We start from the raw sequence: 138,667 nt of genomic DNA on the forward strand, positions 1-138,667 counted from the left end.
ACTTCAGATTTTCTCTCCCCTCATCTCCACGTGAACACATGAGTTCTTTCACATTCCTTACTTAATGTACAGTTTCCAGGCCATCTATTTCCAGTCTACCACAAATTAAAAAGTCCTTATAGGACTGGGATGAGACTCAATGGTAAAGCACTTGCCTAGCATGCAGAGGCCCTGGTTTCAAGCCCTCATGCCAGAAAATAAAAAGCTCTAATAATTAGTTCGTGTGTGTGTGTGTGAGTGTGGTGTATATGTACATATTTAAAGTGGAAAAAGGAATATAAGTAGAAAATAGAGGTCCAACCTTGTTGGGGGGAGCAGGGAGAAGAGCATTAGAAACTCCCAGCTGTTCTTGTTAATATGTTGAAAGTATCTCACACTGCAAACCATATCTGCCTCATTTTCCGACACAGCTTAAACAAAGAAGAGCCTTGATGTTTATTGAGGATTTAGATAACTACTTCCCTGTTAAGAAGAGATTTTTAAAATTGTGTTTTCATTATGACTCCAACTCCATTTATTGATCAAGGGATTTCTTGCCTCACTTAACTCTATAATCTGTTGCTCAGATTAAGAAAATGTGAAAACTATTGTTTGGTAGCATGAGTACAGATTTTAAAGTGATACTTGGAGTCTGGATGATTCAAATAATATAATGCAAGAAAAGCAAAAAATTGATCATGCAGAACATGTTTTTATGTTTTATTCTTTTCATGGACTGAACATCCAGTGAAGTGATTTGGATTAAATGTTTTGTAGATGTGTTCTGTTATAAAAGAAGGGACTTCCTAGTGCAGACACATCCAACAGAAAGCACTAAATCAAGAGATAGGAAACCATATATGCAAAAAGCCCTTAATAAACAAATGTATAAGCCATTGTTCATTTTAACACATTTTCAGCACCTATTATGTTCCTTTTTAAATGTAAGAACAATGCTTATATCAAAACAGGATAATCAATTCTCAGTTATTTGGAGCAGAAAAGTACCTTTATTTTGTTTTTTCCTTTCTTACAACTACCACTACCTCATATAGAGCTCTGCACATAAATTTTTTGGATGAAAGACCTGTATGTTCACTGTTTATCTTCTACCCTCTACTTTGCAGCCTGTTGGCTACTTGATTCCCTCGTTAATTCTTTCTCCTGAGAATTACTAGGGAAGAGAAAGAGGTGAACCTCAGGTCAGTCAGGCATGCTTAACCATAGAAGCAGTTCAATCTCAGTACAATAAACTTGAAAGACCTGTTCAAATTCTTTTGTTATTTCTGTTCTATCCAATTGGTTGAACAGCCCTGTCGATTAAAGCATGGCCATCCTCAAGGATGATATTTTGGTTCTTAATAGTAACCGAAACATAATTGCCCTGTTATGGGTAATTAAATTCACTGCAAAAATCTAACTGGAGGACAAAGAAAAGAGAACCATAACTTACTCAATTTTGATTACATGAAAGAATCTGAACTGTGCACTTTACATTGCTTATTTCTTATTATTTATAGCTGTGCAGAAAAAAATATACCCACTGTATAGACGTTGAAACTGAGGCTTAGGTATTCTGAGCAGTCTCTCAATTTGTAAGGAAAACCCTAGCTAACAGCCTCCAAAGCACAAGCCCATCACAAAGTAGGATTTGGAGACTGCTGTCAATTTTTACTATTCTATGCTGTCCATAACTACTAGGGGTAATTTGAAAGCCCACCCCATGTTCCTTTCAAAAATCTTTAAAGAAGTTTGCTGCAGGAACTTCATGGATAATTCGAGAAACAAAATCTTTTTGTGTGGAATAAAAACTGTATTTCAATTTTTTTTTTTCTTTGAACGGACACGTCTTCAGATTGGCCTATGGAGACTACTGAGAAACTCGTGACAACATTATGACATTTTGGCCTAATATGTTTAAGTGACGATGTAATAAGCAACTCAAGATTTGTGAGGCACAATGTGTGACACAGAAGTCCAACTGCTGGCCATTTTAACTTAAGGGCAGCTAAGGGTTCCCCGCTTTGCTTCTGCAAACCTCACCCCTCGCCCTCCACTAGGCGGGCGTCACCAGCTGCAGCCGCCCGCACCCCCAGTGCGCAGCAGCCCGAGCCTTTCCGCCCCCGCTCTGGGGGCCAAGGCGGACGCAGCCCCGACGCCTGGGCGCGCGCCCTAGGCACACGTGACGGTGTGGGGAGGGCAGTTTTCTTCCTCCCCTCCCCCTTCTGAAGTCCCGCCCCCTCCTGAGAGGTTACAGCTTTTTATTGCGCCACCAACAGAATGACCCCCGTCCAAGCCAATCAGAAATCCAGTCCTCAAGTAAGACCCGCCCCCAACTGGTCCTCAGGTTCCTTCCCGCTCACACCGGAGTCACTTCCGAAGAGAGAGAACCGCCATGAAGAGAGAAGGGGGTGCCGCCCACCTCTGTTCCGACAGCCTCCCCGAGTCCCAGCAACAAGACGGCAACCACACACCCAACTTCTCCAGCCACAGCTCATGCCGCCGTCGCCAGCGGCGCCGACATGACAAGGCGCTGCATGCCCGCTAGGCCAGGTTTCCCCTCATCCCCAGCCCCGGGGTCGTCGCCCCCGCGCTGCCATCTGAGACCCGGTAGTACCGCCCCTGCTGCAGCGGGAAAGAGAACAGAGAGTCCTGGGGACAGGTACCGTGCAGAGGGCTTGAGAAGGGGCCGGGTCGCGGGGGCAAGGGTATGAGGGTAGGACTACAGACGGCCGCTCTTCAGTTCCCGCCATCCTCCGCGAGCTCCGGCCTTAGAGTTCCGGGGCCTGGCAAACCCTCGCCCCGCCTCCGCGCGGGGGCTTCTGGGAGTTGGAGTTTTCTTTTCTGTGGTTGGGGAGCTGCTCTTGGTCTAGTGACCACCAGTCTGAATGGCTACGGAGAGCCCGCCTTTGGTAGAACGCGAGTTTTGTCCTTTCGGAGAGCTTGGCTGGGGCCCTAACTCCTTGATGCATGTTTAGGTCGTTTTCTGTACGTTCGCAGTTCTGATCCTGTTGGTTTAGTATGAACCTTTTTCTATATTGTGGGTGAAATTATGTAAGATGTGACGAAAAAAACCCACGAATTACTTTATAGTCCAGTGTATACGACAATTCATACCTTTAAAAAAGAGCATGCAGATTTGGAATGTGATTGTTTTCTCTTTCAGTTACTTTGTGCCTCTCCAAGAGGCCAATTTTTTTTGTAAAGATTGTGTGGGAGCTATGTAATGAGATGGGGAGTTTTATCAAATGACATCCTCTGACAATAAAACATACTTAAATTCTCTACGAACTTGGTACTGTCTTTTATTTTAAGTTTAAAAGCTTGTAACGATTTTAACAGTAAATTCATGGTCTGATATTGTGGTACAGATCCACAATCCCTTGTCTTAATCCGAAAGCCAGCAAGTTAAGAAAATGAAACGTTTTCGTTAAGTTTTGACACCACATCTTATTGGCAATCAACCTTACCGGACCTAATGGAAGGCTATTTATGGACTTTATTCCATTAAGTGTGAATATTAATAAGTTTTGCTGGAGAAATATTAATGTGCTTGATTACAGGTTGCAGCACTGGAAGCCACTGGGGACTTTGTATAATACATCAAATTATGTCCTTTCTAAAATCCAATAAAACATCCATTTGGCTCCAAGAGTTTCAGATAAGGGTTTGTGAAGCTGTTAAAAAAATTTTTTTAACCAGTTATAAATAAGTAGTGGACACTTCTGTGCCGATGAGCTAAGGGAACTATATCTCTTGAAAGTTACATTCATGGTATTTTTACAGGTTACTCATGTTTTATCCAAAGTCATTTTTGTCTTACTAATGTATTCATTGAAAAGGAGCCTGAGATCTAATACTTTAGGGGAAAGATACAATGTTATGTTTTGTAATTAAGATAAAACATATTTAATATATCTTGTTTTGAATTAGCTGCTTCTGGGTTTTTTTGCATCTCTCCTCCACCAGTAACAAGGAATCATGTTTCTCCCCTTTTAGACCCTCTATCTCTTCTTTCTTTACTCTGTGGTAAAATTTACCTAATACAGTTTATTTTCTGTAAATAAATGCATATATTCCTCCATAACCTGTCACTCATATTCATCTCATAACCACTTAGGTTTTCCACCAATACCTCAAAATAAATATGGTGGACCTTCTCAGTAAAACAGCAAAGGTGCACTTTTTGTTCTAACGTGACCAATAAAGTGTACAAAGTTAACCTTGGGTTTGAATTGTTCAGGTTTTCACCGAGTAGTCCATCTTCATAGTGTATAAGTGTTTAGAGAAACTGGTAGTCTGTGCTTATTTTTTTTCAGCAAAATGAATACATTTTAGCAAAATTTGCCAGAAGTTTTTGTTGTTCTGGTATGGGGAATTGAAACATGGGGTGCTTCATTATGAGCTGCATGTTCAAACTTTTTAAACCAGAGGCACTCTGCCACTGAGCTACTTCCCCAGACCCTTTCCTTTTTTGAGACAGCTTCTCTCTAAGTTGCCTAGGCTGATTTGAACTTGTGATCCTCCTGCTTTAGCTTTCTGAGATCTAAATTACAGGCATGTGCCACCATACCTGACCAGAAACTTAATTTTTTTGCTCTGCATACACCATCTCCCGGCCCACTGCCCCACCCACCCACCCCCGTTTTTTTTGTTTTGTTTTGTTTTGTCTTGTTTTTTTTTTGTGGTGCTGGGGATTGAACTTGTGCATGCTGGGCAAGCACTCTACCAAATGAGCCACATCCCCAGTCCCAAGATCCTCCTTTTTGTATCTCTAAATATGTGAACAAATCAGAACACAAATTCTGGCAATATAGTCCTATTTCATTTTGTGCCTAATTTAAGATACAGAAGTCACTAAAAATTAAGCAATTTGTTTTTATTATTTTTTACCTATTAACTTTCATTTCTTCTTGTTTTGCTTTTTTCTTGGTGTTATTTTTGAGAATATCCTAAAGAGTCTTAGATGATAAAATAAAAAAATTTGAAACACTATTTGTAAAGTCTACAATTTTTGCTATTGACACCTTACTGTAGTGTATAAAGAGAGTAGTATGAGCTTAGTACTTGATTCTTTCTGCCTTTGCCTAGCACATTCTTCTTCAATTTTAAATACCAAAAAAGTTGAAATAAACATTTTTTAACAACTGCCTCCCCAGATCAACCAGATCACTCATACTACCATCCTACCATTTGCTTTCTTCTCTCATTGTGAGATTCTGTTTAGGTTTTAGTTCATTTTTACAATCTACATTTTTCATTTGGATTTTTGAGTGCTATTTTGTATGAATCACTAGAGAATACCAATAAACAGAATAAGATGCCTATCCCTATGATCTTCCATTCTACTGAGTATCAATCAGTACTAAGAAGCACTCTACACCAATTCTCTAGACTTACACTCCAATCTTACTACTTTAATAGTACTATAGATTATATAGATCTTAGTTGTTTTAAGCTCATGTAGAGTGATGAATTTTCAATAATTTTTCAGCTTAGCAAAGCATGATTGCCATATTTAAACCAGATAGTGAAATCTAGCTAATATTCTATAAATCTAACATTTTTCATTTAATCTGAATTTTGAGATTTTAATATTTGCCTATGTGATACCATATTAGTTATGCTTTTATTTTCAGGAAGCATTCAATTATAGATTTCTTCAAACAAGCTTCAAAACAAGGTATGTATACTGTTAATACTTTTGGGGGGGCTATTTTGGAGGTTAAGAGAGAGATGGGTTCAATTTTAAACCTACTCTAAACTTTGATTAAACATAGTGTTCAAAATTGAAAATAATAATGTTTTAATGAGATACAGTTTTTTTAAACAAAGATAAACAAGTTCTAAACAGTCTTTTTGGTTTTATACATTCTTGCATTATACCATAAAATGTGTATTTTTACCCATGTATTATTTGTTTGATAATTTTTGTGATAACTAATGCATTTAAGTATTTTTAACTTTGATAATTAAGATAAATATAAAGCATCAGTTGTGTTATTTTTAATGTGTTTTAATTGGCTATTCAGATAGACATATGTTGGATTCTCCACAAAAATCAAACATCAAATATGGAGGAAGTGGATTGTCCATTACTGGGACAGAGCAATTTGAAAGGAAACCATCCTCACCAAAAAAATCTAAACCCAAAAGGGTGTCATCAGAGAAAAGTCCTATTTTAGAAGCTCTCATGAAAGGTGTTAATAAAGAGCATCATAAAGATCGTGATGTACATGAGTCACGTCAACCTTGTGTGTCACTAGGCTCCAAATATTTATCCAAAGGAACAAATATCTATGTTCCTTCTTCATATCGCTTGTCAAAAGAGATGAAGTCACTAAAGAAAAAACATCGGTCTCCAGAGAGAAGGAAATCACTGTTCACTCATGAAAATAGCAGGGAGAAGAGTGACAGAGATCGAGGCAAGGCGAATTCAGACTCTAAAAAGCAGGCCATGGTGAGAGAAGCCGAAATCTTCAAGAATGGCTCCAGAAGTCTTAGTAGCCGGAGCAGCCTATCCAGACACCACCCAGGAGAAAGCCCACTGGGAGCTAAGTTCCAGTTGTCACTAGCTTCTTACTGCAGAGAACGGGAGCTGAAGAGGTTGAGAAAGGAGCAAATGGAGCAAAAAATCAACTCAGAAAATTCTTTCTCTGAAGCAAGCAGTCTTTCCTTAAAATCTTCTAGCGTGGGAAGAAAATGTACACCGAGGCAGGAACAAAGTAAACATAATGATGTCATACCTGGAAAGAGTAATCTTTCAAATCTGGTATGTGCGATAATTACTGAACTAGTTTTCCCACTACTATATCAAAGTATTTAATAATTGTGATGTGTTAATTTTTTTTCTTTAAATATTTGTTTTTAGTTACAGGTGGACACAGTATCTTTACGTGGTGCTGAGGATCAAACCCAGTGTGCCTCACGCCTGCTAGGCAATCGCTCTACCTTTAAGCCACAATCCTAGCCCTATATATGTTGATATTTTTAAGGAGATACTGATACATAGTTTGTGTAGAAGCTGTATTCATTAGGTTTCTTCCAACGGTCCTTCATTAAATTCTTCCTTTAATTTTTTCAGACCAGGAACAAAGATCTTTTTAAGGAAAGTACCATTTTTTGAACTTTTAGGCAAATAAAGCTGTTTTTAAGTTAGGATATGCTGAAGGGAGTTATTCAAGGAATGGCAAATCAAAGACAACAGAAAATGGTTTAGAGTACTGATTCTCAGAATGTCCCCTGGAGCAGGTGCAGCCATTACCTGGGAACTTGTAGGAATGCAGTCTCGGATCCTACCCAGGCCCACTAAAATCAAAAACTGTGGAGATAAAAGCCCAGCAGTCTTCAATTAATGAGCCTTCCAGATGCACCTTAAAGTTTAAGAAGCAGTGGTTTAGATTATATATTGTGTATGGGTCTTGGAAAACAGATGATGAGGGTGATTTGAAAATTGTCCACATTCATCTTATCTCAGATTTTTCTTTTCTACATAGAGTGAATTTAGATTAGCATAAAAGCTATACCTTTCTCCAGAAAAAGTCAAGTTGTTAATTTCAAAGTGCTTCTCACAGAGCAAATAAAGAAAAGTCAGATGTCAAAATGGAATATTGATAAGCTGAACTTTTAAAACCAGACAGGCCACAAATAAACTATGACATTCCAGGAATAAATAGAGATTGGTGCTTTGTGCATTACTGTTTGCAAGAAGTTTGTTGTCTTTATCAGTGAGATTTGTTAATAGTCAACATAAGTAAGATTTGGACCATTTTTATAGATTTCAGTGTTTGGTGGTACTTTAGACCTTAAACAGAAGTTTCAAAGCGTATATTATATTTTTGTAATATAAATGCCCTACTTTTTATTTATTTAGCTCACAGTAGTAGAGCTCTTGCCTGCTATGCTGAAACCCTAGGTAAAGCAAAAGCTCTACCTTGAGCTACATCCCCAATACATACCTTCATTTTAAATCTTAAGATCTTTAAACATTTTATTTAGAACTTAGATGTTACCTCCAAATACAGATATTTCCTTTATTTAGACTAGAAATCTATGTTTTAAATGTTAGGAAGAAAACTTCATATTTATTGTCCCAATTTCCTAATTTTTTTTTTTTTTTTTTCATTTTCCAAATAGGAAAATGGACATCTCTCAAGAAAAAGATCCTCTTCTGATTCATGGGAACCTAATTCAGGTAGAATCAAATTTAAATTTGCAAATTATTAGATAAATTTGCAGCTTAGTGGTATTGCTTTTTAAACAAATCTGCCTAAATATTCAGTTCCCTTCCTAGAAATCAACTAAGTGTTTCAGGTTAATTAATTAAGATTTTGGTAAAATTATATTAAAAAAAAGAATAGTCCTTGAATTTAGCATGCATGATCTGGTTCCTCTTGACAGTTCTGTCTCTCCACGGTCAGTTCTAACAATGTATATCTCATTAGTATTCAGTGTTCTATTTCTGAATCCCTGGATATATCAAGAAGCTTAATCCTATATTCTTGGAATTGTGACAAGGGGGCGGGTCTTGGTGTTATGTTGAAGATACTTTATATAGGGTTGAAACTACTACCCATGATTCAAAATAGTGTTTCTTAATTTTTCAGATACAAACATGCCTTTTAAATATCAATTTTCAAGGACATTTTTAAGATAAGTGTTCTGTATCTAAAAGTACTAAAAGTATCTACTGACTGAGAAAATGCATAGTTACTGTTAACTCAGTAATTTTTAAAGTATATCAAGTTTTTTCCCTACTGTAAGTACAAACTTTGAAAACTGAACTTTAGATTCTATTCAGTAAGATACAGTGGATATGATGATAATAGTTAACATTTATTGAGCACTGACTGTGTACCAGACCTTATTCTTTGTGAAATTAAAAATACAAATGGACTGGTGGCGTTGGAGGCTAAAGCAGGAGGATCGTGAGTTCAAAGCCAGACTCAGCAAAAGCGAGGCTAAGCAACTCAGTGAGCCCCTTTCTCTAAATAAAATACAAAATAGGGCTGGGGATGTGGCTTAGTGGCTTAGTGCCCCTGAGTTTAATCCCCCATACCCCCCAAAAATTACAAATGGAGCTTGGCACATTGGCACACACCTGTAAATCACAGTGGCTCAAGAGGCTCAGGCAGGAAGATTGCAAGTCAGTCTGAGCAATTTAGTGAGACTTGAAGCAACTTAGTGAGACCATGTCTCAAAATGAAAAATAAAAAGGTCTGGGTATGTGGCTCAGTGGGTAAGCACTCCTGGGCTCAATTCCCTGGTACCAACCCCCCCCCCCAAAACAAACAAAAAAACCAAACAAATGGTATGTCTTGTCTATCTTACTGGTATTCCATTTATCATATGTGATGACATACAAAATCACATGATTATTATACTCACACAAGTATAAGAATTTTAGAAATGTTGGTAGAGTAGGCATTTAGCTTTTTGGTCTTCCAGGGCCTTGTCCTTTGGTTGCATTCTTGAGATCAAATTTAATCCATCCCTAGTATCTTTGATAATTTATTAATAACCAATCTCTTATTAGTGAACATTGAATATTTTTTATGAACTCAATCCCAAATCCCTTATTAATGTAAATTGGAATCAGGTCCAGCGATTTGGGAAGCTGAGGCAGGAGGATCACAAGATCAAGGCCAGCCATAGCAACTTAGTGAGACCCTGTCTCAAAGGGCTGGAAATGTAGCTCATTGGCAGAACACTCTTGGATTTGATTCAGTACTACAGAGAAAAGAAAAAAAAACATTGGCTTTTTCCTTTTCTTAAAAACTCAATCTCTCTTTGAATATTTTATATATTGCCGGACACTAAAAAAAGGGTAAAACATTCTATAGGCACTACAAGGAGTGTCAAAAAAAAAAACATGGAAATTTTGCAATTAATCTGCCCTTGAAATCTTACAAAAGGGGAGCCTACCTGTAGTACCAGTTTATTTCCATCTAATTATAGATTTTTTAAAAAACTGACTTGCCCTAAACATTTTTTTTTTAATATTTTTTTGATCGTCAATGGATATTTATTTATTTATATGTGTTGAGGATCGAACCCAGGGCCTCACACATGCCAAGCAAGCGCTGTACCACTGAGCCACAATTCCAGCCTCTAAATATTTTCCATAAACAGTTTGCATATCCTCTTGGATAAATCCTCATTTTAATTCATTTTTGCCTATAAAGATCATATTTTCAAGATCACATTCTGATCACATGTTGTACATCAGATAATATGTTATTTTGTGGGGACACAATGCAACCTATAACATGGCTGAAGACTAAAGGGATATATGGGGAAGAATAAATACTAATTAAACTATTGAGGGGGAACATGGGTAAATTTATTTTTAAATGAGAAATTTAAATATATAAGTCTGCCTTGCTGGATAGTGTCACATACCTTTAATCCAATGGCTCAGGAGGCTGAGGCAGGAAGATTGCAAGTTCAAGGCCAGCCTCAGCAATTTAGTGAGGTTGTAAGCAATTTAGCAAGACCCTGTAAATAAAACAATATATTATTTTTATTTTAAAAATAATAAGCACTGGGAATGTGGCCCAAGGGTTATGCATCCTAGGTTCAATCCCTGGTACCAAAAATTAATAACAACATAATAATCTATCTGCAACTACTTATCCTTTATGTGTCTGAAGGTACTATACTTTTATTTTATTATTTTTGTAGTATTGGGGATTGCAAGTGCTCTGCCACTGAACCACATTCCCAGGCTGGTGCAATACTTTTAAATATAGAATTTATTCTGTAACCAGGTAGTGTTCTGTACTTGAGAGAATATCCAAAGTGCTTTTAAAACCCTTTCATAGGTATAAATATGGGGTTTTTTTTTTTATGTTTTAGGGAGTGGTGACTTTAATTCTACTAAGGTAGCGAATGTTTAATAGCCTTGGAATGAAAGTGAATGTTTGTTATTAGCTCTGAATTTCTTGGATACCAGTATCTATCAATTGATAAATAAATGGCTCTTTGCTCATTCCATATATGATGAATAATCTCAGCCTATAGTATTAAAACTTAAACATTTTTTTCAGTGTATTCTAGATACTTAGTGAATAAGCTGAACTTAGGACAGTATACTTTTCACTAATCTGAAAAAAAATTATTTTTAGCAGGTTCTAAGAATAAATTCCCTGACAAGAGAAAAAGGAACTCTGTGGACTCAGATCTGAAAAGCACAAGAGAATCTGTAATACCGAAAGCAAAAGAGTCCGTCCTTGAGAAGCGTCCTGACGGACCACATCAGAGAGAAAAATTTATAAGACATATTGCACTGAAGACACCTGGTGGTGTGCTGCGCTTGGAAGATATATCCAAGGAACCAAATGATGAAACTGATCACTCCTCCACAAGCTTAGCACCTTCAAATTCTGGCTACCATTCTTCCAGGAACAGTGACCAAATCCGTGTGGCGAGTACCAAAGAGACTAAGATACAGAAACCCCAGTTATCTTTACCTCAGGAAAAATCTACAATTAAAAAGGCTAGCAACCTTCAGAAAAATAAAACTGCTAGCTCTGTGACATCAAAAGAGACAAAACTTCTACCTTTGCTCTCCCATGTTCCAAGTGCTGGTTCTTCTCGGGTACCATTAAATGCTAAAAATTGCACTCTTCCAGTTCCTAAAAAAGATAAAGAGCGTTCCTCATCTAAAGAATGTTCTGGGCATTCTACAGAATCCTCCAAACACAAGGAACACAAAGCAAAGACTAATAAGGCTGATTCTAATGTATCTTCAGGGAAAATTACTGGGGGATCTTTACGTTCAGAATGTGGCACTTCTACAAAGTCTCCCTCAGCTGCTTTGGAAGTTGTGCCATGTATCCCAAGCCCTACAGAACCTTCAGATAAAGCCCCTTCAGATAAAGAGAGTTCAGGAAATTCCAATGCAGGTAGCAGTGCACTGAAAAGAAAATTAAGGGGTGATTTTGATAGTGATGAAGAAAGTTTAGGTTATAACCTAGACAGTGATGAGGAAGAGGAAACCTTAAAATCACTGGAAGAAATAATGGCTTTGAACTTCAGACAGACTCCTGCAACTTCAGGAAAGCCTCCTGCTCTTTCTAAGGGGCTTAGATCTCAGTCATCAGACTATACAGTAAGTAGTTCTGTGACATTTATATTTACTTGAAAAGATGGATTAGTGAAGGAAGATAGGTTGTTAAAACTTACTTTAAAATTCAGTATTTATTATAACTCCTAGTTAGACCAAAACTAGTATAATTCTTGTTTAGTAATTGAGTTTCCCATATCAGTGGTCTCCAAGCTTATTTGATCACACTTTTTTAGTAAAAAAAAAAATTTGAGCATGTACCCCAACATATATATGTATACTGATAGATTATATACATGTACCACTATAATAATATCGTGTACTTTCTAAAGCATATGCAAAAACAGAATTTAAAAAGAAAGAAAAAAAATAAGTATTTTCCTATTAAAGTTATATAGAAGTTACTATAGAGTAAGTTCTATTGGAGTTTCTATAGAAGTTCCATATAAATAGAAGTTCTATTATTTTCTTCCTGCACCCCAATGGATCACCTTGCACACCCCCTGCTTTGGAGACCACTGCTGTAAATGAAGGTAGAGTGTAGAAATGTTGTTAATTGTGGTGTGCAATTTTATTTATAAATTGCTTCATTCTATCATGGGAGTAAGCTGAATTCTAAGATGTCTGTAAAATTTGGTGGGGAAGGTGTTTATATTTCATGGTAACACCTAAAGATTAGTTTGGTTTCACTAAAATAAAACTTAGAAGTAAAGATAGGGTAACTATAGAGCCTTTGGGTGTTTACAATCAGATCCTAAGGCTAGCAGGGTTTTATAAGCCATGCCTTTTCTAATAGATGATAAAAGCAAATTGCCTGCAGTATAAAATACTAGATTTAAAGCATGAAAATTCTCCTTTAAAAAAGATCTCACCCTGGCCTTTGTTATTGAAATAGAAAGTAATCTTTAATACTCAGAATAGCTTAAAACACCTCAGATCTTCTATGAAGATATGTTGTAAAGGATTTCTGAATTTTCTTCTTGTTTTAGGAGTATGTTCATAGTGGAACTTATACAAATACTTTAGACCGTCTAGTGAAAGAGATGGAAGACACACAAAGGTTAGTTAGCATCATGATTAATTTACTAAATGTAACATACTATTGTTTGTGCGACCGCCTTTTAATTTGCCTTTTAAGAAAAAATAGCGTACATGCTGTGTTAGTACCTTTATAACAACAGTTCTATGTGAGCTGTGTTAGAAATAAGATAGGTTCTCTGGTTTATAGGCTGGATCAAAAGATCCAGGTTTTGCAGGGCTGGAGATGTAACTCAGTGGTAGAATATGTGCCTAGCATGCCCTGGCCCTGCATTCGATCCCCAGGAAAAAAAAAAAAATCCAGATTTTTTTTTTTTTTTTTTTTTTTAACAGAGGGGGGAGAGAGAGAGAGAGAGAGAGAATTTTTAATATTTACTTTTTAGTTCTCGGCAGACACAACATCTTTGTTTGTATGTGGTGCTGAGGATCGAACCCAGGCCTCATGCATGCCAGGCGAGCACGCTATCGGTTGAGCCACATCCCCAGCCCCCAGATTTTTATAGTTTATTGTATATTACATTAACTAATAGATCCCATTCAGCTTATCAGTAGTATCTGATAATGGAAATCCTTAATCAAAAGAATGGATAGAATTTATTTTGAAGTGTACCAGTAATTCAGTTCATTTAAGTACATTGACATTGTTTTGCAAACATTGGTGCCATCCAGCTCCAAACTTTTTTCATCTTCCCAAACTGAAACTATACCCAGGAAACTAATTGTCCATACTTCCCCTCTGCCCTTGGCAACTACCATCCTATTTTCTGTTTTTATGAAATGGACTGTCTAGCTAGGTATTTCATAAAAGGAGGATCATACGGTGTTTGTCCTTTTATGACTGATTTATTTCACTTGGTGTAATACCTTCATTGTTCATTGATGATGAAGAATGTGTCCAAATTTCCTTCTTTTTAAGGTCAGTTATTCTATTGTATTATGTATAGATCATATTCTGTTTATCTATTCATTTGTCAATGGCCATATGTTATATCCACTTTTTGGCTATTGTGAGTAATGTTGCTGTGAACATGAATGTACATGTATCTTAGATTCCTGCTTTTAGTTCTTTCATGTATATATCCTAAGTTGAATTGCTGAATCATAAGGTAATTGTTTCATTAGGGGGGAACTGCCACACTGCTTTCCACCTGCAATGCATAAAGATTTCCTATTTCCACATAGTCTAATTATTTTTTCATTTTGGATAACAGCCATACTAATGGGTATGAAATGGTAACCCCTTATGATTTTGGTTTGTGCTTCTCTGACGACTAAAGATGTTAAATACCTTTTCATGTGCTATTGAGCCTTTGCATGGTTTCTTTGGAGAAATACCTGTTCAGATCCTTTGCCTATTTTTAATTAGATTATTTCATGTTTTTGTGATTCACACAGGAAAAATGAACATTAGTATGTTCACCAACTCCAAGCTTTGAGGTCAATAACCAGGCATGGTATTTCTCTAATGAAATTTATGTGACTAGATAGAGACCTGTTGTTGCTAATGAGAGGGGGAAAATACATTCCTTATTAATTCAAGGAATATCCATGAATCCAGAGCACTTCACTTAAAAGTTCAGCTGACTTGCCAGACATGGTGGGGTATACCTATAATCCCAATTTCTCAAGAAGCTGGGGCAGCTGAGGCAAGAGGATCACAAGTTCAAAGCCAGCCTTAGCAACTTAGTGATGCCCTGTCTCAAAAGAAAAAGGGCTGGGGATATGGCTCAGTGGTTAAATGCCCTGGGTTCAGTCCTCAGTACCAAAAATAAATAAATAAATAAGCTGATTTGATAACATAGAAGTTGGTATATATGTATCTCAAGTTTGATAACCAAATAGCTAATTATAGGAATTACAGATAATTAGCAGGTCAAAAGTTTTTCTCTCTCTGAATTTAATTAGAGAAATTGTCTCTTATAAAGTTCTTTAAATGTTTTGTGAACTCATAGGATGAATCTAAAGTTGTTTGGTTGGATTTTGGCGTCAGGGGTTGAACCCAGGGTGCTTAATCACCAAGTGACATTCCCAGCCCTTATTATTTTTTATTTTGAGTCAGGGTCTCACTAAGGGGATGGCTTAGGGTGGCTAAGTTGCTGAAGCTGTCTTTGAACTTGCAATCCTTCTGCCTCAGGCTCCCAAGTGCTGGTTTATCATCATAATACCTAACCCTTACTAAGCACTTAGTACATTACGGTAGCAAGATAGTAAGATGTATTAAAACTTTCTTTTTTTTTTTTTGGTATTAGGGATTGAAGCCAGGATGTTTTACCATGGCGCTATATCCCTACTCCTTTTTATATTTTGAGACAATTTTTTGTTAAATAGCTGCAGCTGGCCTTGAACTTACAATCATCCTGCCCCAGATTACAGGCATGTACCACCAATAACTGGCTGAAGTCACTTATTAAAAATTGAGCATTGCTCATAAGAGAGGTAGATATAGTCAATCTGATTTGACTTTTAAGTGGTTGGGATTTTTTTCCTCTAAAATGGATAATAAGAAAACTACTACATGGGGTTGTTGTGAGGATTAAGGGTTAATACAGCTGGGCATGGTGGCACACACCTATAATTCCAGCAATTTAGGCATTTGGGGCAGGATGATTGCAAGTTCAAAGCCAGCTTCAGCTATTTAACAAGAATTTGTCTTGAAATGTAAAAGGAGTAGAGATGTAGCGCCATGGTAAAACACTCCTGGCTTCAATCCTGTACCCAAAAAAAAGAAAGATTTCATACATCTTACTAATCGTAATGTAGTAAGTGCTTATTAAGGCTTAGTTATTGTGATGACAACCATGATGACAACAAAAATGGCCCTCGAAAAATTGTTAACATTATCTGGGGTTGCTCAGGTTTGTAATTCCAGCTACTCAGGGGCCTGAGATAGGATTGCAAGTGCTAGGCTAGCTTGTGCAATTTAGCAAGACCTTGTTTCAAAATTTAAAAAAGTAAAATTGGCTGAGTGTGAGGCTTAGTGTTAGAGCATCTCTGGTTTAAATCTCTAGTGCCACAAAAACAGTTGTCTACTGGGCATCAAATGAGTATTAAAAGATTAGAGAAGATAACCAAATTAACAATTCTTTGCCATTTTTTAAAAATTTTTTAGTTTTAGGTGGACACAACATCTTTATTTTATTTTTATGTGGTGCTGAGGATCAAACCCTGCGCATGCCAGGCAGGCGCACTACTGCTTGAGCCACATCCCCAGCCCTCTTTGCCATTTTTCTTTTCCCAATCTCCAAAATAATTTGGACAGGTCATTCTTAAAAGTCCTTTGCTATAAAGAAATATTGAAGTCTTTTTTGTAGGGACTGGGGTTGTAGCTTGCCTAGCACGCATGAGGCACTGGATTCTATCCTCAGCACCACATAAAAATAAAATAGTTTTAAAAAAATTTTTTTTAAATCTTTTTTGTAATGGAACACTGTTCTGATAATTATGCCAATTGTTGCATAAAAGCTTAATACCTAAAGTAGACTTTCTTTGTCTTAGGAAAAATGGTGTACTGTTTTTAAACATCATAATATATTTGGGAGACATGATTTGATCTATAGTATAACAGGATAAGGTAATAGGGTACTTAATAACATTTTTCCTTGATACTACTTTTAGATTGATATCAGGTAAAGTTTTCAGGGACTTTTTGTTTTTTCTAGAGTAATCTATTTATCATAACATTATTTTAATTATCAGGCTAGATGAACTGCAGAAGCAACTACAAGAAGATATAAGGCAGGGCCGAGGCATTAAATCACCAATCAGAATCGGAGATCAAGACAGTACAGATGATGAGGATGGCCTCTTGGAAGAGCACAGGTACATTTCTCATTATATGTGCCCTATTAAGTTTTTAGATTTTTTTTAAATTTAATTTTTTTGGTATCAGGGATTAAACCTAGGGGTGCTTAACCACTGAGCCACATCCCCACCACTCTTTTATTTTTTTATTTTGAAACAGAGTCTCACTAAAAGTTGCTTAGGGTCTCACTAAGTTGCTGAGGCTGGCTTTGTACTTGAGATCTTCCTGCCTCAGCCTCCCAAGCCACTGGGATTACACACCATGCCAAGCCTTACATTTTTAAATTTTGTTTTTGTTAAATACATGTAGAATAAAGTATGTTGGATTTCAAATTCATCTCTGATGATGCTGAAAGGCAAATGTTAGAGCCCAGGCATCTTTTATCTTTACTTTGGGTTATGGTTCCTTTTCATACAGATTTATTCAATAACTTTTGAGTAGTATGGACAGTGAGGGGGAGGAGCAAAACAACTTTTTCTTATGCTAGTGTTCTAATCTGGGATTAACATTGATTCTAACAATGTTTTAAGTACCAAACCATCTGCAGTATAACTATTTGGTATTCAATGACTTTTTTTATTTCAGGGAATTTCTTAAGAAATTTTCAGTTACAATTGATGCTATTCCTGATCATCATCCAGGTGAAGAAATATTTAATTTTCTCAACTCTGGGAAAATTTTCAATCAGTATACCTTGGATTTAAGAGACTCTGGTTTTATTGGACAAAGTGCTGTAGAAAAGCTTATTCTCAAGTAAGTAGAAAGTAGGCTTGCTTTGGGGGGACTGGGCAGGGGGCAAAATTTATCCTAAAAGACTTGACCAATGTAATTTTCTAAAAGGTTAATTTCTATTATGATCTATCTAGTTTCCTAATCTTTTTATTGTTCTTTGTGTTTTTCTTAATAGTTTTTTGGCATATCACATGCTCTTGTTAGTTGGGCTTATGATCAGTGCATAATATTGGACTGTTAAAATGGCAGAGACTTAATAAACATTGCTTTCTTATGTGAAAGAAGTAAAGAAACAGGTTAGCCAGATGTGGTGGTGCTGGCCTGTAATCCCAGCATCACTGGAGGCTGAAGCGAGGATTGCAAGATCAAGGCCAACTTCAGCAACTTAGTGAAACTCTGTTCAAAATAAAAAGGGCTGGGCTGAGGCTGTAGCTCAGTGGTAAATAGCCCCTGGGTTAAGTTCCCAGTACCAAAAAAATAGTAGTACAAAAATAGGAAGTTTGGGGCTGGTATGTTGTTTTCACTATATTTGTTCTTCACCATTCTTTGCACCTCATTGTTTCAGGTATTATTGGAGCTCAGCTTTTATGTTCTAATTTCCCCAAATCCCATACAACATTAGAATTATTTTGTCCATCAGATAATTGTAGAGTTAGGCCAACAGATTGAATCAGCTTTACGCCATGAATTGATTTTTTTTTTTTCTTTCTTGAGTAACCAATCAATATTGGTGTATAGTCCACTTCCATAGACTAGGGATAATTTTCTCATTTTCCTGATTGTATTAGATGTGGTGATGGTGGAAGTGTTTCGCCACGAAAACACTCATGTTTGTTTTACTTTATTTTTTCAGATCGGGAAAAACAGATCAGATTTTTTTGACAACACAAGGTTTCCTCACCTCTGCTTACCATTATGTTCAGTGTCCTATACCTGTATTAAAGTGGCTGTTTCGGGTAAGAAATGTTTGGCGGTTCGTTTCCTCAGCCAAAAACAAACTATTTAAATATAATTTTTTTGTTCGTTCCTAGAGAAAAAAATTAGCTCATCAAACCTTGATTTCAATGACTTAGAATGAGGGAGGAAAGGTCAATGTGATGAGCTGGATACAGTAGTGCATACCTGTAATCCCAGAGACTCAGGAGGCTGAGGCAGGAGGATCCCAGGCCAATCACAGCAACATAGTGAGGCTCTGTGTCAAAATCTTAAAAAAAAAGTCAAATCAGTATAAAGAAATTCTAAAGAAAATTATAATGAGGTAGGCATAGTGGCACACGTATAATTCCACTAACTCAGGAGGCTAAGGCAGGAGGATTGCTAAGCTCAAGGCCAGCCTAGGCAATTTAGCAAGATCTTATCTCAAAATTAAAAAAAGGTCTGGGGATGTACCTCAGTGGTACAGCACCCTTCGGTTCAATCCCTAGTACTGCAAAATAAATGGAAGAATATGATAATGAGCTGGGTACGATGGCACATGCCTGTAATCCCAGCAACTCAGGTGGCTGAGGCAGGAGCATTATAAGTTTGAGGCCTGCCTGGGCTTCAAACCCTGACTCAAAAGTTAAAAAAAAAAAAAAAAAAAATTTAAAGGGTTAGAGTCATACAGTGGTAGCAATACCCCCCTGCCTCACCCCCACACACACACCCACACTCATGTACACTTACATAAAATGATAATGTAGATCATGTTCAGGTCAGGATAAAAATAATGTTTCACACAATTAGATGCTTTTGTCACACGGATATACTGGAAAATCAGTATTGCAGGCACATAGATTTAGGAAGGTCCTTTAATTTCTTTTGAACCTTTTTCATGTTTATGGTAAATATTCTTTATTCATGTGTATATTTTAATGCAAATACAACTTTTCTTTTCTCCATGCATATGTAATACTTAAATTCACATAAATACTTATTTTTATTGTATATAAATTGTAATTTTATAATGGTATTATTGATTTTATATATAGAATCCTGTTGTTACTATAATTTGGACTTTCAGACCGAAAACTTCAAATTAGAATTTACTATTCTTGACATTTCTATCATCCAGAAAATACCTATTCAGGATTAAAATAGTGTTTGTTGGCAGAGCTGAGAGTCTGTGTAAGGGCTTTTTACACTACACTAGGTTCTATATTGACAAATAATATAGTTATGCCCAGGTGGGTTGCAATTGTCATTCTTTTAGAAACTAAAACTATGAATGACAAATGTTTTTATCAGGTTGCTGGGGTGTTCCATTTTAATAAAATCCTGGATATGTGTTAGAGTTAACAAGTATGTGTTAGGGTAAAATAACAATATGTAAAAGTTGCGTATCAGAGAACCATAATTATATGCAACTGAGAAGTGGAAAAAACATGAAGTTTCTACATTGGGCTTTAATACACCATTTCAAGTTATATTTGGCAAGAACAAGAGACTACATTGTATGGATTTTGATTCTTTTTTTTTTTTTTCAGTTTTGAGTGTCACCTGTGCCAGGCACTGGAGAAAACAGCAGTGAAAAAAAGTCAGGCTCTCTGATCTCAAGAAGCTCACATTCTAGTATTGAGAATACAGACAATAAACAAATATGTGCTTGAACCATTTATAAATATGTTAGATGTTAAGTACTAGGAAGAAAATTAGTAGGTTAAGTTTTCCCAGTGGGAGATAGTCTTGCAGTTATGTTTAAATAGTTATCACTACCCTCATCCTTCCCCACTCTAAATATTCTCCCATCCCTTTACTATCTTGATCATCTTTCTGAGTGATCTTTACCTTGTCAATGTTACTTCTAAGTTGTTCCACCTCCCACCACAAATGGACATATGTTCCAGATAAAGTCTTGTCTTCCAGCAGTTTCTAGTGACACACTTCCATCTATCTCAACCATGTATTTCAAAACTTCATTTGCTATCATGCCAGGGCTTCATTATCTCCAATTATATAATATCTTTTCTTAAACTTACAAGTATGACTTTGTATTTATCTATGCTAATTTTCATCTTGTTGATGTGGGTCTATCAGTGTAGACTTTAAAGCTGCTATGTGACATAACAAGCATATCTTCTAAGTATTTTTTTTATACTCATTTCATTCTTTGAAAACCAAATTAATAATCAGTCACTAAGTATTTTCTCTATATATGACACATTGTCTCCTTTTTCCTTTTATATTGTAAATCCATTTCATGGTAGAAAGGCTTTACCAACTTATGATTATTTTTTAGAAAATATGTCCAAATTCGGGCTGGGGATGTGGCTCAAGTGGTAGCGCTCGCCTGGCATGCGTGTGGCCTGGGTTCGATCCTCAGCACCACATACAAAGATGTTGTGTCCACCGAGAACTAAAAAAAAATAAATAAATATTAAAAATTCTCTCTCTCTCTCTTTAAAAAAAAAAAAAAAGAAAATATGTCCAAATTCATCTTACTATTTTGTAACTACTATTTTGTAAATTGGTTTAAAATATAATAAAAATATTCATTTTTTTGTGACTTTTTTTTTATCATGTGTGTCTAAATGTAGTAGACCAGACCAGAAAGTTTACTACTTTAAAAAAATTTTTTTTAGCCATTTTCAAAAGAAAATAATTTTATTGTGAAAAATTCAAGTGAAATGGAGAGAGGAAAAAAGAATTTTTTTTTTTTTTTTAAAGCTGTCTAAATGTATCTCAAATCTTAATTTTCAGGATCTGTTAATATTTTGGTCAATGTTTTCTAGGTTGCTCTCTACGTACAAAAATTACTGGATATCTAGGCACAAATGATGTATGCCTATAATCCCAGTGGAGGCAGGAGGATCACAAGTTTGAGGCCAGCCTCAGCAACTTAATAAGATACTCTCTTAAAATAAAAAATGGGGAAAAGAGGCCTGGGGATGTGGCTCAGTGTAAAGGGCCCCTGGATTCAATCCCCACTACAAAAACAACAACAACAAAATTTACTGTGTAACTTAGTGTAAACAAAACATGAATATGTTTTATAACTTGTTTATTTCAGATAACAAAGTATGATCGCAGTGTAAAACATTTTTCTTTTTATCCTTTTTAATGACCTTATAGTATTCCTTTGTCAGGCTGCTTAACATTTATTTAAACCAGTCTTAATTTGATAGACATTAGATTTGTTGTATAGCATCTTTACACATTTATATAATTTTCTGAAATTATTGTATTGCTCATCCTAGAATTCCTCACCCACCATTAAAAGATTGTTATCCAAGCCAGGCATGGTGGCGCATGCCTGTAATCCCAGCGGCTTGGGAGGCTGAAGCAGGAGGATTGTAAGTTCAAAGCTAATCTCAGCAACTTAGTGAGGCCCTAAGAAAGTCAGGGAGACCCTGTCTCTAAATAAAACACAAAAAAGGGCTGGGGACGTGGCTCAGTGGTTAAGCATCTCTGGGTTCAATCCCTGGTACAAAAAACAAAAGCAAAAAACTGTTATCCGAACTTTGTCCTTTGTGCAGCATGTCTTTTTTAGTAAGTTCCTGGTAGCAGAACTTAACAGCACAAACAAGATAAAGACATTTTTTTTCACATAGATTGTTTTTGAAATCTTATAGTCATACACCTAATTGAGAGCAGAATTTGGGTTTTTCCCCCCTTACATTTTAAATTTACTATAAACTTAATTTTTGACAAAAGAAAAAGATAACAATTGAGCCAGGTGTATGTGCCTGTAATTCCAGCAGCTTGGGAGGCTGAGGCAGGAGGATCATGAGTTCAAAGCCAGCCTTAGCAGAAGCAAGACACTAAGTAACTCAGACCCTGTCTTTAAATAAAATACAAATAGGGCTAGGAATGTGGCTCAGTGGTTGAGTGTCCCTGAGTTCAATCATGGTACCCAAAAAGAAAAAGATAGCAAGCTCAGCAAGCACTCTACACTGAGCTACATGCCCCGCCTAACAGCTTTTAAACGTGAGGTTTTGGTGGTCTACTGAGAGTTATTTCTCTGCATCTAAATTCCTATATGTAAAAAGACTGACTAGATCAAAGTGCAAATACAATGATTTGGCTGAAGTATTACTAAGTTACTTCAAAATTTTTACAAAATTACACTCAATAGTAGGCATAGACTTCTTATCTCTTTTCTGGTACTCTTGTGAACACAGTGTTATCAACATTCTGATCTTTGCTAACTTTGAGGTCAAATAATAATATCTTGTCATTGTTTTCCATTGCATCTCTTTGTTTGCAAGTAACATTGAGCATCTTTTAAAAAGTGCATTGGTAAGCCAGCACAGTGGTACATCTCTGAAGTCCCAACTCTTTAGGAAGCTGAGGCAGGAGAATTGCTTAAGCCCAGAAATATGAGCCTGGGCAACATAAATAATTTAAAAAAATGTATTAGTAGGGTTCGGATTGTGGCTCAGTGGTAGAGGGCTTGCCTAGCATGTGTGAGGCACTGGGTTCAAGTCTCAGCACCCCATATAAATAAATAAAGATCCATCAACAGGGGGCTGGGTTTGTGGCTCAGCTGTAGAAAGCTCACCTAGCACGTGTGAGGCACTTGTTGGATATTTGGCACCACATAAAAAAAAGTTATGGTGTTTTACTACTACTAAAAAAAGTATTTTTTAAAAAAAGATCCATCAACAACTATAAGAAGAATTTTTTTTAAAAGTATATTAGGTTGTATATTTGTATCTCTTCAAATATTTTACTAGTTTGTGGTTTGATTTTTGCCTATTATGTAATGTTAAACCTGGCAGACTTATGTGGGTCTTGGTTTCATGTCATCATGCATCCAGGAGAGGCATTTTTTGATGGTTTCAAATGTTATAGTTGTCTAATTATAAATGAAAGTTGTTTAAAAAAAAAAAAAAAAAAGTAACAGACTAGAAAGAGCCCTGACTTTGGAATGAGACCTGAATTTAAATTCCACGTCTTCCATGTATCATATGTGTTACATTGGGCAAGGTATTTAATCTATATTTTCTCATACATGTAATGAGGAGTACCTCACAACATTACTATAAGTATTAACTATAAACATCTTTATATGTGCCTGGGAAGTATAAATGCTCATATTTTAATACTCTTGCCATTTATTTTGAACAGATGATGTCAGTTCATACAGACTGTATTGTGTCAGTGCAAATTTTAAGTACGTTGATGGAAATAACAATTAGAAATGGTAAGTGTATAAATTTTGCTGTGATTTATAGCATGTATATTGGTTATTTCTTGTTCTCTTTCATATTCTAAATGTTAATATATTTGGAGATGTTGAATTAAAAAATTGTTTTGTAACCAAATATCTTTAATGATGAAATGAACTCCAATAAAAAGTGAGTATATGTGTGGGGCATGGTGGGGCATGCCTATAATCCCAGCTACTTCAGTTCCTTAGTATTGCAAGTTGAGGCCAGCCTGGGCAATTTAGCAAGACCCTGTCTCAAAATAAAAAGGGCCAGCGATGTAGCTCAATGATAGAGCATTACTGGGTTCAATCCAGTGTGCTACTGCAAAAAAAATGTACTGGTATCTGTATTTTTTTAGTCGCATTCATAAAAGCCAGTGTAAGATTTTGCAAGTGGCAACCTTTTCTTAATATTTAGCAAATCATGGCCTTTTTTGGAGCAATAAATGGAAATAATTAAGACTTATTTAAAAAATTAATTAAAAAAATTTTTTAGTTGTTTCTGGATACAATACCTTTATTTTATTTATTTTTTTATGTGGTGCTGAGGCTTGAACCCAGTACCTCACACATGCTAGGCAAGTGCTCTACCACTGAGCCACAATCCCAGCCCCTCAACCAATTAACTTTAATTGGCTTTTTGGTGAGCAACAGTATTGTATTGATATTGCACTAATGCATATTGAAAACATCTATTGCAAAAGTGTGATAGTTGCTTTTTCACCTTTGAGAACCCTTATATTAAATAAAAGAAGCATTATGATTTACTTGATTACTTGTTTGGGAGAGTTAAGACTTATAAAGACAATAAAGATAATAGAATCTTCCTATGTGGATGATGGTTGGGATTTTACCATTGTTATATCCGTTCATTTCAAAATGTATTACTTCAAGCTGGATATGGCTGAGGCTGGAGAGAGGCAGCAGGATCACTTGAGCTAACCAGTTCAAGGCCAGCCTAGGCAACATAGTGAGACCCTGTATCCAAAAAACAACAACAGCAACAACAAAACAAAATGATTACTTCCTTCTGAGTTACACTCATCTATCACTCTCAGGTAGTTTCTTCATTAAAGTCATTTCCTTCATACTTGTTTGAAAATCTATAATTCCTTTGATCATTCTGTAACTTAAACTATATTATTAACATTATTAGCAGATGATATTTTTATAAAATCATTTTAATAATCTATGTTTTACATGCAGGCTATCATTTTGCAAATATGGGGTTTGTAGACCAGTGATTTGGAATAAAATATTTTCTTCTGTTAACCAGATACTTTCAGTGACTCACCAATTTGGCCTTGGATCCCATCATTGTCTGATATAGCAGCTGTGTTTTTCAATATGGGGATTGATTTTAGATCTTTGTTTCCTCTGGAGAATCTTCAACCAGACTTTAATGAAGACAATCTAGTGTAAGTTTCCTTTTCATAATTAACTCCCCAAACAACATTTTAAAATAAGTTACATAAAATAACAGTTGATATTGGTTTAATGAGTTCAGTATTGTTCTTTATTATTTTAAAGGAATCTCTTTGAGATCAATCTTAAAATAGATATATTTTTAACATCTGTCTTAATCTAAAAGCCATTATCTTGATTAACAGGGAAATGATGGAAACATCTCCATAAAATGTTGTGGTTTTTCTGTGGGTTTTTTTTTTTTTTTTTTTTTTGATACTAGGAATTGAACCCAGGGGTGCTTAACCACTGAGCCACATTCTCAGCTCTTCCTATTTTTTTGTTTTGAAACAGAGTCTCACTGAGTTGCTGAGGCTGGCTTCAAACTTGTAATCTTCTTGCCTCAGCCTCCCAAGTCACTGGGATTACAGGTGCATGCCACCTCACTCGGCTTTTTTAAATCCAGGTGTGGTGTGGTGGCACATATCTATAATCCCAGTGACTGGGTATGCTGAGGTAAAAGGATCACTAGTTCAAGGCCAACCCTTGGGAACTTAGTGAGACCCTGTCTCAAAATAAAATGAAAAGGTCTGGGGATATAGTTCAATGATACAGAACCCCTGCGTTCAACCCCCAGCAGCCCCACCCCCCAAAAAAAGTAAGATTACTCATTGTTTTGTAGATATTCACCAAAGTCATTGGCAAGAGGAAAGAAATAGCATATAAAAATCAGAAAGAAGTTGATGATAAATCATTTATTTGATAAGTTATTTAATCCTTACATAGAATTATATAATCAGTTGGAAAACAATGAAAAATAGAATTTGATATGGGTGCCAGCATACAGAATTTATGAAAAACCAATAACCCTTAGATAGCTGATCTGCAGCTAATTTAAATGATAACACTGGAAGAAAAGACAGTAAATTTTTTAATTAAAATTTTCATTGCCAGTAATTTTTTTAAAAAGAAATACCTAGGAATAAACTCAACTGGAAGAGAGAGAGAGAGAGAGAGAGAGAGAGTGTGTGTGTATGTATGTATGTGTGTGTGTAGGTAAAACATTAGTAAAGGACAAAAAGGAATTTAGGGGAAAGCCTGTCGTAGTTCTAATATGATAATTACACATTTATAATGAGATCCTGAAGATGGCGGAGTAGCAACGCGAAGCCGTCAGTATTAAGTCTTTGGGCCGACTTCAGTTCTGGTCTCCACAGCAGCAGTGATCGCTGAGCGATGAGTGCCTAGGATAATTGCCCAAGATGCTGAATATCAAAATCTTCAGTGGCAGCTCTCATCAGGACTTACCCAGAAAATTGCTGACCACTTGGGCCTGGAGCTAGGCAAGGTGGTGACTAAGAAATTCAGCAACCAGGAGACCTCTATGGAAATTGGTGAAAGTGTACATGGAGAAGATGTCTACATCATTCAAAGTGGCTATGGTGAAATCAACAAAAATCAAATGGAGCTTTCTTTTTTTTTTTTTTATTTTTAAAGAGAGAGTGAGAGATGGAGAGAGAGAGAATTTTTTTAATATTTATTTTTTAGTTTTCAGTGGACACAACATCTTTGTTTGTATGTGGTGCTGAGAATCAAACCCGGGCCGCACGCTTGCCAGGCGAGCGCGCTACCGCTTGAGCCACATCCCCAGCCCCTCAAATGGAGCTTTTGATCATGATTAATGCCTGCAAGATTGCTTCAGCCAGCCGGGTTACTGCAGACATCCCATGTTTCCCTTACGCCCTGCCGAATAAGAAGAAAAAGAGCTGGGCACCAATCTCAGCTAAGCTTGTTGCAAATATCTGTCTGTAGCTAGTGCAGATCATATTATCACCATGGATCTGCATGCTTCTCAAATTCAGGGCTTTTTTGATATCCCAGTGGACAATCTGTATGCAGAGCCAGCTGTCCTGAAGTGGATTAGGGAGAATATCTCTGAGTGGAGGAATTGCACTGTTGTGTCATCTGATGCTGGTGGAGCCAAGAGAGTGACCTCCATTGCAGACAGGTTGATCGTGGACTTTGCCTTGATTCACAAATAGCGGAAGAAGTGGACCGCATGGTGCTAGTGGGAGATGTGAAGGATTGAGTGGCTGTCCTTGTGGGTGACATGGCTGACACATGTGGCACAACTTGCCATGCAGCTGACAAACTTCTCTCAGCTGGAGTGACCAGAGTTTCTGCTGTCTTGACTCATGGAATCTTTTCTGGCCCAGCCATTTCTCGAATCAATAATGCATGTTTTGAAGCAGTAGTGGTCACCAATACCATACCTCAGGAGGACAAGATGAAGCATTGCTCTAAAATATAGGTGATAGACATCTCTATGATCCTTGCAGAAGCCATCAGGAGAACTCATAATGGGGAATCTGTTTCCTACCTATTCAGCCATGTTCCTTTGTAATAGAATAACTTGAGGCTTTTTTAAAAATGAAATTAATTCTACCCCTTGTTTCCCTTGGTATTTTATGGCAAATTCAGCATAAAACCCAGCTTGCTCCAGTATAGCTTTCTACATCCCACATCATGTAAATGAGAGTTTATTGTAAATTGGGGGAAGACAGATTGAGATTAACTGCTGGGATTTCTTTAACAGCATTGTCTCATTCCGGTTTCCGTAATGATTTTGTGAACCTTGCAGCTTTAACTAGAGTTCAGCTGCTGCAAGATCTCAGACTTCTGAGGGTGTTGAATAAGGCTGTTTGAATGGTTGGGGAAGCTCAGACTTTGCATGTGAATGCTTTGAGGATTTTTCTTTGTCAGAACAACTAGCAACAAAGCAGCCCGTGTGTGACAAGTTCTCCAAGATCTATGATAAATTAAGAACAAGAGCCCTGGGCAACCCCCAAACCTATTCTCCTGAGCAAGCACCCTGTTAAGGCAGGAGCAGGCAACTCGGCCTGAAAAAACTGTTGGGTGGGATCCTGAGGAGGGAGGAGGGGGTAGCACAGTGCAGCAAATGTTTTTTGGGAGGAAGAAGCCTGATTCATTGTCATCTGCTTGACCATGTAGCTTATATTTCCTTTGTACCTATTCCTTTCTATGGCTTTACAACTTCAGCCATTTTGACCTTTTCCTGGCCAGATATCCTCTTGGGCCCAAACAATCATTGTACCATAGTCTTCTAGAACACAGATTTGCTTCCTGCTTTGTAATTGCTAACATTCACATTAGATATTTTGCTGTAGCTTAACCTTCCTTAGCCTACTTCCACCGTGGTCGTGGGTTTTAGGTGGTATCCTAGTGCCTTTTAATTTTAATTTAAGTATTTAATTTTCTTCTTTCTTCCTGGAGTCTGTTTGGCCTCTCCAATGACCTGATATTTCTGTTAAAAATTATGAGGCAGGACTGGCCCAAGAAGATCATAAAGCAGTATATTACAATTGGGAGGATACAAAAATTCCATCATTGAAACAAAATAGAGAAGTCCAAAAAGAGTGAGCTCTTCAATATCCAGTATTATCCTATATCTGGAAAACCTACTAGCTGCCTGGAAGAAAATTTAGATTTATAACTCAAAGTTACAGATCAAAGATTTTAAATGTGTACAATGAAAACATAAAAGTAAGAAACTGGCAGGATTTTTTTTATAATCTTCGAAGAGAGGAAGATGGTTTTATATAATACCTTCCATAAAAAGAAATATTAACTTATTTGACCACATTTGAAAAAAATCTGCATGCAAAATCATTATAAACAATATGAAAGAAAAACCGCAAAATGGAGAGGGAGGGTAAAAAGTGTGTGTGTGTATGAGAAGCTGTGTATATGAAACTTAATGTCAAATCAGCAAGAAAAAGATAAATGACCTATTAGGAAAGTGGCAAAGGAAATGAAAAACCTACAGAAAATGATATAAGAGCAGTTCTTAAATATTATGAAAATATATTCATGCAAAGGCCTGGGTTTGATCCTCAGCACCACATAAAAATAAATAAAATAATAAAGATATTGTGTCCAACTACAACTAAAAAATAACTTTAAAAAGAAAGAAAAAGAAAATATATTCAGCTTCACTTAAGAGAAAAATGCTAACTATTATAATTTGGCATGTCCAAAAAATTCTTCATTTCTCAGGTTCTTTTTTCATCTTGTATCCTCAGATGTCATTTATATCTGAATATATGTTGGATAGCAAATTTTTAAATGGAGCTTATACTCCACTTTTACCCGCCTTTGTGATGCTAGGGATTGAACCCAGGGTCTCACACATGCTAGAAAAGTGTTCTACTGAGCTACACCCCCAGCCCCTGTTTCATCACTTTAAATAAAAAAACTTAATGCCTTTGCAGCCCATGCAAAAACCCCACATTTCTCCCACATATAACTAGAATACTCTTAAACATCTATAATAAAAAATTTACCTTATATTTCTGCATAATATAAACATTTAAAATACCAACTACTTTATTAGTTAACATTTTAATGAACTCTGTGGTAATTTTTTATGTGGTATGCAATAGATTTGAGTTTTTCTTGACTGTTGAAAGTATTTACAGTAGTTGAAATAAACAACAAATTAAAGATACATAGTGATTCCTTCAATACATAATAATGCAAATAATATTTGGCAAAATCAAACAATGTTTTATTAGTTACTTAAAATTGAAAAATTGCATCATTTAGGTTTAATGATTGGACAGGGAAGTTGTGGCTGTAGCACTGTTGCTTCACTGAGTAAAGATTGGGAACAGGTCAGTAAAAGAGTGGCATAGAAATGAGAGCAATGTAATGAAATGTCTGTTTAATAACATGAGCATGAGTCTGAATCCTGTTGACATATGATCATAGCTCACTCTTTTTAATCAGGACTCACACAAAACATCTAGTTTTGCTTGTGTATATGTATTCATTATAGGAAGTTCTAAAAATGTTTGTAGATTGTTAGATAACTCAGGGATATATCAGGGATACTGGTACATTTCTTTTCTTGACCGTCGTTGTCATCTGCTTGACCATGTAGCTTGTATTTCCTTTGTACCTATTCCTATACATAGACTTTGAGTACTAAGTACATCCAAATTTGTTTCAGTTCAATTCTCACATTCCTGTGTTCCTCCTCCTCCTCCTTATCTCATAACTATTGCTTCCTTTTTATTCCCAGTATCAGTCTAATTCAGATTCTCTTTTTCATGCCTAGCCTGGTGAAATTTCCTATTCTCTACCATCTTTCTACCTCCAAGATATTAGTTTCACTGTTAGAAACAATTTTCCTTTCCCTTTCCCATCCCATATTTAAGATTTTGCAATTTTACTCTGACCTATTTTCTGTTTTGCTCTCAGACTTTGGTTCTAAGCTAATTGATCTACTCCTTTTCCCTCCACATCATAGTTTTTAGCCCTTACGTGGTTTTTGCTATAAGGTCTGAACATAATATCTCATTTAATATAGTATCTGCAAATATTTATAGTATTTCATTCCCATTTTGCAAGTAAGTGGGGCACAGAAAGGTTAATATTAAGGTTAAGGTTAACTTGCCCTAGGTTTATACAGCTAGGAAGGGGCGCAAGGGACTTCTAAGTAGGGTTTTGCTCTGTTTCCTTTTGTTTTGTAAAGGGAATTGAACCCAGGAGCACTTTATCACTGAACTATATTCCCCAATCATTTTTATTTTTTTTGAGATATGGTCCTGCTAAGTTACTGAGGGTCTAGCTAAGTTGCTGACACTAATATCGTACAAATTTGCAATCATCCTGCCTCAGCCTCCTGAGTCACTGGGATTATATATAAGTGCCACCACATTGGCCTAAACTGCTATTTTTAAGAATAAGAAAATTGGGCCTGGATTTGTGGCTCAATGGTAGAGTGCTCGCCTAGCATGCACGAGGCACTGGGTTTGATCCTCAGCACCACATAAAAAATGTAAAATACAGATATTGTGTCCACTTAAAACTTAAAAAAAAAAAAAAAAGAATAAGAAAGTTATTGCCAGGTGCAGTGGCATACTTCTGTAATCTCATCACTGGCTGAGGCAGGAGGATTGCAAATTCAAGGCCAGCCTCAGCATCTTAGCAAGACTAAGCAATTTAGTGAGACCCTGCCTCAAAATAAAAAATAAAAAGGGCTACAGATGTAGTTCAGTGGTTAAGTGCCCTGGGTTTAATCCCAGTACCAAAAAAAAGAGAGAGAGAGAAAGTTTTTTTCCCGGTGTGGTGGTACATGTCTGTAGTCACAGTTACTGGGGAGGCTGAAGCAGGAGAATTGCAAATTTGAGGCCAGCCTCGGCAACTTAAGGAAACCCTGTTTCAAAATAAAAAAGGGATGGAGATATAGCTCAATGGTAGAGTGCCCTGGATTAAATCCCTAATACCACAAAAAATGAATAAATAAAAGTGAAAATGACTAGGGATGTAGCTCAGTGGTAATGCATCCCTGGTTCAATAGCCAGTACCAGAAAACATTTCTGACACTAGTTGTATGGGTTTTCCACACATTGTAATTCTCCAGTTTTCTATGGACCCCAACCAGGTGTCCTATGGTTTAATTTGATTCTGGAGCAGAGTTAATGTGAACTCCAGTGAAAGGCTCAGGCCCACAAGACTGTCCCCACTTATGCCAGTCACAAATCTGGATCTCCCGTACTTCTGACCAGTGAGCTATAAATTGGGAAGTCCTATAGTCCCCACTTTAGGTTCAATAAAATTATTGAATAGCTCACAGAACTTGGGAAAACAGTTTCTTTACTATTACCAATTTATTGTAAATGATACAACTCAGGAACAGCCAAATGGAAGAGATGCCTAGGACAAGGCTTGAGGAGAGTGTGCCTGGAATATCCCGTGCCGTCCAAGTCTACCACCCCTCCCATCATCTGTCAGTGTTAACTAATCCAGAAGATTTCCAAACTTTAGGGGTTTTATGGAGTTTCTATTACATAAAGATGATTGACGAAAGCAGTGGCCACTTGATAATTAACTTGATCTCTGGCCCCTCTGGGTGGGCTCAAAGTTTTAACCCTCTCATTACAGGTTGGCAGTAGACCCCATCCTATAGTAGTCACCTCATTAGCATGAACTCAGTTATGGTTGAAGGAGATTTAACAAAAGAGGTTCTTTTTACCCCTGTCAGAAATTCTGAGGGTTTTAGGAGTTATGTGCCTGGGTTCAAAGACCAGATGTATTTCTTACACTGCAAGAGGATATATATTCTTATTTGTGTGTGTGTGTGTGTGTGCACAGTTCTGGGGATTGAACTCAGAGCCTCAGGCATGCTAGGGAAGTGCCATACCATGGAACTACGCATTTAGCCCTTTTCCTTTTGAGACAAGGTCTCCCTAAATTATTCATTCTGGCCTTAAGTTTGCAGTTCTCCTGCCTCAGCTGCCTGAGTATTAACTGGCATGCCCACTCCTGCCTAACTCATTCTTGTTAATAAAAAATGCTTCTGGAAGGAAGGGACTAACACTAATAATAATTGAGCAAATGGGTGGTGAAAGGGAGCTAGGTTGGGAGAACATTTTTCACAGAGTACTGTGCCTTGATATGTTTTGATTTTTTTTTTTAACCATATGAATACATATTTTTTCAAAAAATTAAAAATATCATTCAGAAACCAAGTTCATGCATCTCCTCTTCCATGAACCTTTACTGACAACTTCAATCCAAATTGGAAAGCTTAAGAATTATTTCTTCATATCATTGTGGCAGTTTCTTTAGGCATTTAAAATTTTATCATCAAAGCCACCTCCTTACATAGCTTTCTTACACCAAGAGCATTGAGGATAGTACCTAGTAAAAAGTAACTGGTTCAAAGGAAAACTAATGCAGAGATGGAACTCAGATTAGTGTTTGCTACCAGTAGGGAATAGCAGATTGACTTGTATCTGGCATGAAGGGACCTTGGGGAATCATAGAAATGTTCTATTTCTAAGTAGTGTTCAGTATTTTTTAAAATAAGTAATCATTTTTCTGCCTAATTTCACATTACTTTATTCACTTCTCAACAGTTCTGAAACACAGACAACATTGGGGGAGAAAGGAAGTGAAGATTCATCTTATAAGCCAATTTTTTCAACTCTTCCTGAAACCAACATTTTAAATGTGGTTAAGGTAGGAAAAAGGAGTTTGTGTGTGTATGTGTCCTTAGCAGACAGAGCTAGATGGTTAATAGTAACCTAAAGAAAAGAGAAAGGAAAAAAATAGTTTCTTACCTAATAAAATTTCTTAGCAATAATTAATCTTTTATTGAAGGTAGGTTTTTGCTGTTTTTATTTTTGTTTAAATATTAAGAGCAGAAGGGAACTTTAGATCAGTGTTACATCATTAAAGTAGTTTTGAGACCAATTCCCTTTTGGAATTGGGGTATTTAAAGACAAAAGTATCTCAGTATAATTTAGTGATCAAGAATAATAACTGGGGGCTGGGGATGTGGCTCAAGCTGTAGCTCGCTCACCTGGCATGCGTGCGGCCTGGGTTCGATCCTCAGCACCACATACAAACAAAGATGTTGTGTCTGCCGAAAACTAAAAAAAATAAAAATATTAAAGTTCTCTCTCTCTCTCTCTCTCTCTCTCTCTCTCTCTCTTTCTCTCTCTCTCTCTCTTTGAAAAAAAAAAAAAAAAGAAAGAAAGAATAATAGCGGTTAGCTGGGCATGGTGGCATATACCTATAATCCCAGTGGCTTGGGAGACTAAGGCAAGAGGATTGCAAGTTCAAAGCCAGCCTCAGCAAAAGCGAGGTGCTGAGCAACTCAGTGAGACCCTGTCTCTAAATAAAATACAAAACGGGCTGGGGAGGTGGTGGCCCAGTGGTCAAGTGCCCCTGAGTTCAATCCCTAGCACCAAAAAAAAAAATAATAATAATAATAACTGTAAAACATGTTCATGGCTGAATCAAATGTCAAATCAGTGATACTGAACCATTAACAGAATCTTTTTTTTTTTTAGAGAGAATTTTTTCATATTTATTTTTTAGTTTTCGGCAGACACAACATCTTTGTTTGTATGTGGTGCTGAGGATCGAACCCGGGCTGCACGTATGCCAGGCGAGCACACTACCACCGCTTGAGCCACATCCCCAGCCCCCATTAACAGAATCTTGAAAGAAAAAATATTTACCATTTAATTCAGCTTATTAGCAAGAAGAACATTTCTGGGCCCCCTTTTCTGGATATCTGGATATTGTTTTATGTAGATTTCTCTTTTGCTAAAAAGATTTTACAATTAAAATTCATCAAGTAAAATAAACCTTCTTAAGTTGCTTTGTCTGCATTTGTGTTAAAAAGTTTCTAGGCTTGTGTACATCCATACATCCAGAAGGTTACCAAGATCGTGAAATAATGTTGCTGATTTTGATGTTGTTTAAAATGAGTTTGGAAAAACAGCTGAAACAGATTCCTCTAGTTGACTTTCAGAGCCTCCTGATAAACCTGATGAAGAATATCAGAGATTGGAACACAAAGGTAACATTACTTAAAACTTGAGTATTGGTCTTTTGAATAGCATCACAATTTGACTTTCATACTGCATACAGAATTAAAATTGTTCCTAAGCTCAGTGGAAAAGAGACTGTGGAAGGGGCTATGTTTCCTGGAACCTGTATTATATAAACTTAAAATATTTAGTTTCTAAAACTGCAGCTATTCATTCAACAGAGGTGTATTTATTAAGGATTTACTATGGACAGGTATTCATATGATAGGTGCTAGAAACCCAGCTGTGGAAAAGACAGTGCCCTTGCCTTCATGAAGTTTTCATCCTACTCAGAGTTAAATGATAAGTAAAGATAGATTCAATTAATATATCAGGTTGTAATTAAGTGTTGTAAATTAAAATAAAGCAGGACGTGGGTAGAGAGAGTAGAAAGACATGGATGCTAGGTTATTTCATATGAGGCAGTCAGGGGAAGACCTTTCTGAAGTGACCTTTGGGCAAAGAGACCTAAGTAAAATTAGGGAATAATTTATACTTAAGGCTAGAATTGAAGTTGAACTTGAGTAGCCATGTACAATTTTTATATAGAACTTTTAAATTTTTCCACCACTTTTTATGGAAGATTAAAAACACAATAGTAGGGAGTAGTGTAATAAACTCTTAAGTAGCTACTAGCCAGCTTCAAAAATTATCAAAACACAATCAATCTTGTTTACTATTACTCCCACCCCACAATTCCCCTACTTATAAGATTATTCTGAACCAACTATTAGGTTTTTTTCTTCCCCTTTGGTACCTGGGATTGAACCCAGGGGTGCTTCACCACGGAGCCATAACCCCAGCTCTTTTCTTTTTTTTTCTTTGAGGCAGGGTCCTGCTAAGTTGCTTAGGGCCTTGCTAAGTTACTGAGGCTGGCTTTGAACTTGCAGTCCTCCTGCCTCAGCCTCCCAAGCTGTGTATGCCACTGTACCTGGCAACTGTTAGGCTTTCAAAAATACTTGTAGCTGGGCATGGTGGTGCACACCTATAATCCTAGTGACTTGGGAGATTGAGATTAGAGGATTGCAAATTCAAGGCCAGCCACAGCAACTCAGCGAGGTCCTAAACAACTTAGCAAGAACCTGTCTCAAGAAATAAAAAGGGCTGGGGATGTAACTCAGCAGTAATGCCCCTGTGTTCAGTTTCCCGTTAAGCCCCCACCTCACCTTACCACCATCAAAAAAATGGATAAAATGAAATGCTGGAGTAGGATCCCTAAAGTGCAAGAAATTCCAGGTCAAAAGCATATATGATTTTGTGTATTTCTCATTATACACATTTGGAAACTGGCATTTGTGTTTAGATGGCTTTATTCTTCCAATAAGGACTGTTTAAATAAAGATATGTTATGACAAAATATGAAAGCCAAGTGAATTTCTGATGAATACATTTGGTTTATGATAGTACAGAATCTGTGTTGTATGCCTTTCAGCAGGTTCTAGATTCCATGCATTTTCAAAAATTGAGCATTCTATTTTGTTAGTGCTTCCATTAGAAATAGGAAGGGATGTAGATTTGATTATCTGCTGTTCTATTTGGAAAGAAATCTTGCACATTTCTTTTTTCTCAGGTACCTGAACTCTGTCTGGGCATAAATGAACTCTCCAGCCATCCTCATAATCTTCTGTGGTTGGTACAGCTAGTCCCTAACTGGACATCACGTGGAAGGTATTGAAAAGTGAGAATGAAACATTAAGAAATTTTATGTTTATAATGAGATACTTTTGGGTCCTTTATTTTCAATCACCATTCTTTGAATGTTACATAAGAGCCAATTGTTAATCATATTCAGTTGAGGGTAAAAGCATTTATAACCTGATTTTGATTTTTTTTTTTTTTATATTGGGGATTGAACCCAGGAATACTTGAGCTACATCTCCAGCCCTTTGTATTTTTTATTTTGAGATAGAGTCTTGATAAGTTGCATAGGGTCTTGGTAAATTGCCAAGGCTGGCCTCAAATCTGTGATCTTCCTGCCTCAGCCTCCCATGTTGCTGGAATTACTGGTATACACCACCACATCCAGCTGATTCTCATTTTTAATTCAAGTCATTCTGTAATCCTCCTCCTACATACCCCTCTCCTACCACCATTACCACTGTGCTACATCTCCAGCCACTTTTTTGTTGCCTAGGCTGGCCTCACACTTGTGATCCTCCTGCCTCAGCCTTCTGAGTAGCTGGGATTATAAGAATGCAGCACTGGACCTTACTGTGATACTTTTGAGTTTTCGTTTAGCTGATAATTATAGATGACGAATACTGTAAAAATGAATGAATTAGGGCTGGGGCTGTAGCTCAGTAGTAGAGCACTTGCCTTACATATATGAGGCACTAGGTTCCATCTTCAGCACCACATAAAAATAAACAAAGATATTTTATCCAACTACAACTAAGAATTTTTTTTTTTACAGAATGAATGAATTATATAGTCTTCTCTTGAGACATTGCTTATATTTACAGTTAGAACTAGAACAACTTTTGGCCCATTCATTTGTTTCTTAAGTCATATTGATTAAAATGTTATTGTTGCTGTTTTTGTGGTGCTGGGGATTGAAGCAGGGGCCTTGTACATATGAGACAAGTACTCCACCAACTGAGCTGTGTCACCAGCCCAGCTTTCTAAATACTTAAAAATTCTAATTTCAGGCAACTCAGACAGTGCCTCAGTCTAGTGATAATTTCAAAGCTTTTGGATGAGAAACATGAAGATGTCCCAAATGCCAGTAATCTGCAGGTATAAGTACTACTTTTTTCTTTTTTAATGTGGTAATGGTAGTGAAGTGTAGCGAAATCGACTCCTAAGTCAAAAACCCTTAGTCATGTTACTATTAATGTAATCTTTAGCATGGTACTTGCCTAACAAGATCCAGTTTCTTAACAGGAGACTAATAGAGCAAAGGAAGGGGATCAAGAGGGAAGGAGGAAGGAATGCAAGAGGCACTGGAGAATAAAATTGACCAAATTATGTTATGTCCATGTACAGATATAGCAGTAGGGAATCCCACTTTTATGTATGTTTATAATGCACTCGTTAAAATAATAATAGAAGGGAGACCATTAGACTAGAAGAAGGAATTTGGGGGATGGGGGATGAGAGGAAGGAAAGGGGAGGCACCAGGGAATGAGATTGATCAAATTAATTTGCAAGTAGAATTATGTTGCAATAAATCCCACTGTTATGTGTAATTATAGTGCACCGATTTAAAAAAAAACATATAAGAGAACCTATTATTGGCATACAGTGCTACTAAAAAAAAAAAAAAGATAAATTAAAAATAAAGGGTTCTTGTTTGAATGCAGTTAGTCTACCAGGTTCTAGAGATTGAAAAAAAAAAAAAAAGAATTAAAGATTGCTTGTAAGACATAACCTAGTGGTTGAAACAAAATAAAACAATCATTGTGAGTTATTGTGGTAAGAACAGTAATAGAAGTATGCCCAAGATGTTAGAGATTAATGGGGACAGACAGGTTTTGCTTCAGTGAATTGAGGTAGTAGATTTGATCCCAGGTATATGGACACCATTCCTGAACCAGCAGGATAATTAGCAGATAGCTCTCAATCCTTGTGATATTTACTGCTACTAAAAGAGGTCCAGGATATGATTTCTACAATTTACTTTCTTAATTTTGTTTGTTGCAACTTTTTCCTTTATCATCCATGTAAAAAAGAACATAAAAATAAGTCCTTGGGCTGGGGTTATGGCCCAGCAGCAGAGCACTCACCTAACATGTGCGAGGCACTTGGGTTCAATCCTCAGCCCGACATAAAAATAAATAAATAAAATAAAGATATTAAAAAAATTCTGAATTTAAAAAATAATAATAATAGTAAATCCTGAGATTCACTAATTCATATTTGAATTACACAGTCTAGATTTTTTTTTAACTCTTTATAATGATTCTTTTCAGAATTCAGTGATTTCTATCCACTAAGAAATTGAACTTCACTGTCTTTCAAATAATTTCACAAAGAAGTTTGTTATTTCTGTTATTTGGCCTTCTAAACATTTATCCTTATTTACAAGTACTAAATCTTTAACTTAAAAATCTCATTTTAAGTATTTGAGGACTTTTAAGTAAAGAGGAAATGAATATCACTGGACTATTAAAAAAAAAAGCTAAAGAGGACAAATTAGAGAAGGCAAAATGAACAGTGGGGGGAACACTAGGGAAAAGTAGCCTAAACAACTGTATTGCTTAGCATTATTCATTCTCTCCTTTTTCTTTTGATAGATATCCGTCCTGCATCGATATCTTGTGCAAATGAAGCCTTCTGATTTGTTGAAGAAAATGGTCTTAAAGAAAAGGGCTGAACAACCAAATGGCACTATTGATGACAGTCTTCATTTAGAACTTGAAAAGCAGGTATCTAGAATCTCAAAGAGTACATAAGTGCATAAAGTGATTTTTTTTTTCTTTTAATTACTGTCGTGACATAACTCAGTAAACTTGAGAGCTAAGAATTTAGGTAAAAGGATGGTTGTTGATAATGTAATACTGGAAGGAATTTTTGTAGCTCTGTACTAGGGTAGTTGTGAAGGACGCACTTGAGTTAGAAATCTTTAAAAGGCCTAATTTAAATGCATGTCTTTTTCTTTCTTACTAGCTGGATTAAATTCTTTTTTTTTTTTTAAAAAGAGAGAGAGAGAGAATTTTTTAATATTTATTTTTTAGTTTTTGGCGGATACAACATCTTTTGTTTTTTTTGTATGTGGTGCTGAGGATCGAACCTGGGCCACACGCATGCCAGGCGATCACACTACCACTTGAGCCACATCCCCAGCCCTGGATTAAATTCTTTATTCTCCCAAACCACTTTCTTAATGGGTAATTGTGAGTGACATCAGTGCTAGCTAATTCCTAGGTATTAATTTTATTTATTTCTCTAACAGGCATATTACCTGACCTACATTCTTCTTCATTTAGTTGGTGAAGTTAGTTGTTCTCATTCTTTTTCTTCTGGACAACGGGTAGGTAATGTTTAATGGTTGTGTTTTAAAAGGTGTAACTATTGCTAGAATGAATGAGCATGCTTTAGTTAGGAGAATACTTAATAAAGGTTAACTGAAAAGAGGGGAGTGATAGTAACCTGCAAACATATCATATCAACAAGAATTATTTGTCAACAAATGTTAGTTCAGTTGGTTGGAGTACAGTTTACCCATCATAACTTGGCAACAGTATAATATATTCATAACCAAGGTCACCAGATATCATTTGGGCAGCTTTTAGCTGATTTCTTCTCATCTCTTTTCACATATCTTTTTTCTTTCTGTTCTTCTTAAAGAAATAACATTTGGCTGGGCATGGTGATGTATGCCTATAATACCAGCAGATCAGGAGGCTGAAGCAGGAGGATTGTTGAGTTCAAAGCAACCTTCAGCAACTCAGTGAGACCCTGTCTCTAAATACAACAAAAAAGGGCTGGGGATGTGGCTCAGTGGTTAAGCACCCCTAGGTTTAGTTGCCAGTACCTAAAAAATAAAAAAAAAAGAAATAATATTTGCCTTCAACACTAAACTGATGTTAAGCCATGCCCCTTTAGGAGTGGGTTTAATTTCCAAATTATATCCACATATTACAGTTTTTATACTGGGGATTGAACCTGGGGTGCTTTACCACTGAGCTACATTCCCAGTCCTCCTTTTATTTTAATGTAAGTTGATTAGGCTGGCCTCAAATTCATGATCCTCCTACCTCAGTCTCCCAAGTAACTGGGATTACAAATGTGCACCATCAGTCGTGGAGTGTGTATATTTTTACATTTAACAAGCAATAGACCACAACCATCCTGTTATCATGGAAGTAACACTGATAGGACTGATATTATGTTGGATGATTAACATCAGAAATTGCTAACTGGAGAATGATAGATTTTTTAAAATAACTTAATTGTTCTAATTACCTAATTCTTTATTAATTTGTAATGCTTAAGAATTGTTTTCATCCCTTGCATTTGTTTTGTCTTGTACAGAAGCACTTCGTGCTACTCTGTGGGGCTTTGGAAAAGCATGTTAAATGTGATATTAGGGAAGATGCAAGACTTTTTTACAGAACTAAGGTAAGTATGTTTTTTTTAAATTAATTTTTGTGTTAAGTCTTGGTTACATTAATATTTAAAAGCAGAAGCCAAGCATGGTGACACACACCTGTAATTCCCAGGAAATTGGGAGCCTGAGGCAGAAGGATTGCAAGTTCGAGGCCAGCCTCAGCAATTTAGTAAGGCCCTATCTCAAAATAAAAAAATTGAAAAGGACTGGGGATGTAGCTCATTGGTAAAGTTTCCCTGGGTTCAATCCAAACAAAGATTTTTGTAAATTTAAGGCCCTAGATTCCCAACACTACAAAATGATTCTTCTCTTTTTTAAAAAAAAATATATTTTTAGATTTTTTTTTTAGTTGTAGATGGACACAAAACCTTTATTTTTGTGTGGTGCTAAGGATCAAAAAAAGAAAATTTAAGGAAGAAAACCACATAAGCTTCTCTTTTAGAAAAAAAGAGTAATAGGTGCTGGGCATGGTGGTGCACACCTGTAATCCCAGTCATTCAGGAAGCTGAGGCAGGAGGATCACAAGTTTGAGGTTAGCCTTGGCAACTTAGTAAGGTCCTGCCTTAATAAAAAGGGCAGGGGATTTATTTAATGCTCTGGTAAGGCGCTTGCCTAGCATGCCAAGGCCCTAGATTCCCAACACTACAAAGTAAATAAATAAAAGATTCTTCTCTTTTTACAAAAAAATATATTTTTTTTTTAGATTTTTTTTTTTTTTTTTTTTTTAGTTGTAGTAGATGGACACAATACCTTTATTTTTGTGTGGTGCTAAGGATCAAACCCAGTGTCTCACACATGCGAGGCAAGCGCTCTACCACTGAGCTACAACCCCAGCCCAAGACTTTCTTAATAACAAATCATCTTCTGCTAAGTACTTTTCTAGCTAGATTGACAGAGAAAAAAATCTCAAAAGCAAATACATTTTGTTTTTTATTCTGAAACTCCAGGTACCAAAAGAGAAAAAATTCTTTCTAGTGGAATTTCTTAGTTTTTTTTCCCATAGTACATATTAAAGCCCTTATGCTTAAGATAGTGTCAGAGTATCAAGGATTGAACCATTGTTTAAATAAAGATATAACTAAAAAATAGTGGCTATAAAATTTTATAATACCTCATTTGATTTAAATATGTCAAGATCATTGTACTGTCATGGGTAACTAATTAAAACAAATTTTAAAAAAAAGAAAATCTAAAAAAAAAAATTTTTGTAATGGTTGAAAACTTGTTTAAAGAAGAAATAAGGTTAGCTGAGTTTTTTTGTTGTTGTTTTTGGTATTAGGGATTGAACCCTGGGGCACTTAACCACTGAGCCACATCCCCAGCCCATTTTATTTTTTGAGACAGGGTCTCACTAAGTTGCTTAGGGCCTTGCTAAATTGCTGAGACTGGCTTTGAACTTGCATTCCTCCTGCCTCAGCCTCCCAAGTCACGGGATTACAGGCATTACACCCAACCAGGCAACTATTATTCTTTGAATATTTCATTTGACCCTTCAAATCTCTGGGTCACCCATTCTGAGCTGTAGAATGGAAATGATTCAACCATAAGCCTGCTAGTTTTTTTGTTTTGTTTTTTTTTTTTCTTCAAAGGTTTTTGTATACTTAAAGATAGTAGAAACTTCAGTATTAATTATGTTTTTCCTGAAGCATAAAATTAAATAATGCTTTTTTAAAACTTAAAAGTATTTTTTAATTTCCAAATCATCTTTTAGTTTTTGTAATGTAAAGTGGATTCTTTTGTTCCTCTGGTGTTTGGCTTGTCCTTGTCTCTTAGCATTGTAACTTTTATCTCTCACATTAATTAGCTGTAAAGGCTAGTCATTTGGTTAATACCATTTGGATATAGTATATATTTACTTTAGTGCATTGAAGTTAACAGAAATATAATTGTAGAAATTAGAACACATTTCAGATTTCCAGATACACATATGGGATAACTCTTTGCCTTAGAAGGGAAGCCCTACCTCTCAAAGCACATTCTGAACTTGGTGGTTGTGACCACTACTGACAGACAAGCTTACCGTGGACCGCCTCCTGCCTCAGCCTCCCAAATCACTGAGATTACAGACATTCTTTATGTTTCTTAAAACCAAGGGCCTAGCATAGATTAGTACCAAGGCTTCTCTTATTTACAGTGGAATTGACAACAGTGGTCTGTGGAAATTGTTTCAGAAGGTGGTCCTACTGAAATTGGTGAGTTGCAGGCCTCTCCAAAAGCCTCTACTAGAAGACTTATTTTGGAGACAGTTAATTTGCTGAACTGTAGCTGGAGAACAAAGCAGAAGTTGTAATTTACTTCGGGCAGTGTAAAATTCCTTGTTTAAAACATTTTTCTCAAGCAGTTATGGCAAGAGCTAATCAAGAATCTCTAGTGGGGCAGAATTTTGCTTTTGTGGTAAACTTTTGAGTTTTGTACAGAGACTTGCTAAACCTCTAAACATAGGAATATACCAGGTATTTGAAGGGGATTCATAGCACTTTGTAAAAACATGGAGAAGAATAGCAGTGAATTTTGGGTCTTCTGATAATGTGGAAAGGAACAAATGACAAATGTTTTTTGTGGTCTTGAGTCTTTCAAATAGAAGGTGGTAAGATAGGGAACAACTAAAGCCTTGAGCCCTATAACACAGTCCACCCTTAGCTTCTCTATTTAGTTGTTATAAAGCCAGCAGGGTTTATGTTTTTCTGAATTATCTTTTTTTTTTTTTTTCTGAATTATCTTTAATAACTAATAGGAAAATTGAACTCTAAGCATTCAATATTTTTGTTAATGATGATAAAGGAAAATTTTGTTGATCACTATAATTTGAAAGCCCCTCTAAAAGATAAGGAACTTGTTTTCTCTTAACAAAAATCAAACCAAGTGTGGGTCTGTCAAAGCTCTAAGATCTTTTGTATCAAGTTGTAAATGGATTGTAGGTTAGGATGTTTTGATCTGATACATTTTTCTCTTTGATATTTTTAAGGTGAAAGACTTGGTTGCCAGGATACATGGAAAATGGCAGGAAATAATTCAGAACTGTCGGCCTACTCAGGTGTCATTTTATTAAACAATTTATTACTTTTGAAACAAAGTTCAACAGAAGACTTGCTTCTAATTGTCTATAAATTTTAAAAATGCCAGTATAATATAGATTGTTTGTGTATGAATGGTTTTTGTTTGCTTTATTATGTTCATTAATTTATTTAAGAGGTGGCCAAACCCATTTCAGAATACATCAAATGAAGGTTATTTCATAAAGAGTATTACTCCCTACCCCCATTTATTTCCCTTGTTATTAATTGAACCCAGGAGTGCTGTACCACTGAACTATAACCCCATCCCTTTTTACTTTTTTTAATTTTTAATTTTGAAATAGACTCTCACTAAATTGCCCAGGCTGGCCTTGAACTTGCAATAACCCTGACTTGGCCTCCTGTTAGCTGGGATTACAGGCATGCATCACCAGGCCCAGCTAGGGAACATTTTTTTCTTACTAGTTCTATAAAGATATAATACACAAAATATATATTTCACCCACTTAAAAGTATATAATGCTTTTTAATATATCCAGAGAGTTGTGAAGTGAATGCCATTACAATCATAGCCTAACTTTATTAACATTTTTGTCACCTGAAAAGAAATTCCATACCCATTTGCAGTCACTCACCATTCCCCCACTACTCTCATTCCCCTCCTCACTCCCTTAAGATCTAGACATGTCTGTATAGATTTGCCTGTTCTGAACATTTCCTATACATGAAATACACTGTGGTCTTTGTAGTTTTTTTCACCTGACATAATGATAAGTGAATCCATGTTGTGTTATGCATATTCTTTCTATTGATGGACAGTTTTCGACTATATGGATATATCACATGTCCATTTTATGAAATGGACATTTGAATTGTTTCTGTTTTCTGTTATGGATAATGTTTCCATGAACATTTGTATATGTTTTTATGTGAATATGCTTACAAATGAAAACATCTTAAGCAAATAACTGAGAGTAGAATTGCTGATCATTTGGTAATTCTATGTTCAACTTTTTTTGTTTTTGTGAGCTTTTTGATTTTTCATATGTGGGTTTTGTTTTGTTTTGTCTTGCAGCACTGAGAATTGAGCCCATCTTTACCACTGAGCTATTTTTTACTTTTTTTTTTTTTTTTTTTTAAGAGAGAGAGAGAATTTTAATATTTATTTTTTAGTTTTCGGCAGACACAACGTCTTTGTATGTGGTGCTAAGGATCGAACCCGGGCCGCACGCATGCCAGGCGAGCGCGCTACCGCTTGAGCCACATCCCCAGCCCTGCTATTTTTCACTTTGAGATAGGAACTCAGTAAGTTGCTGAGGCTGGCCTTAAATTTGTAATCCTCCTGCCTCAGCCTCCTAAAATGCTGGGATTATAGGCACGTGCTGCCAAACTCAGTTTCTATGGTCAGTGTTTTAAGTAACTGCCAGAGTGCTGCATGATTTTACATTCTCACCAGAGTGTTTGAAGATTCTAGTTTCTCCACATTCTTCCCAATTATTATCTGTCTTTTTTATTAAAACTATATAGTCAAGGAGTGGAAAGTGAAATATTGTGGTTTTAATTGCATTTTCCTGACAACTAATGGTGTTGAGCATTTTTTAATATGCCTATTGGCCATGTATACAGCTTCCTTGGAGAAATGTCTATTCAGATTTGTTGCTCCTTTTTTTTTTTTTTTTTCCCCCCTTTGGTACTTAGGAATAGAACCCTGGAGTACTTTACCACTAAACTCCATCCCCAGTTCTTTTTATTTTTAATTTTGACACAAGGTCTTGCAAAGTTGCTAAGGCTGGCCTCAAACCTGCAATCTTCCTGCCTCAGTTTTTAAAATCACTGAGATTACAGCCTGTGCCACTGTGCCAGGCTCACTTTCCTTTTTTTTTTTTTTTTTTTTTTTTTTTTTTTGCAGTTATAGCTGGACAGGGTGCCTTTATTTTGTTTATTTTTTATGTGGTGCTGAGGATCCAACCCAGTGCCTCACACTTGCCAGGCAAGTGCTCTGCCACTGAGCTACAGCCTCAGCCACTCACTGCCTGTTTTTTAAGGGTTTATGGTTTATTTATCTTTATTGTTGAATAGTAAGAATTCTCCATGTGTTCTGGATAAAAGTTCTTTATTAGATATATAATTTACAAGTATTTTGTTTCTTCTGTCTGTTGTCTTCATTGTCTAGGTAGTATCATTTATAACACAAACATTTTTACTTGTAGAATCCAGTTTATATCTTTTTTTTCCTTTTGTCATTCATGCTTTTGACCTCATTTAAAGAGGGTTTTTGCCTAGTTTGGCATTTTTCTTCACATCTGCTCAACAGTTCACCATCTTTTTTGTTTATAAACTAACTAATACAGGATTGTCTAAAATGATAATTCTAAGGGTTGGGGCTGGGGCTCAGCAGTAGAGCACTAGCCTAGCACGCACGAGGCACTGGGTTTGCTCCTCAGCGCCACTTAAAAATAAATAAATAAAATAAAATGTTTAAGAAAATAACTTATGAGTCAACAAAGAAATCATAATAAAAATTTTTTTAAATAAATAAAATGATAACTTCTAAAGTTTTAATATAGGAATCAACTTGGAACTTGGTGAAATGTAGATTCTGATTCATTAGGTCTGAGGAACCTGAGATAGTCTATTCACCTATGATAGTCTATAATTACAGTAAATTCTCAGATTGATGTTAATGCTGCTGGTTCAGAGACTATACTCTGAGTAGCCAGGGCCTAAACATTGTTTATAGTTCACTTCATTTGCTAGCAGAAGTAAATCTGACTTTTTTTTTTGGACTAAGAATTGAACCTCAGGGGTGCTCAACACTGAGCCACATTCCCAGATCTTTGTATTTTTTGTTTTGTTTTGTTTTATTTGGGCTTTGCGGGGGAGGAGGCGGTTACTGGGGATTAAACTCAGGGGTACTTGACCACTGAGCCACATCCCAGCCCTATTTTGTATTTTTTTTTTTTTTTTTTTTTTTTTTTTAGAGACACAGTCTCACTGAGTTGCTTAGCACCTCGCTTTTGCTGAGGCTGGCTTTGAACTTGCAATTCTCCTGCCTCAGCCTCCCAAGCTGCTGGGTTTACAGGGGTGTACCACTACGCCTGGCAAATTTATACTGCTTTGTTATTTCAGTTTCTAACCCTCAATAGACTTTTTTCAGTCTTGCCATCTGTGCTGATGTGTTATTAAAATAGAAAATAATAAACAAAACCTTATATTAATCAGTTTAACATAATAATCTCCTAAAATATGACCCTTCATGAGTACAATGGTGAGAAAAAATATCCTGTTTACATTATACTTCTTTTGATTGTTAGATCATAAAATGTGGCATTTGAACCTGATTATCTGAAAGTTTTAGAAAAAATGTATAATATAAAGATTTTATTACTTTTGTTATCAAAACCCATGATTTTTATCACAACCCATGATGATTAGTAGTTTTATATAAGGGTTAATTCATAATTTGATTAAATTTTCCTTCATTTTTTTTTTCTTTCCTTTTCTAGGGGCAGCTTCATGACTTCTGGGTACCAGATTCTTAACAGAAGTTATAGCAGCAAAAATATGAACCAAGAGAAATTCATTAAGAGCCTTTCCAAGAAGAGTAAAAAGAATCACTATGGATTCCTGTGCTACAGAATGCTAAGAAAATACACAGCAAATGTGCCACTTGAATATCTAGTATGAAGCTGGTAATGAAAAAATTGCCATTTCTGAAGCAGATATGAAATGTGATCTGCTTAGTTTTTAAGGCAACTGACCTTTTAAAAGAGCAGAGTCGTACAAAAGGAGGGAAAGGATAGAAGCACCTCATAATCTAAACCTGCCCTTATTAATTCCTTCTGTTAAATTACAAGCCAATATCTTTTTGTAGGGAGTATTTGTGGCACTTGGATAAATCATGGGAAATATGGAAGAAAAGAGTTTGGACCAACTTGAGGAGTTGGACATAGAAACCAGGACCAAGTTCCAGTTGGGTTTAATTTTCCCTCTTTGTTATTTTAGTATGCAAAGGGATTGCTTAGAACAGAGTTTAGTAACAAAGGCATTGATCTTTTCTGTAACTTCTATAAACTGCAATAGGTTTCAATCTCTGAATTTTCCTTCACTATTAAGATTGTACATCTATTAGGTTTTTTAAAACACATTTAAACAATTAATCAGAAGTTTGATATGTCATCAGATCCCTATAAGAGGAAGAGGTTAAGCTGTAGTGACTCTGTTTTTAAAATGCCAAAATAGTCATATGCAGCTTGTTTTGAATTGCTTTTAAATGCACATATATATACATATACATATATATATATATATATATATATATATATATATATATATATACACACACACACACACACACACACTTTTTTTTTTTTTAAATACTGGTTAAACCTTAGAAGTCTGGCCCTTGGTAGCCATATTACTGAAGTCTGTATTATAAAAACTTAAATATCTGGAAAAGTTTCCAAAAACCTTGTTTCCATGAGTGTATTACTTTGGCAGAGACCTGGATGGTGTTTATTCTTTGGGATACTGTGTGTGTGTGTGTGTTTGTATGTGTGTGTGTGTACATACACACACACTCATGCATGTGTGTGCTCGTGTGCTTGTATTTTGAAGTTGTTGCACTTGAAAATCACAGCTGCTCTAAATTCTTAAAACACTGGACAGCCATCCTTTGGTTTTAAATGGTGGAGGGTTAGTAGAAGCGTACAATGCTGGTTTTTAGCCCAAGGGCCCTTTAAAGCCATTGGATAGTAACAGGTTCTTACTAGCCAACTCAAAAATTCTTTTGTTGACTGAATGTCTCTTTTAGTAGGGTTTGTTCCTGAAAGAGAATACTATTTTTTTTGTTCTTTCAACATTGGCTTGGGTGACTTGCTCTCTCCTGAGCACTCTTATGTCTTTAGTTGTAGGGGAAAAGATGATGGAAGTAAAGGGAACTGGACTTGATGTTTATGGTTTGAGAGAGGAGAAATTAAGTTTTAATTAAGAACTAACTTTCTACCTCTAAACTGAGGCTTAGGAGTAAAGAAAAAAAATTATCTTAAATTTATCATTTCATTTCAAATAGCATCAGTAACTTTTGAGCTCATGTCAAGCATTGGGCAGTTAGAGATTTTTATAGACAGGACTAAATAAATCCAGTTTCTAAGAACCCAGGCTGAATGAGGCTCCAAGAGTCAGACCAACATATTTTATTCTGTGTTGAGTTTACTGGTAAGAATATTATTATCTTGATACTACCTCTCAAAGGTATTGTTACAAAATGCCACTTATGAACTGAACGTTAAAGAGATAGATACAAAGAGTTATATTTGAAAGAAGCTTGATGAAACTCTGGCATCTATCTGCCCAACAATGGGGGCTTTCACTCTGTAATTTAATATTTTGTAGATACATTATTTGTGTGTAATTTTATAAGTGTTCATATTTTTCTCATTTTGCATTGTGTAAAGTGTACAAAATCTCAAAGTATAAAATACTGCTTATATTGCTTGTAATTATAGTGTGTAAATATTTTCTAATCGTGTACATTGACGGGGTGGGGACAAGTGGGTTATTCAGGTTTTTTTTTAAGTGACCCTTTTGTATTGCAGTTTCAACAGATAACTGCCCATCAAATTTAAAACCACTTTGATACATTTTTATTTAGCAGTTCCAATAAGAAAAATCTCTATTTTTAATTGTCTTTCTCCATTAAAAGAAAAATATTTCATCTGTCCCTTTAAAATAAATGGCCAGACATCAGTTTAGGCCCTTTTATTTATGACTCTGGTAGACATCTTCAGTCTCCAGGTTATAGTCCAGTCAGCATTTGCATTTGGGTTCTCAGAAATTTTGTGATTCTGTTTTAGCACAAGTAGCCCATGGTTTTTCTCCCAAATAAAGTATTTTCCTTCACCCTCTTGAGTCCCCATGCTTTGTCTCCCTCCTCTTGTTGCCCAGTGAATGGGATGTTAGAGAGGGAGAAAATGTTCATTGCACAGAGAATGTCAGGCTGCTTTTGGGACTTAGCAAACAAAGCTTGCACTGAGTGGTGGTGTGTTTGGCAATATTACTGTGCCAAAAATCACCTTGTTTAATTATCTGGATATATATGTCAAACTTATTACCCTTATTGCAAGCTGAAAATTAAGATACTTGTGTTTATGCTTTTGTGTGTAACCATTTGCCTTTTCTAACCTGCTTTTCTTGTTAGCTGAAAATATAGTTCTGTTAGTTAAGTGAAGAGGCTCATGCAGAAAACACATCTACGTAGCAGTAAAGTAACAGCATTTATATATTTGCTGTCTGTCTCCTGATGGCAGTGGTGCCTTTGTCACCTTTGGAAGGTTGGCCCTTTGTTTTCGTTTTGAAATGCAAGTAGTAGCTTGCTTTTTACTTCACAAAATCTCCCCAGATGTAAAAGATAGGTAATGGCATGTTATCATCCAGACTTAGTTGGAGCATTTGCATTTTTATTTTTATCAAAACAGATTATAGTTGGTGAGGACTGGCCACTAATAATGTGTAGGGTCTTTAAGAATAATTTTTAAATTAAAGAAATAATAAAATTTTTGAGAAGTGACCCATTAACAAGTGACTTGAGTTGGAGAATTAGAAGTTGACTCTTCTGGTTTGTCTCTGAGGGGGCAAGAATAGGTACAGGTGGCTGGCCATGTAGAGCAGTTAAGCATGATCTTGGTGGTTATTTCTCACTCATCAGCAGTGTTGGTGCACCTCATTATCTGTGCATTTGTTTTCTTAAGAGTCGTGTCAGCCAGTGAGTCCACCAGTTCTTAGGTAGTAAATGCAGATTTCCCTCTTCGTTCATTTTTTTTCTTTTTAAGATTTTATACTACATCTTGTTTAAAGTCCTATGAATGTATGTGTGTGTTATTAAAACTGCTTTTTCTCAGTTTGAACATGTGTTTGGTAATATTTGTTTGGGGTTGGTATCTGGAATTCCCTGTTGATTCCCTTGCTCATCCCCTGGTTTTTAAACTTATTCCTTTCTCTTTGGTTTCTCCAGTTTTCTAGCTCATTAGCTCCTGTTTCTGGAAAACACAAAAGCTTTTATATAACCAGTTAATAACTTTCTGTATATTTTACAGTCAAGAATTCAGTAATCTCATTTTTACCTCATTTGCCGTGTTCATTTAACAACTATTGAGAACCTACTACATGTTAGACACTTTTTAGGATCCAGTAAGAATTTAGTAACAAACAACATAGATAGCTCTTAGGAATCTTACCTGCTGGTATCTAGGTTAAAATACTTTAAGCTATTGGGCAAAGAGGGCTAGAAAAAATTCCCTTGACCTAGATGCCATTTTGTATAGCGCAGGACCAAAAAAAGGGGGACACCCTACAGTGCAGAGGCAGGGCTCAGGATCATGTTTGATCAACCAGGTAGATAAGGCTCTGGGTATGCCATCTGAGGGGAGACATAGGTTAATACCCCTTATAGGAGAAGCTATTCTAACAAACTCAGAAGGCCTAGGCATTGTTCTCAGGAGACCTCAAGTTCCAGAACAATGCCAGTATTTTCATTATCCTTTCTGATAGATGAGTTGGAGGATGCTGCATTTTTCTTTTGACAGTGGGGTAGAGGGATAGGGGTTGACAACCAGGCAGAAGCAGAAACACTCGTATGAGTACTTAATGGCAGACAGCACAGCCTTATTCAATATAAGAAGAAGGGCCTTGACCTTGCCCCTAGGCTTAGCCCTAGATCCCAATCTGACCACACTAACCATTTAATATTGGGCAAGTTCTATTTATTCATCTAGTAGGAGGAATAACATTGGTGTCTACTTCAGAGTTTATAAGGATTAAGTGAGTTAATGCATGAAAAGTGCTCAGTACAGTGCCTGGCATATGGGAAGAATTCAATCATTCCTATCTCTTCTTACTGTTTTGCTTAAGAGACTCTTCTCGGATGACAATTAAAATTGCTCCTAAGCAGATATCTTGGAGTGTGCTGATGATTGAATTTTATCCCCAGAAAGTATAGTTGTATGCTCTGTTCCTTTAACTTCAGGGAGCTCCAGATGGTTCTCTGTCTAGCCCTGTCTGCTGGTAAAAATTTAATAATAAAGCCATGTGTCATGGTGTATACTTGTAATCCTAGCCACTCGGGAGGCTGAGGCAGGAGGATCACAAGTTTGAGGCCTGCCTGGGCAAGTTAGCAAGACATTTTGTCAAGGAAAAAAAAGTTGTTTTTTAAGGGCTAAGAATGTAGTGTAAAGCACACCCAGAGCCAGGTATGGTGGCACACACCTGTAATCCCAGCAACTTGGGAGGCTGAGGCAGGAGGATCACAAATTCAAAGCCAGCTTTAGCAATTTAGCAAGGCTCTAAGCAACCTACAAGACCTTGACTCAAAAAATAAAAAGCTGGGGGTGTTGCTTAATGGTTAGAGCACCCCTGGGTTCACTCTCAAGTACTGCTAAGTAAATTAATAAGTAATTTTTTAAAAAGCACCCCCAGGTTCAATCACCAGTACCAAAAAATAAAGTTTCTGACTTTCCTTATGCCAAGTAGCTGAGAAAGAGGTGGTGGGTGGTGGTTTTCCAGCCTTCATGGACATGTCCTGATACTCCCTTTTCCTTGCTAACCATTCCCTAGGCTGGAGTCAAGAGAGGGCAAACCAGAATGCCCAGCTTTGGGTCTGACTCCAAGAAGACTGGCTTGGAGGAAAACTTAGCAGGCAAAACAGGCTTCTGAGGCACAGAACAGTGAGACTACAGCATTGTTGAACTGGTGACAGTCCCTGCTGAAGAAACACCTCAGCTGTATATATGGCCAAAATAAAGATCACACCTTCTAAAGGGAAAATGCTGGGCAGACCAGAGATGGAGATGGCAAAGCAGGAACAGAAATGCTGCCACAGTGAACAGGAAGCAGGACAACCTGACTAGGCCAGAGTTCTCTGCCTCAGGGAGCCTCAAGTTTCAGGAGTTCATACCCACCCCCTTCACCTAGGATCCCCGCTACAGTGAGTAACTGAGCCTGGACCCAAACCAATCCTGGTGTGCAGGTGGCTGAGAATCTGGTGAAGACAAGGAGCACTCTTATCAGCCACTTTCTTTCAGCAAAGTAGTGAAAAGTAGCCTAGCAAAAACAAAATTCATATTTGTATTGTGTATGTGTAAAGTACTTCAGGGTTTCCAAATGGGATCTTCTCACAGCCACCCTATCAAGTAGCAAGAGTGGTGATTTCAAGGATGAGTAATAGAATAATGTGCCTTGTGTCCCGGGGCACAGAGTTAAGGCTGGGTTAGGATTCATTTCTTGAATGTTTGATTTCAAGTTTTTTATACTGTCAATATTTCTCTCAGTCATATTTTATCACCTTGATTTGCATGGAAGAATCAAGTCAAAAGATACTTCCTATAGAAAGCACCATTAACTGCCTTCAGATCTGATACTTTGATTAGTTCACAGTTTTAAGTTGGAAAAAAAGAAATGGATTATAGACTGAATCCACATTTTCAAATGTATTGAAGTAGCCATATATGGTGACACACACCTGCAATCCCAGCAATTTGGGAGACTGTCTAAAAAGTTAAAAAAGGACTGGGAATGCAGCTCAGTGGTAAAGTGCCCCTGGGATCAATCCCTAGTACCAACAACAAAAAGAACTAAAATTAACTGCCCAATGACAGTTTAGCAAGTGTCATACTGAAAATAAGACACTAAAATCACATTTTGCTCATTTTAGAAATGTGGGAGGTTAGCCAGATATGGTGGCATGTGCCTATAATCCCAACAACTATACAGGCTGAGGCAGGATTATAAATTTGAGGCCAGTCTTCACAACATAGTGAGACTATATCTCCAAATTTTTTAAATAAATAGGGCTGGGTATAGTTCAGTGGTAAAGCACTCCTGGGTTCAAACATCAGGAACCACACACCACTACCACCACCACCCTCACGCACCCACCAAAAAGTATCTTAGCCAGGTACAGTGGTGCCTGCCTATAATTTCAGCTAGTTGGGAGCCTGGAGCAGAAGGATCTCAAGTTCAAGGCCAATCTGAGCTACTTAGCAAGAAGACCTGTATCAAAATAAAAAGCTCTGAGGGGCTGGGGATATATATAGCTCAGCTGGTAGAGTGCTTGCCTTGTATGCACAAGGCCCTGGGTTCTAATCCCCAGCACCATTAAATAAATAAATAAAAAGATCTGGGGATAAAGTTAAATGGTAAAACACCTCTCTGGGTTTAATCCCCAGTAGCATGCAAAAACAAGAAAAAATGTAAGGTTTTGAGTCTGCATTAGGAACACCTGAGAAGAGAGAATAGCTTGCTTCAGTGAAGCTGAGACTCAGAACCTACCATTTGGCCTATTTGCCACTCCTGAGGTATGTGAAGTTAGCACTGAATCTGAGAACTTGGGAGCCATGCTACCAATCCCCTTAGGCCCTGAGTTTACTTTCCTGCCAAGTACTTTGTGGCGGGCAGTCTTCCTGTCCCACCCCATTGTTCCCTCCAACCCAGTTCCCCCATAAGGACAATAGATTTATCTTTCTTAACCGTGTCTTACCGACTTCCTCACTTGCTCCATCAGCTCTTTCAGGATGTTCTGTGGTCTTTTCCAAGCTGTGATCTGACTTTTCCCTTCTATTTCCCTCTAGATACCTTTTCATCAAATCAAACTCACTGGCCTCTTGCATGCCCCTTCCCTTCTCCCTACTCTCCCCAAACAGTCTGCACCAATTTGTACATTTTTGCCTTTGCCTAGTGATAATTATTCCCTGCTTCCTATGCATACCCTTTCTCAGACTTTTCCAGTCTTCATTGAGAACTTTCTATAAGCAGAATGAATTCCAACGCCAGTTCCTTAACTTCTTAGAGCCTGTTTCCCATCTATAAAATGGAACTACTAATTCCTCAGGACGAGATGAGGGTACAATGAAAGAAATGAGCCAAGAGCAGTGGTGCACACCTGTAATCCCAGCTACTACAGAGGCTGAAGTAAGAGATTTGCAAATTCAAGTCCAGCCTCGGCAATTTAGTGAGACCTCCTTAAATATAAAAAGGTCTGGGGTTGCAGCTCAGTGGTAGAATGCCCCTGGGTTCAATCTTCAGTACTACCAAAAAAAAAAAAAAAAAAAATTTAGCTGGGCACCCTATAAAGTATGTGTGCATTTTTTAATATGAGTGTTTCTCCAAGCCACCCCCCACCACACACACACAAACCCTGTTTTCATAGTGCTGGTAGACAAGTTTAAGGGGTGGGGGTGGAAGTGTGATATGAGTCCTGCTGTCTAGCAGTCTGCAGTCACACTGCACTCCAAGCAATGAGATTTTATAGGATTAAGTAGCGAACTCTGAGCTTCAAGGATTCCAGAAAGAAGGATGAAGTGTCTTTCTCAGGGTCCCTTCAGTTAAATATGCAACCTCAATCCTGTTCAAACTCCTGGACACATGCAAGAGTCCATTCCTGTGGCCCTTTACTTGATCCTTCTCTTGGGCCTAGATCAATGTTGTCATGGATTTTAATGGGGGAGGGGACTGGTCTGGGTCATGTCCAGAGCTCAGGTTTTATTGAGGCAATAGAAAGGAGGCAGGGCCTATGTTTGCAGAAAAACATCCTAGTTAAAGGAGTTGAGGAATTGATTCCGAGGGAATTTTCTGAATTGCTGCTGGAAAGGGATTAAACCTGGCAAGGAAAGGATATTTGCTTGGGAACATGCACTGGAAACTTTGGAGTAAGAATATGTTCAAGAGAAGCTAGAGGGAAGGTAGGTGTCTGAGTGACCCAGTCTCTGAGGGGAAACTGAGTTAGGGCTAAAATTTGGTGAGTGAATCAGTGCAAAAGATTGTGACTTCACATGCCTGTAATCCCAGCGACTCAGGAGGTTGAGGCAGGAAGATCCCAAGTTCAAAGCCAGCCTTAGCAATTTAGCTAGGCCCTAGTACTGGGAATGTGGTTCAGTGGTTAAGTGCCCCTGATTTTAATCCCAGGTACTCGCCCCACCCCCCAAAAAAGGTTGTGATTTATTTATTCAGAAAAGGGCATTTTTTCTGGGAGCATTTCAGGTCAAACTGTCACTTCATCCCCTCCACCTACTCAGACCTCAAGCTGAACAGTCAGGCAGAGGGAGGCCCTTGTGTTCAGAGCTGCCCGGATGCCTGGTCCCCACCTACTGTAGCCCCTACCCCAACCCCACACTCACCCTGTTATTGTACCCTAAGCTGAGAGCCGGGACACGCGGCGGGGTGGGACAGAACCCAAGAAGTGAGGTCGAAGTTAGAAACAGACCAGAGGGCTCTCGGAGAGGGAAAACCTCAAAGGACAAAATTTCCTGATCACCTGCAATAGACAAATGGGAGAGATCCTAGGGTTAAAGGGAATGGGCTGGCGGGCGCCAAACCTGTGGAGGGCTAACGGGTTGGGCAAGACCCCCCAGTAGGGGGCGGTACCCAGGTCGCTTGGCCTAGAAGACCTGGGACGCCAGATGCCCTAAGGTTGGTTGTGAGCCTTACCTTCAAGCCATCTCCATTGTGCTAGGGTGGGGGGCGCGAAAGAAGAGAGCGGCCTTCCCCGCACCCCGCCCGTGGGCCCGCCTCCAGGCCCCCGCCCCACCCCCGGCTCCGCCTCCACCCCCGCCCCGCCTCTGGCCGCGGCCCCTTCCTCCCGCAGCTGGTGCTGTGGGGAAGCCGAACCGCGCGCCGCTGTCTCTCTGGCCCCGGATCCCAACGCGCAAAGGTGAGGAAGGCGGAGAGTGCGGGCAGCCGACGGGGCCAGGCCCGGGCCGGGGGTCGGGAGCCGGGCAAAGCCTTCCCCACGTCCACTCCACCCTATGAACTGGGCCAGGCCTTTCTCACTGCCAAGACCCCCAGTCCTGCATAAAGGCTTTACAGGGGCACTGGCCAGGCCTCAGGTCGCGCAGGGCGCAGACCGGCAGCCGCGGAGTCTGGGACCGGAGCGGGGCGGGGACCCGCGTGGCGAACAGTGTTCCTCTGGATCTGGGTCACGTCTCTTGGCGTCCAGCGCGATCGAAGGAGAGCTTGTCCTCGAGCTGCAGCAGTAGAGACTGAGGTTAGATCTGACGAAAGGAGAGAACCACGGACTGTCCAGAATGGTGGAGGGAGGGGGTGGCAAGGGAGGGGCTCTCTCTAGCCAGGAGAGACCGCCATCCTACTGGGCAGAGGGAGATACCGCCTACAGGCAGGTGGACATCTGGGATGAAGGTCGAGAGCCAGCTGATCCTCCATTGATCCTGTTGGGGGCGGGGGGCACCCTTCCCCAGTCCTCTCCACCTTAGTACCTAATAGTGAGAAGGTGATCAGAGTTCAGGGGACCGGCAACCTGAACTGTAGAACTCAGGGTGAAGTGTGGGGTGTGAACTGGAGACCTTGAACCCGCTTAGCCACTGGGGGAGGGGTATGAATGCTCCGCCTAGTCTGGTTAGCCCCGCCTGTCCTCTCTCCCAGCAGGTTAAGTGGAGGCTATAAGCTCCCACTTACTTCTATCCTTAATTCCCCAAATCTAGAACTGCAGTATGCATGGAGATGGAAGACTGCTATGTTTTGCACTTCATTCCATCCCTCTTTGATAAAACTAAGGACCTCCTCCTGACTGGGTTAGTTACCTCCTCCCTCCCTTGCAGAGTAGCCTTGACCTATGCACTCATTCCAGGTCAGAAGCCCAGAAGCCTCCCCTCAATATCCCCATGTCCCCCATCCCCACACAGAACCACAATACACACTTGGAATCTGGCCTTTGAATTGGGACTTTGGGAAAGGAAGGTACAGTTCTGCTCTGCACCTCACCCCAATGAACACTGTTAGCCACCAAGCCTGCAGCAAGAATCAGACCCCTATATGCATGTGTGCTTGTCCCTACATGGTTGTAATTGTGTTTGAGTATTGTGTGAACACAACATATAGCTGGCCCTTCTGTGAACATTAATATGCCTGAGTCAATGGGTTTGTTGTAATCAATGGGTTTGTGTGCATGTCCCTACACACCTGTGTATACCTATACAGGACTCTCCTGTTGAATAGGTATACAGCCCTTTATATAAGCCCCCATATGTAGGTTTAAAACCCTGATCATCTGCTGGGTGCCGTGGTGCATGCCTGTAATCCCAGCAGCTCAGGAGGCTGAGGCAGGAGGATCACAAATTCAAAGCCAGCCTCAGCAAAAGCGAGGTGCTAAGCAACTCAGTGAACCCTGTCTCTAAATAAAGTGCAAAATAGGGCTGGGGATGTGGCTCAATGGTCTAGTGCCTCTGAGTTCAATCCCTGGTATACCCCCCCCAAAAAATGGATGGGTATATGAATGTAACCTTACATGTGAAATGTATCACTACACATGGCCATGACTCTCCATGAGAACATAAGTGTGCACAAACCTCCCTGTGAGTGTGAGTGTGTGAATGACTCCTGTGAATACATGTGTTCATAGCCCTCCCTGTGAATGTATACTCACACCTGTGCATGTACATCACCTTCCTTTGGACCCATGTGATTCAGGATAAACCTGTATAAATGTGCCATGTACTGCACTCTGAGTGGTTCCTTTAACCTCGGGTGTGTTCGTTCTGCCCAATCCTAGGGACTGATCCCTCCTGGCTATAGGGCTCCCCGCTTCTGTGCTAAGCAAATAGGAGGCCTCAAAGGTAAACAGGTGTGCCTCCAGTGAGGGGTGGAGCATGAGAAGCTTGCCTGAAACTTCCTGATGCCCCAGCCCCCAAATCAGGAACTAGTGCCCTTTCTGTGATCTGCAGGCCCTCTCCTCTCCCTCTCATATTCACTCTCCTCTCCTATGCCGACCTTTAACTCTTGAATAAACCCTCCAAATTCCTGTTATCCTCTAGCCAGCTCTTGATCCCTCCCCACTCTTCAAGGTCAGATAGTTAATATTTGACCTGGAAGAAAGAGGAGAGGCCAGTGGCACCTTCTGACCCTGCTTCTGGGTATCTGATGAGATGAGGTGAGTTGAACTGCCACACCAAGGCCAGGAAAATGAAGGACCCCCCCCCCCTCAGAGATCAGGAGACCTATAATAGGTGCCAGGGAAAGCCTGTCCCCCAATCCCGATAGTTGGCTTGAGGGAGGATCCAGGTATGGGAATAATCTCCAAGATGTGCCAGGGAAGGTGGCCAAGAACTCAGAGATCTCACCATCCACCTTATCCACATTGCTTGTGTCTCCATTAACTGGCCTTGCACACTACAGTCTCCTGCACAGATGTTATACCTGTGCAGCTAGGGATACCCATATACTCATACCTGGTTCTGACCCCCCTTGTGCCTGTGGAATGCCTGCTAGCAGGTAGGGACACGTGTGGATGCCTAGCCAGAGAGTGCAGTACAGACTCGCATGGGCAGGGCAGAGATGTGCACCCCCCAGAGAAGAATGCTGAGGAGGAGAAGTGTCTAATTAAAGAGAAATTCCAGAGGGAACTCTCAGGCCAAGGAAAAGAAAAAACAAAGGGAAAACAGGACAAAATTAACAAAGGCCCATTAAACGTCTCTGTTCAGGCCTTCCTGCATAAGGCACCCCCGCAGGCAGCAGGGGCAGCAGCTGCCCATTGTTGAAGAAGCATTCTCTTTTGAGAACACAAATTCCACCTCAAAGGGGACCTAGAAGAGCTTCTGATTTGGCCAGAGAAGGGGTGTTACTTAAAGAGGGCAAGTTCCCATCCTAGCCTCCTGCATCAGAACAGAGATGAACAGGAATGAGTCTGTCCTAGGAGTTCTATTGAAGCTGGACCTCCACCCTTTGGTGTCCCTGAAGACTGGGTAATGCCAACAATCTTCCACCTGCCCACAGATCAAAGAGATTTTTATCCTCTTTTGGTTTTTTCCCCCCTCCTTCAGAAAATGGACCTCAGAGAACCAGGAATAGCCCTGCTATCAGGGGCAAGGTGACCCATCAGTAACCTACGAACCCTCTATGACTCCGCAACTTCCGATTACCATGAAGTTTGCATTTGATGCAGAAAGGCATGTGATCCATCCTTCCCTCTGACCCCATAGCTGAGATTCCATGGCCACACAACCCTGTGGCTCCATGTCCCCCCCATTCCAGGATCCTCCCTGGCCCCATGACTTCTTGACCCCAAGGCCTCATGTCCCCTGACCTTCTATGTGACCTTCCTGGACTTTGACCCCTGTGACTGTGTTTCCCATCTCCTCCTGTGACTGGCCCTGGCTCCCCTTGGGGGTCTTGTTGGTCTGGGCCTCCCCAAGAAGATGTTGGGGAGGCTTTGGCCCCTCTTCCTGAGCCTCCTCGTAGCAACAGCTGTCCCTGGACCCTCCTTGCGGCGACCTTCCCGAGAACTAGATGCCACCCCACGGATGACCATTTCCTATGAAGGTTAGACCCTCAATCTTCAAAGGCCACAGCAGCCAGGGCTGGGAGCAGGGGGCAGCCCCCAAACTGGGCTCACTGCCTCTGCTCTCCCTAGAGCTCTCCGGGACCCGGCACTTCAAGGGCCAAGCCCAGAACTATTCAACATTGCTGTTGGAGGAGGCCTCTGCAAGGCTGCTGGTGGGAGCTCGAGGCGCCCTGTTCTCTCTCAGTGCCCATGACATAGGAGATGGGGCTCACAAAGAGGTCAGCCCCTGAAACTTGGACCACCCTCAGTGCCTATAGCCTTATCCTGTTCACAGGGACCTCAGCTTCCCAGAACCCTGCCAGACTTCCATAGCCCCTTGGACAGCACTTCCCTTCCCAGCCCAGGTCTCCCTTGCATCCAGTGTTCCTCCTGTTATTCACCCCATCCCAGTTTTTCCAGCTCCCTTGAACCCTCTGGGTAGTGGGTATTGTCAATGAATCTATCCATTCCCTTTACCCCTGCTAGATCCAGTGGGAGGCCTCCCCAGAGATGCAAAGCAAATGTCATCAAAAAGGGAAAAACAACCAGGTATGTGGTGGTCTGCCCTGTCTCCAGCTCCTTCTTTCTCCTCAGTTGGGGATGCCGGGGTTGATAGGGACACAGATGAGATGGTACAGACTCCCTAGTCAACTTTTCAACCACAAAAACTGAGTGCTGCTGGAGTGGCAGACCTGGGGTGTAGCCCTTCTAATCCAAACATCTGGTGGCTTATTAGCTTGTCCTATCAGGGCATCTTAATCCCCTCCGAACTCCCAAATTATAATCATGATAAGAAGTAACCTCTAGTAAGTGCTCACTTAGCTATTATCTTCCTCAAGTTCTAAAATAACTATGAAGTAATATTTCCCCATTTTACAGATGACAGAAATGAGGTTTTGGTGGGGGACTAGCTCTAGTACCCACTATTCCATGGAGGGGCATTATGGAAATGTCAGCCCTATCTGGCTAAAGAACATGGTGTCTGCAAGGGACCTGCATCTAACTATGTAACAGAATCTATCTGGAAAGCTTTTTTAAAAAATACACATTCCCAAGTTTCACTGGCCTGGAGACTCTTGATTCTGGGGTGATGCTGGGACACCTGAATATAAAGAGGAGAATCCAGGAGATTCTATAAAAGGCTGCCTCTTGGTGCGTGTGGGTAGATAACAGGGTTAGTGAGATAAGTAGAACCCTAGTCATGGAAGGCCATAATGCCCAGCAGAGGCTTTGGATTTTATTCTATGACAATGGGCACGCTCACATTTAATACCTTATCTCAGGGCTCTCAAACTTTACATGTGATTCACCTGGGTATATTACAAATACAGATGCTAAATCAGTAGGTCTGGAAAGGGCCTAGGATTCTATAGTTCTGACAAGCTCCCAGGTGACGCTGAGGCAGTAGTTCCCATACAACACTTTGAGTGGGAAGGCTTCTGAGACTGTTTCTCATTGTGCTGAGGGAGATTAATTTTCAAAAGAGGGGTTTAATGATCCAGTTTGTTTGGAAAGTGTTGCATGTTCAGTTCCACAATGCATAGCAGTATCTTTAAGGTCCTAAGATAGGTTTTACCTGTGGTTTTTCAAACTTATTTGACCACAGAATTCCTCCCCAGAATTGAAAGCAGTGTGTGTCTTGGGACAGAGCAGGGATGGCTTTTAAAATGTAAACATCTTAGGGTAAGTTCACTGTAGGAAAGTTTATCTGGCCCAGACACCAGAACGACTCAAATAAGCTGAATCTAGAGACAGGAAAAACATTGGTGAGGCTGGAGTAGTATCCTATGGGTCAGAGGAAAGAGGACTGAGAAGGCTAACAGAGAAAGGACAGATGCCAGGGGCTACAGCAGGTGAGAGAGTGGGAGGAGATAGAGAAGACTGTGTAGACTCAAACCCTGGGCAACAGACAGGAGGAAGAATCATTGACAAGGCAGAGAAGTGCAGAGAGTGGTAGCTTAGGGCATTTGAAAGACAGAGAAGGCCAGTGTGGCTAGAATTGAGTGAGTGAGACCGAGACAGGGGTAAGGGGCAAGGCCCAGTGATGCAGAGCCAGGGGCTTGAGGGACTCTGTTCAGGGCACTGATGAGCCACTGCAGTGATATGATCTAGTTTACATTTGTGAAATGTGCTTTGAGAATTGGGTTGGAGAGGAGCAAGAGTGTGTTGATTGGTGGAACATCTCTAGAAGGAAGCTCCAGACAGTGGTAGTAGCAGTCCCCAGTCACAGACTACCTGGGAGACAGGAATAAATGGGAGACTGATTACAACACATCCCCTTATACCTTTTCAAATTTCATACTACATGCAAGTATTCCTCATTCACTGAACAAAAAGAGTGGCAGAGGGTAGTCAGGAGGCTGCTGAAGTTGTCCAAGAAAGAAATGATGGTAGTAATTTGAATTGGGCAGTGGTGATAAGGTAAATTGGACCAAGTTCAAGAGCAATTTAGGACAAAGAATGAATCATGAAGAGGGACTGAATGTGGGGGCGAGGGAGTGAGAAGCAGTGAAGATGACTCCTGACTCCTGGCTCCATCCTTGAGAACAGGATGGAGGCAGTGAATGAGGTGGGAAAGACTGGATGAGCAGGTTTAGGAGGGAAGATGCAGGTTAGGGAGGAGATGAGTTTGCCTCCTGACAAGGTGAGTTTGATATATCTAAGGGATGGCAGGTGGAGAGAGAGAGGCAGGGTGTGGGAGCTCCTGGACAAGGAACATGCCTGAGAAGGAGTTCAGTGGGGGAAAAGCATCTCAGTCCTGGAAGCTCCAGAACTGGGGGTGGAGGGAGCTCCAGGAGACACAGGAGAAGCTGTGGTGTTAGGTGATCCAAGAGCTTTGTCACCTGTAGGTTAAGGACAGAGAGTGCCAGGGAATATTTTATAATCTGGGCAATGCAAAGGCCCATGAGCATCTTAGAACTGATTGTCCTGCGAGTGGGGGAAAGAGACAGACTCTAAAATAGATTAAGGGAGGAGGCCTAAGCAGGGGACTCACACTTCTCCACTACCTCATCCCACAGACCGAGTGTTTCAACCATGTCCGGTTTCTACAGCGGCTCAATGCCACCCACCTTTATGCATGTGGGACTCATGCCTTCCAGCCCCTCTGTGCAGCCATTGTGAGTATGATTGACCCGAGCCCTGACTGCTGACCCTAGACTGGTCTAACCTTGGGCTGCAGCCCACGCCTGTCCTGTGACTGACTGTTGGTACCTCATTCCCTAGGATGCTGAGGCCTTCACCCTTCCAACCAGCTTCGAGGAGGGGAAGGAGAAGTGTCCTTATGACCCAGCCCGTGGCTTCACAGGCCTCATCATTGGTAAGCAGGCATTCCTCCCCACCCAGCCCCTCATTCACAAGGATGGCATTTAGTGGATCTTGTCAATAGGACTTGCCACCTACGTGTGTTGTGTGCCCTGATGTATATGACATGTCTCATTCCTGGAATGTCCCTGCCTCAGATGGAGGCCTCTACACAGCCACACGGTATGAATTCCGGAGCATTCCTGACATCCGCCGGAGCCGCCACCCACATTCTCTGAGAACTGAGGAGGCACCAATGCACTGGCTCAATGGTTAGGAGGATGAGGCACAGGATGAAGGGGGGTAGGGGTCTATTTCTTCATTTTTACTCCCTTGGGCAGCTGACCATCCCATCCCCAAGTCCCCAGGTGAGCCTATCCATTCCACTCCTGTGCGTTGTCAAGGGAGGGATAGGGTGGGGCAGAGGTCCCCAGCCTGTCTCAGAAGACACTTAACTGCTCAACCCACAGATGCTGAATTTGTGTTCTCTGTGCTGGTACGGGAGAGCAAGGCCAGTGCAGTGGGTGATGATGACAAGGTTTACTACTTCTTCACGGAGCGTGCTGCCGAGGAAGGCTCCAGCAGCTTCACTCAGAGCCGCAGCAGCCACCGTGTGGCCCGTGTGGCCCGTGTGTGCAAGGTAGATAGGGCTGAAGTCAGGGCATAGGGTAGAGGCTTGATCTCTGACCCTGGTCCTTGAACCTCTGCCCCCTACCTCCCCAGGGAGATTTGGGAGGAAAGAAGATCCTGCAGAAGAAGTGGACATCCTTCCTCAAGGCTCGTCTCATATGTCACATTCCACAGTATGAGACACTGCGTGCGGTCTGCAGCCTGGATGCTGACACCTCCGCCCGCACACACTTCTATGCCACTTTCACACTGACCACACAGTGGTAAGTGCAAGGACAGTGGGGAGGCATTGACTGGGAACAAATTGGGCTGAAGCAGAGGTCAGTGAGGATGAGGTAGGTCCATTGTGGGGAATACTGGCTACAAAATGAGAACATCAGGCACCAAGCTAGCCTAGGGCCAGAGGCCACAGCAGCCACTCTCCCATGGAACAGGCCCTGAGAGTCTATAGTCAGGTCTAGACAAGGAAACAGTGGCTCCAGGCTAGCTAAACATGGGTTGGGAAGGCTACACTCAGTGTGACTCAGTCTCTTCCCCTACGTCCCATTCCTAGGAAGACCTTGGAGGCCTCAGCCATCTGCCGCTATGACCTGGCTGAAGTGCAGGCTGTCTTCGCGGGGCCCTACATGGAATACCAGGATGGTGTCCGGCGCTGGGGCCGCTATGAGGGTGGGGTGCCTGAGCCCCGGCCTGGCTCGGTGAGCACCCAGACATAGGGCCAGAGCCCTGGGAGGGAGAGGAGGGTCTGACCTTATGGAAGGCAGGTGGAAGAGTCCTGAGATTCACCATCCCCATTCCCCACCCCAGTGCATCACAGATTCATTGCGTAGCCGAGGCTACAACTCATCCCAAGACTTGCCATCCCTGGTCCTGGACTTTGTGAAGTTGCACCCACTGATGGCTCGGCCTGTGGTACCCACACGTGGACGCCCCCTGCTGCTCAAACGCAATGTGCGCTACACACACCTCACAGGGACACCCGTCACTACACCTTCTGGAGCCATCTATGACCTACTCTTTCTGGGCACAGGTGCTTCTAACCCAAATCCCTGGTCCCTGTTAGCTTTGAACATTAATGTTTCTAAACATTCCAGACATTCCTGCCATGACTATTGGGAGTTCCCAGTGTTCTTCTGAGTTCCCACTGCTACTGCTGAATCCTTGTTCCCCACATCATGATTCCTGAGCTGTTCCCATCACGCCTTCTATGGGGTGTTGAGGGAAGATCACATTGTTTGGGTTTGACTTTCATCCCTTTCCACGGCAGCTGATGGCTGGATCCACAAGGCCGTTGTCCTGGGCTCTGGGATGCACATTATCGAAGAGACACAAGTGTTCAGGGAGTCCCAGTCTGTGGACAATCTAGTCATCTCTCCAATGCAGGTACCTCTGATTTCTGACCTCCAAAAAGTCCTTGCTGAAACAAGGGGAGTGGGAGGCTGGGCGAGGCTGTGTGTGTTTTGTAAATGGGGTGGGGGATGTTGTCAACCAGCTCTCCTCTCTGGCTTCCAGCATAGCCTCTACGTGGGGGCCCCCAGTGGAGTCATCCAGCTACCACTGTCCAGCTGCTCCCGCTACCGTTCCTGCTATGACTGCATCCTAGCTCGGGACCCCTACTGTGGCTGGAACCCCAGCACCCATGCCTGCATGGCAGCCACCACTGCAGCCAACAGGTCTCAGAGTAGCAGGTAAAGTGGAGAGGGTTGCATGTGGCCCAAGTGGAGGAGAAAGGCCTGTAGTCATAGGGGATGTGGGAACTAGTTATCGGTTCACAGCCCCATCAACCCTTTCACTGGGGAAACTAAAGCCCAGTTGGCCTTGTTCATGAACCCTGACCTTCTGTCCCCAGGACAGCACTGATACAAGACATAGAGAGAGGAAACAGAGGCTGTGAAGGCAGCAGGGATACAGGTAAGTGACACTCTTGGATCTGTGTAGGTGTGGCTGCAAAGCCTGTCTTTTTGGCCATTTACCATCACTTGTATGGTCATGTTTGTGCATGAGTGGCTGCATCTATGTGCCTTCAGTGAGGATGATCCAGCACACAGCCAGGCACAGAATAAGAGCTCAATAGCTCAAACAAATTATAAACAAGGAAACAGGTTCAAGTGTCAGGCTAGGGATGTAGCTCAGTAGTAGAGCAATATGTGTGAGATCCTGTGATGGATCTCCAGCTTGGGATTAAAAGAAAGTGTCAAGTGTCTTGTCACTTCTGAAGCTTATAGCTAAGTGGTGGTGGTGGGGGGGGAAGCACTCAAATGATCACAAAAATAACCAATGATAATTATTAATAATTATTACTATGACAAGGTTCAGAAGGGTAGTGGATATTTCCCCAAGGAAGATGAAGTGACATGTGAAGGAAGAACAGATGTGAATGATCATAGCTAACATGTACTGAGTACTCAGTATGTGCCAAGCACTGATCTAAACACATATCATTATGTACACTTATTCTCACAGCACCTATGACAAGAAGTGCCATTATTATCCCCTTCAGGGACAACCCCTCAGGCACAAGAAATATAAATAAACTGCTTAAAAAGGTACTCAGCTATTAAGCAGCAAGGTCAGAATTTAAACCTAACCCCTAGCATCTGTTTCAGTTTGTACTTTAGATTATTATGCTGTGCTGTCTCCCACAAATTAACCAGGTAGGTGAAGGTCCTGGGGTAGGGCAATGACACCTAAGCAGAGGGAGCTATACATGTTAGAGCATCAGAAGAAGTTGGAGAGGTGGTCCAATACCATGCTGAGGATCTGGGTCTTTACCTGAAAAGCAACAGGACACTCTGAAGAGTTGTAGGCAGGGGAGTGGCATGAATCAGATTTGTGGTTCTTTCGGATCACCCAACTACTGCTTAGAGAATGGGTTCTATGGGGACCTGAATGGCTTGGCAGTTGTGGAAAGAGAGAAGTGAATAGATCAGAGAAATTCTGATGAGAGCTAGATATAAAGGTGGGAAAGAAAGACAGGCAAAGGAAATTGAGCAGCTGGTGGCACCATTTATTGTGGTAGCAATGCAAAGCAAGAACCTGGTTTAGTTTGGAAGTGAGGCTTTGGCCTTAGTTAGGTGCCCAAGAGACTTCATGTGGAGATGCCTAGCAAATGGTAGTCAAGTCTGGCACTCAGGAGAGAGAGGTCTGTACAGGAGGTAGAGATTAGGAGTCACTGGCAGATGGCAGAGACTGAAATCACAAGAGAGCATGGGAGCATGAAGAGAAGGCAAATGGGCCCAGGCACCACCTGCATCCTGAGAAGGGTCATGGGAACCCGTGTGGGAGTGTAAGCACACGGGCTTGGTAAGCTGTCACTGATTCTAGACTCTATGCTTAGTACCAGTGTCTCATCCTGGCACCAGGATGGCTACCGTATAGGCGTGGATGGGCTGCTAGTGATGGACACACAGCCTGAGCACAGTGGAAACTGTGGCTGCTATGCAGAGGAGAATGGCCTCCGAACCCTGCTGGCTTCCTACAGCTTCACAGTCCGGCCTGCCACTCCTGCCATTTCCAATACCCTCCTAGGATGAGTAGGTAATGACTTTTCCACCCTCCTTCCCAGGGCCACCACCACCACTGAAGACCCGTTCTGTGCTCCGAGGTGATGATGTCCTTCTGCCTTGTGACCAGCCATCCAACCTGGCCCATGCTTTGTGGCTACTCAATGGGAGCAAAGGCCTAAGTGATGGGCAGGATGGCTACCGTGTGGGCGTGGATGGGCTGCTAGTGACAGACACACAGCCTGAGCACAGTGGAAACTATAGCTGCTATGCAGAGGAGAATGACCTCCGTACCCTGCTGGCTTCCTACAGCCTCACAGTCCGGCCTGCCACTCCTGCCCCAGCTCCACAAGCCCCTGCCATGCCTGGGGCACAGCTGGCACCTGACGTGAGGCTGCTCTATGTGCTAGCCATTGCTGCACTTGGTGGCCTCTGCCTCATCCTGGCCTCCTCCCTCCTCTATGTTGCTTGTCTTCGGGGAGGCAGACGAGGACGCAGACGGAAATACTCACTGGGTCGGGCTGGCCGGGTAGGGGGCTCTGCTGTGCAGCTGCAGACAGTCTCAGGCCAATGTCCTGGAGAGGAAGATGAGGGTGATGATGGGGAAGGGGCTGGGGGCCTGGAGGGCAGCTGCCTCCAGATCATCCCTGGGGAGGGTGCCCCAGCTCCACCGCCCCCACCACCTCCACCACCACCGACTGAGCTGACCAATGGGCTGGTGGCACTACCCAGCCGGCTGCGGAGGATGAATGGCAACAGTTATGTGCTCCTGAGGCAGAGCAACAATGGAGTGCCAGCAGGGCCCTGCTCCTTTGCTGAGGAACTCAGCCGCATCTTGGAGAAGAGGAAGCACACGCAGCTCGTGGAACAGCTAGATGAGAGCTCTGTTTGAGCCCAGCCTCCGGAACAAATTCTCTTCCAAGCCAGCCTGTGTGCCCCAGGCTGGGCTGCTGCCTCCCCAACATAGCCACTCTCCTTCACACCCCCTACTCCATGCCCTTCTCCCACCTTTTTGATATCTCTGTAGGGCTGGCCAGCCAGGCCCAGCCTAAGCCCCTTTCTCAGTCTCCAAGACCTATGTGTGAGCAGCCCAGGCCAACCGGTGCTCCTCAGAGGTAGGTGCTCCCTGGGGACCAGGTGCTCTGCTGATCCAGACACAGTTCCTATTCCCTTAACCTAAATGTTTGGGAGGAGAGTACTTACTCCATCCTCTGCTTCCATTATCTGCCCAACCTTTCCTTTCTCCCAGGTAGGGCTCTGCAGATCCAGATGGCCTCAACGTCACCACCCTCTGCATGGCCCTGTTTGGTAGATCATCCTGAAGCCAGATAAGACCTCTGCTAGCCACCTGAGCCCTGCATACATTCACATGTGCTCATGGAAGAATGTTCATCAGCTGGGCTGCAGTGCCCCACCCCACCCTACCCTCTCCTGCTACATTCTTGTGTTTCATCTCTTCTTCTGGATTTGGGGTACCCTTCCAATTGTCACATCCCTGTCTAGTTATCTTCCCCAGTCCCTCCCCCCCCCCCGCCCCCACAATGTGTTGATGCCATTGGCAAGAGCTTGGGATCAGGCCAGCCTGGGAGGTAAGACTACATCATTCCCCTCTTCTGCCTTCCTGTGTAGCCCTTGTGAGTCTGCCTCCCCACTCCCCTTGGTCACACCGAAGAGCAACAGAGCTCTAGGCATGTCCTTTTCCTATGCATATGTGGTAACACACCCACATCACGTGTGCTTATATTTCCACCCACGTGCACCTCTGAGCCTCCCCTTGCTGCCTTGGACCTGTGTCTGTCAGGTTTGGTCCATGGACATTTCAAAGGGAGATCCCCCTCCCATTTAGCTGTCTTTGCAGACCCTTCCTTAGGACGGGTGACCAACACTGCACTCAATGAGCCAGCTTCCCTTTTGGGGACCAAGCATTTTCTCCCCCTCAGTCACAGCAGGGAGAGAAGAGGACTGATATCTCACCTGGCACACTAAGCCCGTTCTTGGAACTATGCAAAGGGCAGAGGCTGGGAGTTTGGATGCTTGGCTCCCACCCCTGTCCTACCTCACCAGGACACTTTCAGAGTCCAGGGGCCTCTGAAGTCTTCAGGCCCATATGGGACAATCAATTCTGAGCTCCCCCATTCCCATTGGGTGAGGATGACTGTTATTTTTGTAGCTGAGAACGTGGAATCCCACGGGTTTTTACTGCCCTTCACCCAACCTCTCCCACCTCCCCCCCACAATGAATGTATTTATTGTGAGACCGGCTGCAGTTCTTTAGGAATGTCCCCACTCATCCCCAGGTGGGTGGAATAGGCATGTGAGAGTGGGGAGCCTAGGCTCAGCTCCTCCCCCAATGCTGGTTAATAAATATCCTTTTTCCCCACATCTCTGAGTAGTCTGTTTGGTCTAGATTGACTTGCCCTGGTCCTCAGGGTACAGGCTCTGGGCCTATGGAGAGAGTGCTACAGTGGTTCTTGCATTCAGGCTTGGCCTTGCTTTCCATACAACTATTTGCAAAGGAAACTGAGATCCTTAGCTTCTATCATGGCTGTGCTGGGTGGGCACACAGTGGCTTGGCTTTTATTAAGGCTCAGATTATTCATTGACTGTGGTTTAAGGTCATGACAAACAAGAAAATCACAGCAGTTGAAGAATTCACACAAGGGTTTTCCAACTTTTTACTTTCTGTACATGTCACCATGCCTGATTCCTTGCCTTTTTGTTTTGGGGTTGGGGGATTGAACCCAGAGGAACTGAGCTACATCCCCAGCTATTTTTATTTTTGAGACAGTAGTAACTAAGTTGCTACTTAGGGCCTAAGTCCTGAGGCCAGCCTCGAACTTGTGATCCTCCTGCCTCAGCCTCCCAAGCCACTAGGATTATAGGCATGCACCACCACACACAGCTTCCCTGCCTTTTTTAAATTAAGCTGTGGGAAGGGGGGATTAAGGTTGTAGCTCAGAAGAGTGCTTGCTTAGCATGTGTGAGGCACTGGGTTCAATTCTCGGTATCAACTAAATAAAATAAAGGTCTGTCAACAACTAAAAAAATTTTTTTAAAAAGAAAAAAAATAAGCTCAGGGGATGCTCCTTATTTATCAGTCTTCCTGCTCTTCTAAACAGGTTTCTAGCACCTCCCACCCACTGGTCCAAGGGATGACATGGATTCATAGCTGCACAAAGAGGGGTCTTGGGGGTGGGAATGGAGCTGGGACTAGGGAAAGCTTGTTATGAGGAACCTTGTAGGAGAATCACCCAGAACTCCCTCCAGGAGTCAGGCCTAGATAATTGCCTAGAACATTGCCTTTGATCCTACTGATACAGGATTATATGTTCTGCTTCTGGTTTTAGGATAATGAAATCTCCAGCTTATGCTTTAAAATGCACACAATTTTGAAGTAAGAACTCAAGTATGATGATAAGTTTAATGACCTCAGTTTTCTAATCTGTACACAATCACACAAGAGGTTTCTTGCCCAATGTCTGGTCACAGTGGAGAACAGCTCAAAGGTTGTGGCAATAGGACATCAAGGATTCTTTAGAAGCCAGCCCTGAATGCCCTGTGTTTTGAGATTACTATAATCAATTTGAATTTCAGAAAACAAAGACCCTGTACAATACTTCAAAGTTCTATCATCTCAGGTTTTGAGGATGACAACTGGATTAGAATTAGAGAGTTCACAAGGTCACTGACCCCTAACTGTGGAAAAAAGGGAAAAAACACTTTACTAAGGCAACAGTCTCAGGTCTAGGGTTGGAGTTGGTAGGGCAACTCTTCTTCACTGCACTTGCACCTGGGCTGGGACAGGATCCCGGAGCTCCCTGGGTCGCAGCCCCAGGAAGGTTGTCGGTTTGTTGGTGAAGGGGTGCCACTGGCCCTGTATACTAGGATTGTCAGTGTGGAAAGGCTTGCGGATGCGGATCACGTCCAAGCCCGACTGGTCTGCCAGCTTCTGCACCAGAGTCGTGATCTCTTCGACCGACTTGCAGTGGATGCTTTCCTCTCGTACAGCTCCGTTAACTGGTAGGGCGGAGACGGAAGCAAACAGGTCAGGTGTCGAGCAAGGGGAGGCTAGAGAACCGAACTCGGACCCCGCCATCCAGCCCTACCCGGCGCCACTCACGGTATTCGGCCACTACTCTGGGCACACAGCACGGCTTCGAGTTCACATATATTACGACCCCTGGGTTCCGTCGGGCGAAGTCGGTCACTTCGCGTTCCACGAACTCCCTGAGAGACCCGGGAAAAGTGAGCTCGGTGACCCCTGACCCGGCGCGACCTCTGCCGGGAATCCTTACTCCCTCTCCACCCCCCTGCGCTTTCCCGCACTCACCTGGCGCCGCGGGACGAGGGCGCGTCTCGGCTGAGGCTAAAACTGAGACGCTGTAGCTGCTGCACGTAGCGACCCAGCCCGTTGTGGAGAACACTGGTCAGAAAGCGACTCGGAGTCCCGCGCGCAGTCATTGCTACCGCTCGGAGGTGGCGGAGCCCAGTTGCGGGAAGTGGGGGCGGGACCTAAAACGAACTTCCGGTTCCGGGGACCTTAGCGCTCCAGAGAGTTTTGCTTCCGAGGTTACCGCGAGTGGCGCGTGCAAACGACCCACGTTGTATGCCGAAGGAGAGAGATGAGGGGCCAGGGGCTGGAGCCTTGGAACTCCTAGAAACAGCAGAGGAAAGACACGGGGAGAGAGGAGCGGGGCGCGTTCTTGGGGTTCAGACTGGCGGGAGTCGTAGAGTAGCGCCCTAGCCGTGTGGAAGGTCCCTGTGAAGGGGAAGGAGTGCGAAGAGGGTCTCCATCTGGGTCCTAAAACAGAGGGACCACAAAAAGGATGCAGAAGGCTGTGACTGTAGAGATGAGTACTACGAGAAGAGTGCGTGGAGGGTTGGTAGAGGTGAGGAAATGATACGGATAGGTAGCGACGAGGACTGCAGAGGGTCACAGAGGTGAGAGAAACCATAAAGGACTGATGATAGAGGTGAGGGAGCCTTTATAGAGGGACATATAGATGTGAAAGGGTCATGTAGATGGGCAGAGATGTGAAGTGGCAATGTAAAAACGCAGAGGAAGATTCAGGGGGATGTTATGACAAGTTTTAGGGGAGATAAGCAAGCTAAAAGTGAACTCTGTGGAGTGTTCCCTAGTGTTTGACCTAATGAAGGCACCCAAACCAGGCATTTAAGGCTTTTCAAGTAGTGAGTTGCTACTCCACTAGAAATGTGGGTCCTCCTCCGGGGTGCATACCCACTCCGGATCTTGCTGCCCCTGCGTGGGGTGTGGATGGGTCGGAGGGGTCTGCCCCGAAGCTTGGTCCCAGGCTCTTCTCGTCGCAGGTACAGGAAGGAGGCTCTTCCAGCCTTGGAGATACCAGTGTTGCCTCTAACTACAACTGAAATTCGGCAGTATTTACGCGCACACGGAATCCCCTTTCAGGATGGCTACAGCTGCCTTCGAGCACCTAGCCCTTTTGTGGGGTCCTCAGAGCCCAAGGATCAGACTAGTGCTGCCACTTCCTTCAGTCTCTTCATTGACAAGACCACAGGCCGCTTTCTCTGCATGACTAGCCTAGCAGAGGGGAGCTGGGAAGACTTCCAAGCAAGCGTGGAGGGACGAGGAGATGGGGCCAGAGAGGGGGCCCTGCTTACTGAGGCTCCAGAAGCTAAGGACATTGAGGAGATCCGGAGGATCTGGGACCGAGCAATACCTCTCTGGGAGCTGCCTGACCCAGAGGAAGCCCAGTTGGCTCGTATGATGTTTGGCCTTACCAAAGTGACAGATGAAACACTCAGGCGTTTCAGTGTTCGATACCTACGACCTGCTCGCAGTCTGGTCTTTCCCTGGTTTTCCCCTCGGGATTTAGGATTACGAGGTCTGAAGCTATTAGGGGCTGAAGGCCAGGGAGATGGAGTACACTACGTGGAGACCACTATTCCCCGGCCTGGTGCCTACCACAACCTGTTTGGATTACCACTGATCAGCCGTCGAGATGTTGAGGTGGTTCTGACCAGTCGTGAGCTGGACAGCCTGGCCTTGAACCAGTCTACAGGGCTGCCCACCCTTGCCCTACCCCGAGGAACCATCTGCTTACCCCCTGCCTTACTCCCTTACCTCGAACAGTTCCGAAGGATTGTGTTCTGGCTAGGGGATGATCTTCGGTCCTGGGAAGCTGCCAAGTTGTTTGCCCGAAAACTGAACCCCAAGCGATGCTCTTTGGTGCGTCCTGGAGACCAACAGCCCCGTCCCCTTGAGGCCATGAACCAAGGCTTAAATCTTTCTCGTATTCTTCGTACTGCCCTGCCTGCCTGGCACAAATCTATTGTGTCCTTCCAGCAGCTTCGGGAAGAGGTGCTAGGAGAAATATCAAATGTGGAGCAAGCAGCTGGTGTCCCCTGGAGCCGTTTTCCAGACCTCAATCGTCTCTTGAAGGGGCACCGGAAAGGCGAGCTGACAGTCTTCACAGGTAACCCTCTGAGAAATCACTGGGTTAAAGGGTCAGAGAATCAGGTGTCAAAAATCTGGATTTAGGCCACTGAAAATGTTGAGAAGGGGGCTTCCCCTCCTAGCTTTATAGCTCTAATCTGTGTTTTGATTTAAGGGACTTTTCTCCTTACCCACGACTGTGTTCATCCCTACTACAGGGCCAACAGGCAGTGGAAAGACAACATTCATCAGTGAGTATGCCCTGGATTTGTGTACCCAGGGGGTGAACACACTATGGGGTAGCTTTGAGATCAGCAATGTGAGACTAGCCCGGGTCATGCTGACACAGTTTGCCATGGGGCGTCTAGAAGAACAACTGGATAAATATGAAGAGTGGGCCGACCGCTTTGAGGACCTGCCTCTCTATTTCATGACTTTCCATGGACAGCAGAGCATAAGGTAAGATCTTTATAGCCCAGCCACTTTGCTTTTCCAGACAAATCCCAGCACTTAGCACCTTTGGTTCCCTTTCCAACTCTAGTGGGAAGTACTTCCAGGTCTCCTTAGATAGGTTTAGGGTTTTCAAAGAATGGGGGCGGGGCGGGGGGGGGCAGAGAACAAATTGCCTGCAGACCAGCTGTTTTGCCTGAGGTGTCTGGAGGCTATTTGTAATTGACTCTTGGGTTCTTTGCCTCTTCTTCTTCCCAGATCTGTAATAGATACAATGCAACATGCAGTCTATGTCTATGATGTTTGTCATGTGGTCATCGACAACTTGCAGTTCATGATGGGTCACGAGCAGCTGTCTACAGACAGGTGATACCCTCTTCTTGTCTAACTTGGATACGTCTTCTGAGGCAGCTGGCCTCTAGGTACACACTCTGTACTCTCTTGTTTTCTGAGAGGTGTACAGGTACATACCACCCTGTATGTATTATTTAGAGTTGGGGGGGGAGTGGCAGCAGGAAGTATGGATGAGGGCCTGATTGTGAGTTCTTGGGTAGAGGAAGTGGAGAGTAGAGTTGGGTGCTTTGTGGGGAGATGTGGGTGGATTAAGGGTATGTGTCTATTCTTGAGTCAGGCGCAGTGGTGTATACCTATAATCCCAGCAACTCAGGAGGCTGAGGCAGGAAGATGGAAGATTCAAAGCGAGTCTCAGCAACTTAACAAGGCCCGAAGCCACTTAGTGAGACCCTGTCTTAAAAAAATAGGGCTGAGAATGTGGTTCAGTGGTTAAGTGCTCCTGGGTTCAATACCCAGTACCAAAACAAAACAAAGTTCTTGACTTTCTGACTGTTCATCAACCTCTTTGGAACAGGATTGCAGCTCAAGACTACATCGTTGGGGCCTTTCGGAAGTTTGCAACAGACAACAGCTGCCATGTGACACTGGTCATTCACCCCCGGAAGGAGGATGATGACAAGGAATTGCAGACAGCATCCATTTTTGGCTCAGCCAAAGTGAGTGGACTTTAAAGGGGCTCAGGCTTTGGAGAGTACAGGGGACAGATGTGGCCAGAGAAAGGTCTCAGTCAGCCTTAGATTATCTTGACTGTAGTAGGAGAGGCAGGAGACAGTGCTTCTGGGGCCATGACATGAAGAATACATGCACCAGAAATACAAAGGCTGGTAATAGTTCTTTGCCCTCTGAGAGCTCACGTCCTCTAGTGAGGGAAACAGTGAGATAGTGATTGTGGCTCATTGTGATGAGAGCTACAATAGGAAGCATAGGTATTTGGGGAACAAAGAGGAGAGATCTGAGTCAGCCTGAGGAGACTTCCCAGAGGAAGTGTTAACAAACATTGTGCTGTAGTTTGGCAGACTAGGTATTAGACAGTCAAGTACATGGGAGTGTCTGCTGGGCATCAGGACCAGCCCAATCCTAAAGATTCCTGTGGTACACTGGGTACCTATTACATGCCAGGCCTGGGCTGGGCACCTGGGAATTCAGGGTGAGGAGCATAAACTCTGTGCCACGATGGAATAGACAAGGGTCTGAGAAAGAGAACAATGCAGCAGAAGTGCAGAAATGATGGCGTTTTCTTCAGGAAATAAGAATGTTCTCTCTGAAGTATGATGTTTAGACTGAGACCTGAATGATGAGAAGCTGGGTTGAGTAGGGTGGCCCACTGTAGAGGAGAGGTGTTGCAAGTCAAGGGAGCAGCACAAAGTCTGAGATAGTAGCAAGCTTACTGTGAAGGAAATGGGAGACTGAAGTGGCCCCAGCATCACTTGTTGAAAGAGCTTTAGTAACGGGGGAGTACTTTTCCATTTCCAGTTCTTACCACTATTCTCTAAACCTTTAGCCTTCTTTTCTGTTTCACTCACATGTCTTCTTAACTCCGGCTTTCCTCTTTCTGCTCCCTGTCTCCTAGGCAAGCCAAGAAGCAGACAACGTTCTGATCCTGCAGGACAGGAAACTGGTAACTGGGCCAGGAAAACGATATCTGCAGGTTTCCAAGAACCGCTTTGATGGAGATGTGGGTGTCTTCCCACTTGAGTTCAACAAGAACTCTCTCACCTTCTCCATCCCTCCAAAGAGCAAAGCCCGGCTCAAGAAGATCAAGGATGACAATGGACTAGTGGCCAAAAAGCCCTCTTCTGGCAAAAAAGGAGCTGTGTCCCAAAACTCTGAGACTTAACTCAGGCCAGGGCCCCAATCCCTACCAGTCAGAAACCCCTAAGCCTTCAAGTGAAGGCAACCCAGAGCAGTCACTGAAATGAGCTGACGGGACAGGCTGGGCCATAGACACTTTCTTGGTCTTCTGCTAGGACTTCTCTGTCCTATAGTCCTGAGCTATAGGCCCTTTTCAGGCTAGGACAGGGTTTCATAGTGAGGAAATTCAATTTAGCTACTGTTTCCAAGAACTATCGTGTACTGGGCTTTCCTCAAGGTCCTGAATATACAGCACTGAAAAGAAAAATAAGGTCTCTGTTTCCACAGAACCAGTGTTTTAGTTGAAGAAACAAGACAAGCAATGAACAAGTAAACAGAAAAAGTTTTAATTAGTAAAAATACTATAAAGAAAATAGTAATGTGATGGGGTGCTCATGGGCTAGCATAGATGAAATGGCCTACAAATGTTGGCAGCATGCATGTAGTTAGGGCCTCAAGAATTAGAAGGATTGGATCATATGAGTATCTAGGGAGAAGGATCCAGGCAGAGAAAAGCAGAGAGTTCTGAGATGGGAATAAGCAAGTCAAATTCAAGATAGTGAGGTCAGGCCCCCTGAACCTAAAGTGGGATAGGAAACTCCTTCCTGAAACAGCATCCTTTTAGGCTTTTGGAGCCAGAAGGTGACATGATGGGTAGCAAGTCCCCCTGCTTCCTGCTTTGTTGAGTCAGGCATGAGGTGGCACCTTCTAAAATTAAAATTGATCCTTGGTGCTTAGCTCTGTAATATCAGGGCCTCAAATTGAGAAGGGAGCTTCCTCCTGCTTGATTACTTGGCCATGCAGCCATAATAGGAAGCTATGAGCCTAAATGCCTGGGCACTGTTTCCATTATATGTAACTTCAGATGAACAGCTGGAGTTAGAACTTTTTATAAAGACTTTTTCTTGTTTTACTGAAAAAAAAAAATAATTCTTTCCATTACCTTTGTTTCTATGCTTTTTCCTATTTGTCCACCAGGTGTCTCCCCAGTCTAACTGGACTTGACTCTGAATTGGGAGTGGATGGGTCCCCTCCCCCACTTGGAGCTTTTGAGCTGTGGGCTCCGTGGAAGTGGGGGCATTAAAAGGTCTTCACATCCACCTCCCCTTTATATCTCTTCTTGCCCTGGGGCTGGGAGGGTAGGGTACTATGTTAACTTCCCTGAGACTCCCCATGAGATTCTTGGCAGAGGTATGGGGTCAGTGGGCCATATGTCCAGGCCCTATCTGACCAGCTGTCCCTCTTCCCTCTGTGATGTGAGCCACTCATCTCTGAATGTGGACTCAAGACCCAAAATATTCTAATCTCTACCCCTCCCCTATCCATTTCCCTCCTCCTGTACCCTCTCTCAGGTTAATATGTGCCAAAACTCCTGGGGACTTTTTAAAAACATAGAACCTAAGCCCTGCTCCCCGCTCCCACCCATTATGCACACATTTTGGAGTTTGAGGAAGGGTACAGAAGTCCTCATTTTAACAAGCTCTGTAGGAGATTATAAAATAGATGATCCGTAGACCCTCTCAGAAATATTCCTAAATGATGCTACTTTGTCATCTCACTTCCTCAGGTATTCTGAATTTCCAGTTTCCCTTTGAATTTGCCTGAAAAAATGGTAAGGAAACAAGAATCCCTTTTTATGAGTAGGAGGAAGGTTTTTGCTCCATGGAAGCAGAGCTTCCTTTTCAAGGTCTTCCAGTCAACCCAAGGTGGGGCTTCTGGGACCCTGTGTAAGGGTCTGGAGTCTGAGAACTGTGGCCACAAACATCTCCAAAAACAGACCTTGGAGCAAAGCTGCTGCTGGCTGTTTTCTGTGGGGAAGATCCTGGGGGTGGGAGTAGTTTCTCCAGGGTTTGCTTTCTTGGGGGTCTCTCCCAGACTGGCTGGAGCCAGGCCTCCCTAATCCTGCAGTAATCATTTCCAGCCGTTGGCTGGTCTAGGCCTCATCCAGGGTCTGTAACACTGTATGTCAGCCATGCTTTCCAGATGTACAGTACCAGACCAGTCCTAACCTACAAGAATATGAATTCCACATTTAGTCTTCCACAAATGTCTGATATGTTGGAAAATCATTTAGGGGTTTCCAGTAGGGGATCTTTGTGAAGGCTATGAATTGAGGATTTGGGGATAGAGGGATAGATACACACTTGTTTGTCTTGCTCCACCCTCCTGGAAGACACCCCTACACAGTGCAAACCAGAATGATGAGGGGAAGGGGAAGCTAACACTGTGCAGCCCCCATCCCCTATACAAATATTCCCCTCCATACCTGCCTTAAACTCCCCACATTAAGATGTAGCCCAGAGTATTTTCAGAAGTTCCTGGAGCCAAGAAAGCAAAGGGTGGGGGAGATACTTGAGTCAAGTTTTCTGGGATAAGGCTGGTAATCCGCCAGTGTTCAACAACTTAACAATTTCTCTGAGAGTTCATTAAGGGGCTGTCCAAGCAGTGACCAGTTGGATCTGTAGGTTTATCCTCAGATTGACTGTGTATTTGTCACATGTAGCTGTGAGGGGCAGCTTCCATACTTTAGACGTGTTTGAGAAGAGACTAAACTCACCCTGAGTCCTGCAGCCCCAGTACTCTTGGCTGCAAACAAGGCCCAGATACCTGTAGACTGAGCCTTTCCACAGGCTGCCTTGAGTACCAGGGAGGGAGGGAGGGAGCTCTTGGTGCCTCCCTGCAATACAGGCCAACTTCCTGTTTGTGCCTGTGGGTGGGACTTTATGAGTCTAAGGGAAACATAGCCAGGCCTTGTGGGGGGCCAGGACTGACAACTGGCTCACCTGGGAAGGCACCTACCCCAGGGAAAGGGGCGGTGTTGATTCTGCTTGGGCAGCCCCAAGCAAAGGTGTATGTGTTGCCAAAAGGTCGGGGGAGCTGTTTTGGTTAAACCCAAGCCTTCTGTGTCTGCCTTACAGGGGTTTTCCTTGATTCAGAAGTAGGTTGAGAGTGGATCGGGTTGGGCTCTCTACCGAGCATGGGAGGGTGACAGAGTCAAGCTCCATACCTTTAGGGTAGCGAGGTAATGTAGCTCTGAGTCACGTGCTGCCTGTCCCTTCTCCAGGTGGAAAGCCATGAAGTCAGTCCACAGGGGCAGCCTCCGGCCACTATGGAGCTCTTTTTGGATTGAGTATTGAGTGGGTTGTTGAGGGGGTGTGGGGAAGACCACTCCCCTCCCCGGGTGGGGGGCGCGGCCTCAGCCGCCCCGCCCCGCCCCGCTCCACCAGGTCGGACCAGGCTGGTGCCGGGAGCCCGGAGCCCGGAGCCCGGAGCGGGCTAGGGATCGGCGTTCTCGCCCTTAGGAAGTGGGCGCGCTGGAGCAGGAGCTTGGCGGGAGCTGGAGCGGCGGTGCAGGTGGCGCTAGGTGAGTGGCAGGGCGGTGGGGGTGCAGGAACCCCCACCTCCCGCTTCACTCCGGAACGAACTTTCTGAGTCTGGGCACACTGAAGGTTAGTGTGAGAAGGGGTGGGTCTCCCTGCTCCGTGGGACGCAGGCGAAGAGTCCGAACAGCAAAGCGACATAGAAACCGACGGACCTAAACACACGCGTGTACACAGACCCACGCATGCATTTGGGACACATGAACACACGTGCGTTCGGAAAGGACGCACCCAGTTGGATACCCTAGCAGTCTGAGCGATCCGCGCCGACCCCTGCCGGCAGGGTGATGCTAATTTAGTCGTGGGTGGGGGAAAGGGGACTCCCCGTGACCGCCAGCGGGGGCGGGCAGGGTGGGACCCATCCGGAGGTTCTTGCTTCCCAGCCACCTCCCTGCAGGTGATAACCAAGACGTAAACAGGCGCCGAGCACGTGATTGCTCCGCAGATTGGTGGGCTGTGCTCCCCTAACCCCACCACAGGACGGCGACCAGGCCAGGGAGTTTGCTTGGTCAGGTGCGGGGCTGATTCCATTATCTGCCTGGGGCGGTGATAAGCCCTCTTCTAGAAATAGGAGCACAACGCCCCCTGGAGCCAGGGTGGATGGGAGGCCGAGAGACTATTAGGCTGGAAGGCGTTATTTACTTGGACTTCTCACCTTACACTTCCGAAACACTTTGCTGAAGTCCGCATCCCTGAGGGTATCGGAGGGAGGCCCTTGATGGCAGTGGACAGCTGCCCCCGTCTCTTACCCCCAGCCCAAGGGGCAGCTGCCTGTGGGTCCCTTTCTACCACCACGTCCACCTTTTGCAGATCTGGGAGCTCCTCCTCGCAGAGTAGGTACCGAGAGCCCACCCGTGCAAGAGTGGGAGCCTCCTATCCCCACAGGGAATGCTAGAGAGTAAATGACCCCTCAATACCCAAGGGGCCTACCCCCTCTAGTAAGAAGGAAGAGCCCCCACCCCCGCCCCCAGGGAATGAAGGAGGGGGCTGCAATCCTGCCTTCCTCCCCGCCCCACCCCCACCCCTCCACACGCTGAGCCCAGCTGCTGCCTAAGCTTCTGGGCCGGCTGCCAGAAAGGGGAGGAGGCTCTTAGTACCCCTGGAGGCAGGGAGGGGGCAAGGCCAGAGGAGGGGGTCTTTACTGGGGAGAGGGATTCATTCTGTTCTTGTGAGGCTAAGGGTCTGGGGTGAGCCTCAGGGTGGTTGGGCTGTTTCCCTTTCCAGGGAAAAAGAAAGAAAAACAACCCTTTCCATGGAGCTAAAAATAGAGCTGAGAGCCGGCCAGGCTGTGGCCTGGAAGGGGGGGGATGCTCCTTCCTGGGGCCCAGCCTGCTCTGGCAGGCCAGGGGTGGGGGGTGGGGGCGTGTATAGAAGGAGGAAGGTTGGATTTGCTTAGGGATATCGCATCAGCTGACCTGACCAGGTCACCGAGACCCCTTAGGGAAAGTCCGGGGTAGTTTCTGAGGGGGGGGGGGTGTTTAAGAAGTTGTCAGAGTGTCTAATAAGACTTGTCAATGAGTGAATAATGGTTAGGAGACCCAAGTCTATTTAAGTTTATGACTGGGTGCAAAGGACTGTGAATTGGGAGACACGGTGCACAATAGGCATATGGCATCCAGGGTCTCCGTGTGTGAGTTGGCCTGGAAGATTGTGGAAAGGAGAAACACGCAACCACGTGATGGATGAGACCGTGTGATGTGGCTGCCTGAGACTGAATGTGGGAAAGGTCGTGTGGGTGTTAAGATTGTGTTGTTTTCGAGAGGGTGAAAATATTTGTGACCCTGAGAAACAGTGGAATGTTGTCTGCTTTGAGGCTGGTGTAGGTTTAGACTGTAGGTTTGGATCGCTTATCCCAGCGATTGGTGGGGCCAGAGGCCGCCCCCCTCCGAGCAATGACCTCTTCTAGCAAATGACTCGGAGGGCAAGTTGTGGAGCACGGATCCGCGCCAGCGGCAGGCCTGGGCTTGCGGGCCAGGGCCCAGTGCTGGGGAGTGAAGTGGGTGACCCCCACAGTGGGGAGCGACTGGTGTGTGATCAGAACTGGCCGCCAGGTGGCGCCGCCTCCGCAAATCCAAGTGTGCCGCCTCCAACCCGTTGGGGGTGGGGCAGGCAGCGACCGGGCCTCGGCCTCGACTTGTGCCCAGGCTCGGGGCGCTATTAGTTGAAGGCGAGCAACTAGCCCTCGGCCTCTTGTCTGGACTAAGAAGCTGGAGAGTGTCTGGGGCGGGGGGAGGCTTCTCCTAGAGAAGCGGAGGGGGAGGGGACGCCGCTAGCGCGCCTTGGCCCTTTGTGCTTGAACAATGACCAGCTGCCACCGGCCCCGGGGGCCAGGCTAGGGTAGAGGGTGACCCGCCCGCCAAGTTCCGAGCCCCAAAACACATGTCCACCCGGCTTCGCAGGGAGGGATCCTGAACGCTGCCGTGCAGCTCCTGCGTGCACCCTGGCGGACACGCGTGACGTGGGGTGCTTGCGCGTGTCTGCGCCCCAGGGCGTGGACGCCCCTTGGACCCTCCTCTGCGCCGCACCGCCCACTCGGGCCCGGCGGGGGCTGGCCCGGGCTGGGGGCACCGCCGAGGCGGAGGCGGGGCCGGGTCAGCCCGGCTGCTCCGAGTGGCCGCGCACGGGCCAGAGCGGGCGACGCGCCTGTGGAGCGCTTGGGGCGGCCCGGGGCTGAGCATGGAGCGACGCAGCGGAGGTGAGGGGGCCAGGGCTGGGTCGCCCCAACTTCTCGTGGTGCAGTCTGGTAGGGAGGTGACATTCCACCGCCGCCCCCCCCTTCATGAAAGCCGAGGGGGGGTGGACTGAAGGGTGGGTTGGGGGCTCCCTGCTTCCTGTCGGGAAATGGGAACTCAGACTTGTTCCTGCTTGACTGGTCCTTGGAGTTTGGGAGGGGGAGAGACTTTCCCCAACTCTGCAGCCCTTCAAACTGAGGTCTGTGAGATCTGGGATCTTGGCCAGATGCCTCTCTGCCCCTGGCTGAACCTCAATCCCCCCAGCCCTCTAAACTGGGAGGCATCCCTATGCCAGAGTGATTGTTCAGGGAGTGCTGGGGAGAACGAGGGGTTCCCTTTTCCCACAGCCACAAACGCGTTTCTCAAAATGGAGCCTCACTTGCCCCTCCTTCTCTCTTGGGCTCCAAGAGCGGGAGCCCGGCTGGCTGGGCCTGGTTTTCCAGACGCCTGGCTCTCAAGACCCACTCCATGTCCCTCTGGATTTAGGGACCCTTGGTTCTGTGGCTTAAGTGACTCTGGTTCCCACTAGGTCTGCCTCTGTCTCCTCGTGTCTTAGCCTCTCTGCCTCTGAGTCTTTGTCTCTTGTCTTTGGGTCTGTCTTTCTGAGTCTGTCTACAGCCACCCTTTGCTCTGGTCACTCTGTGCTGTCTTAAGTGAGAAGTGCACACACAGTGCCTGCCGTTTCCCCACTATTCTTCCGTGCCCCGGAATGGTGCCTGAGAGTGGGGAGGACAAGAGGGGAAACTTTATCAGCTTTGCTCGGGGATGGGGCTTATGGGGTAGTCTCAGCCCCCACCCTTGCCCTGCCCTGCAGAGGAGTCTATGATTGCACCCTGCACCCAGCTCACCTCCTGCCTGGCTCCCAGCAACTCCTCCCTCATTCTGGTCTCCTTCGTGGTAGTTCTCAGTGTTGTAGTGCCTATCCACTTGGGTGGGGGTAAAGAGGATAGACTCAATGGAGCACAGGCAAGAAAAGGGGAACAGATTGGGCAAAGGAGTCAGATATTGTGAGTCTTACCTCTCCCCACCCCTCAAGAGGGTAAAAAAAAAATCAGACTCCCACCCACCCAAGGACCCTGCATGCCACTCAAGCCTCTACCTGTTCCTGCACTTGCTCACACTCCTACAGACTCCTTTTTACATACTTGTACATGCTCACCTTCCTGTTCACATACTCATGTAAGATACACATAGCAGTTTACACCTAAACTTGCATATACATAAAGGCACTGATACATCTATCCAAACATTTTCTCTGATATAATCACATTCAGACCCAAGTTCACTGACATATGCATTTGCGTTTACCTACATTATAATATTGACCTCTTATTCACTACACACACATACTTTCATGTATGTATGGAATGTTCTGGTACATCTGCCCAAACACATATATTCATACCTCCTCCTGATGTACCCACACATTTTCATATACATGGACAGTGTTCATTTTCATGCTCCTGTACATACAGTCATGCACACAAATAAATAAATATGCCCACTCCTACTCCTGTGAAGTTCTCTGTCCACTTCTTGGCCCTTGCTCTGCATGATGACTTCAGCAGATGCCTAAGTCCTGGTCATCAACAGTCTCAGTACTGGGAGGGAGTTCCGGGTGGAGGTTTTGCTATCCCCTTCCAGGAAGGAGCAGGGCCTGGGGAGTGGAACCCTCTTGCTTGAGATTCTGGCAAGGGAATTTGGGAGCAGCTGCTAGAGGTGGTGGTAGGCTTCTGCATGTATCCCCTGGGGCTTACTTTGGAGACCAGCTAAAGCTGGAAGGTTTCATAGAGGTTAGCTGCAGGGCAGAGACTGTCCAGCCTCTTTGGATCCTAACTATGGATTGTGGAGAAGCTAGGAGTTGTCATAGAAGTAAGCATGAGCTTGCCTCTACCTCTGAAAGGCAGGGGACCCCAGAGGGCTCCTTAAAAGCTGTGGGGTTCCTGTTTATCCAGCTCCACCTTTGCCGCCTCTCTGTCTGAGAGAAACTGAGGCCCAGCAGGGGGAGGTTGGGCACTACCTGGCCTCAGCTGTTTGTTCCCTAATTACCATCTGAGTTGCTGATTGCATCCCTGATGTTGCAGCCTAAACTGCCCTGTAATGAGGTCACCTGTCCCAGGAGAGCAGGGACCTACCTGTGCTTGGAACTGGTGGAGATGGCTCCACACCTCACCTGAGCCCTGACCTCTTATAGGTTTGAGCTTGGGCCTGGATCTCCATTGCCAAATGGCCCTATGTAACCTCCCAGACCTCCCATCCCTTCATCTCTGCTTGGTGAAATCAGTCAACCTGTTCAGACCAGAGTTGGGCAGTGGTCTGGCACCTAGAAAGGATTGAGGTTCATGCCAGTGTTTGGAGGAGAAGGCTTGCGAGGGATTCGGACTTTTTATTGGTGCTGGGGTGGAGGGAGGTTGACCTGGATCACAGGATCAGGAGAAGACCTTGTATGGGGATGGGGCTAATGGTGGAGGGACTCTGACACCACGGCCCTGCTTACACAGGTTGCCCTCGAGGCCCTTGGCCAGGCCTGAGCCTCTGCTGCCATGGCCATTGTGCACACTCTGCCTGTGCCACTGGAGCCAGCTCCTGAGGCCACAGCTGCCCCACAAGCTCCCACCATGGGCAGCGTGAGCAGTCTCATCTCTGGCCGGCCCTGCCCTGGGGGGCCAGCTCCTTCTCGCCACCACGGCCCCCCTGGGCCCACCTTCTTCCGCCAGCAGGATGGGCTGCTACGGGGTGGCTATGAGACACAGGAACCACTGTGCCCAGCTGTGCCCCCCAGGAAAAATGTCCCCGGCACCAGCTTCACCTACATCAATGAGGATTTCCGAACAGAAACACCCCCCAGCCCAAGCAGTGACATTGAGGATACACGAGAGCAGCGGGCACGCAGTGCCCACCTCCGTGGTCCCCCACCAAAGCTCATCCCTGTCTCTGGAAAGCTGGAGAAGGTAAGGACCAGCCCCTCTTTGGTAGTCTGGGTAGAATCAAAACCCCCCTCCCCGGGGAAGCAGGAATTTGTAAGCCTTTTTACAGGGTAGAATGTGAGCTCGAGAGTCACCAGTCCTGGTTTCTAATCCCACCTGTCACATTCTGGCTGTGTGACCTTAGGGGAATCACTTAGTCTGTCTGAGCCCATTTTCTGTTATCAGTCTAGTCAAGGTAGACTTTCATTGGCTGTCATGAGAATTAAATCAAATAATGCTTAGCATGGTACTGAGGACCTACCTAGCAAGTATTCAGTAAATCTTAGTTTCTTCAGTTATCAGTGTCCAACAACCATGAGTTTGATTTGGACAAGGCCCTATGGCCTTGCTCAGCCTCCATTTCCTCATCAGTAATATGGGAATGGTGATAATGTTTTACTCGTCTGTCATAATTGACAGGAAATGAACCTTTTGAATCACTTGACATAAAGCTGACACCCAGGAAGCCCTCTGCCAGTGGTAGCAATTGTTATTAATGTATGGGGGTTGGAGGTGGGAGGGCAGGGAGCATGACAAGGGCTTTGAAGGATCAGGCAGCTCATCCTCAGTGTTATGTGGTACCTTGTTTCAGAACATGGAGAAAATCCTGATCCGCCCAACAGCCTTCAAGCCAGTGCTGCCCAAACCTCGAGGGGCGCCCTCCCTACCTAGCTTCCTGGGTCCTCGAGCCACAGGATTGTCTGGGAGCCAAGGCAGCCTGACACAGCTGTTTGGGGGCCCTGCCTCCTCCTCCTCCTCTTCCTCCTCTTCCTCTGCTGCTGACAAGCCCCTGGCATTGAGTGGCTGGGCCAGTGGCTGCCCCTCAGGGACTCTATCTGACTCTGGCAGAAATTCTTTGTCCAGCCTGCCTACCTACAGCACCGGGGGTGCTGAACCAGTCACCACCTCCCCAGGCGGGCACCTACCCTCCCATGGTTCTGGGCGGGGGGCATTGCCTGGGCCAGCCCGAGGGGCCCCTACTGGGCCCTCCCACTCAGACAGTGGCCGGTCCTCCTCCAGCAAGAGCACAGGCTCTCTGGGGGGACGTGTGGCTGGGGGGCTCTTGGGTAGTGGTCCCAGGGCCTCCCCTGACAGTTCCTGTGGGGACCACTCCCCGCCACCCCCACCCCCACCTCCCCCTTCGGATGAGGCCCTGCTGCACTGTGTCCTGGAAGAAAAGCTCCGAGACCGAGACCGTGACCGTGAGGCAGATCTGCAGCAACTGCGGGACAGTCTGGATGAGAGCGAGGCCACCATGTGCCAGGTGTGGTCAGTGGTGGTATTGGGGGTGGTGTGGCAGAACATCCAAAGATACTGGGAGTGCAAGGAACATTTCCATTTGGTGGGGAGACGGGGATGGGCAGTTAGATTAACACCCCCTGGTGTCACCTGCAGAGTGATAAGGAGTCAGAGCACTGCCAGCCATGTGCCAATTTTTAAAAATTGAGCAAGTTACTTAACCTTACAGAGCTTCAGTTTCTCCATCTATAGATGGAGATATTTCTGGCTCCATAGGGTCATCATGAGAAATAAGGCAAAGGATATAAAGTGCTAGCCTGGCACCTCGGAAGTGCAGTGTAAATGCTTGGTGTTACTATGGTGGTTGTTTCTATTATTATCATAAAAGCCATTCTTACTACTATTGTAATAATTATTACTGGTTTCATGGACTCTGCCCTCTTAGAACCCAAACTGTGGGCCACCTGGGCAGTGAGCAGGTGAGGGTGGCAGGGCTCAGTCTGGGGAACCTGAGCAGGACAGACCTGCCTTCTCGCCCATAGGCATTCGGAGAGCGGCAGCGACACTGGCCTCGAGAACGTGAGGCCCTGCGTGAGGACTGTACAGCCCAGGCGCAGCAGGCCGCACAGCGAGCCCAGCGTACCCAACAGCTGCTGCAGCTGCAGGTGTTCCAGCTGCAGCAAGAGAAGCGCCAGTTGCAGGATGACTTCGCACAGCTGCTGCAGGAGCGTGAGCAGCTGGAGAGGCGCTGTGCCACCTTTGAGCGGGAGCAGCGGGAACTTGGACCACGGCTGGAGGAGACCAAGTGGGAGGTGCGCCAGACCAGGAGGGACAGGCAGGAGGGTGACACCAGGACACACCCTGGAAACACAGGCCCAACTATACACTCCCTCAACCAGCCGCCCCAGAGTGCCTGCCCTTTCTCACCTCTGTGAGATAAGGACCCTCAGATCTCCCTTTTTGGGTGGGGTTCTCCTCCTGCCTCCATGTTAGGTCTCCTTGTTGGTCTAGCCTGGTGCCCACATAGCCAGTGGCACTGCTGTCTCACTGCCTTCCCTACAAGGTGGGTATTATTAATATCCCTATTTTAAACACAAAGAAACTGAGGCCCAGAAAAGCTGGAGCCAAGACTCACTCACACAACAGAGGCAGAAGTAAGATTTGAACCCAGGCTCTGATGTCAGTTCTCACACCCAAGAATGTGGTGCCTCTCACCTGGACACGTGCTCTGCCCATGGTTGCTCCCACTCCCGCACCACAACCACCTTGTTCCCGCAGCTAGGCAGTGCTTCCAGAGTATCTTCTGATGTTTTGATAACACCAGCTTTGAAGGAAAAAGATCTGGTCTGTGTTCCCCTTTAACTACTTACAAGGTGTGTGACATTGGATATGTGGCTAGGCTCACCTCGGTGTCTCTATCTGTAAAATGGAGGTAATAATTGAGCTTCCTGAATGCCCAGCATGATGCCCAGGGCCTGATCCCCTGAGAGAACCCTTCTCACCATCCTTCCTGACCATCTCCCACCCTCAGGTGTGCCAGAAGTCAGGCGAGATCTCCCTGCTGAAGCAGCAACTGAAGGAGTCTCAGGCAGAGCTGGTACAGAAGGGCAGTGAGCTGGTGGCACTACGGGTGGCACTGCGGGAGGCCCGGGCTGCTCTGCGGGTCAGTGAGGGCCGAGCCCGGGGCCTGCAGGAGGCAGCCCGAGCCCGGGAGTTGGAGCTGGAGACCTGCTCCCAGGAGCTACAGCGCCACCGCCAGGAGGCCGAGCGGCTCCGAGAGAAGGCCGGACAGTTGGACGCTGAGGCAGCTGGACTCCGGGAGCCCCCTGTACCACCTGCCACGACTGATCCATTCCTCCTGGCAGAGAGTGACGAGGCCAAGGTGCAGCGGGCAGCAGCTGGGGCAGGAGGCAGCCTGCGGGCCCAAGTGGAGCGGCTGCGGGTGGAGTTACAGCGAGAACGACGGCGAGGCGAAGAGCAGAGGGACAGCTTTGAGGGGGAGCGACTGGCCTGGCAGGCCGAGAAGGAGCAGGTGATCCGCTACCAGAAGCAGCTGCAACACAACTACATCCAGATGTACCGGCGCAACCGGCAGCTGGAGCAGGAGCTGCAGCAGCTCAGCCTGGAGCTGGAGGCCCGTGAGCTCGCCGACCTGGGTCTGGCTGAGCCAGCACCTTGCATCTGCCTGGAGGAGATCACTGCCACTGAAATCTAGGACTCCAGCTCCACAGTGAGCTTCACTGAAGGGGCCAGGAGCCACAGGTCCACTCAGACCCCAGGACCCAGTGAGCATCCCCAAGTCTCAGGGTCTCAGAGCCGCTTGTCTTCCAGGGTACAGGCCTCTAGGCCCTGCTAAGAACTTGGGCGTCCCTGACTTGGAGGAGCAAGATCAGACCCCTTGAACGTCCCCCATGTTCACTTTATCCAGAGGCTCCTACTATTCTGCCCATCTCACTCCCCAGCTGCTGCCAATGCCACCCCACCAGTTCTGTTTGTCCCAGATGCTTGACAGCCCTTTCCAGCCATCAGAGCTGGGAAGAGGAAGGGGCTTCCTCATCTCCACATTCTCCCCACCCCAAAGCCAGAGAGAGCCAGATGGCACCAGCTGCTCCAGATGTGCCTGCCCCCACTTTGACCATGTTGGGGGACAGGGCTGGAACTGGGGTCTGATCCCCATGTCCCAGCTCTGCAGCCTCCCTCCTGGGCTGAGGGGGCTGAAGTCAGACCAAAGGAAGAACTCAGAAATGTCTTGTTTATTTGTATTTGTGACAAGCTGCCCTTCCCAACACCCAGGTTTATGGCCTTGTTTTCACTTGTATATTTTTCACACTGTAAATTTCTTGTACAAACCCAAAGAAAAAATTAAAAAAATTTTTTTTGGTTTTTAAAAAACATGAATATGCTGGATAAACGAGTGCTGGAGGAACTTGTTTGACCTCCATCCTTTCATTGTTTGCTGGCAACTCCCACACCTCTCATAGCTCTAACTAAGGAGAGGAAGGGCCATGGGGGAAGGACAAGTCCAGCAGAAAGTGAGGTCCTAGTGTACCACAGCATGAAAGTGTCTCTGTTAGGAACTGGAAAAGCTTTCTATCTTGTCCCTTGCACTGAATGCTACTTGGAACTGGGGGTGGATGCATTGACCCCTTGAGGATTCTCATCAGTTTTTGTCCCTCAATTCTTTAGGGAATTGGGGGTGGGGGAGAGGGGACATGAGAAGATGCCCACCAATCCTAGGCTCCAGACCTTGAGTTTTTCACTCCCCTCCTTGTCTTAGGAGTTTGGAGGGGCGTGAGTGCAGGTGACAGGCTGCCTGTTAGCACCTTGTCCATGGTGGACACCAGGTTTATCTGAAAGGGCAGAGTGTAATTGACAGCCGGGAGGGGAGCAGAGCTAGCAGTGTGGAGCTCTAGTAGACAGGGCAAGCAGGACCAAGATGTTCCTGAGTCCCCAGGAGCTTCACAAGAGAGGTCCCAGAGATAAAAGGAAGACTTGGATTCAGTGGTGGGAGGGCAGGGGGATCTGAAGCCAGTGGAAAGAGTCCTTGGGAATTTGGGGGGGAGGGGTCAGGGGTTAGTCTCAGGAGTCTGGAGGGTTGGGGAAGGTACTGGGCTAGGAGTCCTCTGGAGAAGTCTGGCCTCCTCTGTAGGATGGGTCCTGGCACTCATGGAAGATTTGGGGAGCCAGTGGGAGGGAACTGGAGTAGCATCAGCTGGTGGGTGGGCAGAGGGAGGATCAGGAGGAGGGTGCTGACTAGTAAGAACTGACAGGTCAGGGGGTAAGGGGAGCTGACTAGGCCCAGGGACCCTGACCACAAGCTCCATGGGTTCCCGAGCCTTGTTTCTATAAGCCCTGCGGATGGTGTCCACTGCTCGCTGGTGGGTCACCTGCTCCAGGCTCTCTCCATCCACGGCCACAAGCTCGAAACCAGCCTAGGATCAGGATGGGAGAGTCATGGCACTCCCTGGGTCACTCCCACCCTACCACCTAACCTGAAGGCAGTGTCCTCTCACCTCCATTGGCTAGGATACTCCTCCCCCAACTGGGTTCAGGAGATGGACAATGGGACTTTTGTGCCTGGAGCCGTTGGGGGCAGGGTGGGGCATAGACAATGGCCTTTTGTCCCTTGAGGCCCAGGGTGGAACAGGATGGGCCGTCCCTCAGGCCTAGGCTAGCATCAGGGGACAGATTTTCCCCTTAGGCCTGTTCTCCTGACCCCTATGCTCCCAAGCTGCTTCCCACAACCTGGTCTGAACATGTCTGGATGAAGCAGCCCCACACCTTGCCAGACTTCAGCTCTGGGTCTAGGGAGTGGACTTCACCTACCTGCAGGGCCCCGCTGAGAAAGGCGGCACCCCCTGGGAAGATCTTCTCTATCTTCACCATGGGCTGCACCCTGGACTCGATGCCCCCTGAAATGCTGATGCCTAGAGAGGGTCAAAGGCTCTGGGTGAGAATATAGCCATACCCCCAAATCCCAGGAGGAACTTAGGACCTCATCCCAAAATCCAGGGCCCCCAACTTCTCCCAAACCCCAAGTTCTGTTATTGCTCAAGTCTCAACTCCCAAATCCTTCAAATTCCAACTCTCCCAAATCTAGATTTCCCTTTACCCCAGGTTCTTTTCCTATGCCCAGGCAGATCTTGAAATTCAAGTTCACCAACCACCCAAACCCAGGAGTCTACCCCACCAGTGCAGTCCACCCTGCACTCACCCAAGGACTGCTTCATTTTAGACAGTGTGATTGTCCTCAGCTCCCCACTGGGGGCCTTCATGGCTGCCTCCTCAGCTCCCCTGCCGGATCCATTTTCTGAAAGACCTTGCCTGGCCCCCACCTTAGCCACCTGCCCATCCAGGGGTCGTGGCAGAGGGAGCCTGGCCTTCCGAGGCCTGTGGTAGCGCCCATTGGCTGCGCTGGAGGTGGGGATGGGCGCTGGGGAAGGGGAGCGCCTGCGCCCAGGGGACTTGCCTCGACTCCTGCTGTGGCTTCTGCTTCGACCCTGGGCTGGGCCCTGGCTCTGGCTCTGGCTCTGCTGAGAATCTTCTCGTCTCGGGGGTTCTGTCAGCAGCCAGTTAGGCCGCGGTGGCCGGGGAGCAACAGGTGGTGGTGGGAGAGAGGGTGTACATGTGCTTCTGCATGGTGTGAAGGCATCTACTGGCACATCTTGAAGAGGGGGGATCCCTTGATGAGGGTGGTGGGGAGCCGAGGCACTCAGGGAGACCTTGAGGCCCCCCAGCTGCTCCCTCAGCTCCCCATTCTCCTCTTCAGAGAAACCGTTCATAGGCAGCAGGTAGAAACCTCCACGGCTATCTGGGGAAGAGGCCAAGGTCAGGCTGTTGCCTCCTGGCCTCCCACCTCAGACCACCTTTCCAGCCACCAGGTCTTGCCTTTGTGTGTGGCCTATGAGAACCAGACCTGCATTTGCTCAGGCCCACTGCCCACTGGGACAGGCAGACAAATATGATCTATTATAGTCACATTTTAATACATTCTATAATAATACATTTTTTCCTTCTCTTCTCTTTCTTTTTTTTTTTGGTACTGGTGATTGAACTCAGGGGTGCTTAACCACCGAGCAACATCCCCCCAGCCCTTTTTATTTTATATTTTGAGAGTCTTGCTGAGTTGCTTAGGGCCTTGCTGAGTTGCTTAGGGCTTCGCTAAGTTGCTGAAGCTGACTCTGAACTTGCAATTCTCCTGCCTCAGCCTCCCAAGTTATGGGATACAGGTGTGTGCCACCCTGAACAGCTTGAACTGAAATTTCTCCAATATTATCACATAGAATGAGACTGGATTTAAAAAGCCAGCAGGTTTAAAAGCAGCTGTGAAGTGAGTAACAGTGCAGGTGGTAAGTGGATGGGATGAAAATGGACAAGGGCTTTCCTTCAATAGGCCTCTGAAGCCATGAGGACCCCATTTGGGGGCAGGGATGGAAGGCCCCTTCTCTTTCCTAACGTTACCGGGGTTGTGCCCCCTCCTTGGGTTTTGTGATTCCAACTGACCAGGCACAGGGGTGATGAGGTGACGTTTGGGTGGCGTGTCCTGCCGGGCTGGTCTCAAAGCAGGAGGCCGTACTGCTTGGAGAGAACAAGTCAGAAGTAAGGCAGGTTAGCAACTTCTGCTGGCTCCACCCCCACCTGGGCTCAGGATCCTGTAGTCCTGGCCCCCAGCTGCTGACCTGCCCTGCTCTTGAGGGCCTCAAAAGCTTCCAGCTCCACGGGCAACACCATACTGTCAAAGCGGCCCAGGTCCGTGGGGGCCACCACACTCCTAGAAGAAGCAAGAGATGTGGGTGTGCAGAGTTCAGTTATTGAGGTAACTGGAGGAGCTTCCTCTCTGGGGATGTTGAGATATCAGGGATCCCCCCCCTTCCCCCACTCTTCAAGCCCCTCCCCACCTGATGTCCCGCAGCAGCAGGAGCTTCTCAGGCTTGTCCAGAATAGCCAGCAGGGGCCTCACCAGGTCCTCCACACCACCCTCGTGCACATACTGCAGATAGAGGCACCACAGGTCAGACAAAGTAGGGACTTCACAGGTGGGCCAGGGGAAACCAGAGCACACAGGGGCCTTGGGACCCAGTCGACCCTCCATGTTTTGGGAAATGTTCACTCCACCCCAGGGTCTAGAGGATGGTCTTATCTTGGTGACCTTGTGGAAGCCTGAAGTAATAACAGATCCATAATAAATGGCAGGAATAATAATAGCTTTGGGACAGACACTTTTCTAAGCCTCTTACATATGGCTTCTCACTTAACCACCCTGAGAGATGACATTAACTATTTCTATTTTATGAATGAGTAAACTGAGGCTCAGAGGGGACTTTGCTCAAAGCAACACAGATAAGGAAATGTGAGGAAGGACTGCAACCGGAGATGTCTGGCTCTTCCCTGCTCTGGTGGCATTAAAGGATGAGCAGGGAGCCCACTCTCCTCCCCACCCCCACCTCCCGACAGAAGGAAGGAATTTGAGCCCAACACTAGGCTGTGGGCCTAACCCTTTGTTTGGAGCTGGAATGGGGACCTTGGGGAAGGGGTGGCTCCTCAAAAAGCTTCTCCAGTCAGTACCCTTCTGCCTGGCACTGCCTGGATGCCACCAACGCAGATGCCACACCCCACAGACTGGAGAACTGAACACTGGGAGCCACCCTACTTGGGCAGAACACTGCCCCCTGGTGGTGAGAGGGAGAGAGATTCAGGGACATGCACATAGAGAACCTCTTTTATGGGCATAGACAGAGAGAGTGCATCCTCTGGTGGTCAGAGTGAGTCATTTCCATTCATAAATAGCTGGAAATAAATAAAAACTATGTGTGTGGCCCTAAACCACACGCAGTCACAGGGATTCATACATACACAAACCACAATACATTCCTTGTTGTCTGAAGAAAGACATGCAAATGACACAGAAACAGCCACATGTGTGTACATACATCAAGTCCACAAATCATTCAGCATCCAGGCCCTGTACTGGGCAGTGGAGACAAAATAATGAAGACCCCTGTCCCTGATCCTCGGAAACTCAGTCTAGTGGGAACAAAGGGCAAATGAACCATAAATCCCTGGCAGTGGGGCAACAGGGGTTTCAGAAGTGGAGGATCTGAATGGGCTTCCTGGAGATGGTGGCCTTTACTCAGACTCTGAAAGAACAGATCAGGGAGGCAAGTGCTCCAAAGGCGACGAGGAACAATGAGTAAACAGGTTTGGTGTGGCTATGGGGTCCACAAGGAGCCTCCACGTAGGGCTGCACAGTGGTGAGCGCTGTGACTAGTCCTCCCTGAAGTTGCTTAGTTCTTAACCTGTTCAGGCCAAAGTGGTGGCCATGGAAGACAATGGGAAAGGTGTTGAGAGAAATGATCTCAGAGAGGGCCTTAAATGTGAAGATAAGCAATTTATATTCTATTCTGCCAAATATAAGTGGTCAAGAGGTGGCTTGGGGACCATGGAGTGAGCACAGAGGTATTTTGGTCTCATGGCTGTTTAGCGATGGCTCAGAGAGGAGAGAAAAGGGAGGCCTGAGGTTCAGGGCTTTATAGCCCAGGCATCAGAGGAACTTTATCGATCCCTGAGGGCTGGATTCATCCCAGAGGGTGGTGGAGGGGACTGGGTCAGGCAGTATGTAGAGCCTGCAGGTGATATGGGGATAAAGTGAGTATACGTCCTGACTTGAGGGCTGCAGAGTGGAGGGATGAAGGGGAAAGGCATTGGCCAAAGAAACAGACACAGAACCCCACCTAGTGGCCACATCCCAGAGGTACAAGATCCCTGGAGGTTGGTGAATAACAGCTGTATTTAGCACTCAGAGCTGGGTGTGACACCTACTGAGTTTAATTCTGAGTCCAGTAGCTGCCTCCCAACATGCACCCCATCTGCAGCTCTACTGTGAACCAGGCCTTAGTAAAGGGATACATGAATGATCACATCTTAGGGTCCAAGTAACAATACCTGGACACACACATGCACTAGCCAGATACATACAAGCCCAATAGATAAAATCATGCAGTCATGTTGACACAAATCAAGTAGCCCACAGACATGCCAATGCATATATTACACTGATATATAACATCACTCTGAGCAAGGTGGATTGGAGGAATCTGCACATGACTCTCTGAAACCCCTCAGCCTGCACAAGCTGTGCAGAACCCACAGAACTCCAGAGATTCCTGAGACAAAGGATAGGACAGAATCTTCCAGTTCTCTTAGAGGGGGCGAGCTGCACCACACAGCCTGCCCAACATTCAGGCTTTAGGGACTCCTCAAAAGCTGACACCCACCCTGCCCTAGGGTCCTTGGGTTCTGTTTCAAGTAGAGGAGAACAGAATAATGGTGTAAGATTGCTTACATGGGTAAGTAAGTAAGTAACTTAGTTACTTGGGTAACAGAAGGGGACTTTGTTTTCTCTTGTTAAAAAAAAGAAAAGAAAAAGAAAAAGGGGACTTTGCATAGGGCTGGATCTACTGACTGTCCAGGGGGATAAGGCTGGGTGGGGGCTTAGAGGGAGTCTAAGGGATTCACTTCCACCCACTCATCACCTGTCCACCTTCTCTCTTCTCCTCGGCTTAAATGTCACCTCCTTGGGGAGACCTTCCTAGACCACGCCACCTAACGTGTACCTCTCCTGGGTTATCTTTTATGTTTTTCTCCTTCACAGCATCTTGAGTGATTTGTTACTAGGGGTGTTTAGGATCTAGTTATCATATAGCTCCCTTTCCTGTGAGATTGCTCTGTGTGTGTGTGTGTGTGTGTGTGTGTGTGTTTGTGTGTGTGTATGTGTGTGTGTGTGTGTGTGTGAGAGAGAGAGAGAGAGAGAGAGAGAGATGTGTATTTTTCTTTTACTGACTGCTGGCCTCTCAGAATCAAGCCCAGGTAATACTCAATGGACAGTGGCCTGAATGAATAAGGGGCTAGGTGAGTGAGCCACTGTGGGCCACAGCTATGGGAGGGCTGGGGGCTTACCCGTGAGCAGTGACGGGTGACCGCCAGCACCTCATCATCTGTCAGCAGCCGCCGGGCCAGGTCCTGAATGAGTGGCCGCCGGCTCTCCCAGGCCTGCACCTGCTCATTGGGCAGCTGGCTAGAGGGGCTCCCGGACCTGGCAGAGATCAGGGCCTGGCTCCTCTCCCGGTCTGCAGGGCAGGGAGGGGCAAAAGGATGTGATGGAGGAGCGGGAACTGTCAGGGTGGGTGGGCAGGGCTTCCCTACCAGGGGTCAGGCCTGAAGAAACAGGCCAGCTGAGAGGCCCAGGTACCTAGCACGAAATTCTAGCCTAGTCCATATATTCCCCAGTATGGCCTTCCACAGCAACCTGCCCTCCAGTGGCGTACCAACCCCCACCTTTAGTTCCCAAACCCACCCCTACACCAGTCTACTCCTTAATGGAGTCTTGGCCCAGTGATCTCTGTGCCCCCTGAAAATACACTGTCATACTAGTCTGTTCCTCATTGGAAGCCCTATCACAGACTTTCTCATTGACTCTAGATATCTCTCTGGGAGATTCAACACACCCTCAAAATGTATCCCCCTATCTATGTGCAACCCTATCTTTTCTAGTTGGGTATGGTAAGTAAGTTTAGTCCAATTCTTTGAACTGCCCCCAATATGTACCTCTTTGCCTGATCGTCCTTGCTCGAGCCCAACAGATTTTAGTCCAAAGCCATCAAACCGGCCCCAACATGCACCCTTATCTGCCACCCTACTGTTGACCAGGCCTTGGGAAAGACATGCATGAATTACCACGTCTCAGTCTCCAGGTGACAAACTTCTGTACAGGCCCAACTCCCCCTGCTGTGAAGAAGAAAAAGGCTCAGGCAGGCTCTGGAAACAAGGGTTGGGAGGGACTCAGTACTGACTGAAATGAAGCATTCAGGATGTAAGTAGGTTGGATCCGGAGACAAGAGAACTGGACCACAGGGGCTTGAAGGTCATGCTCATCTAGGGACTTCACTCTTAGGCAACAGAGAGTCAATGAAGATTTTGGATCAAGAGAGGATTCAGTGTGAACGCTGCTCAGGGAAATTCATTTGAAAGAAGGAGAAAAGAACCCCAAGGACAGAGCCTGGGGTACCTACCTTCAAGGGTCAGAGGAGAAAAGAGGAGCCTTCAAAAGATAGATAAGAGTGACCAGAGAGGTGAGCTGAGAACCAGGAGAGAGCAGTGTCCTGGGAGCTGTGGGAAGAGAGAGGTGAAAGAGTAGGGGGTTGGCCCTAATTTGGAGGGCTGTCTCTCCTATGGGACTGTCACCTTGATGCCCCAGAACATCCAAATCCAGAGTGGGGCAGCATCCAGCTCCTCTTTCTCTGATTGTTTTCACCTACCCAACATCCACTCCCCTTTCCAGAAACCTCACCCTAATGGTCTCCTGGGGACCAATATCCCCATTCTCAGCCATGTACTCTGGGGTGGACATGTGACCCAGGCTGGCCAGCAAAAGCACTTTGTCTCCCACATCACAGTGGTTTGTTCAGCATGGTTTGTGACCCCAGTGGGGATGACAGACAGGTTCATGAGACTTAGCTGGAACTACTTCAGGAGAAGCTCCTTTTCCCTGGGGATTACGAAATAATAGTGGCCCTCTTACCTCCGAGTCAGTAAAGCTCGCATGATGGCAAATCAACTCACAGAAAATGGAACCAAAAGACCAATGGACACATGTAGTGATGTTTTTCAGACTTTTAGACATATCTAAGTCAGTACCTGAGCTAAGAGTTTTTTTTTTTTTTTTTTGGTTCCAGGGATTGAACCCAGAGGTGGTTAACCACCGAGAACATCCTCAGCTCTTTTTTAAATAAAAAATCTCCTTAGGTCCTTGTTAAATAGCTGAGACTGGCCTCGAACTTGTGATCCTCCTGCCTCAACTTCCTGAATCACTGGGATTATAGGCATGCACCACCACGCCCAGCAACAGGCGACTTTTTTTAAAAAAATATTTTTTAGCTGTTGATAGACTTTTATTTATTTATGTTATATGTGGTACTGAGAATCGAACCCAGTGCCTGACACCTGCCTTGTAAGTGTGCTACCTCTGAGCCATGGCCACAGTCCCAAGAGGTGATTTTTAACGTTGGTTTGGATGAGTTTCTGTCAAATGCAGCTCTAAGAGTCTGAACTCATCCACTCTTGGCCTGGACGCTGAGCTTTACCAGGGAGGACAGCCATCTCATGAGTGGGAAGCCTCATGTGAGTACAGCCTGGGCTGGCCCTTCTGCCGGGGCCTTGATCTAGAAATGGTCTTGCTCAATGATTCTAGAATTTGATTGGGCCTGAGAAGCTAGATGTCTGGCAAAAGCAAGCCCCACTACTGCCACCACCAAGGGCACTGGGCTCTGAGCCAAGGTCTTCTACTTCCTTGTGGTGTTGCAACTCTGTCACTTTCCCTTTCTGTACAAAGGGAGGTAAGGCAAGATGACAATGACCACTACATTTTCCGAGCACCTTCTGTGTGCCAGACAATGTGATTTACATTTGCTAACTCACTTATTCCCCAGTATTCTAAAGAAACAGGCATTATTACTCCCATTGCATCTATGAGGAAACCGAGGCTCTCCAGGTTGAGTGGTGAGGCGGTGTGCCAGAGGCCCCAGCTGGCGGACTTCGCCCCATCTTCCCTGCCTGGTCAATCCAGCACCTACCTTTCTCCAGGTCCAGGCGAGGGCGGGCTTTGGCTGGGCTCCTGCTGTCCAGTGTCCAGGCCTCTCTGCGCCCATCCCCTGCAAGCCGCCCCTGCCGCCCTCCCTTGAAGAAGAGGTTCATCAGAGTCTTGGAGCGCTGCAGGGCCCCCTTCTCCCCAGGGGACCCCGACTTCTCCTTCTTCCGCTGTTTCTTCTCCTCTGCAGACACGAGGGAGCACCCGGGGGGCTGGAGGGTGGGCAGAAGGGAAGGACGAGGGGCAGGGGTGTGGGAAGGGGCAGAGAAAAGGGAGAGTGGGGGTGGCAGACAGGATCTGCACTCGTGCAGGGTGGGGAAGGGTGTGGGGGGTTCCTCCTCCAGTTTCCACCTCTCCCAGACTCACACAAGTGCAGCCGTGTAAGGAATCTGGGGCTGGGGAGAACAGGCCTGGGCACTCCAGATTGAAAGGACAGGGGTGAGGGCGGGTTTGGGGATCAAAGTTAGGGTTAGGACTAAGAACGGGTTTGCGGCCCAGGTCTGGCTTAAAATGGAGCCCAGAGCAGGGGCTGAGTATGCTTTAGGGCTGAGCCTGGGCCAAGATCTGAGGCAAAAAGAGGTCTGGGGCTTGGGACAGAATGAGCAGTTTTGGACCAGGGACTATAGAGAAAGCAGCAGCCTCCCATTCCCCACGTACCCCATAGGGTCAGGTGGCTCTGGGAGCGTGTGATGGGGGGCCGGGGCCGGCTGAGGGCCAGCAGCAAAGCAGTCTTGGGGGACTCTGAGAGGGCAGAGTCAAGGCGGCGGGCAGGAGGGGGTCCTTCAGAACGGATGGCTGTGTCTCTGAGGATGACTGTGGGCCGCACGCTACACCAAGTCTCCACACGGCCCCCCACATCAGGCTCCGTCTGCATGGCTGTGTCCGCCCGCCCCCAACCTGGTCCATGGCTGCCCAGGTCATCAGGCCCCAGGCAGACATCCATGCGGTCCGAGGGCAGGGAGCCTGAGCTATAGGGGGCGCTGGAGGCATATGAGGAGACACTGGAGCTGCTCTCAGAGGCAGGTGACAGCTGCTGCAGCACCCCATTGCTCACTGCAGGGAGACGGGAAAGTAGGGGCATATGCAGCACCTGGGCATATGACAGGTTTGCCTCAGCACCCTGTGAGGCTTGCAGATCACCCTGGGGCTTGCGGGTAGAGGAACGAAGGCCAGGCAGCCACTGAGGTTAAAGCCAAGCTGCTACGCAATCCTGCCTCTGTCTTAGGAGAAACCTCGGACAGAGCACTTCTCTGTTCACTCTCTGGGCCTCAAGGCCCTAGAAGAGCCTGAAATTGAATCTGCAAGACATCAGGGGGGTCCTAGAAGCCGCTCTGGGTTATGTGAGGGTCTTGAGTAGATCTTGGTCCCTATCCTTTCTTTTTCAGAGACCCTGGCCCCATTCTTGGGTCTTAGCCCCTTTCCCTCCAAATTTGAGGACTTAAGCCACTTACATCGGTCCAGCCAACAGTACTCAGAAACCATCTCCTTGTAGGCAGGGTACCGGCCTGTCTCCTGGGGAGGTCATGGGATAGGAGGAACAGGTGAGAAGGGAGAAATCGGTGAGAAATGGGACAGGAGTAAACCTTACTTTCCATTTCTCCCTTCTGAATCCATTGTGCTCTAGCAACATTGGCCACTTTATTTCTAATCATGCCAAGTTCCTTTATACCAGAGGATCTCTGCACCTGCCCTCCCTTCTGCCTGTTTTCTCTTCCTTCAGCTCATTATGTGGCTAGCTCATTCTTGCTCTTTGTCACTTTCTCAGAGAGACCTGCCCTGATGTCCCCTGGCTATAAGGATCTTCCCAAATTACTCCATTCCACCTCTCTGTTAATTTCCTGGTGGCATTTGTCACAGTCTACAAGTATCTGGTTTGTCCTTTTTCCCCCAGGAGCAGAGACCTGGTCTGTCCTGTCATTGATACAGCCTCAGTACCTGGCATAGCATCCAGCACAGAGTAGGTATTCAAAATATTGTAGTTTTGTTTTGTTTTATGTGGAGTTGGAAATTGCACCCAGGACCTCAAGCCTGCTGGGCAAAAACTTTACCACTGAGGTATACCCCAAGCCCTCAAAAATATTGCTGAATGAATGAATAAGAGGCAGAGCAGGAGTGAGGAGGGGGTCTGGGATAATTTGAGGAAGGAAAGGGAGAAATGGGATGCAGGAGAGGTGGGAAATAGTGGGGGTGGAGGAGGCACTGAATGGTGAGATGGGCAAAGGCCTGGTGATGAAGAAGAAGGCAGAGCAGGGGCCCCCAGTTGGCACCAAGGAAGAGTGAGGCATCACCTCCTGCAGAAGCCAGAGTGAGAAGGACCTGATCCTCAGGCAAGCGTGAGACCTACATGAATAATGAATACAGCTGCCTCCCCTGAAATCTGATCTCTGGCCCTAGCCTAGGGCTCCTTGCCCTGTGGCCTGAGGGTGCCCACTACCAGGTCTTTGCCCAAAGCCACAACTACCACTCCACCCTTGTGGGCAGGACATTTGTCCCTTCAACCCTAGGTCTCCACCATTCAGAAGAAAGGGTGCAGCCTCAGGAATCTGGGGAGAGGACTGGAGCCAGGTTAGGCTACTGAGCAGCAGAATCACTGGCCTCTCTGAACCTCAGTTTCTTCTTTTGCAAAAGAGGAATTAGAACTCCTTTCCACTTGGCTATGGAAATGTCACATAGGGGAGAGCAAGGAGCTCAATAAAGAACTAGGGTGGTCTGGGAAATACTTCTTCTAGTCTGGCCTCTCCATGACTTCCAGAGTCCTGCCCACCTTGATGGTCAACATGATGTGTGTTTGGCCTTTCAGCACCTCCACGGCTTGGCTGTGGCTGATGTCGTCGAACCTGACACCGTTGGCCGCCAAGACTTGGTCCCCCACCTTGATGCCATTCTCCTCGGCCAGCCCACCATGGTCCACTCTGGGTCAGACAGGTGTCAGTTGATAAGACTCTGTCTGGCCTGTCTCCCTCACCCCTATTTAGTTCCCTTTCACTTGGATATGGGAATGCCCTAGTCATGCTCCTTGACCCCCCTCCTGGTGACCACATCCCTTATCAGGTCCACCCTGACCTGGGTCCTCATTTGGACATGTAGTTGGCCAGGACTCACTTGCTGGTCATCCCCAGGCCCCAGTCCCAGCCCCATTCCCAGCCCAACCTCTAGATACTCCATTTCAACCCTGTCCCTGCCCTTACTTGGACACATAGATGCCCAGGCCAAACTCCTTGCCCCCTCGGATGTTGAAGCCCAAGCAGAAGTCGTCAGAGGTCGTGTACAGGTGGACAATGCGCCGCGCACCATCCTCTGAGCTGCTGTTGGATGGAGTGGAACTGCACTTCTCCACCACCAGCCGCCGGTTCACCACATCCACCCTGGAACAGCAGCAAGGGACCCTCAGGTGGGGTCCCCAGCCATCACCACCCATCTCCCCTCCCAGTAGTCTTGATAGCTGCATGGGAAAGGGAGGTTGCCTCCAGGGGACATCCCAGGCCTAGGATCCTCAGTGGGATATAAGTTGTATTCAATCTGGGAAATCATCCTACTCACATTTTTATGGAACAGCTGCAATATGCAGTGCCCCATTTTTAAAAAATCTTTTTTTTTTTTTTCTTTTCGGTGCTGGAGATGGAACCCAGGGCCTGGGGCACAGGGAGCATGCACTGTATACTGAACCACCCCCAGCCCTAGGGCCCCATTTCTACTCCTTATAATGCCACCATGAGGGAGGTGCTGATGCTGTGCCCTAGCTTCACAGCAGCAGCAATGAAGGAAGAGGGCCCTGGTGTTGGACAGCTAGTGCCATTGAAGTATGGCAAGGAGGGAGACTCAGTCCCATTTTATTTCCTGGGGATTGCACTGTTTCTGGTTTCTCCTGTTCAGGGGTGGTTGGGGGATGGGAGGGCTGGGGCTGCTCACCACGTGGTTTTCTCCTTGGAGAATTTGATGCCTGGCACCCGGCCCATGCGCCGTACCATCATGTGCAGGCGGCTGCTGCCCGTCAGCACCTTCACTGCGCTGCCCATGGTGGTGCTCTCCAGGCTCAGTCCGTTCACCTCTGTGATCTTGTCCCCCACACATAGGCCAGCCCGCTCTGTGCCAGAGAGTGGGGAGGAGGCTGACCTCCCCACTGGACAGAGCTCCCTGGGGTACCGAGCTTCCTCCCTCAAGGTGCAGATCTTCAGAGTAGGCTCTGAGTATTGCCTATTAAGGAATCTCAGTCCCTTGATCCACTCTGCCCAAGGGTGGGCCCCATCTTCCATGAGATCAGCCTTCCAGAGCTGAGGACTTTTCCTCGTTGCTGCCCACAGCATCCCCTGCCTCCCCTGAGATGGGGGTAACATCCTAAACCAGCAGATTTCCCCCAGGATCACTCACCTGCACTGCTCCCCTCCTCCACTTTGCTGACAAAGATGCCCAGGCCATGCTCAGAGCCTCCCCGAACACTGAAACCCAGCCTCCCTGCTGGGCTTTTCTCCACCCGGACTGCATGGATGATGTCACTTTCATCACTGTTGGCTGCAGGAATGGGGACACAGGCATGATCCCCATGTTCATTCTGGGCACAGAGGGCCCCTGGGTTCCCAAAATTGGGGCTTGCAAAAGCTGGATTACTGGCCAGAGCCACATAGTACTGAGGACCCTAAATGGGGAGGGAATCAATTTCCAAGTTCCCTTTAGGGTGATTTTGACCCTGGGCCATGGAGTGTGTGGAAGCAGGTGAGGATATCAGGACAGGAGTCCTGCTCCTTGGCTGTGTGTGTGTGTGTGTGTGTGTGTGTGTGTGTGTGTGTGTAATGTTTACTGAGCATTCTGTGCCCATATTTCTAAAACGGGTGCCACTCAGAGGCCCAGAAAGATGGCAAAGAAGGTTCAAATTCCATTCTTTGGGACACAGCAAAGGGAGCCTGGCCTCTTCTGCTTGCAACAGAAATGGTAGATTAGCTCTAATTTCAAATAGCCGTAGAGCGAGGCTCTGGAAGGCATTAGATATTTTTGTCAGTGGAACCCAGAGGGCAGAATCAAGCCCATGTGGTGGAGTTAGACGGAGGCATGTTTTATAAGGAAAAACTTTCTGAAACATGCAGCTGCCAGAAATGGAATGGGTTTCTTGGGACAGCTAGTGAGCAGCATGCAAACTCAGACCTGGTAAATCCCTAACTGGGATGTTTAGGAAGGAGTGTTGAGGCCTCCATCTCTTAGACTCTGTGATTGTGGGAGTAAGCATGCAGGGACTACCTGGCTACCTGGGGAAAGAAACCCCAAACATCACCATGCTGCATAGTGTGCCCAGAGCTAACTTCTCCATCCAGTGCTGGGGTAAGTCAGAAGGTACGGGAGTGTCCTGGGTCCCAAGTTATCAGGAAAGGCTTCTTAGAAGACTGATGGATGGGATTTGAATGAATGGAAGGAAAAGGAGACACTGAGGAGGGGATGGAGTGAGCCAGGCTCAGAGGCAGGCCTTGAGGAGAACTTCCGGGAAGAAAAAAGCAAGAAAACTTAAGGATAAGTTGGGTCCCAGATGAGTTGGGTCCATTTCTGAGATTTCTTCTCAGAAAGGCTTACCCTAGAGGTATTTGAGAGGGAGAAATCTCACACACACACACACACACACACACACACACACACACACACTTCAATTTGATCTAGCCGAAATCAGGTTACAGTGCATGGCCAGCTCAGACAGAAGTCCCTAAGGGCAGCCTGAGGAGGGACAGTGCAGGACAGAGACTTGGGAGCTTGTGGGGTTTCCCAGCAGAGTGTAGTCACAGGACACTTCAGCCTCAGCCCAGGAGTCTTTTGCTCCCAGCCCCAGCCCTCTTTCTCCTCAGTCCCTCCCGGGGGGCCCCTAGGGCCCTGCGCCAAGGTGATACCTATTCTGAGGTTTGAGCTCAGAAGCCTGAGTCCTCTAAGGATGGGATCTTCTCTCCCTCCACTGCCCTGGCGCTGGCCACCCACCCATCCTCCAGGAACTCTACAGCAGTTGCCCATATGCCCCCTTCTGCTCTTGCCCTCTCCATCTTCTTCATGGCCAGTCTGTGTTTATAACAAGGCATGCCTCTCCCCTGATGAAAAATGTCAACTCCTGCCCCTTTGCCAGCTTCAAGAGGAACTCCAACTCCTCCCTGGACTCAGTGAGGCTACCCACAGGCTTCCTCTGCCCACTTCCCTCCCCTCCCTCACCGGGCTTTGGCCACAATGACCTCTTTCCTGTTACTCTTGGAAACCAACCCTTTCAGTGTCCCCTTTGCCTGCAACACCTTTGCCTCGACCTGCATAGGCCAGTTCCTTTCCTCATTCCCTCTCTGCAGCCTTCCTGGACTCCTGGCCCTCTTGCCAGTTAGTCCCTGTCACAGTAGTTCCTGGGATGTGGTGTGGACCAGCAGCATCAACATCACCAGTAAACATGTTAAAAAAAAAGTGAATTCTTGGGATTCACCACAGATCTAGAACCAGAAACTCAGGAGTAAGGCCAAGTGATTTGTCTTCGGGTTTTTTTTTTTTTTTTTTTTTTTGGTGCTGGGCATTGAACCCAGGGCGTCAAGCGTGCTAGGTAAGGCTGTACCACTGAGCTACATTGAGACAGGGTCTCAAAATATAAACTAAGTTGCCAGACTGGACTCTTGTGATCCTCCTGCCTCAACCTCTGGAATAGCTGGGATTTCAGGCTTTTGCCACTTGCTGGCTACATAGTTCTTTCAGCAGAGTGAAACCCATGAGGGCAGTGCCTTCCCACTCCCTTCCACACACACCTCCTAGCTCCTCTGGGGACTTCTGCTACATGACCAGACTGACAATGGTGACCCTCAGCAATGCCCTGCTGCTCACCTAAAGGTGAGGCATACCGTGGTAGGTGATGGCATGAATGTTCTGGGGACAGGGGCAGAGACACCCAGCTGGGTCAGAGGGGAGGAGCAAGGCCTGAAAAGTCCAATCTGAGATCCAGTCAGGGGAGTGCTGCTGGCTAAGAAAGAGGAGAGGAGCTGGAGATATTTATCTGGTCCTGCCCACAGAAAGCCCAGGCCCAGAGGGCCCTGCTCCCTGCCTGGCAGTCAGGGTGCTGTCTTGTTCACCAGATCTTTGCCGCCTCACATCTGTCGCTGCAACCAGGCTATCTCCTAGGTGCCTGCCTCACATGCTCCATGCTTTTCACTCTAACCTCTGTGAGTGATAGCTGAACCCCAATACCAGCTGTTTTTGTTGCTGTGTCTCTAAGTCCTGCTACAATGTATGTTTCTGGAGGTGAGGCTCATTTCTCTAGGTCCTCTGCAGGACCTAATCAGGGCAGGTATAGAATTGGTGTACAATAACTGCAGCATCAGGTAACTACATCAGCTTAGGTCATACCCTCTTTGAGGGCCCAGACCTAGGCCTCCCTCAACCCTCTTCTCTCTTCTCTTCTGCCTGAAATTTGCTGCTCTACCTTCAGGCCCTTGCTTCGATCCCTGAAACCTGGGCACTGACTCCTCATAGTTAGGCACAGAGCTGGTCATACAATTGGCTGGTTGCTGGAAGATGTCCTTTCCCATCCTGCTCCATCCCACAAAGCACACATAAATGGATCTGGAGAAAAGTAGAGTTCATGGGAGGAAGGGGCCTGTTCAACACCTAACCTTGCTCACTCCAGGGCTAACATACTATACACACAGCTTTCCCTGCTGTCCTATCCCTAGCTTCTAACTCTGGTCTACAATCTTAGAGCCCTAAAGTCTTGGCCTGGAGGAGAGGCAAGGGTAAGCAAGGAAGATGTGGGTTCCCAGAGCCCTCACTTCCCTAAGACTCCTGTCTCTTGAGTTCCCCCCAATCATCCACCTCCTACTTAGTTCCTGCTGTCCTCTATCCCAGCCTTCCCCAGCCCAAGCTAGTGACTGGGCCCCACACCCACCTTCGATGGGGGAGTTGATGAGAATGACACGGCCCATGGGTGATGAGGCTCGGATTCCACGGGGGGGCCCATTCAGCATTCGCTGCTGCTTCCGCAACAGGTATCGCGTTGCGGTGGAGCCGAAGTCGCTGCCCAGGTGGCCTCGGGAGGAGAGGGAGCTCAGAGAGCTAGAGCTGAGTTCTCCTAGACCCGGTGGGTCGAAGCCCACTGTGAAGCCATGTGCCATGGTGGCTGGACTGGAGTGGCACCCTATAGGTCCAGAAGGAATCTGCCAACCCTCCAGAGGCCAGCTCCCAGTGCTCTGAGCTCCATGAGCCTTCCGTGCAGGGTGAGGTCTCAGAAAGGTGGAACCCCTCACTTCTCAGGTGTGTAGGCTCCAGACCTGGGCAGAGAGGGTGTGAACATTGCCCTACTGTCCCCAGAACTGCCACTTCTCCCCCTGGTTTGAGCATCCTGCCCTCCCATATCTTAGACCCTCAGCCCCCCACCTCTCCCACCCTGGCCAGGGGTTGACCAGGGCCAGGCACCATTTTGGACCTTTGGAGCCATTTATATAAAAGGTGTATGGGGAGCTCTCCTCGTTTCTGCTCTCAGCTGAGTCATTTACCCCATCCCCAATCCTCAGTAGAGGTTGAGAGAGTGGATATGGGATTATTGCAGCCTCTGGCCTTCCAGCAATGGGGGAAAACTGAAGGGTCAGGACAATTCATTGCCATACCTCTTCTGTGTATGCGGATAGGGGCCAACCTTCAGCGTAGGGCTTCAGGACCTGGGACAGCTGCGACCCAGGCCCAAGAAATCCCCTGGCCACAGGCAGCTGCTCAGGGTTCAAAACTCCTGCGTGACTCCTTCCCACGCTTGGGCGGAGAATCTGCCGGTCAGAGCCTCAGAATGCCCAGCGAAAAACCCAGAGCCAAGTCTCCTAGAGCAGATCTGGCACCCAGAACACAACCCCTACTCCAGGCCTGGCCCTCCTGGGCCCTATTTCTCTGGCTTGGCCCCCTCACCTGCTCCGGTGTGTGATCGCGGCGGGTTTTGTGCACCCTCAGGTGCCAGCCAGTGCAGCAGCCAGCGACCCCGCCCACGCCCGGCGGGGCTGCGGGAATAGGGCTGGTCTGTGAAGCTCTGGGCTCCCATTGGCTAGTGGGGCCACCAGTTACTCCCTCCCAGCACCTCCCTTGGTCGCCGGGGGTCTGCCGCTGGTCACCTGGTCCTGGGGCCACAGGGCTTTGCCCCAACCCATTACGCGAACCTAGGGCTTGGCTCTCGGCTCGCCCCATCCCTCTGGAACCTTGTCTTCTCCGGGCCACGCTATCCCGGCCTCTTGGAAATGCCACCCCTTCGTGGTCACTCCTGAGGCCTCCATGGGGGGGGATTCACCAGGAAAGAGCAAGTTGTGAGCCCGCGATGAGCTTCAGCGCCGGGTGGCGCCTGGGAATTTAGCAGGTGTGCTGTGTGGTGACTGGGTAAGCTGTGTGTGTGTGTGTGCGCGCGCGCGCCAGCGAGTATGAAGGCTGCCTTTATCACCTGCCTCCTTCTATGTCAGAAGGTGTCTGCCAGACCACCCTGTTCTGGAAAGATCGCAGGGCAGGGCAATTGTCCCAGAACACTAGGGGAAGGAATAATACTTCTGATATTTTTCCTCAGATGCAGATGGAGGTTAGCCTTCTGGCCATTCACATCTGGAGCTAAGATCAGTGGTGCAGGGCTGAGGGTTGGAGGTATAAAGATACTGGGGAAACAGTGGAGTAAAGGGTCAGAGAGGGAGAGCCTAAGAGGGCGGCACGATAGGAACTCTGCTGCGAAGGGATGCTGAATACTGAGGTGCTGAGAGAGGAGCTTATGGGTACCTGGGTAGGAGCCCAGGGGGCCCAGCAAGCAGACGCCATCACAGACAGCCCTCGAGTAAACAATCAGTAACCTGAGTCCCTCTGGGCGGGCTCTGCATCAGAGGACCGCCCCTTCACACCACGCACCTGCGCCAAGTGCACCTATACCCCTGCGGCAGGGACCGGGTGCCTCTGGAGGCCCGCCAGGGCATTGCAAGAGAAGCGAAGCGGGCAGTGGTGCGGCTCCTCCCTTCCTCTCTCTGGATGGGGAGTGGGGCCAGAACAGATCTCTGCGGTAAGACTCGTTCTGGGAGGCCTCACGGGACCTAGTCCTGGCGGCCCTGGCTGGGAGCGTATCCCCAAATGACATCTACCGCCCCCAGGGCCTTCCAGGTTTGGGGCTGGCTAAGCGAACAAGCCAGAGGGAGCCAGCTTCCCTCCCTGCTGCTCAGCGTCATGTGTGACGTCCGGCTTGAAGACTGGGAGGGCCACAGTCGCGCGGAAAGGAAGGCGGGTCTGAGATCTGCAGAGGCAGGCAATCCCGGAAAGCGTGAGTGCTCCCTGTCCAGGCAGGGAACGGGAATTAGGGGAGTGGAGGGTAAGGGGTGGGGGTTGGAGAAGGATGCTTGCCTTGAAACGTGCTCTTTATCCTGGGGATTCAGTATCTCGGCCTCTGTGGAGGTCTGTGGTGCACAAGGGGAGGCTGGCAGGGGTGGGGGGGTTGTGTGGGAGTGTCATTTAGCATCTGCAACTGATGGATGTGAGCTCTCTGTGTGTGTAATGGTCTTTATGGTTGGTGTATTGTGTCCACCCTGTTTGTATGTCTGGGTCGGGCGTGCATATCTTTGTGTGTGGGTATGTGAGAGTGAGAGAGAGTTGGGTGTGCCTGCCTTAGGGGAGGAAGTAGGGTTGGAGGGGATTAGTCATTCTGCAGGATTTTGCCTAGCACGGACAGATGGCTGCTCCTGGCTTTCCTCTCTGCTGGGTTACGGGGTATCCACTGAATCCTGCTCTTTCTGGAGGTAGTTGGTTCAGAGAGAAGCAGATGGGTGTCTGTGGCAGTCCTGCCTTGCCAGGGAACAGGAAGAGCTTTGGGTCACCCAGTGTGGCTTGGGGAAAATGGGTTTGAACATAGGACATGTGCATGCCCACATGAATGCATATGGCTTACAGAGTGTCCTGTTTGAGATCTGGGATAAGCCCAAAGAGCTCTGGTTGTCCGCCAATCAGGGGCTGGAACATGGGATGTCTTTTGCCATCTTCTCAAATAGGCAAGGGGGTTTATATCTACATATCAGGGCAGCTGGGGCCTGAAGCTGACATGGGCATGGCTGTGTCATGCACATATTACACCTTTCTGTGCAAGTAGAGCTCATAAGTAGCTGCACAGGATTAATTGTTGCTCATGCATCAACTACACACATGTAAATCTTTACTCATGAAAATCTGCACCAGGTCAGAGCCCAGGGTAACCTATTTTCTAGTTCTTCTCTTCCCCTCCCCCTCTTCCAGTGTTTGTAGGTCCCTGGCTAGGACATTGCCTAGGAAACAACTCCTCCTCTACCCTTGCTTACCTATCTGGAGTCACCTTGAGCTCTTGAAGAGACAGGTGATAGGCTCAGAAACTAGGGCAGGGCCATCAAAGCTTCCCCCAGGTGAAGCTGTTGGACTCCCTCCTTGAAGCCCTCTGACCCTTGTCCCTGCCTTGCAGAAAATGGGTGAATTGCCCTTAGATATCAACATCCAGGAACCTCGCTGGGACCAGAGCACTTTCCTGGGCAGAGCCCGGCACTTCTTCACTGTTACTGATCCTCGAAATCTGCTGTTGTCTGGGGCTCAGCTGGAAGCTTCTCGCAACATTGTGCAAAACTACAGGTGACTCCCATCTGACACTGTGTCTTAGGGTGTCATTCACTGTCATTAATCTAGTACATTTTGTACCTGCCTTCCTAAACTTACAAGTCCCATTCCACAACCCCCTCACTCCCTGACCCCATTTGCTGGCACCTCTCCATGGCACAGAGCTTTAATCTAAAGAACTTTTGGGTATTTGGGTTGAGGAAGTAACATTGATATTTATGAGTGGAAGGCTGCTCTATGTTTCACAAACCACCATAGGAACTTTTCCCACTGTTGGTCTACTGTTGGTCTACTCCTGCCAAGGAGGTAGGAGGACATCCCTTTTGTCTTCAGAATCAAAAGTTCTTGTGATGCTTCCCACCATTTTTTTTTTTTTTTTTTTTTTGGTATTGGGGATTGAACTCAGGGGCACTCAATCACTGAGCCCCATCCCCAATCCTATTTTGTATTTTATTATTATTTTTTTTTAAAGAGAGAGTGAGAGAGGGGAGAGAGAGAGAGAGAGAGAGAGAGAATTTTTTAATATTTATTTTTTAGTTATTGGCGGACACAACATCTTTGTTTGTACATGGTGCTGAGAATCGAACCCGGGCCGCACGCACGCCAGGCGAGCGCTCTACCACTTGAGCCACATCCCCAGCCCATATTTTGTATTTTATTTAGAGACAGGGTCTCACTGAGTTGCTCAGCACCTCGCTTTTGCTGAGACTGGCTTTGAACACATGATCCTCCTGTCTCAGTTTCCCAAGCCACTGGAATCATAGGCGTGTGCCACTGTGCCTGGCCCAGCCATTTTTGACTTGTCAAACCACCATCAGGGCTGGGGATATAGCTCAGTTGGTAGAGTGCTTGCCTTCCATGCACACAGCCCTGTGTTCAATCCCCAGCACACACACACACACACACACACACCACCACCACCACTATCTATGGCTTAGCAGAAAATGTGTGGCTAGAAGGGAAATTGAACTAGGAACCTCCACTTCTGGGACCCTTTGCTTCTCCCAAAGAGTCAAGGAACTCTTTTATCCTGAGATGGGGGGCCAAAGTTCCTAGTCCTCTGCCCAGAGTTTTCTGAGCAGGGTAAACAGAACTTTAGAGGGCAGATTGTCCTCTTAGAACAATTTGGTTCCTTGTCAACTTCTGCAGGGCTGGGGTAGTGACCCCAGGGCTCACCGAGGACCAGCTGTGGAGGGCCAAGTATGTGTACGACTCTGCCTTCCATCCAGACACAGGGGAGAAGGTGGTCCTGATTGGCCGCATGTCAGCCCAGGTGCCCATGAACATGATGATCACTGGCTGCATGCTTACGTTCTACAGGCAGGTCTTATCCCATGTCCCCTTCCTGAGTGATCCAAGCTAGAGTATAGCTAGGTGTCTCCTCTTTGGGCCAATTTGGGTAGAGAATAGTGGGTGGGCAGGAGCTTGTTTTAGAATCCCTCCCATTCCTCAGAACGCAGCCTTGGGGGTCCCCCACCCCAGAGTCAGTGGGTCTACTTGTATGAGGGGAGCATATAAGGGTTATCAGAGCAGGTTCTAGGGTCATCAACTGGATTCTCCTGAGGGTTTGTGAGTAACCGTTGGGATTTCACTATAGGGGTCCAAAGATGAGAGACACTGTAGAGGGAGAAATAAAACTGATTTTGATCCCTCAGGAAGACCCCGACTGTGGTGTTCTGGCAATGGGTGAACCAGTCCTTCAATGCTGTTGTTAACTATTCCAACCGCAGCGGCGATGCTCCCATCACTGTGCAGTGAGTGCCGGTCCCTGGGAAAAACTGTGGTGCCTTTTCCCAGCCCACACTCTGTGCTTTCCTTGTCACTCCTGATCCCTGTGGGCTCTGCAGGCAGTGGCTCAGCTCTCCTCCCAGCCTAGCCTTTCCTCACTCTCCCTGCCTGAGGGTGAGGCCCTCTTGTGTATGTTTTTGGGGACTTACTCCCATTTGAGGGGAGGGAGTATGGTTTCCAGGCAAGTTTACACTGGAGCTGGGGGGAGGGCTTTCTCTGCAATGAGACTACCCTCCTAGCCTCACGCACTGAAGATTTGGCATCTTCCTAAAGGTAAGAGCCACATGCTGGACTCTTCCTCTGTCCCTTGTCAACTGGTTCTTTAATCCACAGGCAGCTGGGAACAGCCTATGTGAGTGCCACCACTGGGGCTGTGGCCACAGCTCTAGGACTCAAATCCCTCACCAAGGTAAAGGCTTTCCCTCCATTGACCCTCCATTCATCCTTTACCCTCCTTCTTCTTCCCCATTACCATTCAATCCCATTACCTGTAGATCCATTCCTGATTGACAGGCTCCCATCTCTCCCCCAAGAGTCCCTTCCCACTCCATGGGCCACTAAAAGACGCCTTTCCTCCCCCAGCACCTACCTCCTTTGGTTGGCAGATTTGTGCCCTTTGCAGCTGTGGCTGCTGCAAACTGTATCAACATCCCCTTGATGAGGCAAAGGTAAGTAGACCTAACTCCTGTCACGTGCATGCCCAGTGTGCTTGTGATGTACCACCCAGTGTGCAGACCAGCCCAGCATGGGGACAACCCTCTCTCCTTCATTGGACATGAGCTGCTGGGCCCTACCTCAGACTGACCCTGTGTTCCAGAACAACCCAGTCCCAGTGTAGGAGAACTGGTCCCAAACTGCTGTGGACTGAGGAAGGAGGCAGGCAGATCCAGGATTACACAGAGTGCAATTTATTGGGGACTTACTGACAGAAGCACTGTCCCAGGCAGCAGCAAGATTAGGGTTTCCCATGATTTGGATCAGGAGGAGGCATATATAATAGGATGAAAGTGATTTAATTCAAGTCAAAATATACCTGATTTATCTTAAGCCATCATCAAGGACATCAACAGGGTTCTGGCACTGACAGCAACAGGGTCCAGATAGTAAACCTCCACATAGTACTCTATGGTTTTGTTTGCTTATAGTATTCTGAGAAACTGTGGGAAAAATCAATCAGGGTTACTCAGTGGTAATCATGGTGGTTATGATTCAAGATGACTACATTCATGCTGAGCTGAATCCCTATACCCTGGGATCCTTGGGTAGGAGAACCAGCCTTTTTCTCTTTCTCTGAGACAGTGTCTTTCTCAGTTGCACAGGCTGGCTTCAAACTCATGATCCTCCTGCCTCAGCTTGCCAAGTTGCTGGGATTATAGGCATATAATATTGTACCCAGCAGGAAAAGCCTTTAAGACTAGAATATGTGAGGGACTCTAGGGAGTAGCTTCCCATTCAGGTGGGACTTGGGCCCTGAATCTGACTGAAGCCACTTCTCTTCCTAGGGAGCTGCAGGTGGGCATTCCTGTGACTGATGAGGCAGGTCAGAGGCTTGGCCACTCAGTGACTGCAGCCAAGCAGGGCATTTTCCAGGTGGTGGTATCAAGAATCTGCATGGCGATTCCTGCCATGGGTGAGATAGGGGTGGCTGGGTGGGGCATGGGAAACTCTGATAGAAGCAGGGGCTGAGGTTCTCAGGGGGCTTTTGGAACTCAGGGGCAGTAAGACTCTGGGGAGAGTGAGGAGCTGTGAATGGGGTCTCCTTCCTTAGGGTTCCCAACTTTCACTCACTAACTCCCTCTCTCCCTACCCTGCTTCCCCTCAGCCATTCCCCCAGTGATCATGAACTCTCTGGAGAAGAAAGACTTCCTGAAGGTAGGTGGTTTACTCCTCCCATTCTGGAAGTGGTGGTTCTGAGAGAAGTGACCAGTTCCCTCTCTCCAGGATGGCCTGAGACTAAGATTTGCCACCATTTATCCTGGCTCTGAACCTTCATCCATTCAGCAAGAATGAACTGGGCTGTAGTGAAGGAAAACTGAGGAAGCAGAAGGAGACTGGGGAAGGAAGGAAATAGTTTCTCTACTGAGGGAAACTGTGTCATTCTGGAGGCATCCCTGTTACAGATCCGGATGGACTATGTGTGACATGATTCAATCATGCTTGACAGAGTCATGTTGTTACCGACTATGTCACCAACACTCTCTCACACACACACACACACATCCACACCCACACACACACACACACACACACACACGACAGGGAAGCAAGGCACAGGAATATAAAATATGCCTCCTTCCTTGAATTGTTTATTCACATGTATTCATTGAGTACATTTAGAGCTATGAAGCTGGCATGGAACAAGATGGTCATAATCCCTATCATGAAGTTTATAGTCTAGTGCAGAAACCAATAAACAAAGAAGCAACCAATAACTATATTATTATAAATTCTGATATGTGCTTTGTAGGAAATGTCAGAGAAGGGGTCTCTACAGACCCAAAGAATGAGAAGGAGACAGCCACTCAAAGAACTCAGAGAAGGGTGTTTCATGTAGAGAAAAGAGCCAGAGCAAAGGCTCTGAAGCAGGAACATGATTGCACATATGAGGAACAGAATGGTGGGCTCTGTGGCTGAAGTGAATGAAGGAGTGTGTGCTGAGCAGATGTTTGGGGGAAGGGAGAGATTCATACCACTGGGATCAGAGGAAGTGAGTGGAAGTTCAGAGGAGGCTTTCTGAAAGCAGCTTCTGGAGGAAGGGAGGAAAGAACAAATGTATGAAGTAAAGGCATCACTCAGACGTTCAGCTGGTATGTATCTTGGGCACACAAAGGGTATACTGTGGTTAGGGGGTGGAACCTGTTCTGAAGATCAAGTGATTGAGGGATTCCATGAGAATTGGTTCTAAGAGATGAGAATGTGTAAGGGGATGGCAGGAAACGGGACTGGCTGGAAAGGTTGCCAGCTGGAGGCCCCAATCCTGTCATGGGCTTGGAAGAAAGAAAAGGGGCATGTGTCCACAGGTTCAAAGGCAGAGCTGATGAGATAGAGCCTTGGGGGGTAAAATGGGATGGGGGTTAGGGAGGGATACAAGCCATTCCATTGTTTGTCTCCCACAGCACCGCCCCTGGCTGGGGGCACCCCTGCAGGTGGGACTGGTGGGTTTCTGGTAAGTGTGCAAGGAGTTAGCTGGGGGCATATGGGAGTGCCTTTCCTTTGTGGATGTGGGTTGGTATTTATTGCCTTTAAGACATTTACATACATCATCCATTCTGGTGTGGGTCCTAGACACCTGCGAGGCACACTGTGTGTGTTAGGGGATGGCCCCTGTCCTTGAAGGTCGAGTTCAGCTGAAGGGTTCATCTTTATCCACCAGGGGAAAACCATGGAAATATACTCTCTGGTACCATCCAGGAGGGATTCCATGAGAATTGGTTCTAAGAGATGAGAATGACCATTTAATTTTCTGATTCTGCCACTTTTCAGCCTCAGGGCTTTGAATCAGTGCTTATGAGTCTCTTTACCCAGCCAGAACCTAATGTCAGGGCTGGGTTTAATGTTTCTAAAAGATTCTTTGGCCTTTAATCAATATCTACTCTGTGGACTGGAGGTGTAGTTCAGTGGTTGAGGGCCAGTTTAGCAAGCATAAGACCCTGGATTTGATCCCCAATATGGAAAAAAAAAAATCTTCATTTCTAGGGGTATAGTCTCTCCATGGGGTAGGGTGCAGGAAGGGAGCACTCTGAGACCGAAGTTTCACAAACCTTTCTACCGCTCTTCTCTCCTAGCCTGATATTTGCCACTCCCCTGTGCTGTGCCCTGTTCCCCCAAAGAAGGTAAGTGGTGCCCACTGGCCTTGGCTGGGAACTCTGAACAGGTCCCCATAGCTCTGTGTGTGTTAGGGGATGGCCCCTGTCCTTGAAGGTCGAGTTCACAGCACTGCCTGGGCCTCCCTGGAACACACCTGGAGCTCCATGGTGTGTTCTAGGGAGGCCTGGCAAACACTCAATTGATTTGGGGGGTGGGGTAATGACAGTAAACCAGCTCTTCTGGAAGCAAAAGAGGAGGGAGGAGGATGGGATGGTGGGAGGAGGGATGGTGATCCTGGGCCTGAGGGTCTGGGTCCTGTGCTGTTCTGTTGCAGCTCTATACAAGTGAACAGGCTGGAGCCGGAACTGAGAACTCAGATCCAGGAGCAAAACCCAGGCACCGAGGTGGTTTACTACAACAAGGGGCTTTAAGGAGGGTCAGCCTTTGTCCCCTACCTCACTTCCCCGAGCTGCTGTTTTAGTGCCTCCCTTCCCTTCTATGCCACTGCCCATCAGCCTGGTACTGGGCAGAGGGTGTGGTAGGGGAGCAGTCACTGAGAGCAACAATCCATTAAGCTGGGGGAAGTGCCCTCAAAAAGTCTTTTCTTTCCTCTGATTTCAAAGAGCAGGGTCATATCACCCCTCCCTTCTGTGCTTGTGTGTCTGCACATATACATACATGATACATATATATGTTGATACATTTGGTCCTGGAAGCTAAGAGCAGACATGCTGCCTTGGGATACTCTGATATCTGGCTTCCCTCCTCAGCCTCTTGTCTACCTACCAGCAAGCCAGGTTACAGGTGAGACTTTCTTCCTTCCCTAAATTGTTCCATGGGTCAAGTCATTTCTGACAGGACCTCACCCTTTCTGGACACAGGAGGAGCCCTGGGATCTCAGGACAGAAACTGAGGGACACTAGCAGGCCAACTGGGATGAATACTTCAGATTTCTGGCACCCAACTGCTATAGCTAGCTTAAGACCTGCACCAGCAAAGGAAGCCATGTTTAAAGCCAGGAGTCAGGGGCTTATGTGTCCCTTGGTACTATACCCAATCTCTTGGAATAGCTCCATTTCTTCTCCTTTTCTCTACCAGAACAAAGGTGTTTCAGTGTCCTGTATTGCCCTTTTCTCTCCTATGTAGGTATCTTTAGGCACAATTTGAGGATTTGTTGGTCTTCTCTAACATCATAATCTCAAATATCTATATATCTATATATCTAACAATCCCAATTCTCCCCCAACCAGAAAACCACATGGGCAGAGTGAGCATTCTTCTCCTTTAAGAATCACTGTCATACTTGCTCACAAAGGGACATGTATGGGAATGGTGCTTCAACTCCACAGACCCAAAGCTTATATTTAAAGACAGGGAATATTGTGATCCATTGATCTGTAAGACATTCACAACCCCCACATTAGCTACTTCCTTCTTTTCTTTTGTGGTGCTGGGGTTCAAGCCCAGGGCCTCACACATGCTAAGCAAATGCTCTATTACTGAGCTACACCCTCAGCCCTTTCTTCTCTTTCCTGAGGCTTGGTCCTTCTCCTCCTTCCACTCTCACCTCCAAGAAGAAGAAGTAGGGTCCAGGTTCAATGTCTGGAACAAATGGAAGATGGGTTTGGGATGAAATGGGTAGCAGTGAATCCAGAGAGTAAAGTCAGGACTCCAATTCCCGTGACCTCTGGCTGAAGAGTGGGTGAGGTGGATAAAAGGGTCCAGTGGGATTTTCTGAGATCACTTTCCCTCTCCCTCTAATCCATTGTACCCGGTGATAACAGCTACGATACCATGGTTAGTCAATAAACTGCAAATATGTCTACTTCTTGATTTTCACTTGATTACACGTCCTGAGTGTCCAGGAAGAATTGCCTGCCTGCAGCCTCCCCTTCTCTCCCCAAAGTCTGGGTCTCTACCTGCCTGTAGGGAGCCTCATCTCCCAGTAGAGGGCACTCTGAGCTTTGAAAAAAAATCAATCCTTTCAATAGCACCTTTATTTTCCCTCTGAAGGTGGAGTCTTGCCTTCATTTTCCTCTTCACCAGCAGTGCTGATCACAAACCTACATATCAGTTCAGACTCTGGGCTTCTTGTTTTCCTTCAAGCATCTGTATGGAATGGTGACCTGTGGTCCCTAAGGAGGCCTCTGGAGAGAAGGCCAAGGTTTGTCTAGCTCCATCAGAGAAAAGCTATTAGGGAACCAATACCCCATCAATTCACCATGGAAATAGGCCTGGAAGGACCCCCTTGACAGTTACCCCTTTCTACTACCCTGGGGATCCTTCACACCCTCCCTACTCATGTAATATCTATCTATCTATCTATCTATCTAATCTATCTCCTGGAAAAATGATGCTGAAAGTTCACATTATGTATAGCCATTAAGGGCTACCATTAACAGCTTATAGTTGCCACTCTTCTCCCAACTCTTAGCTTTTTGGAATAAATATAAGTGAGTCTATAATAAAATCTACTCTCCATTCCCTACAGGGAGATAATTCTCACCTTCCCTTTTCATTCTAGGTGGTAGAGGAATATTTTTAGGACTGACTGGTCCTAGAGCAGCTGGAAGTGAACCTTGGCCTGGGGTCACTTACTCATCCTGGGGTATTTTCTTGGAGGTGGGGTTGATACTAGCTCCTGTTCCCTGAGTCCTTCTGTGAGGTCCCAGGATCAATGATGCCAAGTACTTTTAAGGATTCTTGATCTTTACAACCATCCCTGCCAAGTGGACATGTTATGCCCATTCTTTCTTTATTTTCTTGCGGTACTGGGGACGGAACACAGAGTGCTCTACCAATGAGCTACATCTCCAGTCCTTTTTATTTTAAGATAATGTCTTGCTACATTGTAGAGGCTGGTTGGAAACTTGCAATCCTCCTGCCTCAGCTTCCTGAGTAGCTGGGATTACAGGTATATGCCACCAAACCTGGTTTGTTATGCCCATTCTTAGCAAAAACACAGGTTTAGAGATATTAAGATAGTTGCCCATAGCAAACTGCTATTCATACTGAGGTCTGTGATACTGAAGACACTGTCCTGTATTTCTCACCTGCCAGCCAAACTTCAGGTCACTTTTCTGGTCCTTTTGACATTCCAGGGCGCCTCCTTCCTGTCTTTTTACAGACCAGCAAAACTAACAGGTCCACAAGTGTACACAAACCTTTCACGAGCTCTGCTTCCTGATGATCATGTCCTGACTGGCTTTCCTCTACCACACCCTTCTGCCATTTTGTTCTGCCTCATTCTTGGACCCAGAGGAATGAAGTCAGCTGTCTATGAACTTAGACTTCTAAACTATGAGCCTTAAATCCAAAATAAAACTTTTCCTCCTCTAAAACAAACAAACTTTCACTAACATCACTAAGGAGTTTCCAAATTTTAAGAGTCTTTTTTTTTCTTCTTCTTCTTCCCCTTAGGTGTTTCTGGGGACTGAAACCAGAACCTTGTGCATCCTGGGCAAGCAATCTACCACTGAGCTCTTTTTTAATTTTTAAATTTTGAGACAGGGTCTTGCTAAGTTGCTCAGGCTGATCTTTAACTTGTGATTCTCCTGCCTCAGCCTCCTCAGTAGCTGGGATCACAGTATGCACCACCACACCGGGTCCAAACTTGAGGGTATTATAGTCTGCATGTAAGCAAAAATTCCCTTTCTTGATTGAATATGGGATAACAGATGACCAGTTTCAATTCCATCCCATTCTGCCAATCAGACCAGCACGTCCCACCAAGCCTGCTGATTCCCTGCGTCAACTCTGGAAGGCTCTTTGTATAGTTAAGCTTTGGCCTTAGGGAATTCCCTTGAAAAGTCTTGGACTTTTACTGAAGAATTTTATGTAGGATAAACCCATTTGAGGAGTGAAGTGCAGGAATCTCTTACAAATCTGTTAAGAATGTTTTATTACAGAATTATCTGTGCTGTACAGATAATGCTAAACTGCATCAGAGAGAAAATTAACAGGGCACCAGTGGGTTGGTTAGGAAGGAGTGCTTTCCTGTCCTCTGTCCTTCCCAGTTCCACACCAGTTTCTCAAATACAACAAAAGTTAGCAACAGGGCACTTCACAGGCTCTCAAGGGACAAATCCTAGCCAGGTATACTCTCCAAATTGCTTCTATATACTTGGAATTTCCCTTAGAAATCAGCATTTGAGCAGAGACAGCAATTTTTCATTGGAAAGTTACTTTGTTCCAGTCTTAGTTGGGCCTCCCCTCTTCCAGTGATCAGACTTCGAGAATCTTCTCTGGGAAACAGGTGTCCTTGGCCTTCCCTCTCGTCTTTCTCCCTTAGTCTAGCCTCTGCTTCAAAGCCTCTACCCTGCCTATTATTAAGTCCAGAAAGACCACAACCCTTCCTACCCATGTTCTAAGGGAAAATAATAGCTTGAGTTCTGGAGCCTTGGCCCAGCCTGGCCATAGGGAGAGGTCAAGTGAGCACATCCTTACTCTTTCCCTGATCACTGGGACTAATGAGACAGGCCGGCATCCTAAGGACAGGTGGTTAAGGCCAGCTTCAGCTCGGTCCTGCGGGGTTGTGCTAGTCAGACTTTAGCTTAGTCCGGTGCCCTAAGTTTGGAACAAAGCCCCTTTCCCCTCCTATTAAGTGGGCCAGCTTGGAGCCCCGCACCCAGGGCAATTCAGACTCGGATAAGTCACGCCTCCTGGACGTAGATACATCCGGACAAGGGCCCGCCTCCAGCTGTGGCTGCTGTCACTCAAAGCTAGGCTCAGTTCCGCTTCCTTTTCGTTTCCTGCGCAACGGCTTTATCCCCACTAGAGGCGAGTCTAGCTCACGATCCCGAGTCTGAGCCTGGAACTTGCGACTCGGGTCTGGTTCCCCGCTGACCTCAGTCCTGGACAGTTAAATCCGCCAAATTCTTCTCTTTCCTTTACCGTTTCAAAACCCACCGTCTTCCCAGCGCTCGCCCTTTGACTTCCTGCCGTGACACCCGCGGGGTTTTCGAGGAGTCACGCGAGGCCTCTCCTGCCCAAACCCGAATTCTCCCCGCCCCCCGCCGCGTTCCAGGCTATTGACTCTAACTCCCGCGCCAGCCTCTCGCTCCTCCTTCTCTTCACCTTTGCTCCCAGCAGTCAGGAAACGTCTACTGAATCCTGATCACCATGGCTCTGTGCCAGCACTGTGAAATGGGTCGCTGGGTGAACAGAGTAGCTGCCTTCTCACCCGTAGAGATGCAGCCGGTGCCTGGCGAGTATTGGGGTGCTTCTTCCAGTTCTTGTTCGTTAATATGCACGTTGCCATGATCTCTGGGCCTGATGTGGGGACGACCTTTTGCTATAAATTATGGAGAAATCTTGGCCTGGCCGGATCATTCTGTTCCTGGAGTGCCCCCTTCTCTTTTTCCTTTATTCACATCATTTTCCTCTTTGGGGGTCCTCTGAGCTCCAGTACCCACCCAGACTGCAGAGGACAGTGGCAGAACCGGCTCCAGGCCTGGGTGCTTCTAGCTTGTCTTCCAATCTTCTCAGACTAGCTAGATTTTGCAACTGTTAAAACTACTGGGCAACATGGGAGGAACCCTACCTAGCTTGGGCTACACACACAACCCTACCCACACCCAACACGTCCAGTAGAAAAATAAACCCCATACCTAACAGGCACGAGGAAGCTCCTTCAGAGTAAAGTGCTTGCCTGTGGAACAGAAGTTTACTATGTTGATCTATAAATTAACCACCTATGTTATTTTCCTTCTGACTGAACCCCCCACCCCCCGCCAGTCACCAGCAAATCTTCACTCAATTGGCAATTGACAGGTTTTTTGTTTTTTGTTTTTTTTTTTTCCCAGAAGGAGTAGTCCTGGTGTTTGTTTTGTGATGTTGGGAGTTGAACCCAGGGCCTGGGGCATACTAAGCAAGCACTCTGCCACTGAGCTACACCCTCAGCCCTGTTTTGTTTTGTACTGGGAATTGAACCCAGGTGCTGCTTTACCATTGAGCTTCATCTCCAGCCCTTTTTATTCTTTTTTTTGGGGGGGGGGGACCGGGGTCTGCCTAAGTTGCTGAGACTGTCCTGGAACTTGCAATTCTCCTGCCTCAGATTTGAGTTTTTTTTTTTTTTTAAATATTTATGTTTTAGTACTTGGCGAACACAGCATCTTTGTTTGTACGTGGTGCTAGGATCGAACCCGGGCCGCACGCATGCCAGGCGAGCGTGCTACCACTTGAGCCACATCCCCAGCCCAGATTTGAGTTTTAAAGTTATTTTGTTGAAAGCAATAGAGAATGATTGTGGCTAGCATCAATAAATAGGGGGATATATTGAAAGGAATTGGTTATAACTCTCATAAGCAGAGATGGTGCTAACAACCTTGGAAAGATCAGGAAGACAGGTAGCTCTGCTACCTCAGCAGCTGGAGTTTATGGACACTGCCATTCAGGTGACAGCTTCCACCAGCTCCTATCTAGTTCCAAAAATCAGTACAATTTAGATCAGTTGTCTACCTCTTGGTGGTGGCCAGAGATCAGGGTCAAGTTGAAAGGACATTGGACATCATTCTTTCAGGTTCACCTCTGAGGTTGGAACTGTTCCTAAAGAAGGGCAACACTTATGAGCTAGTTATCACCTTAATTGGCATTTACTACAATATATGTTATTGGTCCTATACAGATGTTTCTCTCCAGCTTAAATGAAAACCCCCTCCCCTAGAGAAGTCCCCATGTCTTGTTTTTGTTTTTTGTGGTACTAGGAATTGAACTTGGGGCCTCACTCATGCCAGGCAAGCATGCTACTATTGAGTTGTAGCCTCAGGCCTCACTTTTTTTTTTTTTTTTAACTCTGATTCAAACATATAAACCTAAGAATTACCATCTTGGCCAGGTGTGGTGGCACAGCTTCCCAGTGGCTCAGGAGGCTGAGACAGAAGGATAGCAAGTTCAAAGTCAGCCTCAGCTACTTAATGAGGCCCTAAGCAACTTAACAAGACCCTGTCTCAATATTTTAAAAAAAGGGCAGGGTGGAGCTGGGGAGTAGCTCAGTAGTTGAGTGCCCCTGAGTCAATCCCTGTTACCCCCCCAAATATATATATATATATATACATACACACACACACACACACACACACACACATATCCATCTTAATCACTTTAAGTGTACAGTTTGGTAGTGTTAAGCATATGTTCGCATTGTCCTGAGATTCCAGAATTTTTTCATCTTGCAAACTTAAAACCCACAGGGCTGGGGATGTGGCTCAAGCGGTAGTGCACTCTCCTGGCATGTGCGGGGCACTGGGTTCGATCCTCAGCACCACATAAAAATAAAAAATAAAGATGTTGTGTCCACCGGAAAAAACTAATAAATAAGTTTATATTAAAAAAACTTAAAACCCACATGAAACAACAGCTTATATCTTCACTTTTATATGTCCCAGCATCTACAATAGTGCCTGATCTACAGTAAATACTCAATATTTGTTTGTTGAATAAATGAATGTGGAATTCCAAAGTACCCTAAACCCCACTCCTATGTTTATCCTAGGTTAAGATCACTAAGGCATTTCAACAAACCTAAAAAACATGACACATCCACAAGAGAAACAATGGCTTAGACCTTTAGTGGTTTTCAGCCTGGAGGGTAGGGGAGCATGACTCTCCTCCCAGAGGTATATAAGAATCTTATGGGGATCTTGGCTTGAAAAGTCCCCTGAGCAATGTAAAACTTGTCTCAAGATATGACAGCCAAGAGGAGGATGACCCTCCCTCTTATGTCTCTCCAGAAGATAGCATGAAGTATATAGTACATGTAACAAGAGCCACTCTCTCCCAGCCAGTTTATCTGTTTCCCTGCACGTGCCAATCCTTTTTCCTTTGGCAAATTTCCTTTGGCAATTCCCTGTGGGGCTGATTCACCCTCTATTCTGCAGCTTCTTGGGGCTGGCACCACACTGTGATCATTGGGGCCTCACTTCACTCTTGCTAGGTGAGTGCTCTAATGCTGAGCCACAAACCAATCCCCTATTTTTTTTTTTTTTTTCCTTTTTGAGATGGCATCTCACTTGCTGTTTTCCAGGATTCAAGCAGTCCTCCTGTCTCAGTCTCTTCAGTAGCTGGAAATATAGGTGTGCTACCACACCCAGTTAAATATTTCTTTTGACCTAGGATGCTGTGGAGAGGGAAAAAATGCCAAGAAACTAAGTGTTCCATGAATGTAAAAAATTTGGGAACTTCTGTTGTAAATGAATGAAGGAAGAAATGAAAGAATGAAATAATATAATTGGGGTTGTATTTAGGTCTCAGATCTGTAAACTCACCGCATACCGTGCCTCAGTAGGAGATTTTCTTTTACTGGATTCTTCTTTTCAATTTGTAGTGCTGGGGATGAACTCAGGGCCTCACTGGGAGCTAGGCAAGCACTGTACACCCCCAGCCTTTTACTGGATTCCTAATCCCTTTTGGGAAGTTCTAACCTTATTTCAGTGATCCAGAGTTGCTCACAATGTGAACAGAAGGTATTAGGGAGCCCCCAGAGACTTGCATGGTGGTTGGAATGGTGATGGAGATTTAGAAATCAGAGCTTCACTGGCCAGGCCAGCTCAGGCGGTCAGAAGCAAAGGAGGCCCCTAATCTGCATCACCCTCTGGGTTGCACCAGGTAGACCTAGTTTCCTTGGCCAACCTGGTCTACAGAGCGGTTCCGCTCTGCGCCTAGTGGAGGCCACAGGGGATCTGTGGAACGGAAGAGATGCTATTCTCCCAGTCATTGGAAATCTGGGACCTTTGAATGCCCCCATCAGGAGAAGGGAGAAGGTGTGTGCCATTGGGGCCTCTCGCAAGGCCACAGCCTTCCCTCCATCCTCATTGATATCCTCAAGTGACTAGCAGGCGCCGTTGGCCATGAAAACCGCAGAACCCGCGGGTCCCTAACTCCCTGGCTCATACATTAAAGATGCGAGGCGCTGGACTGCGGTGCCACAAACATGAAGACAAATTTTTAATCCCAAGTAAGAAGATTCCGGGAGATGGGGGACGCAGGAGAAAAATGAATTAGGTTTTTATTATGTGTTTTATTATGCTGTAATTGAACAGGATTAGGTGAGAACACAATATATTTCTGATGCAGCGGGATGCGGAATGGGGCGAGAGAGAGGCTGACAGCGAGCCAGAGACAGCAAAGCCGGCAGAGAAGCCTGGGCTCCAGCACTAGGAAAGTCCCAGGGGAGGGCCAAGCGGCTGCCTTCAGCTGGGTGGGCCCAGCCCCCAACTCCAGGGCAGTTTGGGTCAGGATGGGGGAGGGGGGTGTTGACTGCAATGAGTCTCGCTGGCATATGATAAAACAGATACTAGATTGGGAATTGGAGGCTCAGGGAACTCACAAACCTGTCTCTGAAGGGAAACTGAGCCATGGAGGGGTTAGGGATGCGGCTCTGAAAAGACTGGACCCTCTGAATCACTGGGATCTGAAGGCCCAGGAATTCACACTTGTTTGTAACACCGCTCCCCAACACATGTTGGGTCAAGCCTTGCAGGTCATTTTTCTTCTGCATCCCCCATCTCCTGGTATCTTTTTGCTCAGGATTAAAAATTTGTCTTCATGTTTTTGGCGCCGCAGTTCCGGCACCTCGGCATCTTTAATAGATGAGACAGGGAGTCAGGGACCTGCTGGTTCTGCGGAGTTTCGGTGCGCCCACTTAGTGCCCGGTCCTTGCTATTGTAGGGCGACCCGGATCTCAGATCCTTCTCCAAATCCCAACTTATCCCTGTCACCTCTGAAAAAATCCATATCTGCACGGTCTACTCAACATTCTTTCCCCGCCACCAGCACTGCGACCCAGAAGGCCTCCTCAGGTAAATTGAGGCCAACTGAGTATAAGAGTTGTGCTGTCTGCGCGGGGGTGGACGAACCATCCTTTCACCTGGAACCGCCTCCCTCCCCGAGAGATCCTCTACGTCCGCCCCACCTCATACAGCTTCATTAAGGGCCTCCGCCAGCTCCGTGTCTCACCTGCTGCAGCGCCCTGGCGCTCCGCAGGGGACCGGCTCCTGGCGGTGATGAAGAGGCCCATTAGCCGCTTCTACCTTTAGGGCGGACTGGGCCGCTCCCCCCACTTCCCAATTAGGATGTGAGAAACCGTCAACCAAGATTAATAGTTGCCCGGCTCCGGGGCAGGGAGATGAGCCCAGATTCTGGGGCAGCGCTGCTAGCTCAGCGCAGGCCAACCCGCGCGGGTCCAAGAGCACCACCTGCCTCCACTATCCTTCCACTCCGCCTCCTTTTCGCCTGCCCCCAATTCCTCCCGCCCCACTCCTCCTGCTCTTCTGAGACTCCCAAGTGAACCCAACAATGGGGTCACTAGTGTCAGGATTGCCTGCTGAGTCTTCAACCTAGGCGTGCTCCAAAGCAAGGCAGGTTCTTGGCATGTGAGGAAAGAAGGCGCACGCTCTCCAGTGGACACTCTCTCTTCCAGTTTTCCCACGGACTTGATATAGGGATTTCCGAAATTAGATCATGAGCTGACCAATGTTTTCTTGACATCTTCGCACCACCCACCCCCCCCGAAGTCAGTTTCTTTTATCACCACTCATTACACCTTGGCATAGGTTTTAGTATATGTACCCATATGCCATTTACCTTTATTTGTGCGATTATATGATTGATGTCTGTCTCCCCGACTAAGCTGGGAGTTTTGGGGCGGGGGAGGACCATGGTTTTGCTCACCATGCCTCTGGTGCGCATTTAGTAATTGTGTGCTGAAGGAATGAGTGGGCAAACAGGCTTGCTCCCTGTATGTTTATTGTAACATCTGCTTCCTGTGCAAGTCCCCTGCCCCAACACTCTAGGAGCACCTGCACTCTTTCTTCTACTCCTATTACAATTGTAACTTAATAATTATTTCTGTGATTATCAGTTCCGTGTCTTCTTCCCCTGGAGACCACAGTGTCCTGGAGGGCAGACTCGGGGGCACACATAGATGCTTCCCCAAATGCCTGCCATTAGGAAACTACCTAGGCACTTTGACAGATTATGGCATCTGAGGGCTCAGGATCCTTCTGGCTCTTCCAATCCTATTCTCTGAGGATTTTGTGACCTGGAGACACCAAGAGACATGCCTGAGTTTAACAGACATCTAGAAGCAAAGCCAGGATGAAAACAACTTTCCTTTCTGACATACTGTAATCTGTCTACAAAGGTCACACCATCTGGGACCCAGAGAAAGTCCTTTGTGAATTCTGAATGTCAGCCTTGGGGAGCCTGCAGGGTGGCTCCAGGTATGTCCCTTTCTTTGGTGATGATGGTGATCAGAACTGTCTTTCCCCCTCCCTCTTGCGTTAGGTGTTTGGGGCACAGAAATGTCCTATACTCCGTGTATAGGAGAAAATACTTTCCATTAACTTTGGCCTTGCCATGGTTGCTCTATAGTCCCAACTACTGGGAAGCTGAAGCAGGAAGATTGGTTGAGCCCAGGTTGGAGGCTAGCCTGGGCAATATAGGAAAAGCCTGTTAGATAGATAGATAGATAGATAGACAGACAGACACGTAGATAGATAGATATCAAGCTCAACTGTGGTTTGTTTACCTTGGATGTAAAACTAGGGGAGTCCCTCTGTCCAACCCTGGAGTTATGTGAACTGTCTCCAGTCTCCCTCCACCCTGGTAGCACTAGTGGAAAATACTTGGGACCAGAAGCTGAAGAGAGTAAGGGAACTCAAGAGAAAGTGCTAAGACAGAGTAGGGACAAGGACTCTTCTCTACCTCTTCACACCCCTGGTGTCACCTCTCTAGAAGCCACTCACTCTAGGGAGGCGGAGCGAGAATGGCTTTGGGTATGGGGGGCAAGATCGATACATCACTAGATTTTGATGACCGCAGGCTTTCACCTTGCAGATAATGGGGTGAGCGGCGGTAAACTCTCCCGACAGAGCGGGCTCCCCCGGCCTTAATGAGATAATCAATACTTGTTCTCGGCTTAATTTCCATCTAATTGCTCTTTAACGACGCCGGATAATGGGCCGCCTCCTGTGAGGAGGGAGCTGGCTGGGAATCCGACCCGCCCTGGACTCCCGCCTTTCCTCCCCCGGGCGGGGTGCCCTCGCGCAGGTGGGAAGGGGGCGCACAGAGCTCGCCAGGGTGGCTGGCACTTCTTCCGCGGGTCTCCCTGCCCTCTCCGCCACCGGCCTACGGAGCTCTTGGCCTCCACCGGAGGGCGCTCCAAGTCTTTTGATGTGGGATCCCGGCCAAGGATCCCAGTTTTGACCTCGGAGCCACGCACCACTGGACAAGCCTTTTCCTCTTTTCTCTTCCCACTTCAAAGAAATTCACAGGATGGTAGCCCCGGGGCCTTAGGTAAGGCCTTAGATTCTGTGTTTCTGCGTCTAAGGAAGGCCCAAGACTATATTTTCCCTTGCAAGGTGGTTGGGCTGCCTCCTGCAAGGAACCTGGCAGGTCACCAGGATCACTCAAGCAAGGAAGGGAGGTGAGTAAGAATGAAAAGGGGTAGGCCCCTTGATTCAGAATCCTACTGCACGCCTCCACCCAGAGAGGGCCACCTGATTTCCACTAACACCACCCGCCCTGCCACACGCACTCCAACCACCACAACCAGGAAGGCTTCTGTCAACCTCAGTAGTTCAGACTTTAGGTACAACTTCTCTCACTTCCCACCTGCCCGTCTCAGCGCAAGGAGCTGCTGGGGCTCTCTCCAAGGCCTTTCAAACATTCTAGACTTCCAGGGAATTGACCCCTCACTTCATTTCTCTTATCTCCTCCCCCACCCACTTCCTGGGGATAGATCCTACATTCTAGGCAAGGGCTTTACCCCTGAGCTACATCATCCCCCACCCCACCCCCACCCTTTTTGGTGCGGGATTGAACCCAGGAACATTTTACCACTGAGCAACATCCCCAGACTTTTTTTAATTTTTGAGACAGGGTCTTCTTGCTAAACTTCCCAGGCTGGCCTTGAATTTGTGATCCTTTTGCCTCAGTCTCCTCAGTGGCTTGGGTAGCTTGGAATACAAGTGAGTGCCACCATACCTAGTTTCTTGTCTTCTGCTGATGCCAACCCTGTAGCACTTTGGCCTCAGATGTTCCTAAATGCTGTGACCTACGATGTTGCACACAAGCTTCCCACCTCCTAATCCTCTGCCATATAGGCACATACTGACACTGCCCTGCACCTCTACAGCTTGGCTACTGAATGTGGAGTAAATTTATAAAAAATTTTCTGCAGTTTTGGCTTCAACTGCAATGAAATTAGGCTGACAAAGATATGATACTACTGTCAGGATAGTGTCATGGTTAGAATCATGTCTTGAACCTAGGCAGCTCCAGGTTCAAATCTTAGCTCCATTGATAAGCCTTGATGAGTGTGACAATGGACAAACTTGTCTAGAGATCTGAACCTCACTTAACACTCCTACCTTGTTTTGTAAGTCTGAAACAAGCTAACATATGTAAATTGCTTGCTATGGTGCCTGGCACAGCATGGCCATTTGATAAATAGTAACTCTTACTATTATTGTGTATTAGAGCTGAAGTACTATTCAGGAATATGAATTCTAAGACTACAGGGGCAGGTAAGAATTTTAAATGATGGAAACAGACCAGGTGCAGACTGTGGCAGTTTACAGAAGATCACACCTATCCAAAACAATACCCAATACTTACCTTTGGTTATTGTTGGATGGAACCAATTCCCCATTTGTGTTTATTTTCAAAATAATCTGACAGCACTAGAGCTTAGATGTTAGCTCTGATATCTGCACTAGTTGGAGGTTCTTCATAAGACCCCTCAAACATCTTGACCTCCTAGGGAACTGACTTGCCTTAACCTCCTTCTCCCAGTTCATCTCCCTTGTCTATCTATGTATCTTTTTCTTTTTGGTAATGACGATGGAACCCAGGACCTCCTACATGCTAGGCAAGCCCCTCTAATGCTGAACTACATCTCCAGCCCTTCTTATTTTTTCTTTTTATTATTTATTTATAGTTGTAGTTGGACACAATACCTTTGTTTTGTTTATTTATTTTTATGTGGTGCTGAGGATTGAACCCAGGGCCTCGAATGTGCTAGGTGAGTGCTTTACCGCTGGGCCACAACCCCAGCCCTCTTTTCTTTTTTTGTGTGTGGGGGTACTGGGAATTGAACTCAGGGGCACTCCACTGAGCCACATCCCCAGCCCTATTTTGTATTTTATTTAGAGATGGGGTTCTCACTGAGTTTTCTCATATTTTATACCTTTGTTTTTTTTAATATTTATTTTTTTAGTTGTAGTTGGACATAATAGCTTTACTCTATTAATTTATATGGTGCTGAGGATCGAACCCAGGGCCTCACATATGCTAGGCGAGCACTCTATTGCTGAGCCACAACCCCAGCCTCCTTTATTTTATTTATTCATTTTTACATGGTACAGTGGATCGAACACCCAGTGACTCACACTTGCTAGGCAAGTGCTCTACCACTGAGCCACAATCATAGCCCCTTCTTATCTTTTGTTGATGCCAACCCTGAAGCACTTTGGCCTCATTGGATGAGACTTGCTCCTGAGTTAGTGGCATTTCTAGTCTGCTCTGCATGTCAGCCAAGAGCTTACTCTAGGGGCCAGAGATCTCCCTCAGGCAGAGATCCATGAGATTGTGATTGCATGGGAACTGTCTGCAAGCATACTTCTGTGTGAGCTGATGGTAAGTAGGTGTCGTGGTCCAAGGTGACTACTCCTTGGCCAAATAATTAATTTCTACTGAATATCTCACCTAAGCAGAATCATCAGAAGATTTCTCTGAGATTTCATATATTGATGCTTTTTCTGGAGCCAAAAGTATGATGCAAGCTGCAGCCTTATATGGTCTTCTTTCCTGGATGGAGAAGAAAATATCAGAAGTGGATTAATTAGTTTGGATATATTAGAGTAATGTTTGGGGGAAAGATCTGGGTAGGAAATAAAAATCTGGGAATCTAGTGGAAGGAATATGAGATCCTGTAGAGGTATCAACAGAAAGTTATCTAACTGGCCTCACCAAAAGAAAACGGTCTTTAAGTAAAAAGTGAATGTAAGGTGAGACAAAATCTTTTTTTCTGAGTATGCCACAGTGAAAAGTGGTTGTGGTAGTGCATGCCTGGAATCCCAACAATTGGCTAGGCAGCCTAAGTGTGAAGGATCACAAGTTCAAGGCCAGTAGGGGCAACTCAGTGAGACCCTGACTCAAGAATAAAATTAAAAAGGACTGGAGATATAGCTCAGTAGTAGTGCACTTCTGGGATCTAGGTACAAAAAAAAAGGACTTTGACTTTGACTAATAGTGCTAGAATTGGAAATATACCCTTGCCCAGTTTCCCCAACAGGTAAGTTCATAGTATGCAAATGTGTGTGTTTGCTACAACAACTTGCAGCCTTTCCCATCATTGACCTTTGATAATAATAATTTTAAAAGGAATCATATATTAAATGACATTATATTTAGTATTGCTGATTCTACTAGCCTTTCTCTTGACATCAGCTTTAGTCTGTCACACCAAAAATGATCATTTATTCAATCCATAGTTATACCTGTCATAAAACTGAACTACATAGACATACACTGTCTATGTAAAAATGTAATGTAAATGTAATGTAAAAACTGGTGAAATCTAGCCAGGCCTAGTGGCACAGGCCTGTAACTCCAGCTACTCTGGGAGCTGTGGCAAGAGGATCACAAGTTTGAGTCCAGCCTGGACAACTTAGCAAGACCCTGTCTGAAAAATAAAATTAAAAAGGACTAGAGAGGGCTGGGGATGTGGCTCAAGCGGTAGCGCAATCGCCTGGCATGCGTGTGGCCCGAGTTCGATCCTCAGCACCACATACAAAGAAAGATGTTGTGTCTGCCGAAAAGAATAAATATTAAAATTCTCTCTATATATATATCTCTTTAAAAAAAAAAAAAAGGACTAGAGATAGAGCTCAGTGGTAGAGTGCTTACCTAGCATGTGTAAGGCCTTGGATTTAATTCCCAGTACCAGAGGAAAGCAAAACCAAAAGTGACCTGGTGAAATGTTAATAAGGTCCATAGTTAAGTTAATAGTATTTTAGTAATGTCAACTGCCTGGTTTTGATAATTATGCTATGGTTGTACAAAATGTTATTATTGGCTAGGCAGGATAAAGGGTATATGGGAACTTTCTCTTATTTTTGCAACTTCTATACAAGTTAAACTAAAATTATTCATGATTAGTTCTTTTTTAATCCAAGGGAGGAAATCCTTTCAGAACCAGCCATCTTTATGTGTTGTAGTTATACATGACAGTAGAATGAATTTTGATACATCATATATAGATGGGGTATAACTTCTCATTCTTCTGGTTGTACATGATATAGAGTTATACTGGTTGCTAATCATATGTCCAATATGTGTATATATATGTCTGATATGTGTGTGTGTATAGTAATAATTTCAATTCATTCCTACCCCCATATCCCCTTCCCTCCAAGAACTACCCATTTTATGCCTAAAATTAAGAAGACTGACAATACCAAATGTTGACAATACCAAATGTTTGGGGAACTCTCATTAACTGCTGGTGACTGTAAATGGATACAGTGACTTTGGAAAAGGGTTTGGTAATATCTATTAGTGTTGAAAGTATGCATATCACACAAAGCAGTAGTTTTACTCCTAGGCATGTCCCAATTTATATGTTAAAACCAGGTAAAATTATAGAATTTGAAATGATTATCTAGCTAGGCATGATGATGCACCCCTGCAATCCCAGCTACTCAGGAGGCTGAGTCAGGAAGAAGTCAAATTCAAGGCCAGCATGGACAACTTATTGAGACTTGCTGTAAATTTAAATACACACACACACACACACACACACACACACACAAATAAAAAGTGTTGGGGATGTTGTTCAGTGGTAGAATGCCCCTGGGTTCACTCCCTGGTATTGAGAGAGATATAAGATGATAGATAGATAGACAGATAGACATACAGATAGATGAAGGAAAGAAGGAAGCAAGGAGGGAAGGAAGGAGGCTATCTGTCTTCTAGGGAGAAAAGGAGAGATAATGATGGAGATGACAGGGTGGAGGCTTCAGGAAGTGTTAGCAATCTATTATTTCTTAACTTGAATAAGGATCCCATGATTGTTCATTTTGTACTAATTAAATAAAATATATGTCTCTATTTTGTGTTTCTTTCTGCTTGTCTGTTATACTTCCTGATGAGAAAAGTTAAAAAACAAAAAAAGAGAAGAAATGTAGAATGCTCTAAACATCCCTTCTAAGTTTATCCTTATAAAAATTGGTTATCAAGGGGCTGGGGTTGTGGGGTTGTGGCTTAGTGGTAGAGTGCTCGCCTAGCGTGCATGGGGCACTGGGTTCAATCCTCAGCACCACATAAAAATAAAATAAAGATATTGTGTCCGCCTAAAACTAAAAAATAAACTAAAAAAAATTGATTATCAGGTTGGATGGAGCCATGATCTCTATCTCAAAGATGGATGAGATCCTACTGATAGGATGTGGGGAGGTATAAGTTCCTTTTTTTCAGGAAGAAAGGTAAACTGAAGTAATTATTAGCCTGATTTCTGTCTAGATGTCTTAACGTTCATTCAACTTGCCTTAATGCCTAGGTATTCCAGAGTCAGATCCTGGCCATTCTAGCCTTCATTTTGTAACATTACTTTTAGTTGAATTATAATGTTTACTTCCTATTTTGCTATCCCAACTTTCTATGCTATTTATCTCAACATTCTAATTTACCTAAAAATGTAGCCTCTGCTTTTTTATTATGAAAAACTTTACAAAATAAATGGTAGTGAGCCCTACACTCAACTATTTTGCAGCCTCATTCCCAAATTTAGTGTTTATTGATGATATACACTACATATATTTCACAGTTATATGTAACTGTGATATGTAACAGATCCATATGATTCTCTTAATCTTGTTTTCTGATACATATTTCTCACTCTGAGTTCACCTATTTGTCATAGTAGGTAGCTACAAAATATTTCATCTCAATTGTCTATGTTGAGTCCTTTATCTGATTCAAATATTCATGGGAAGCACAGTTCCTCTGTATCTATATCTAAGGACCATTCATTTCACTTCTTCCTCAGTTGCAACTCCACTACTTTACCAACTATGTCAAAACAGAGTTCATAAAGTAAAGGTTAGAATGTGTGGGTCCTCCATTTCTTACCAAGTTATAGACTGACTCTTATTGTTGTTTCATCTTATATTGTTCAATTATCTATAGCCCTTTTATTATACTTATTTCATGGGTCAGTCATTGAAAGTGAAAATATGATAATCTGATTCATAGCTATGATTCAAATGGAAAGCAAACTACAATCTATGCCTCATTCATTTTTTTAGCACAGCATCTGCAGGAAAGTGGGGAGATGAAGCAAGAGCATCTACTCAACAAATTTTAACTTCACTTTGTTCATCTGAATCTGGCCTCCCTCATGTAAATGCAAAAGATGCTGCCACTTGGCTTCTCTCATTGCAGTGCTCATATTGAGTAGAGAATTCTTTTCTTTTGACCCAATTCTTTTCTTTTGGTCAACAGTTCCAAAGTATGAATATGAAAAATCTTTTACTATTTACGATGTACAAAGGTGTTATTGTTTTGGAGAAGATGTTACTGAATGTTTTGGAGCCTTAATGGATAAAATACCAAATGCTGAAGATCTGGTAACCCATTCAAACAACTTCCTTCTAAAATATTTTTACTTTGTTTCATTTCTGGGGATTGACCTAGGATGCTCTACCAGTGAATTAAATGCACCAGCAATTTTTACTTACTTTGAGACCGGGTCTCGCAAAGTTTCCGAGGCTGGCCTCGAATTTGCGATTATCCTGCCTCAGCCTTCTGAGTGGCTAAAATTACAGGAGTGACTCTTAAAGCTGTCCCACTATACAGTCAATATCTTTGTTGCCTGCCTTATGAACCTTCATATTCTTGTCATGAGCTTAAAACCCACCAGAGGGCGCTCGTTCCCTGTCGATCTAGACTTTCAAAAGCGACTCAGAAAATCCAGGTTAAACTTGATTTTAACATTCAGGAAGTCTTTCACACTTAATCCACAAATATTTGCTGAGAATTTATCATGCTGCTAGTTTCTCATGATGCAGTGGTGTGTTAGGCACGATCCCTATTACTAGAGACTTAGACTGGAGCAAACACTGCTACGATAAAATGGGATATGAGTTTTTGGATCCATGAAATTTGTTGTTTTGACATTAGCCCCAAGCCTATAGCAATTCATTCAGAGATCCTAGAGTGCTCAGTATCCGGGGCAACTATCTCCGCCCCTAAGGTGTTTTGTCAGTCGGGACCTCCCCTTATGCGGCTACAGTCGACTACGCAGGACCCCTTCTGTCGCCTTTTCTAGCGATTCTTTGCAGTTCGCTGTTCGCTTCTGCCCCTATATCAATACTTCAATTGCCCTCCAGGCCAAGGACAAGGAATAACCCCTACAATTATCAGTGATAGATGGCGCCGCCCGTTCTCTTTCAGTTTAAAACCCGCGGGCTTTTCCTGTTTGGAATTGCTAAATTTACCGTCCTGATTCTCGCGACAGTTCCTAAACCTCGCGAGAAGTTCGTTCTTCGTCCCTCTAAAAGAGTTTGAGACCCTGTTGGTGGTGTACTTCTCGGTATTACATCTCGTCAGAATATCTCTGGTCGGGAGTGCCGTTTGCAAGGCTTGGGAGCCCCCTAAGAGAAAGGCGTAGTCGAGTTTAGATGATCTCTCGAAGGCAGAGAACTTGGGTCTCCTCCAAGGCTCATTCTGGGGCGCACAGCGCAGGCGCGGCAGATCCGCTGGGTGGACCCCGGCTGCTGTGAGGCAAAGGCTGTGGCGGCCTGGCCTGCGGGGCTGATTCTGACTAGATGCCGCCCCTTCCCTGGCAGCAAACCGCGATTTCCGCCCCTATAAACTTTACTGCCGCGAGGCTTCAGAAAGCCTCTCGGGGTAGGCAGGGGCGGGGTCTGGCTGACCGGCGTGGGGTGGGCGGGCTTCCAAGGGTGCTCTCTTCCCCTCCCCCAGCCCAAAGTGCCACGGTGGCGCTGGTGGCGGCCGTGAGACTCAGTGCCTGTGGCCCTGCGGGTCTCGCAACGATAACCCGTAATCCGGACTGGGAGCTACACCCGCTGGGGAGGCGCCCAGCCCGCCTCTCCCCGCAGCAGCTAGTTAGCTCCGACCTCTAATCACCCCTCTCATCCATGGACTGAAGCACCTGCCGGAAGTGGGTAGGGAGGAGGCCAGTTGTAGGCAGTCAGAAGTAAACGCCAAGAGCGGTCCGTGCCTGAGTGCAGAAACTGGGTGGGCAAGGCTACGACCACCTCCGGGAAAGCCAGCCCAGGGCTGCGGTGAGACGATGTTGGCTTACCCTGCCTTCTAGGTGCACCCAGACATCGACGTGAAATGCCTTGGCACCAGAGCAGCTGCTCTAACCACCCCCTGGGACTGTAAACTCAGATGGGACAGGACCAAGATGTTAAGCCAAACTTTGAACTTCCCATCCATCCTTCTAACCCCACTCCCAGTCTCCAGCTCTCACACTCCTCCTTCTTTCCCAGCTTCGGTGTCTAGTTACGCTCTTCTGCTCTCTCTGTGGCTTTGGACCAGGCTGGAAGGAAATGTCCCGTGCGGCTGCATAAAATTGGCAGCTTCAGAATCTGGGGGAAGGAGGGTACGCGACGTCGAGGGGCGGGGAAAAGGGGTGGAGGAGCTGCTTTTCGAATCCAAGCCCTTGGGCTTTCGGAAATCTTCAGGCGGGAGCAGAGGTGGCAGGTGGGCCCAGCCGACTGTGCACCTCTACTGTTTCCACCTCCTGCTCTTTCGGACTGGATTCACCAAGCTGCTCCTAAGGGCCTAGTCCGGGACAATAGGTGAGTCCCTTAGCCCCTGGCCACACGCAAGGGGCATCCCTCCCCTTCCCAACTCCTTTAATAGCTTCTTACATCTGGAGCTGGCCGTTCTCAGCCATTTCTGGAACAAGGAGCTGCAGAGTTGGGTGGTGTATGGAAGTGGTGCTGGTGGTGTTTGTGGGTGTGCGCGCGCATGTGAGCCCTTTTATCTCCCATCATCTCTCCTGATTCCCCAGGCCCCAAGAGCAACCCGATGAATTGCCAACCGGCATAACTGGATAACCGCTAGGGATTATTAGACATCTGTTAGGGAACTCCAAGGTAGCAGGGGAGAGGGTTTTGCTAGGATCAAGCTTTGGTATAAGGAACAGTGAGGCTAGTCTTTACGCATAGGCATTGTTTCCAAATTCTTGACCTGGCTTCCCTCTCTAGCAGGGTGCCACCAACGCTCTGATGCCCCGAGTGCTCACAGGGCTTCCAGCTAAGCATGCTGCAGTTGCCTTGGCGCTGCCCCTTCTACTGCTACTGCTGGTGGGGTGGATGCCACCACCGATCAGCGCAAGGCCGTCCATTGGCCCGGATTACCTGCGGCGCGGCTGGCTGCGGTTGCTAGCAGAGGGCGAGGGCTGCGCTCCCTGCCGGCTAGAAGAATGCGTCACGCCTCGGGGCTGCCTGGCGGGCAGGGTGCACGACGCGTGCGGCTGCTGTTGGGAATGCGCCAACCTCGAGGGCCAGCTCTGCGATCTGGACCCCAGTGCTCATTTCTATGGGCGCTGCGGCGAACAGCTTGAGTGCCGGCTGGACACAGGCGGCGACCTGAGCCACGGAGAGGTGCCTGAGCCGCTCTGTGCCTGTCGCTCGCAACGCCCGCTCTGCGGTTCCGACGGCCGTACCTACGCCCAGATCTGCCGCCTGCAGGAGGCAGCCCGCGCTCGGCCCGACACTAACCTCACTGTGGCGCATCCAGGGCCCTGCGAAGCCGGTATGCACGGCCCAGGACCCTATCTCCGGGATTGGGAATTCCTCCAGGCACTGCTTCCCGAGCCCTGACGGCTTTGGTCTCTGGCCGGTGGGGAGAAAAAGATGAGGCCCAGGAGACTTCCAGTCTAGTGTTAGACCCTGCTCTGGCAACAGGGCTCCAGGCGATTGCCTTAAGGTGCGGGTCCTGAGCTTTGTTGGCAGCTTTGCATACTGAGCTGCCTGAAATCCTCAGACCCAACCGGCAGGGAGGGAGGAAGCACGTAGTCAATAACTGGTTCAAAATTAAAAAGACCCCCAGACTTTTCCTAGGCCTCTGGAGCTTAGATAGCTAAACAGAGATGCGATCAGTGTTTCTTTGTTCTTATTTATTTTTTGTTGTTGTTATTGTTTTGTTTTTTGAGGGGGTGGGAACGGAGTACCGGGATTTCTTTGGGAAGAATCTTAAAGCACTCTATTAACCAAACTCCCTGCCTCTTTCCTTTCTCCTGCGAATACGGATTAATGAAGGGGGGTGGGGAATCATTTCTCAGCTTTCCCTCTAGTCACCCTGGGGACTGGGGCCATTCAAGCTTTTAGTTTTCTTTGGCGGCTTCAGCAACTTTCGCTTCCTGAGCCACTACTGGTTCTGGCTTGGCTGGGCTACTGGCAAAACAAACACAATAGTGGGGGGGGTTCCAACAATTTCCTCAGCCTCCAGGAGGCTGCTTGGTTTCAGGTTCTCCCACATTAGCCCAGGTTCCCCGCTGGTCCTCTTCCCCCTTTAGTCCCCCTTCCCAGTCAAGGCTGGGGTGGAGGGAGGGTT

General features: G+C 45.4%; 8 protein-coding genes and 1 pseudogene across 17 annotated transcripts in view; 7 read left to right on the plus strand and 2 right to left on the minus strand.

Annotated features, from left to right (window-relative positions):
* The first annotated feature begins 2,366 nt into the window (after positions 1-2,366).
* Positions 2,367-52,717, plus strand: Slf2 (SMC5/6 complex localization factor 2). Of its 3 annotated transcripts, XR_013088774.1 has the most exons (21): positions 2,367-2,641; positions 5,619-5,662; positions 6,012-6,751; positions 8,116-8,173; positions 11,106-12,091; positions 13,036-13,106; positions 16,781-16,903; positions 17,472-17,639; positions 18,472-18,574; positions 23,667-23,742; positions 25,025-25,166; positions 33,099-33,201; positions 34,376-34,552; positions 36,133-36,230; positions 37,211-37,298; positions 38,798-38,929; positions 39,457-39,534; positions 40,539-40,625; positions 43,580-43,648; positions 47,135-47,320; positions 52,239-52,717. XR_013088774.1 is itself a non-coding variant. In XM_076834233.1 (20 exons), exons 1-20 carry the CDS (start codon positions 2,502-2,504, stop codon positions 47,168-47,170), a joined length of 3,519 nt encoding a protein of 1,172 aa, XP_076690348.1. In that variant the 5' UTR covers positions 2,367-2,501; the 3' UTR covers positions 47,171-50,533. The 3 variants fall into 3 exon arrangements, 2 of the variants coding, with proteins under 2 accessions (XP_076690348.1, XP_076690349.1); XM_076834233.1 differs by lacking the exon at positions 52,239-52,717 and having other exon boundaries at positions 47,135-50,533; XM_076834234.1 differs by lacking the exon at positions 52,239-52,717 and having other exon boundaries at positions 11,109-12,091; positions 47,135-50,533.
* On the plus strand, positions 26,415-27,556 carry LOC143381419 (ribose-phosphate pyrophosphokinase 1-like; annotated as a pseudogene).
* A 3,529-nt stretch (positions 52,718-56,246) lies between the features above and the next one.
* On the plus strand, positions 56,247-69,765 carry Sema4g (semaphorin 4G). Of its 4 annotated transcripts, none has more exons than XM_076834271.1 (17): positions 56,249-56,328; positions 56,484-56,661; positions 59,450-59,948; positions 60,040-60,188; positions 60,436-60,498; positions 62,970-63,068; positions 63,175-63,268; positions 63,411-63,524; positions 63,723-63,892; positions 63,976-64,145; positions 64,436-64,580; positions 64,690-64,912; positions 65,150-65,265; positions 65,395-65,570; positions 65,732-65,793; positions 67,448-68,500; positions 68,635-69,765. In XM_076834271.1, the coding sequence occupies exons 3-16, from the start codon at positions 59,825-59,827 to the stop codon at positions 68,275-68,277; spliced, it is 2,535 nt and encodes an 844-aa protein (XP_076690386.1). In that variant the 5' UTR covers positions 56,249-56,328; positions 56,484-56,661; positions 59,450-59,824; the 3' UTR covers positions 68,278-68,500; positions 68,635-69,765. The 4 variants fall into 4 exon arrangements, with proteins under 4 accessions (XP_076690388.1, XP_076690386.1, XP_076961448.1 ...); XM_077105333.1 differs by having other exon boundaries at positions 56,286-56,328; positions 56,497-56,661; XM_076834273.1 differs by lacking the exon at positions 56,484-56,661 and having other exon boundaries at positions 56,247-56,328.
* A 1,022-nt stretch (positions 69,766-70,787) lies between these two features.
* Positions 70,788-71,885, minus strand: Mrpl43 (mitochondrial ribosomal protein L43). The gene is made up of 3 exons (XM_076834274.1): positions 71,716-71,885; positions 71,506-71,612; positions 70,788-71,402 (listed from the first exon to the last, which is right to left on the minus strand). Exons 1-3 carry the CDS (start codon positions 71,844-71,846, stop codon positions 71,161-71,163), a joined length of 480 nt encoding a protein of 159 aa, XP_076690389.1. The 5' UTR covers positions 71,847-71,885; the 3' UTR covers positions 70,788-71,160.
* Positions 71,886-71,959: 74 nt separating this feature from the next.
* On the plus strand, positions 71,960-77,397 carry Twnk (twinkle mtDNA helicase). 2 transcript variants are annotated; one of them, XM_076835301.1, is made up of 6 exons: positions 71,960-73,840; positions 74,019-74,051; positions 74,169-74,259; positions 74,509-74,616; positions 75,119-75,260; positions 76,175-77,397. In XM_076835301.1, exons 1-6 carry the CDS (start codon positions 72,598-72,600, stop codon positions 76,439-76,441), a joined length of 1,884 nt encoding a protein of 627 aa, XP_076691416.1. In that variant the 5' UTR covers positions 71,960-72,597; the 3' UTR covers positions 76,442-77,397. The 2 variants fall into 2 exon arrangements, with proteins under 2 accessions (XP_076691416.1, XP_076691415.1); XM_076835300.1 differs by having other exon boundaries at positions 74,019-74,259.
* Positions 77,398-79,653: 2,256 nt separating this feature from the next.
* On the plus strand, positions 79,654-89,670 carry Lzts2 (leucine zipper tumor suppressor 2). Of its 2 annotated transcripts, none has more exons than XM_076835299.1 (5): positions 79,654-79,819; positions 85,069-85,518; positions 86,126-86,797; positions 87,315-87,584; positions 88,304-89,670. In XM_076835299.1, the coding sequence occupies exons 2-5, from the start codon at positions 85,111-85,113 to the stop codon at positions 88,985-88,987; spliced, it is 2,034 nt and encodes a 677-aa protein (XP_076691414.1). In that variant the 5' UTR covers positions 79,654-79,819; positions 85,069-85,110; the 3' UTR covers positions 88,988-89,670. The 2 variants fall into 2 exon arrangements, with proteins under 2 accessions (XP_076691414.1, XP_076691413.1); XM_076835298.1 differs by lacking the exon at positions 79,654-79,819 and adding an exon at positions 82,139-82,530.
* Positions 89,671-90,338: 668 nt separating this feature from the next.
* Pdzd7 (PDZ domain containing 7) lies at positions 90,339-107,016 on the minus strand. The gene is made up of 16 exons (XM_077105359.1): positions 106,791-107,016; positions 103,283-103,423; positions 102,824-102,998; positions 102,103-102,279; positions 101,679-101,826; positions 100,366-100,426; positions 99,572-99,967; positions 98,901-99,098; positions 97,006-97,056; positions 96,229-96,398; positions 93,171-93,262; positions 92,952-93,043; positions 92,776-92,847; positions 91,487-92,083; positions 91,099-91,199; positions 90,339-90,704 (listed from the first exon to the last, which is right to left on the minus strand). Exons 1-16 carry the CDS (start codon positions 107,014-107,016, stop codon positions 90,339-90,341), a joined length of 3,063 nt encoding a protein of 1,020 aa, XP_076961474.1.
* Positions 107,017-109,007: 1,991 nt separating this feature from the next.
* On the plus strand, positions 109,008-117,883 carry Sfxn3 (sideroflexin 3). 2 transcript variants are annotated; one of them, XM_077105330.1, is made up of 11 exons: positions 109,008-109,169; positions 110,331-110,494; positions 111,629-111,803; positions 112,139-112,233; positions 112,601-112,676; positions 112,850-112,935; positions 113,770-113,897; positions 114,090-114,139; positions 115,384-115,433; positions 116,053-116,100; positions 116,409-117,883. In XM_077105330.1, exons 2-11 carry the CDS (start codon positions 110,334-110,336, stop codon positions 116,503-116,505), a joined length of 966 nt encoding a protein of 321 aa, XP_076961445.1. In that variant the 5' UTR covers positions 109,008-109,169; positions 110,331-110,333; the 3' UTR covers positions 116,506-117,883. The 2 variants fall into 2 exon arrangements, with proteins under 2 accessions (XP_076961445.1, XP_076961446.1); XM_077105331.1 differs by lacking the exon at positions 109,008-109,169 and adding an exon at positions 109,239-109,300.
* Positions 117,884-136,673: 18,790 nt separating this feature from the next.
* Positions 136,674-138,667, plus strand: part of Kazald1 (Kazal type serine peptidase inhibitor domain 1) — a 3,731-nt gene continuing 1,737 nt past the window's right edge. Inside the window, exons 1-2 of one of the 2 annotated variants that reach the window (XM_077105416.1) lie at positions 136,674-136,905; positions 137,317-137,866. In XM_077105416.1, coding sequence (XP_076961531.1) covers positions 137,338-137,866 — 529 coding nt within the window. In that variant the 5' untranslated portion in view covers positions 136,674-136,905; positions 137,317-137,337. The remainder of the gene's footprint in view (positions 136,906-137,316; positions 137,867-138,667) is intronic. The other variant, XM_077105417.1, reaches the window with a different exon arrangement.

The sequence above is a fragment of the Callospermophilus lateralis genome, chromosome 15, assembly GCF_048772815.1.
Source record: "Callospermophilus lateralis isolate mCalLat2 chromosome 15, mCalLat2.hap1, whole genome shotgun sequence".
NCBI lineage: Eukaryota > Metazoa > Chordata > Mammalia > Rodentia > Sciuridae > Callospermophilus > Callospermophilus lateralis.

Bases quoted from the DNA above. Each gene is read 5' to 3' on its own strand.
- Slf2 (XM_076834233.1), top strand. From the start codon at position 2,502: ATGACAAGGCGCTGCATGCCCGCTAGGCCAGGTTTCCCCTCATCCCCA. The intron at 25,167-33,098 runs GTAAGTTTCCTT...ACTTCTCAACAG, and splicing joins TTTAATGAAGACAATCTAGT to TTCTGAAACACAGACAACAT. The intron at 36,231-37,210 runs GTATTGAAAAGT...TTCTAATTTCAG, and splicing joins AACTGGACATCACGTGGAAG to GCAACTCAGACAGTGCCTCA.
- Sema4g (XM_076834273.1), top strand. From the start codon at position 59,825: ATGTTGGGGAGGCTTTGGCCCCTCTTCCTGAGCCTCCTCGTAGCAACA. The intron at 63,069-63,174 runs GTGAGTATGATT...CTCATTCCCTAG, and splicing joins AGCCCCTCTGTGCAGCCATT to GATGCTGAGGCCTTCACCCT. The intron at 65,794-67,447 runs GTAAGTGACACT...CCTCCTTCCCAG, and splicing joins TGAAGGCAGCAGGGATACAG to GGCCACCACCACCACTGAAG.
- Mrpl43 (XM_076834274.1), bottom strand. From the start codon at position 71,846: ATGACTGCGCGCGGGACTCCGAGTCGCTTTCTGACCAGTGTTCTCCAC. The intron at 71,613-71,715 runs GTGAGTGCGGGA...CGGGTCTCTCAG, and splicing joins CCCTCGTCCCGCGGCGCCAG to GGAGTTCGTGGAACGCGAAG. The intron at 71,403-71,505 runs GTGAGTGGCGCC...CCGCCCTACCAG, and splicing joins CAGAGTAGTGGCCGAATACC to TTAACGGAGCTGTACGAGAG.
- Twnk (XM_076835300.1), top strand. From the start codon at position 72,598: ATGTGGGTCCTCCTCCGGGGTGCATACCCACTCCGGATCTTGCTGCCC. The intron at 74,617-75,118 runs GTGATACCCTCT...TCTTTGGAACAG, and splicing joins GAGCAGCTGTCTACAGACAG to GATTGCAGCTCAAGACTACA. The intron at 75,261-76,174 runs GTGAGTGGACTT...CCTGTCTCCTAG, and splicing joins CCATTTTTGGCTCAGCCAAA to GCAAGCCAAGAAGCAGACAA.
- Lzts2 (XM_076835299.1), top strand. From the start codon at position 85,111: ATGGCCATTGTGCACACTCTGCCTGTGCCACTGGAGCCAGCTCCTGAG. The intron at 85,519-86,125 runs GTAAGGACCAGC...ACCTTGTTTCAG, and splicing joins TCTCTGGAAAGCTGGAGAAG to AACATGGAGAAAATCCTGAT. The intron at 87,585-88,303 runs GTGCGCCAGACC...TCCCACCCTCAG, and splicing joins TGGAGGAGACCAAGTGGGAG to GTGTGCCAGAAGTCAGGCGA.
- Pdzd7 (XM_077105359.1), bottom strand. From the start codon at position 107,016: ATGGCACATGGCTTCACAGTGGGCTTCGACCCACCGGGTCTAGGAGAA. The intron at 102,280-102,823 runs GTGAGCAGCCCC...CTGCTGTTCCAG, and splicing joins TCCAAGGAGAAAACCACGTG to GGTGGATGTGGTGAACCGGC. The intron at 93,044-93,170 runs GTGGGGAGGGGC...TGCTTCTTCTAG, and splicing joins CTGCTGCTGCGGGACATCAG to GAGTGTGGTGGCCCCCACGG.
- Sfxn3 (XM_077105330.1), top strand. From the start codon at position 110,334: ATGGGTGAATTGCCCTTAGATATCAACATCCAGGAACCTCGCTGGGAC. The intron at 110,495-111,628 runs GTGACTCCCATC...CAACTTCTGCAG, and splicing joins AACATTGTGCAAAACTACAG to GGCTGGGGTAGTGACCCCAG. The intron at 112,936-113,769 runs GTAAGTAGACCT...TTCTCTTCCTAG, and splicing joins ATCCCCTTGATGAGGCAAAG to GGAGCTGCAGGTGGGCATTC.